At 36.2% G+C, this 141,037-nt stretch overlaps 16 protein-coding genes, 3 long non-coding RNA genes and 1 other non-coding gene across 46 annotated transcripts; 8 read left to right on the top strand and 12 right to left on the bottom strand.

Moving 5' to 3' along the window:
- Positions 1–901: 901 nt before the first annotated feature.
- Positions 902–4,169, bottom strand: LOC103936778 (protein NUCLEAR FUSION DEFECTIVE 4). Its single transcript, XM_009346645.3, has 3 exons — positions 3,743–4,169; positions 1,812–2,743; positions 902–1,711 (listed from the first exon to the last, which is right to left on the bottom strand). Exons 1-3 carry the CDS (start codon positions 4,076–4,078, stop codon positions 1,192–1,194), a joined length of 1,788 nt encoding a protein of 595 aa, XP_009344920.2. The 5' UTR covers positions 4,079–4,169; the 3' UTR covers positions 902–1,191.
- Positions 4,170–5,414: 1,245 nt separating this feature from the next.
- Positions 5,415–5,496, top strand: TRNAS-UGA. The gene has a single exon. It is a non-coding gene; the product is annotated as a tRNA-Ser (tRNA).
- A 1,525-nt stretch (positions 5,497–7,021) lies between these two features.
- LOC103936777 lies at positions 7,022–7,509 on the top strand. The gene has a single exon (XM_048578806.1). The coding sequence runs from the start codon at positions 7,254–7,256 to the stop codon at positions 7,464–7,466; it is 213 nt and encodes a 70-aa protein (XP_048434763.1). The 5' UTR covers positions 7,022–7,253; the 3' UTR covers positions 7,467–7,509.
- A 503-nt stretch (positions 7,510–8,012) lies between these two features.
- LOC103936776 lies at positions 8,013–8,604 on the bottom strand. The gene has a single exon (XM_009346643.3). It carries the CDS (start codon positions 8,358–8,360, stop codon positions 8,154–8,156), a length of 207 nt encoding a protein of 68 aa, XP_009344918.1. The 5' UTR covers positions 8,361–8,604; the 3' UTR covers positions 8,013–8,153.
- Positions 8,605–11,270: 2,666 nt separating this feature from the next.
- LOC103936782 lies at positions 11,271–12,596 on the bottom strand. The gene has a single exon (XM_048578805.1). The coding sequence runs from the start codon at positions 11,541–11,543 to the stop codon at positions 11,331–11,333; it is 213 nt and encodes a 70-aa protein (XP_048434762.1). The 5' UTR covers positions 11,544–12,596; the 3' UTR covers positions 11,271–11,330.
- Positions 12,597–13,890: 1,294 nt separating this feature from the next.
- Positions 13,891–14,525, top strand: LOC103936783. Its single transcript, XM_048578643.1, has one exon. The coding sequence runs from the start codon at positions 14,139–14,141 to the stop codon at positions 14,346–14,348; it is 210 nt and encodes a 69-aa protein (XP_048434600.1). The 5' UTR covers positions 13,891–14,138; the 3' UTR covers positions 14,349–14,525.
- Positions 14,526–17,718: 3,193 nt separating this feature from the next.
- Positions 17,719–31,299, bottom strand: LOC103936784 (truncated transcription factor CAULIFLOWER A). Of its 2 annotated transcripts, none has more exons than XM_048578803.1 (7): positions 30,689–31,299; positions 21,127–21,208; positions 20,420–20,484; positions 20,251–20,350; positions 19,350–19,391; positions 18,263–18,304; positions 17,719–18,136 (listed from the first exon to the last, which is right to left on the bottom strand). In XM_048578803.1, the coding sequence occupies exons 1-7, from the start codon at positions 30,871–30,873 to the stop codon at positions 17,978–17,980; spliced, it is 675 nt and encodes a 224-aa protein (XP_048434760.1). In that variant the 5' UTR covers positions 30,874–31,299; the 3' UTR covers positions 17,719–17,977. The 2 variants fall into 2 exon arrangements, with proteins under 2 accessions (XP_048434760.1, XP_048434761.1); XM_048578804.1 differs by having other exon boundaries at positions 18,263–18,295.
- Positions 31,300–36,135: 4,836 nt separating this feature from the next.
- LOC103936785 lies at positions 36,136–36,856 on the bottom strand. The gene has a single exon (XM_009346651.3). The coding sequence runs from the start codon at positions 36,705–36,707 to the stop codon at positions 36,321–36,323; it is 387 nt and encodes a 128-aa protein (XP_009344926.1). The 5' UTR covers positions 36,708–36,856; the 3' UTR covers positions 36,136–36,320.
- A 3,091-nt stretch (positions 36,857–39,947) lies between these two features.
- LOC103936786 lies at positions 39,948–41,186 on the top strand. Of its 2 annotated transcripts, XR_665706.3 has the most exons (3): positions 40,052–40,336; positions 40,450–40,880; positions 40,970–41,186. It is a non-coding gene; the product is annotated as an uncharacterized LOC103936786 (long non-coding RNA). The 2 variants fall into 2 exon arrangements; XR_007256191.1 differs by having other exon boundaries at positions 39,948–40,336; positions 40,450–41,186.
- A 256-nt stretch (positions 41,187–41,442) lies between these two features.
- Positions 41,443–44,034, bottom strand: LOC103936787 (squamosa promoter-binding-like protein 13A). Of its 4 annotated transcripts, none has more exons than XM_018644891.2 (4): positions 43,859–44,034; positions 43,237–43,583; positions 42,566–42,702; positions 41,443–42,186 (listed from the first exon to the last, which is right to left on the bottom strand). In XM_018644891.2, exons 2-4 carry the CDS (start codon positions 43,566–43,568, stop codon positions 41,651–41,653), a joined length of 1,005 nt encoding a protein of 334 aa, XP_018500407.1. In that variant the 5' UTR covers positions 43,569–43,583; positions 43,859–44,034; the 3' UTR covers positions 41,443–41,650. The 4 variants fall into 4 exon arrangements, with proteins under 4 accessions (XP_018500407.1, XP_048434759.1, XP_018500408.1 ...); XM_048578802.1 differs by having other exon boundaries at positions 43,864–44,034; XM_018644892.2 differs by having other exon boundaries at positions 43,237–43,580; positions 43,864–44,034.
- Positions 44,035–52,076: 8,042 nt separating this feature from the next.
- On the bottom strand, positions 52,077–54,162 carry LOC103936803 (probable WRKY transcription factor 45). The gene is made up of 2 exons (XM_009346673.3): positions 53,639–54,162; positions 52,077–52,438 (listed from the first exon to the last, which is right to left on the bottom strand). Exons 1-2 carry the CDS (start codon positions 54,127–54,129, stop codon positions 52,261–52,263), a joined length of 669 nt encoding a protein of 222 aa, XP_009344948.1. The 5' UTR covers positions 54,130–54,162; the 3' UTR covers positions 52,077–52,260.
- Positions 54,163–63,028: 8,866 nt separating this feature from the next.
- Positions 63,029–65,844, bottom strand: LOC103936788 (3-oxoacyl-[acyl-carrier-protein] reductase FabG). The gene is made up of 4 exons (XM_009346655.3): positions 65,526–65,844; positions 65,137–65,339; positions 64,318–64,547; positions 63,029–63,495 (listed from the first exon to the last, which is right to left on the bottom strand). The coding sequence occupies exons 1-4, from the start codon at positions 65,618–65,620 to the stop codon at positions 63,217–63,219; spliced, it is 807 nt and encodes a 268-aa protein (XP_009344930.2). The 5' UTR covers positions 65,621–65,844; the 3' UTR covers positions 63,029–63,216.
- Positions 65,845–86,695: 20,851 nt separating this feature from the next.
- LOC103936791 (levodione reductase-like) lies at positions 86,696–89,499 on the bottom strand. The gene is made up of 4 exons (XM_009346662.3): positions 89,231–89,499; positions 88,844–89,046; positions 87,971–88,200; positions 86,696–87,154 (listed from the first exon to the last, which is right to left on the bottom strand). Exons 1-4 carry the CDS (start codon positions 89,323–89,325, stop codon positions 86,876–86,878), a joined length of 807 nt encoding a protein of 268 aa, XP_009344937.2. The 5' UTR covers positions 89,326–89,499; the 3' UTR covers positions 86,696–86,875.
- A 4,119-nt stretch (positions 89,500–93,618) lies between these two features.
- On the top strand, positions 93,619–97,506 carry LOC103936789 (ABC transporter I family member 11, chloroplastic). 4 transcript variants are annotated; one of them, XM_009346660.3, is made up of 10 exons: positions 93,619–93,995; positions 94,087–94,166; positions 94,312–94,363; positions 94,445–94,578; positions 94,759–94,873; positions 95,002–95,088; positions 95,251–95,299; positions 95,657–95,741; positions 96,482–96,595; positions 96,954–97,506. In XM_009346660.3, the coding sequence occupies exons 1-9, from the start codon at positions 93,819–93,821 to the stop codon at positions 96,558–96,560; spliced, it is 858 nt and encodes a 285-aa protein (XP_009344935.2). In that variant the 5' UTR covers positions 93,619–93,818; the 3' UTR covers positions 96,561–96,595; positions 96,954–97,506. The 4 variants fall into 4 exon arrangements, with proteins under 4 accessions (XP_009344935.2, XP_009344933.2, XP_009344931.2 ...); XM_009346658.3 differs by having other exon boundaries at positions 96,482–96,602; positions 96,960–97,506; XM_009346656.3 differs by having other exon boundaries at positions 96,482–96,607.
- Positions 97,507–97,652: 146 nt separating this feature from the next.
- On the bottom strand, positions 97,653–100,841 carry LOC125474800. 2 transcript variants are annotated; one of them, XR_007256190.1, is made up of 3 exons: positions 100,727–100,841; positions 99,605–100,147; positions 97,653–98,107 (listed from the first exon to the last, which is right to left on the bottom strand). It is a non-coding gene; the product is annotated as an uncharacterized LOC125474800 (long non-coding RNA). The 2 variants fall into 2 exon arrangements; XR_007256189.1 differs by having other exon boundaries at positions 97,653–100,147.
- Positions 100,842–103,404: 2,563 nt separating this feature from the next.
- LOC125474797 lies at positions 103,405–114,770 on the bottom strand. 17 transcript variants are annotated; one of them, XR_007256175.1, is made up of 8 exons: positions 114,195–114,770; positions 108,136–108,427; positions 107,292–107,380; positions 107,138–107,197; positions 106,953–107,026; positions 104,357–104,424; positions 103,909–103,980; positions 103,539–103,806 (listed from the first exon to the last, which is right to left on the bottom strand). XR_007256175.1 is itself a non-coding variant. In XM_048578800.1 (5 exons), the coding sequence occupies exons 1-5, from the start codon at positions 107,138–107,140 to the stop codon at positions 103,659–103,661; spliced, it is 453 nt and encodes a 150-aa protein (XP_048434757.1). In that variant the 5' UTR covers positions 107,141–107,285; the 3' UTR covers positions 103,405–103,658. The 17 variants fall into 17 exon arrangements, 1 of the variants encoding a protein (XP_048434757.1); XR_007256172.1 differs by lacking the exon at positions 114,195–114,770 and adding an exon at positions 108,881–109,663; XR_007256185.1 differs by lacking the exon at positions 114,195–114,770 and having other exon boundaries at positions 103,405–103,780; positions 104,085–104,424; positions 108,136–109,924.
- A 946-nt stretch (positions 114,771–115,716) lies between these two features.
- On the top strand, positions 115,717–116,929 carry LOC108866321. The gene is made up of 2 exons (XR_007256188.1): positions 115,717–116,058; positions 116,577–116,929. It is a non-coding gene; the product is annotated as an uncharacterized LOC108866321 (long non-coding RNA).
- LOC125474799 (protein LAZY 1-like) lies at positions 116,065–118,574 on the bottom strand. The gene is made up of 3 exons (XM_048578801.1): positions 118,472–118,574; positions 117,209–117,996; positions 116,065–116,643 (listed from the first exon to the last, which is right to left on the bottom strand). Exons 1-3 carry the CDS (start codon positions 118,542–118,544, stop codon positions 116,326–116,328), a joined length of 1,179 nt encoding a protein of 392 aa, XP_048434758.1. The 5' UTR covers positions 118,545–118,574; the 3' UTR covers positions 116,065–116,325.
- Positions 118,575–121,846: 3,272 nt separating this feature from the next.
- LOC103936118 (probable metal-nicotianamine transporter YSL6) lies at positions 121,847–126,036 on the top strand. 2 transcript variants are annotated; one of them, XM_009345954.3, is made up of 7 exons: positions 121,847–122,388; positions 122,583–122,755; positions 123,100–123,197; positions 123,404–123,541; positions 123,901–124,090; positions 124,329–124,461; positions 124,905–126,036. In XM_009345954.3, exons 1-7 carry the CDS (start codon positions 122,016–122,018, stop codon positions 125,837–125,839), a joined length of 2,040 nt encoding a protein of 679 aa, XP_009344229.2. In that variant the 5' UTR covers positions 121,847–122,015; the 3' UTR covers positions 125,840–126,036. The 2 variants fall into 2 exon arrangements, with proteins under 2 accessions (XP_009344229.2, XP_009344228.2); XM_009345953.3 differs by having other exon boundaries at positions 124,902–126,036.
- Positions 126,037–134,667: 8,631 nt separating this feature from the next.
- On the top strand, positions 134,668–136,273 carry LOC103936117 (transcription factor TCP20). Its single transcript, XM_018644739.2, has 2 exons — positions 134,668–135,974; positions 136,066–136,273. Exon 1 carries the CDS (start codon positions 134,828–134,830, stop codon positions 135,755–135,757), a length of 930 nt encoding a protein of 309 aa, XP_018500255.2. The 5' UTR covers positions 134,668–134,827; the 3' UTR covers positions 135,758–135,974; positions 136,066–136,273.
- Positions 136,274–141,037: the final 4,764 nt, after the last annotated feature.

Here is a 141,037-nt window from a genome sequence, read left to right as displayed (position 1 = left end):
CAGCCCACCATGACAGATTTGGGCTTGCCGACTTGCTATAAGGCCATCTGTATATGGGCCTATTTGCATGGTATATGATTTCCGGCCCTCTTGAGAGAGACCTGGTTTAGAGGTTAACGTTGCATTCGAAGTTCCCAACTTCATTTGAACTTCGCAATATTCAAGGCAGGGATGCGAAGCATCGATCATGATTTTGCTTCACCAAACGGGGATGCAGAGAAGGACTTCACTGACAAGCTGTCGTTAGCTGGAGACGGGTTTGACACCGGGATCAAGGCAAAGCAAGCAGTGGAAGCACAAAGCCCCGGTGTCGTCTCTTGTGATGACATCTTGGCTTTGACTGCCCGGGATTGTGTATTCTTTCTAAGTGTTGTCTTGAGACTCATATGAGTTGTGGTGCGCATCCACTAGACAATGAACTAGCTCTCTTATGTTCCACATTCAAATTTTCTGCAGGCAGGAGGCCCTTCATTCAACGTCGAATTGGGACACCGTGATGGACTATCTCGAAAGCCTCACGGGTTGCTGGGAAAGGGTTGTTGAGCTCAGATCAGGTTCTTTTCTCTGGCTCTGCATCACAGCCCATTGTCCTTGATTTTGCTAAGAACACAGGTAACTTCAACGGAGCCTCGTCGCTGCCATGAGGAAGCTTGGAAGAGTCGGTTTTAAGACTGGTAATCAAGGGTGGATCAGGAGACACTACACCACCTTCAATTCATGATCATCGAAAGCTAAGAAATATTCATCATGGCATAACCTACTGGTTCTAATTAATAGGGTTAACAAGCACCCGATAATCTCCAAAGAACTTAATTCTCAGGAATTTAAGTTTTTCATAACAATTGTAAGTGTTCTAAGAGACAATCTTTCAATTCATTCATGGGAAAATTATGGACACAACTGATCACGAAACAACAAAATTTCAAGGTCGGCAAAATTCAATACAACGTTCTTATACTCGAAAAGACAATCTTACACGACCATACATAGCACTGAATTGGGGCACCGATCCTCGAGAGTACTGAAGAGGCGTGCACTTGCCTCCATCATCCTTGAAATGTGGTTACAGAAACACACAAACAATCTACACAACCTCAGACAAAGTATAGAAACATCAAAACAATTTGGAAGAAATACAATGTGGTTTGACACAGAAAAAAAATACAGGATGTATTAGATGGAATCCTCAGCTCATGAAAGCCCAGCTGGACGTGATTTTCCATACAGGTGGGCGTATACAATCTTAGTCCGATGTACCAGAATCATGCTTAAAACAAAGGCAACAATGCATAATCCGGACATGATTAACGAAGTTAAGAAGAAGCATATAGAACCGTCACACTTTGGCGCGTCCATTCGAAGCACGCCTTGGAAAACTGATGTTCCTGGACTCATATGCAGGTGATGGTGCTGACGAGCTTGCTTCTCAGCTTCAAAGTCGTATATACTGCTAGCAATCACGCCAGAAAAGAGCAACGAACCAGCAGGGTTTGCAATTGTGAGGAAATTGTACAAGGCCCCAAACTTTTTCAAGCCAAACAATTCAGAAGCAGCAGCTGGCACTATCGCCCAATGTGCCCCATAGCCTAGCCCAACCAAGATGGTGGCAATGTGCATTGCCCCAGGCCATCCGAAAGCAATGAAGATATGCCCAATTGCCATAATGAATTGTGCCACAGCCATTGCTACCGGTCTTGGATAAGCATAGTCCCTATCAAATGCATAACAATGGATGAGAATTGAGAAGTCACAAACCCAAGTTTAAATAATGCTCTACATAAACTCTAGATGAGAATGTATTCAGTTCGTACCTCACAATAATCTCAGAGAAGTAACCGCCACCAACCCGACCAAGAAAGTTCCAGATGCTGATCATGGATACAAATATATGTGTATCGTCATACCCGAGAGACTGGCTCATCTGACCGAGGTTATCAATCACTGTTAAACCAGATCCTGAACCCAAGAGAAGTGAGAAAAAAATAAGCCAAAAGTCTGCTTTGATCAAAGCTTGTGTCAAGGTGAAGTCTTCCCCTCTATGCGGACCTGTCCTCCTCTTAACCCTAACTGCTCCCTCGGCAGCTGCTTGGAATAGTTTCGATTGCAATTGTGCAATTCGTTTTTGCCGTTCAGATGCTGGAAGTAAGTCCATTTCCTTAGGCTTCTCGTCTTCCACCTCACTAAATATTACCTCATTAGCATCGTGCCCAGACTTCCTGGGGTCTTGTTTCTGTGGCTCGGGCAGGAGTGCCTCTTTTTCTAGAGATCTTGACTCGGAAGAAAAGCTCAACGAAATGGGAATCACTATGGGAATCAACAGGAGCACAAACAAAACCGCTGTAAATATAATCATCACGGTGTGGCTCAAATCAATGAGATCTTCAACTAGCATGACCCCCATCAAATAAGCAGCTAATAGGAGGCACAGACTATAAATAAGCGTGAAGCTCAAGTCATCAGTTGGCCGGACTTGTCTGTGACCTCCAACCGGTCTGACAATAAACATTAAAGCAATAACCACCATTGCTGGACCAACCGCAACCATGAAAATCAAAGATGCATGATCTGGTGAATGGATCATCACATATATCTGAGTCAGAATTGCGCCGCCCAACCCAGCAAAGCCCTTGAGAATTCCAACCACAGGACCCCGACTTTTTGGGAAGTTTTGCACACAAGAGACCAAAGCAACCGTATTGAAGAAGGTCTCGCCATTTGTTCCCACAAATATAAGAATACACATCTGCAAAATTGAAAATTGTAACTGTTAAAGACTAAACCAAGGCAAGATAACAAAAAGTAATACCGAATCATTTAAAAGAATACATGGCATAGGCACCAACCCCCCATTGCTAATCATAATGCTTAAATGGTTTGTATGTTTGTTATAAACATTGTTGCTTTATCAAAAGTTTTCATGAACGAGGTTTACTAACGCGGTAGAACATCTAATTACAAACCAGAAACTACTTACTCTACGAGAATGACCAATTTTGTTCCATCATAGCAAATCGCAGACACAGTGAGCAAATTTTGTTATCAAAACATATGACACAAAAATGGCTATATCCAGTAGCCACTACAAATGGCAAGTTTTGAGAAAATAAGAAAAACGCATCAAGGAAAAGACATAATATACAACAAAAGAATGTCTAAAGTTCCAAAAGCTCATTGAAAAAGCCCTTCTTCCTTCTTTTTTTCGGTGCACTTTACGCTTTGCTTAGACCACAGAAAATTGCAGAAATGCTGATTCCACAGACCAAACAGAGCCTTAAACAGCATGTATATATATACTCAATTCACTGCAAGTGGTCAACCAAAAAGGTTGCTAATTTATAAGAAAGTAACAAGTTTAAGGCAAAAGATTACTCCTTTTTTTTTGGAAAAATTAACATTAAGCTTCTTCTTATCAACTCAACCTCTCAAACCATACATACCAAAAAACACTATCCGTTTCCAGAGTTTCAATCAGTATATCCGCAAACTGAACGAAAAGAAGTAATTTTCGCAATCCCCTTTTCAACTCCTCACTCCTCCCTGTCTTTTAGCCTTTGGATTGGATTACCAAACGAAATCAAGAGCCAGAAATAAGGTAAAAGTGCAGAACAAGAAAACGGGAGTGCGAAAATCGCCAAAAACCATCCACAATGGCAAAACACATGATCAAACTAGATCAAAAAAGTAACAAAAGCAGAACAAAATACAAGAAAAGCAAAGAACTTTGGTTAGATATGATACTCACAGCCCACAAATTCAAGGAAGGAGCTCGACCAGTAACAACAAGCCAAACCCAACCGTACCCAACAAAGTTCATCAGAGCACCAACGAGCAGCGCCGCCCACAACGGCAGCACCTCGCACAAGCTCCCCGCCAAAAACCCAACGCTGTCCCCGAGATCTTTAGCCACACCCAGCCGCGCAATCTGCCGCTGATTGTAGTCCATGGAGCTCTTGATCACCGGCGATATGCTCCCGAACAAGTAGCCAATTCCCGCACATGACTGCACCCACATTGCCGCCACAAAAACCAGCCATCTGTTTCTGAAGAACGACCGCAGCTTCTCCTGCACCCGACCCATCACAGAAAAGTGATAACCTTCGACGATTTGGAAAAAAAGAGAGTTATTTTTTTTTTGTTGGGTTTTTTTTTTACGAGAAGATGAGGAAGAAGAAGAAGATATGCATTCCAGTGATGAGTGTGGTAGGCAGGCGGGTGGACGATGGTGATGTGCTGGATTTGGACGCGTGCTGACACGCTTTCCAATCTTAATTTTTAAATTTTTGATGGCGATGATGATGATTTGGATACATCCTGATGTGCTGGATGATGATGATGATGATGATGATGGCGGTGGATGATGGTGATATGCATTCCAATCGTAATTTTAAAATTTTTGTTTTTGGGCGCGGCATCTATGGAAAGAGAAATGCTACTATTCTTCGTGATTTTTCGGAATCTCGTATATTTTTAACATAATATTTTATAGTATTTTTAGCATAAGTGCATATGGCTATTACATATTATATCATCACTTCTAACATAAACAACGAATAATCTATAATAAAAATTCACTTCAAACATAATATCCTTATCATTTTTTACGTTGATTTGGTCAGATTATTTGGTATAAATGGAGAATATTAATTTTTATTTGTTCAAAGTGATTTATTGTGATTCATTTTAATGATTCATAAAAGTTAAATTGGATTCTTAAAACTCAAAAACCGACCTAATCATTTCAAATTACAATCGTGTGCTTGATGAAAAGCTTTTCACGTTTCATTTTTTGCTTTACTTTTGTGAAAAAGGTAAAAAAGGAAGAATATTATCCCCTTTATTTTGGTCCGAAAAAACGAAGGGTGGTGCTATCATACATTTGATTTTATTTCTTATGCATCCTTTTTAATTATCAATTGTTAAATCGAAAAAAAAAAATTGAAAGATAAAATCAACAATTAAAAATGAATGTGCAAAAAAAAATAAATGTATAAATAGCACCACCTAAAACGAAAGATCCACCTTTTGTGAAAGTGTGAGTGAAGTAGGTTGTCATTTTAGCATTTATTTTATTGCATAAAGTAGTGCTACGTAACATATCGTAAGTGGACTCTAACTTATATAAATGTGGGAAAAGGTAAACGACATAGATCATGTGGTATGCTCTATGTTTTTCCAATTGATGAATCGTCTCGTTTTCCAAATAATTAATGTAAGGACTCCAATTAATATTTTGCTTCATGACTAGCAATGTACTAATCCTGAAATAATTAGAAATAATATTTTCTGGATCTTGTTATTAAGGAGTTGTCGTTTTCCTTTGTATCAATCCAAAATGTGCCACGTTTCGCTGGAATCTCTTAAACGTAGTGTTGGCACCTTTAAGTTTACACATCTAGGGCTTTCTTGACAAGAATGTCGATATGTCCGAGTGGTTAAGGAGACAGACTTGAAATCTGTTGGGCTTCGCCCGCGCAGGTTCGAACCCTGCTGTCGACGTCTTTTCCAATTTTCCATTTTGTACCGACTTTCAAAAGGATCTTTTCCTTACTGGATTTTGCAGTTCCACGGCCCACATCCATTTGTTCAGTTGGGTTTGTCAGCTTTGAATATTTGGGCTCGGGTTATCTAATAGTCCATTTTTTTTCGTTTATTAATAGAAAATAAAAGTGACCTAGTATTTACTTATGGAGGGAGCTACTATAAGCTCACCGAGACCTAGTATCTACATGTAGTACTACATGGCTAAGTAATACATCATATTTAATAATAGGGTAAAGTGCTTATTCAGTTCTTGAAATATTACTTCAATGAAAGTTAGGTCTTCGAATTATTTTTTTCGGTAAAATAAGTCCCTAAACTCATTAAAAATTGCTAATTTCATTTCTACTATCATATTCAATGCTATTTTATCTCATTTTTAGTCAACTCAAGTCACGTGATACACTTTAGTGTGTAATACCGTTATTTTCTCGCCTATAAGTCCTTAGCATTTCATATAGGTTGCAAATCAAACGTCTAATTTACCCTCCTAAGTTAAGTCTATGCACTATTTCTTGATGAAAAACTACCAATCTACCATCCAATGTGTATCACATGCAAGTAATGTGACTTAAATTGACTGAAAATTAAATATAGTAGCTTCGAATATAATATTAGGGATGTAATTGGCAGATTTTTATAATTTAATGACTGATTTTTTTGAAAAAATAATAATTTATGAACCTAATTTTCACAGAGGTGATAATTTAGGGACTAAATTAGCAGTTTATCCTTAATAATATTGGTGGCTTGTATTCGGAGTAGTGTAGACTACTGAGCAGTCTAATTTTTAACCATATTTGTTAATTTTAATGTTAGTATATTGCTTGGAGATACCCCATTCAATATATTTTTTTTGTGCTTCTTTCCTATATACATGTTAATTTCGACTCTTCTAAATAAACAATTCAATATCAAATTATTGCTGACCTGATCATTGTATAAAAAAAAGATAACAAAGTATATGAATAGCAAACAAAAGTCTTTTAGTTAAATACCAAAATGATCCCTTAAGCAACTGAAAAGTGTCTTTTGAGATCCAAATGCTCCACCGAAATCAATATTATAATTTGATTGAAAGCAAGGGAGCCAATAATTAATAGGATTATCAGTAAAGGAAAAGGAAAACCAGCAACATTTATACCATAATAATGCTTTAGTGACAAGAAAGCTCCCTACCATCAATCTTCTTATCTTGATTTCTTATGGTTCCTAAAGACATTAGAAGTTTGGTTATACTAATGAGAGATTATTACATGTTACTGACTATATAATTTCGTGTTTATTGTTTTGATCGCGTAATGCAGGCTACATAATTACGCAATAGTAGGATATGTCAGATTTTTTGCAAATGGGCATCGTTTGCCCAATTCACCATCTATAGCAAAAGTAGAGTTGAGTAGCATTCTTGCAGGGTTTGAGTGTCATGTGGGAAGCTTCCTTTATTTAGGATGCATGTGATGTGAAGTGTAAACTACCAAACTACTTGGAAATGTGAACGAGGGAAATTGGAATAGCTTGATACTCTAACCTTACACACAACTTTTCTTTCCTTGTCTCTTCCTCCCAAATGCTCAACTTTATAATCATGCACACCTTTCATCTTTCTTTCCCTCGTACGACCCAATCCTTTTCCCACTCATTATATTAGCAGATCACAGCTAAACACATCTGTTAAGTTTTGGGAGAGATCAAGAGATCGAGATTTCTTCGATATGTCGGATTGGGGGCCGGTTTTCATAGCAGTGGTGCTGTTCATATTGCTGACACCAGGACTGCTGATTCAGATGCCGGGAAAGAGCCGGTTCGTGGAGTTCGGAAACTTTCAGACGAGTGGAGTGTCCATACTGGTTCATTCCATAATCTACTTTGCTCTCATTTGTATCTTCTTATTAGCCATTGGTGTCCACATGTATGTTGGCTCTTAATTGTCACTTAATTAAAAGGCACCAACGTATTATCTCGTCTCAACTTTACTTGTACACCTTAATTAGCTTGTTTGGCTCTGCATCTGAATTTGATCTTGCACTAATGTTTGTTTTTCCTCCCCTTGTTTCGGAGATTTAAATTACTCGTTAGGATCGTTGGTCATTGTTTGTCCCATGGATTTTTAAGTTTGATACACAAACTTAATCAATGGTAGAGTCGAGAATTATGTGAATGTTTAGCATAGAATTAGACTAAGTAAGTGATTAAGAATTAGAACACACAAGCTTAATTTCATTAGCCTCCATGTTTCTGCTAGGTGAGTTTCTTGCTAAAGCTTTTACTGGGGAACTTCTAAATTGATTAACTAACTAAATAAAGTTAATCAAAGGGAAAAAATGTGAAATAATCTGCTGATCTCTCAGTTACATGTCAAGATCATGTGTTATTGCTGCTCTGTGAGATCCTTGTTAGCGAGATTTCATCACGAAAGATTTACATTTATGCAGATTATGGAAGGTAAATGAAGGCATAAAGACCTTGGAAAATATAAAAGATTGCTATAATTTCTTATTTGCACAAAGCAGAAGCCAGGAAGGTAACTAGTAAGTAGTTAATAAAAGCAAGTAAAACAACAGAATTAACTCCTCCTTTCAGCTGGTATGCCAAACCACAACATTTCTTGGATCCTAAGCATAGATGTGAATGTCAAGAATAATAAGAAACAGAATGAGGAGCAAACCATAGATCACGGCGTGCAAGAACATCGACGCGATGTTCGTTTTCATGTTCATGAATTCCAAGGGACGTTCCTTTCCCGGCATCTGAAACACCAATCCCGGCGACAGAAACGCAAACAGCGCGGATGCTATCAGCGGAGCTGCCCAATCTTTCATTGTCAAAACAAGAAGATGTCACAGCAGAAGAACAAGGGAAGAGGAGGAGAAAGAATATAGCAAAAGTATATAAAAAGGAGCTTTGGATGCTTTATAATTTGGATTTAAGCCCTTGGAAGAGGGGAATAAGAATCCCTTAGGGCTAGAAAACAACATAATTAATCCAGTTTAATTAGCCTTATCTTTGAATTTTAAATGCTTTGGTGTTGCATTTGTTGTTAACTTGTTATTGCTTTCTTGGACTTTTGGATAAGGCTTAGCATCATTTACATTTTCTATTGCTATCAAGGCTACACTGTTACATTACTTCTCAGGAGAGAATTTGAGTGGGAGGAGATGTTTGGCAGATCATCTCATCCTTATGATCAACACACAAAACATCTTATTGAGACCCATTTTTTTATATTTCGATCTCATCCACTGCCGTTTTGGTTCCGTCTAATGAGTTTTAGCTAGTCAAGTACATGTTGCGTGTATTGACACCAATAACTTATGTATCTGTAAAATATATTTTACAAAATAATGAGGCTCGTATTCTATTTGTCTATAAAGAGAAAATTATTTTGATCCAATGACTTTACCAAAATTTTCTGACCAAACATAATTGTGGTGTTTGCAATTGCTATCAGTAGCAGTTACATTTGACACCTGTTTCAAGTTGAAAGGTTGGCTGTCAAGCGCTTCAATCCCTGTCCAAATCACACCACCATCATATTCAATTCGAATGTCGATCAGTCCATGCCACCGAAAAGCTTAAGGCTTTAGGGGGCGTTTGTTGCGCCAGACTATCTCGGACTGAATTAGCTTCAAGGACTAAGCTGGACTGGCTTAGACTAGACTAAACTGGACTAACTTAGTGAAGCGTTTGGTGCAGTATTGGACTAAGAAGTTGGATAATAACAAATTATAATATTATATTATTTAATATATAAATTATTAATATTTTATTATGATCTTATCTTTTTCTTCATTTTTTCCTACCATTTCCTTGTTAAATTGGATAAAGTTAGCACCGCCAAAAAATTCATCACCATCCCTGGACCGAGATCTTAGCTTTGAATGCTCGAATCTGTCATGGATTTGAAGAAGCCCAAACAGGCCGAGACTTCCAGGCCATTTTCCAGCCACATTCGACCACATTTTGGCCTCGATTCAGGTAAAATCGTAATCTTGTCACTCCCAGCTTCAATTTGGTATATTTTGTATGAAAGTTGGTTGTGAAATGGATCTGAAAGAGAGTCGGAAAGTTAATGATTGATCTAGGTGACCGGAGATGACGAGGAGTCTGTCGAGAGTGGTCGTTGAGCATGACGAGGACGAGAAAGAGAGGATAGTCTTAGCTAGTCCCATAGTTATTGGGGGGTCTCGCTAAGACATCTTAGTGAAGGGTTTTGTCCATGCTAGTCCCCTTTAGTCTCATTAATGTTAGTCCCAACATGGAACAAACACAGTATTGGACTAATAGCTAGTCCAGTCCAGTCCAACTTAGTGAGGGCAAACAAACGCCCCTTAGTTTACAACCCCATTTCAATGTCCTCCAAAGATTAGTCAAAAAGATATAAAGAACAAAAAAAAAAAGATGAATGCTTTGAACTTAGTGGATGGTGGGTCCCAACTGCAATAATCTACCCTGCAACCCAAACCAGAGAATCAAAACCTTCACTAGCCAGTACCTTGCAGTTCCTTCCCTCCACCTTCACCGCTCTTTGCTTTGCAAATTACAATCACAAATTACAAAACCGTTTCCAAATACCGAATACCAAGTGCCACAGGAACCGAAAGCTTGCAACTTTAATCTGAGAACTGATTTTTGAGGAAGCAACAATGGCGGACTGGGGCCCAGTATTGATAGGAGTGGTGCTGTTTATCCTGCTGCAACCGGGGCTGCTCTTCTCGTTCCCGGGAAACAGCAAGCAGTTGGAGTTTGGGCGCATGAAGACCAACGGCAAGGCCATCGCTGTCCACACTCTCTTCTTCTTCGTTCTCTATGCCATTCTCATCCTGGTCGTCCACGTCCACATCTATACCGGCTGATCCCGTTACCCTCCGCCGCTCTGGATCTCTGTGTATGTTGGTCTGTCTCTCTTCTGGGCTGCCCTGTTGTAACTTAATACTTGTACTATTTGTCTTTGAGCTCCATATAAATAAAAAGCAGAAAACTTTTCTCTGATTTGGAGAAGAAGAGATGCAGCTGCTTGCTTATGGATTCTATTTACCAATTAATATTGATGCAATTTAATTAGATTTTCCTATTTTTCTGTTTGTTAACTGTTCTAGAGCATTGGTCTGAACTTGTTGACTTGATTGTAGCCAAGTTCAACTTAAAGTTCAAATCCTTCCCCTCGTGGATTAGATTTAGATTAGATTAGAATATCGCTCGAACTTAAATGAGCCAACTAGTGTGGTGGTCTGAACTATTTCTGTAGCTACTCTTTAGCTAGTAGCTGATATGCGAAATTTGAGAGTCGATCTGTTCCCTCTTAGGCGCTTCATTTTGTTAAGCTTCAGATTGCGCTGATGGAAACTGGAGGCTTTTAGAGAATTGTTATTGGCACTTCAAAAATCTCATTTTACATTCCGAACTTTCTATATTTGGAAAGAAAAATACACTTGTGAGAAGTGTAGAATAAGATTTTTAGAGTACCAATAACACTTCACGATTTTTATCTAGAAATTTCACCCTTAGAATGCGTAGATGACAACAATACTCGTTAAAATTGCAAGTCAATTCCATTAAGTTTAGGTTTATTACAATTTACATGATACGTTCCCGGTTTCCCCCCTTTGAGTGTGTATGATACTATAAAACTTAAACATAATGGATCGAATACTTAGTCAGAGATTAAACTCAGATATGAAACATTAAACTAGGAACACAGTATAAGGGAAGAAGAAAAGCCGAATAAGGAGTTTGCTTACAAAATATGAAAGTATATTGCGATATCAAAAGGTGGCTGAAAACAATATAGATTAGTTGACATGTATGTGAATACCAATTGCAATGACCAAGATGGTGATTATGCAGAAGTATATGACGGCGTGAACAAGAATAGCAATTCCACTTGTGGACATGTTTCCGAACTCCATCACCCTAGTCCTTGCCGGTAATTGGAATAGCAGCCCGGGCGACAAGAGGATGAACATAACCACCGCAACAACAACCGGCCCCCAATCAGCACTCATCTTTCTCTCCAGGTAAGTTTGAATGGAGGGGTAAGAAAACTTAGAGGCCTCTATCTTTGGAAATAGATAAACAGAGTGTGATGTTTCCGAATATGTAGAAGGACGAAACCTGAAGGAGAGGTAAGAAAACTTAGAGGCTTCTATCTTTGGAAATAGATAAACAGAGTGTTGTGATGTTTCCGAATATGTAGAAGGACCGGAACCTAATATCTTAGCGAAGAAGGAGAGAGGGATGCTAAACTTAAGTGAGAAAGAAGAGAGTGAGATTAAAAGAGGAGAAAGGTATTAGGAGAAGGTGGTGGATGGCTTTGTGGACATCAAAGCAAAGATGTTTGCTTTCATAAGCTTCCAATAATTGTTCGTTTAAGAAACTCTTTTTTTGCTTTCTCTTTTAGGGATCGATGAAGGTGGAGTGTCTTTACAGAAATGTGGGGAAATGAAGTGTAAAGTTGTAGTTGGGGTATGCATATGTTTGGAATGCTTTTCTTGTGTGGTTTAACTTTCTACAGGAAAGGGAAAGACATTGATTTTGGCCGGTTTCTACAGGGAAAAGTTACAATGCATACAGAAACACGTATGCTACTTGATTGGCTGCGGTCGATGAAGAAATAGACGGAATTGCTTAGATCGTCCGGTGGTGTCTCACGGTGACGTATGTGGTAAATATAAATCATACTCAAGTGGTGGAGCTTGGTATCAATGTTGATCAAAATCGAGATTTTCATCCAAAAGTTGCACATGGGTTCTCGGTTTTGACCAATATTGGTAACAGACTTATCATATGAAGAAATTTTTAGTTATGACGAGAATACGGATAATACAACATATGTTTTTATGCAAGTGGTGAAATTTTTTAATTTTTAAGTTATTAACCTTTTAACACGCATAACCCACCACTTATATAAGGACATGTGCAATGGCGGAGCCACTGAGAAGGCTAAGGTGGGCTATAGCCCAGGAAGGTTTTCTGTAAGGGTAGTGCTATTCATGCACTCCATTGAAGATGGTCAATGACAAAAAATTAATAAGGGTGTGTTGAAGGTAAAAATGAGTTTAAATAACACTATTCTTTTGTAATCTCATGCTTATAGGCCATTCAATTTCAATACAGGTTATTATTTAATGTAAATTTAGCAGAGGATAGGTAATAAATAATAAGTTTGGGGTGTGTTATCTACACATCCCTTTTTACTTCTTACACACCCTCTTAATTTTCGGTCATCGGATCAAATGAATTGAGGAAGATCAAAGGATATAAATTAATGAGGGGTGTGTGAGAAGTAAAAAAAGGTCCCCATAAGTTTTATGCCAAAAATTATAAATTAGTTCTATCTCTCGTCCCCCTTTATCCTATTTGTAAAAGAAAAAGACCATTTACCCTATACGATTTAGCCTCTGTGCTTCTCAATCAAGAAAAGAAAAATAATTTTTTTAAATGCACAAGTAAATCCCTATGTCCGCAATTCCTTACTTTCCGTTGCGATTTTCCAATGAAGTCATTTTTGGTAGGTTCTTAATCTCTTTATTTACTTATTCTTGATTTAATTAATAGGTTAATTATTTATATTGTCCTTGAATATATTGGCTACGTTATGATTTTGAGAATAATTTATATTCTATTGTTGGTTCTTTTATATTGATTACTATATAATATTTATATAAGCAAAAAAATTAAACGTATGATTTTATAGCACTAATTTCCGTTAGTCCACCCAAGAAAAAAATCATGGCTCCGCCTTTGGACATATGGTGTATCATCTTGTGTGACGGTCACATTGAAAAATCTCTTCATCACATGGGCTTGATTAACGTTTTTTAACCACATGGGGCTCACTTTACGAGAAGATATCCGCCGGGATGATTGGATAGGGCAGCTCTCACGCAGAGTGAACATTTTGGAGGCAAAAAAAATAAGTGAATTTGTGTCTGCTTATGTTATGATCACAATTCAATTTACTTCATTGGGCCTGTGTTTAGGCCCAGGAATAAGTGAATTTGCGTAAGAAACAAGGCTCAAGATCAAATGACGGCCGTCCGTATTTTATAAAAGGAATGAGGATCTTCTTTGTAAGAGTCCTGGAGATTCTCTAATTATGTTTATTGATCGTATATCGTGTGATCATTTTTTGTAAGTACTAGTTATATTTAATTTTAAATTAAAAATTTTACAATGATTTTTTTATCTTACGATGTACGATGAACAAACAGAAGTGAAGAATTTTCAATATTCTCACAAAGAGGATTCAGAGAGGTTCCTCGTTCTTTCTTTCAAAGGTTCAAACAAAAGTGCCACGTAATGCTTCACATGCTGTCCAATGCGGCAAACGAGGAAGCTGTCCGTCCGAGTCCAAAGATACTGCCGTCTGCTGATTTCAAAGTTTCTAACCCTTCGCTTCGTCGTGGAGGCCGGATCACTCTACTTATTTGTCTCCGTTAATTCCCATTTTGTCCCTTTCCCGCCATCACTCTCTCCTTTTATGCTCCTTCCTTCTCATTGCCCCCTTCATTTCCACTTCCATCGTACGAGTCATCATCTTCTTTATTATTGTATCTGCTCGGAAACTCGACCTTACTGTGAAATTAGTTAGTTGAGGAATGGCGGATTGGGGGCCCGTGGTGATAGCGGTGGTGCTGTTCGTGTTGTTGACGCCGGGGCTTCTGTTTCAGCTGCCCGGGAACAGCCGGGTGGTGGAGTTCAACAACATGCAGACGAGCGGGATTTCCATCTTGGTTCACACAATCATTTACTTCGGACTCATCACCATATTCCTCATCGCTATCGGCGTTCACATCTACTTGGGCTAGCTATGCATGCTATCCATCTGCAACATTTACGTTGTCTTGATCCGCCGAAACATTAATTGTTTTGTGATTTTAGAGTTCATTGTGTTCGATTAATTTTATAAACATCTGTTGTCTATGAAATTAATTGCCTGTTAATTTGGTCCCAAATTATAACAAAAAAACAGAGATTCACTTCAATTCGGTCCAATCTGGGCTCCGCCTTGCTTGACTCGTGTAGCTGCAGATCTTACTAGGAGAGGTATGGTCGCGGGCGGTCTTGCCTAGCGCATCCTAATCCCAAGCTATGGAGATAGTCAATCGGTTGATTTTTTCGGATTAGTTAGTTTTGGTTCGTGTAGATTTGTTGTTTGTGCCACTTTTTAGAGGGTGTTGTGTTGCCTAAAGAGTTATGTGGCCTTGCCTATCGACGATGACTTTGACATGGTTTCACTATTCGGCAAGGACATCATGTGCTCTTCGGTACAAGCCGTTTTTTGTGACAGATTTGTATTGATAGTGACTGTTGTAATCGCGTAAGGATTGATTCACTACGGTTGTTTATGAAAATTATCTACATACCAATGCATTGGTGACTGAAATCTTAATCATAAACCCTAATAAGTCCATACGTTATATCGTCTTTTGTTGATCGATGAAATGTCCCTATCCTTTCCCTTCTCTTCATAAAATTCAATTCAATCGGGCTTAGATATTGAGCTGGGCCATACAATTCTCATTAATTTTGCTTCGTATTCTCAGGGGAGCATTTATCTCACCACTAATAACTTTGACAGATGCTCACCGTCCTCCTACAAACCTGTCACATGTCATTTTCTTTAACCTCAATTAATAATCTCTTAAACTTAATGAGGACGGAGAAAACCATTTAATGTTCAAAAAAAAAAAAAAAAAATCAAACTGTTATTAGCACATCAAAAATTTCATTCTACACTTCTCATAAATATATTTTTCTTTCTAATTATAGAAAGTTTAGAATACACAATGAGATTTTTAGAATGTTAATAATAATTTCCTAAAAAAAAAAAAATGTGTGTTCCTTTTTCTCCAACTCAGTAGCCATGGCTGCTTCATACCATCATCTTCTTCCTCTTCCGTGAACCACGAACCATCATCTTCTTCATCTTCCCGGGGAAAAATGAGTTTTGAAATTTTTATGGGATTCAAGAGTATGTAGAAAGTCGAAACTGTCAAAGCAGCGGATTTTGAAAAGACTCTGGCTCTTCTCAGAATGCGAAGACTCAGCCCCAAGATCTTCAGCCTCTTCCATCTCTTCACTGCCTTTTATCTGCCTTAGGTCTCTTTTTGCTCCCTCATACTCAAACCGCCAAATCATTTGTTCACTAATGCACTCAAACCACCAAACCATTTTTGTAGTAATGGCAAACAGGTGGCTGCCACCGGCGAGGTATGTAATTGGATTCGAGAACTGTTTATATTTTATATTTTAATGAATTTTAACAAAAAGTTTTTGATACTGTATATTTTAACATTAAAAAATCAATCATAGTAATATTTACTTTACTGTTTATTTTATCGTTATAGTTAAAACTCAAAATTTTCAAATCATTTTTATTAATTTTTTTTATATTTTAAAATATTTTTAACTATAATTAAAGAAAATGACATGTGACAAGCTCGCAAGAGGACAATGAATTTCCCGCAAAATTTAACGGTGGTGGGCAAAAATGGTCATATTCTTAGTAACCCAACAGCCAAACACAAGAGACAGGTGGGTTTTTATTCTTTATTTTTTTCAGTTGTACCTACTGCGGACAGGTTGCACTTTCCAACACTATGATTAAAGAAAATGACGAGTGACAAGCTGTTAGGAAGGCGATGAACATCCCTCAAAATTTATTGGTGGTGGACAAAAATGGTCAAATTCTCATACCCAACAGCCAAGAGGGGGATTGTCTGTTCTTATATTTTTATATTTTTTTTATGTCTTTTTGTGATATGTAATTACGGTTAAATCATATTAATTTTTTATAAAAATAATAAAATATAAAATAATAAGAATATAAAATATTGACGTGACTTAATCGTGATCACACAAACAAACGAGCATGAGAAGACTATAGAAATGGAGGACAGACAATCTACCTCTAACAGCCAAACACATGAGACAGGTGGGTTTTTATTCTTTATTTTTTTAGTTGGACCTGCTGCAAAGAGGTTGCACTTTCCAACGCATTCAGTCCATCTTATTGGTTGATCTTTTATGTTTTGGACTAAGAGTACGATGTATTTCGTCCGAAAAAGAAAAAAAAGTACGATGCATCCTTTTGTTTTATTTTTAGGAATTTTAACGAGAAGTTTTTGTTACTGTTTATATTAATAAAAAATTATATTTTTACATTAAAAAATCAATCTTAGTACTATTCATTTTACCCTTTATTTTATCATTATCATTAAAACTCAAAATTTTCAAGTCATTTTTATTAGTTTTCCTTTATTTTTAATCAAATGATCCATATAGCTTCTTGGATTGTTTTTTGTTCTTTTGCATTTAGATCAATGGTTAGGAAATTAACAATAATTCTTTTAATTTAAGGAAGGGAATTATTATTAACATTCTAAAAATCTCATTTAGCATTTCAACATTTCTATAATTAGAAGGAAAAATACACTTATAAGGAGTGTAGAATATAATTTTTGGAATGCTAATAACAGTTCCTTTAAGGAATTGTTATTTGCATTTTAAAAATCTTATTTTGTATTCTAAACTTTCTATAATTAAAAAGAAAAATATACTTGCAAAAAGTTGTATAATAAGATTTTAAGAGTGCTAATAACAATTCTTTTAATTTATTACGCTTATGTTTAAAAGTTTACTATATTTATTGGAGTCAATATTATTTTGGGGACCAAAATATTCCCTTTAACTCCTTAAAGAATCTTGGGAGTGGTGGTAGGGACCTTAAAATGAGGTTCTTCGTTGGAGATGCTGTTATATCTCGTTCAAAATTGTGATGTTAGAAATACTAATTTTTTAAGTTTAATAGTGGACTAAGCACATTTTTTATACCATAGTTGTACCACATATTTAATAATGATAAGACTCATCAATATATATGAGTTTTATTTATATTTTATAGGTTTTTTTAATTAAAAACTATATTTTATAAGCAACATCACGTGGTGATTTATGGTAAATTTTATTTCTTTTTAAACCATATTTCTTTAAACCACGAAAACAAAACTTAACTATAAATCAAAGGAAAACTAACAAAACTTAACTATAAATCAAAGGAAAACTAACGAAAAAATCTTTAAAAACTTTAATTTTAATCAAAATGACAAAATAAAGGTGTAAATGAATAGTAGTATAAGTAACTTTTTAAGCTAAAAATATCCTTAACGTTAAAAGTGAACAGTATCAAAAGTGTTTCATTAAAATTCCCAACCAAAGAAAAACATAAAAATTAAATACTGTGGCCCTACATACAAATTCAAGTCGGGATCCCGTTCATACACGATATATTATACAACACGGAGAGGCGAGGTCCACTCTGCCGTACAATTTCAGTTCTCAAAGACATATGTCCCCAGAGTTGGTAGACGTGTCACCTCGCCTTATTGCCACGTATACAATATAGTACATAAGTTGCCCACACCCTAGAAAGTAGTCAAAACAAACGAAGCATGGTGGCCGGAACATCGTCGTCGCTGCTGCAGTTGTTGTTGTTGTTGGAGGTGATGGTGGTGTTATTAGCGGTGGAAGTGTTCTGCTGAGCCGGTTCCTCGTCGGCAGCTCGGTCCCTGATCTGCTGCTCCTTTGCTGCAATCTGAAAAATTAAAGGCCATCAAGTGACTAAGTACTTGTTAATTTCTTTACTTGCTTTTCTATCACAATTTCTTCCTTAATTTCTGCAATATCTCAACGAAATATATAATTATATGTGGTTATATACCTCATTTTCCATGAGAAGCTTCTCTTCTTTCAGCTGTTTTTCCTGTTCAGATTTAGTGCCATGCATAATCCACCAAATTCAAATAAAAACTCTCTCAAAATATCTCGACAAATATTTACGCCAACATATCAGTGGCACCAAATTATAAATTCAGTTGATAGCATATATATATGCGGCACCAGCAGAAACTCAGACATCAGACAACTGGGAATATAAGAAAATGGTGAAGTGTCGTTTTAGTCTCTGAATAATTAGGTCATTGAATTATTTTCTCAGTAAAATAAGTTCTTAAATTCATTAGAAATTGCTAATTTCATCCCTACTATTATATTCAGAGTTATTTTATCTAATTTTCATCAACTTAAGTCACTTGATACACTTCAGAATATAATATCATCATTTTCTTGTCTAATAGCCCTTAACATTTCATATAAGTTGCGAATTTATGTCTAATTTACCCTCAAAAGTTAACTTACACTATTTATTTATGAAAAACTACCAATTTATCCTTCAAATTAACTTCATACATAATTTCTTTATAAAAAAAAACTACCAATCTACCATTCAATGTGTATCACATACAAGTAACGTGACTTAAATTGATGGAAAATTGAATATAGTACTTTCGAATATAACATTAGGGATGTAATTGGCAGATTTTTATAATTTAGAGACTAAATTGGCAATTTATCCTAAGAAAAATATTAGTAAACCAATGTAGTAGATCTTAATTTACACTTCCCCCTCCCCTTCTCCCAAACCACAAAAAAATGCAGCAACAAAAATGCAAGCCCCTGCACGAATTGTGAGTTCGAGGGAGGGCATATCCACAGTACACATAGACCGCTCATCGGCACATGTGTAACGTGGATATGCCCTCGAACAGATTGCAATTGGCACTCCCATTAACTAGAATTGCAAATACAAGACTGTACTAGTATACCAAAACTGCACAGTAAAACCCCCACCCCTTCAATCTCCACTTAAACAAAGCATATATCTTGGTAATTAATGACAACACTCTTCAAACAGAAAACACTTTCTGTTCAAAGTTGAAGGTTGATGATGCCATAGATAGAATGTATACCTGCTCGATAAGAGCTGTAAGGGTTTCCATCATCAGCTGTGTCTGCATTATCAATAGCACTCAAGTGAGTTTTTACCACCAATCTATTAGACTGTACATCCAATACACAACGCAAATTATATAAACGCTTCATGTATCTGTTACTACTGTGTTTATTTCAATGATAGTCAAGTGACTCGAACCCTTGTTTTCTTTTCTTCGTAATCCTAGTTGTTTATGGGACAGGAACAGGGCACCATCTAAAAAGAACCACTCAAGTATACAAGCATTTACATTTTACAGACCAAAATTAGGACGGCCAAATTGTTCTCTGCCATTTATTCAGAATTTATTTTAGTGCACATATCTGTTGGTCTCTGGAATTACTGAAATTATCAAATATCACTAAACTTCTGTCATAAAATTGCAGTTCAAAGGATGAATCATATATTTTGTGGTTTAAATTTCACCCAAAACCTGAAGAAATACCTTGATATCATGGAAACAACAGAAATTAATACTATTCAAAGGATTTACCAACTTCCAAAACTCAGGGACAAAAACATAACAAAAGAGAACAGACATTTCAAACATTATTGATCATCAATGCAATCCCAGCTAGAAAAGGAAACTATATATGCAGGTCTATATTCCGAAAAATAGGTACTGTACTTAATTGAAATGCAGGTTTATATTCCGATTCCAGAAACTATACATGCAGGTTTATATTCCGAAAAGAGGTACTTAATTGAAATGCAGGTTTATATTCCAAAACCAGAAACTATATATGCAGGTTTATATCCGAAACCAGTCTAAGTGAAACCGTAATGCTATTTTTAGGTTCTTTTTCCATGAGCTGTCACAGTAAACCAGAATATGAACTAGTTAACGATGGTCTAAGAATAAAAGAAGATTAATAAACCTTTCTTGATCTTGTTTGTCTTAAAACTGCATCCAATTCCTCCTCAAGCTTGGTTAGCTCTGGAACATCTAGATTATCAATGTCTTGTGCTTCTATATCACTGCATAAAGGTAATCAGATCCCAGTCACACGGGTGAAATGTAATGAAGCTTCTGTACATGATACTTACCTTTGAATCATTTTCAGAGATTGGCTAGCGCCTGTACGGAGACCACTGCATTCCAAATTATGCTTCTGCACCCGAGATTAGCAGAACGTGAGAAGAAACGATATGGTAAATGATAAACTTCTGTTCTTGTCCAGAGAACGTAGGCTGAAAGTATTGCTACTAGTGTTTGTAATTTTGACAGTGATACAAAACTTTTAAGTCCTACCAAATACACTAAATTGGTTGAGCTGTGATTTCAGTACCTTCTTTCACAATCAACTTGGCCAACCTTTGATTCAGGAACAACAGATATTGGATCCTCAACCTCTTTCATAATACAAGTGCAACTTGGTCAAAGGTGGGCCAAGTTCCTCTCACTTCATAAAAGAAGTCGAGCACCACCCATCACCAAATTAGTTTCTTATAAGCCTTTGCCAAGTTCCCTTACTTTCTAATATGAACAACTTTCACATATCCTCACATGCCTCGTCTGGAGGCAGTCAAGCCAATCATGTGGACAACACACATCATGTGGCTCGGAGCACGTGTTATCTTAGGGCTTTACATGTGAGCCAAGTTGGATTCCCGAAATTGGGCTACAACGACAAGGGCTTTACATGTGAGCCAAGTTGAGCATCACTGAGCTCGATAACTTGGTGGATTAACATATAGGATTTTTCAATACTCTAATCCTGTTAATTTTGTGCAGGGTAAAACGCTTGACTAACCTTGTCAGTACCACCAGCATTCTTGGAAGCAGCAATTTCCTCAGCATTATGTTGCTGGTAACGCTCCAGAAGCTTTGCAAAACTGAAGCAGCAAAGGGTCACAAGAAAAATATATATATACATATATATCAGAAGCAAGTTTATTTTATGCATTGATTAATTTGAAAGAAATAAATACACTTACAGTAGAAGGGATGCCATTTATATGCACATAATTCATCCAATTGAAATAAAAACATCTAGTGCTAGTGATTAACAGTAAATTAAGAAATGTGGAATTTCATGATTAAGACTAATTGACAAGAAGCGTGGATAAACCCCACCCCACCCCAAACCCCATATAGAAAAGAGGCTTAGGGCATGCATAAGGGAGTTGTTGGAGATGTTGAGTCAACTAGCTTTTGACATTATTCACTAGCTAGTTTAGCAAAAACTTAGAAAATAGTAAGGAGTGGACCCCTTTTGGAGATTAAAGCCTCAAATGGAATCCACTCCTTATTCATGTTCACACTTTAATGATTCTTTAACTAAAAAAATACAGAAAATCATCATCGGCTGACCATTCCTAATAATGAAGTCTTTGCATGTGAGATTTACAATTAGAGTAATGCCTTCTAGACCATCAATTTAAACCATATATTCTAAATCATTACGTGGTATTGATGATTAGATTATTACTCAAGTGTTGATTTATGTGCTTATTTTTTATTGGTGACAAATCACATTGTTTGCTAACATGCTTAAGTTTCAAGGGATTTGGAATAGATAGAAATAGGCTACGTAATATCAGTTTGAGGAATTTGAAATACACTACATGATCGTTATAAAGATAAATAAGTATTAACAAATTCCTCATATGATGTAACCATTTGTAAGTATAAATGCATAACATGGTCATTACAAAGACATGTGTGCTGGATTGTTCATGAATCCTTCTGAAAGTGATTTGCAAATCACGAAATGTATTTCAAATCCTCTAACATCTCACATTTTGTAGTCCATCTGTTAGTAATTTGGCTTCAATCCCTTGAAATTTACCAGTTCCTCACCGAAACATAACCTTAGTGCATTGTCTCTAATTCATTCATCCCTAATCCAAACATAACCTAACTCAGAGTCTTTACTTGGCGGGCTTGCAGCTATCGCAATTCAAAATGTCATTTGCAATTGAAAAGCTAGCTCCTTCGTGGTCCAAAAGCATTGAACTCCAAAATCTAATTTGCCGTGAAGTCAGCCCGAATCTCAAGCGTTGCTTAAGGGTACGATTTCCATTTGTTGCGAGAAAGCTGGTGAATGAGTTCGACCACCAACATTCACATTTGTGGAAAACCAATTGGAAATGGGAGGGTAGGGGCTTAGACCATTTAAAAAATCAAGACAAAGCTTCCTTTTTTATTGTAGAAAAACTCAAAACACGGCTCATCACATGTAGGGATGAAGAGTCTTAACACGTAAAAAACGTATTAAGTGATGATTAAACATAAAAATAGCATACTCCGTCACCGTATTAGAATGTAAGTTTTCAATCTAAATCAATTGTCAAGAGCAAAAAGACACAAGATCAATAAACAAAGAAGATAAAGCTTTTTTTCATCATGGTGGGTCAACTCTCCAACACATGTCCATATTTGCTTCTAATTTAGCCATGTTCCAAATGGATATGGAATTTTAACATTTGGGCTCGACATTTGTGTGTGTCCTTGTTGAGTATATCTCACATTGGATATGGAAGTTTGGCATTAAGTATTAAAAGGTCTCTTGGACCTCTTTGTGATTGCTAATTGTATTTTAGATGCTTATATTATAACTTAGTAGGTTAAGCACATGTTAGGCCCAACATACACACTTTTTAGGCTAAGGACATATTAGGCCCAACATAAACAGTTGTTAGGCTAAGGATATGTTAGGCCCAACATAAACACTTGTTCCCAAGCAAGTGGTAGATTGTGGCATGCTTAGAGTATCTTTTGCGTTAAGTGCTCAAACTTGGCGTTTCCACGTATTTCCAATTGAGTTTGCATTGAGTAGTCATAATCTAACATGGTATCAAAGCTAAATTTAATAGATATCCTTGAATTGAAACATAATAGAAACAATAGGGACCCAACTTGAAGAAAATTGAAACTAAAAGGGTAGAAGTAAAATTTTGTGCAAATTACATGGACTAGTTGTAGTTTGTCATAGAAAGAAAGGTATTTTGTTTCCCTAAGGGTGGATGTTGACCTCAATGAGTTGGAAGAATCTATAGAGATCAATTTTAGCTTTGTCCAAGGATTGGAAAGAGGAAATGAGCTTCATGGCCCTATGTGTTTGAGTCTTTTTTTCTACTCTCTCAATCCTTTATCAACTTGTCTTTTCATACACTTTCTTTAGTTTATATTCTCGTTGTAGCCTTAAAGTTGTCCTACTGATCTTATGATCTTATCCAATACTTTTATGCAAATGAAAAATCCTAAGGGCTGCTTTCCCTCTCTTGATTTTGAGACCTATATATTATAGACATTTTCGTTTTGAGTGTCCAAGTAAGACACTGCCTACAGAGCCTAAACATGTAACTGTTAAGGATTTGTTTAGTGGGCTGGATGAGATTAGGCATTAGAATAGGATTGGATTGATAGAGATTGGTTAGGCAAGACTTGTGACTCGTGTATAGAGATAAATTGGATAACTCACTTTATTGTGGATTCATAACCTATCATATCTAGTTATATTCATCTCATACTCTGACACAACAAAGAACAGACTATAATCAAGTCCATTTTAATTGATCACAACGTATCTCAATCAGCCCACCAAACAAGCCTAAGGATATATAATCCTTCGACCCCAAGTTATGGAAAAGCCAAATAGATGAACGTAGAAAAACGACATTTTTTTAGGTATTCACCATTCCATGCATATGGTAGATCCCCAAGAAGGTTTAAATGAGTGACATTTACGATTTTACTCTCAGTGTGCATGCCATGACTATTTCGGCTACACTTTAAGATGGATGGTCAAGGATGAAACTTGATTAAGGGGGCCTTATCCCTATACTGCACCACTAGAGATAAACATCAAATCTAAACTGCACATTGCAGTTGGAATGCATGTTTTGGAAGTGTTTTAGGAATAGTTTCAAGCCCTTTAAGATAACAAACGAAGTTTCGTCAATGTTTAATATGAAGAGCTAATGCGTCTATACTGTAAAAGCATTTCTAAGTAGCAAGTGTTTCTTCAAGAGTTTTAAGCGCTTATTTTAAGAAGTACTTGTATTTATTAGAGCTTTTGATTTGCATCTAATAAAAGTGTTTATGAGCAAAAGTACTTTCTAGATGAACATTTTTAAGAGACCCTAAGTTTGAGACAAAAATAATGTAACATAAATAGGCCAAATGATGTGCAGGACGTGGTATGCAATTGATTACTGTGAGACTGTGAAGCATCGTCTCCCTATCATAAAGTTAAAAGGCCTTGCAAGTGCTTAGAAGGAGTTGGGTTATTCTCCCTATTTCTTTTTTTGTATCAAATCACTTTGGCAGAACATATTTAAGATGATATTTCTTAGTGTATACTTTTCACAGATGATATCAGTGTTGACAGTTGAAATGCATGAGGAAGTAAATGCAAAGATTAACCTTTGGCGGAAGGTGATGAAATATAAAGGTCTTCGCCTAAATAGGACAAGGACATAATATATGGAGTGCAAGTTTAGTGGAAATGGGATCTAAATGAGATATGGATGAGGATTGGAGATTAGAAAGTACCTAAGACTGAACACTTTTGTTACCTTTGATCTATCTTGCAAAAGAACGTAGAATTAGATGGAGATCTCAATCATAGAACACAAGCTGGATGAATGAAACGGAATAATGCATCAGGTGTGTTGTGAGGTCGTCGTATGCAACTAAAGCTTAAGGGAAAATTTTATAGGATGACAATAAGGCTAGCAATACTTTATAGCACATAATGTTGGGCGATCAAGCATCATCACGTGCAAAGATGAGTGTAGCAGCAATAAAAATGCTTCGTTGGAAGTGTGGGCTCACGAGAAAGGATCGGATTAAGAACGAGGATATCCGAGATAAAGTAGGAGGGCCGCAATTGAAGATAACATTAGAGAACATCGATTAAGGTACTTTGGACATGTGAACTAAAAACCTACATATGCTCCTGTTAGAGTGCGATTATGAGATGTAGGTTCAGGGCAAAAGAAACAGAGGAAGACCTAGGAAGACTTGAAAATAGACTTAAAAAACATGGAATACTGAGCTAATAGAAGATTTGGGACAAAACCGAGCATAGTGGTATTCTAGGATTCATACAACAAACCTCACTTAGTGGATAAGGCTATGTTGTTGTAACAAAGCACTTTGGCTCACGTGTGAATTCAAACGGTCATACATGCTTCACATTGGCTAATATGTGTTGTCAACAGCCATATGTGTTTCACGCATATTGCTAATGTATTTCGTACGAGCGTAGGCATATGTAATGAAACGTGTGACGTTGTGAAGAATTATCCCACACAGGGATATGTAAAAACCTTGTTTCTTACATAGGTTTATAAGGAATTGAGCTACTTCCATTTTGAGGTGGAACCTCAACTTCTTTCATAGTATTAAAGCAAGTTGGCCATGTGTGAAACCTCACAGTTGGCCATGCTCCATGTCACTAGTTACATTGTCTACCTGTAAGCTTGAAAATTCACCTAGAACACCAATGAGTGTGTGAAGAGGTGAGTTATTCCTCTATTACTAGTTGTTTTGGAATGGATATTCACCTTCTACAATAGTTTTGGATTGCAAAAGCTAAGTTACTTCTTTGAAAATAAATGTCAAAAACTCGAATATATCATGTCATTTTTGTTTAACTTGAAGTCAGATGGTAAACCATGAGATATGAGGTCAACCTAGGACTCTAACTATGTGAGCGGATTATCATATTGTTTATACCCGATTTTACAATGTTGGCCCATATGTTTGCAGCGGTTAGACTAAAAGATCAAGATGATTTTGAATACCTTTTCTAGATATTATTATGGTTTTAATAATCATAATATTGTCCAAGGTGTTCTAGGAAATTCTCTTGAAAATGCTTGAGAGTAGGGATAATTAAGGAGTCGAATATTTCATGCGATAAAGACTCATCTTGAGGTCACGGCTAGATATGCGTTGAATGCGATTATCTCTAATAATATGGAGATAATCAAGTACAAGGTTTGGACTTGATCATGAGTTAAAAAGAACAGATTATCCATGAGAAAATTGAAGATATTCTCAAGTATATCAAGGTAATATTTCAAGGAGTTACAATTTTATCAGACTCTATAGTATTAGTACAACTTGAATATCAAGCAATTTATGCCCACAAATACAAGTCTGTGGACAAAAAAGAAAAGGACCTTCAACTTAACACACAAATCAATGCTCTATGCGAAATCTTTTCACACCCTTTTGTGAAATTGACTTACTAACCGCCAACACAATCTTCAGTTGGATAGACAGGTTTGGGTTGGCAACTGACGGACGACGATTTACTGGATAGACGGGGGTTTTCAGAAGTAACTAGTATAGATGACAGACTGGATAAACAAGGTCCAAATTCATAAAGTAATTTTGTCTTAAGAGTTTTGACTGACTAGATAGACAAGGACTATCTCAAGTCTGGGCTGACTTTTTATCTTAAGTCTTGGCCAACGAACAATTTTTTTCTCTTTCGCCGAAAAAGATCACTTCATCAGCCTTTTTGGCAAAGTGATGTGTACTATGATTGCTTACTCTTAGGTTACATTAAAGTTCGGCACACAGACAGTCGAACCATCTTTACAATTAAGGGACTCATCTTCTTCGAGTATCTTTGTTCATACAGTTTGACACCGATTCAACCAACCTATATTTTTACCAATATAGTTGAGGCCGCCAAACCCAGTGCACAAGATCAAAACTTCATAGTGATTTGCATAACCTTCTCTTCAGGTTTTAGAACTCAAGGCCAAGAGTGTTCTGTCTTTGGCCGGAGTCGTCCGATTCAGAAGTTTGCAGCACATTCCATTTCATCATGACATTCAAGATACTTGCTGGCTGAACTTGGCAGCAAGATGGCACACCCGCATCATCATTTAAGCCACCAAATGACGTAGTTGGCTCCTAGTTATTTGGCTTACATGCCATGTAGACTTTGTAATTTTTAAAATCAACATTTTGGTATGCTTGGTTGCACCTTTGTGCAAATATGTGAAGCCCATATGATATTTCAATATTCCAATCCATCTCATTTCAGCCAATTGGATGAGACTCAAGCTCAACTAGAGAAGCTCATTCAAAAAAGAGAGGAGGATAAAAGGAATAGAAGGTGAAGAAGATTCTTGATCTACATAAGAGATGAGAAAATTCTTTTCCCAAATGTTGAAAGTGAAAGCTCATGTAACCTTCAAGAACAATGGCTAGATGAGAAAGGCTTCCCTTTTATTCCAATGTACTAATTAATTCCATTTAAAGTATGGTTAGATCAAAGGGTCAAAGAGGGGGCTAATGGGTGGGGGCAAATTCTCACTCTGGCCATAATCAAGCCTTTGCCTGAGAGGATTGTTTATTTGACTCGCGAAGAAGCCAATCCACCTATTCTTTGAGTTAAGACTAAAAATTTGGTTGGCCTAGAAGAAAAAGTTGGAGTTTCTAAGACAATTATAAAGATTGACTCGGGAGGTGATTGTCGAGGGAATGTTCCAATGACAAAGAAGGCCGAAACACGGTCTCCAAAGTAAAAACCACATCAATTGATATGTTTATTGAACATACCGCCGATATGGAGAAATCTCATAGTTAAGGCTGCCAAACTTGGTGCACAGGTTCAGAACTTCATAGTGATTTGCATAACCTTGTCTTTGGTTCTAGAACTGAAGGTCAAGACTATTCCTTCTTTGGCAGGAGTTACTAGATTCAGAAGTTGGCAGTGCATTCCATTACATCACCACATTCAAGTTATTTGCCTGGCCAAGCTTGGTGGCAAATTGGCACGCCCACATCAGCACTTAAACCATCAAAGAACATAATTAACTCCTAGTTACTTGGCATGCGCTCCACGTAGATTTTGTAATTTTTACATTTAACACATACACATATTTTATTTAGATGCATGTTGAACTTATTTAAATATTTATTGTATTTTATATAAGTACATACTTTTAAGTCTTTAACCATCTTAACGTTCTCTCATATGAGTACTAGATTTAAATTTAAATTTTTTTTATAGAAAATTAATCAGATTGTCGTTTTTATATTAGGTGATTTGTTTTAAAAATGATGCCATAGATTTTGATCTTGGTCCTTTCTTTTAGGTATATTATTACGACAATATTTTGATCCTTTCTCAGCTGTATACCGTAATGGCACAAGATTGTATTGAGCTTTATAAACTTACGTACCATCGCCCTTCATAGAATTGACTACATCTTTCTTCTTTCTGCAGTCAGAGTTGATGTTTAAATTATTGTAATTAACATCATTGGCCATGGAAGATGATATACAAATATACTTACTACAGGGTAACTTCTAATTTTTATTTTCTTTTTCATTTCTCAGTTCAAGATGGTTAACAAACCTGATCAAGCTAATTAATAAGTTCTTAAGACGCAAAAACCATGAAAATCGAACGAATAGAATTAGACCCTTCACCTCCTATTAACCCGAAAACGATATCAGATATGCTGGAGATTAGACTTTGGCTACTCACATGATCCATTCTCCTATAGTGCTTCGCCAACTCACGTCATGCAGCTCGCAAACAAACTTCATCTCGAACATGCTCACGACATGCATGCACGGCAATTTGGACGTTACTCTTTCAACTATTACCATACCACTCCTTAATCCTTATGCATGGAAACTTTGAGAATATTTTTGCTCACGATGCTCAAGCGATGGTGGTGCCCACCATCTTATTTATCACCGTTAGATAGATTTAAATTTTGAGATATCTGTAGTGAATAGACACATTCTAAAATTTAAACTCATCCAATGATGATAAATAAGATGATGAGCATTACCACGACTTGAAGGTGATGAGCAAATTGCACTTGAAAACTTTTCCTTATCATCTCAACATATCGTCCCGAAAACTTTTCCTTATCATCTTAATATATCGTCCAATACTATTTTTCAGTGAATTCTTGATGGAATTCTTTCATGTGAGGGAAACACCGCTTGACGGTGTTATACACTCACAAACTCACCTGAATACAATGCGCACAACTATTAATACATGAGTGCATACTAGAATCTCGACATAGCAATAGTCACACATGACTTCCATCAGACCAATGGTGATTATATTGATAAATCACTATTTTAGTTACTTATGAGAGCTAGTTAGTATTAATTACTTCCTTTTCCACACTCTGGATTCCCGATCGCATCTTCGTTTCACAAATTAGATGTGATCAATCTATGACAGGTTCAGGAATGTGATAAGCTAGTCGATGATAAGATGAGGTATGTGATTGTTTCTCAAGTTAGGGGGCAATGTTCTCTTATCTTACTAAAGTCTATAATCAAACTGTAAATATAAATCATACATTATTTAAGTACGAACTTAATCAATTAACAATATAGAAAAAGAAAAGGAATAGTACGCACCTTGACTATCTTATTAAATGTATATGCATTTTTCCATAGAATATTAACAATATAGACAAAGAAAAGGAATAATATTAGATAATATAGAGTACGCACCGTCACTATCTTATCATCTATATATATATATAGCACTCATATAACAAGTACTCGATCAGTCCTCCCGAGGGCCTTTGAAGAGATTGATGCTATGTCCTACTCTAAGGACACTGCAACGGACAGTATGGAAGTGACATTTTCTTCCGACCCAACTATTAATATAATATTTTAAGTACTTTTAATGATCATCATCTTTAGCTTCAATCTCAATACAATTAGGTTGCTCTAAAGATATTTATTCGTTATCAACGGTAGACGATGGATGCTCCAATTCATCTGTCATATGCTCGACACACACCATAGTGTTGTTCATGCATGCTGGTAACAAATAATAATAGTAATAATAATAAAATAATAATAAAACGTTGAAAGCTAAGTAAGTGGGAATTTGGTCCAATGGCGAGCGTTGGATGGAAGCGTATTGGGTAGGAGTAGGCTGGAAATTCAGAATTCGAAACCTTCGTAAGCAAATGAGATATTTATGGGAACGAATGCTAAAGATATTTATGAGAAGTTAGTTTAAAGGATTCTTTCAAATTTCCATCCATATCAAGTTATCAACAAAACCTACAAAGGACGAAAATACACAAAATAAAATTATACATGAGAAAACAAATGGATCCACTGATTGGCTGATTGGTAAGTTTTTAATTACAAAGATGGCAGCTAGCGAGCAGCCTAGCACTGCAGAGAGAAACATACATACAGAAGAAAGCAAAGATAGTTCGGGAGCCAGCTGGCCAGTTCCTACTAGCTAAAGCATTCGTTTTTTTACCATGGAAAATAAAAATAAAAATAAAAACAAGGCGGTCGAAACTTGGAAGGAAGAAGAAATTAAGTGGGGGGCGTACCTCGAGCCGCTACAGAACTCGTAGAGCCTCCCCTTGGTGGAGAAGATGACGAGGCCGACCTCCACCCCGCAGAGCACCGACAGCTCACGTGCCTTCTTGATCAGCCCGCTTCTCCGCTTGGAAAAGGTCACTTGCCGCCTGATCTTGTCGTCGATTCGCTTCAGCTGCACCTTCCCTCGCCCCATTACTTGCTCTCGCTCTCTCTCTCTCTCTCTCTCTGTTGTTTCTCTCTCTAGTTTCCGGGAGCCAAATGTAAAACCCTAACCTAGAAGCAGCAGCAGCAGCAGCGAATTCGACAGCTAAATAAAGAAAGAAAGAGGGGTTTTGTACTAATTACAGAGAAATTAGATTCGCGACCGGCTTGCTCTAACTCTGATAGCTCGGTCAGTCAGTCAGTCAGTCAGTCAGTCGGCAACTCCTCCCAGCTGTTGCTTGTTTTTGAAGTCGTACTTGTGGTGTTGTTGGACATAAACCCCATTACCATTTAAGGAATTTACCTTTTATCCCCAAATATCATGCCTCCTCCGTCTCTCGAATATACGCTGGATCTCTGGCCGCCACGTGTGCACTCCTCCCGCGGTTGATCAGATTTTTTAACAGCGCGATTGATTACCATCATCCACTCTACTTAAGCCTAATTCCCAAAACATGGAAACCGTGACCGACCCCGTCTCTCTTCTCCTTAGCTTATTCAACTCGGGTGACTCGACTCGGTTAGGATATTTTGAATCAGGAGAGAAAGATAGAGGAGAGAGAGAGGGAGAGAGAGAGGGAGTGGGAGAAGAAGAGGAGAAATATCTCGAAAGTCGTACTATATAACGTTTTCTTTGGAACAGTCAACTTGATATAAGTTAAGCTTAGTTCAATTTGTTGGTTTAAGTTCACTTAGTAATTATCCACATCAAGCTTATTTTTATAATTTTTTATTTAATTTTTAAGCTTAAATATAAAAATGACTTATTGTTTCTCATTCTTCATACTCCTATTTCTTGTCTCAATATTTTCTTCTAGCTCTCTTACAAGTTAACCATGTGAACTATTCTATGTTACGAGTACTATATATAAGCATATATACCAGTATAATTTATTGAAGCATAAGCGTGTACAAGATGAAATTTTGTTGAACTATTTTTATGCATGATAAGAGATTAAGTTTTATTTATTTTCGTATATTCCTCTTTCAAATGCATAATTTATCACCTAACGTGTAAGTTTCATATACAATGACAAATAAATTTTCTTAACTAGTTTTTAGAAAAGTGATTGAATTTTTATATTTAAATATGCAAATTAAAATTTTGAGTTAACATGTATAAAACAAAGTCGTTTAGTATTACGATTTAGTAGTATTCATATTCACTAGTAAGTAAGAGATTTTATATTTGATTTTCACCGAAGGCGAATTAGCTAAACCTACTTTGAGGATTAGCCCACATCTCACTCCCTTAATGTAAATAATATCATTTGTTAAAAAAAATATAAAGCAAAAAATTCCAAATATTTAAACAAAATATATTATGTACATTAAGAAAGTATGAATGCGGGCTAAGCCTCACAATAGGTTAGCAATAAATGTGGTTCAAATTTACGTTTGGCTAAAATCGAACTTAAAACCCGTTCCTTATAAATAAAAAAGAATATTAATAGATCGTAGTAGTAAATGACATGTATCTTTTTTTTGAAACATCAAGTAAAACTGAAGTAATGTGAATATTACTATTTTGGTCTAATGTAACTATTTTGGTTTCTAGGGAATGTACCAGAACCATAGGAGGAAAGTTTTATTGTTGGTGCACACGTCAGCAAGGGAACTGGCCGGGACTAGGATTCTCTCTTCTCCTCTTTCTATCCCCTTCCATCCCTTGCTTTCACATTCTCTATTTTGTTTTTTTCTTTCTATAAAAAGTTAATATAAAATATTGAGATGGCTTAACCGTGACCGTTTAAATAGGAGGAGAGGGAAGGGGAGGTAAAAAAAGAGGGGAAATAATCCTACTTCAACTGGCAGGTGGGAATTGAGGAAGCCAACAGAGGGAGAGATTTTTTAGTGTGACCGGAACACAGGATGGTACACCACGTGTCACTCTACAAATGGTATAACGTGTGTGTTAAAAAGTTAATAACTTAAAAAATAAAATTTCCCATCACTTATATAAAAATACGTGATATACCATTCGTGTTTTGATCACAATAAAAAATTTCCTTAACAAAGAAAATATGATATTTTTCTGATTTTTCAGAACAAAATAAAGTTATTCCATTTAAAGGTAAATTCTCTATTTTGGTTTTAGTTACGTGCGATGGAAACAAAGTAGTCTCATCGCTGGTCAGGTAGTTCTTTTTACAATTGAGTATTATTCGACAATTTACAGTGTACACTCCTATGAGTGTGTTGCAGATAAGTTGCACTAACAGACTTATGAAAATTAAATCTTATTTTACTCAGGACAAAGTTTTTGCTTCTTCCTTTACTTCTTTGTGTTGGAAAGTAACTCTCTTTTTTGCGTTTAGTGAAGAATTACCTCTCTATGCACATCTCTACTTAGTCAAAAGGCAACTCCATGTTAAATTTTCAATCCACTCTTCGTTCTTAGTACGATCAATTAAACGCCCATCTGTGTACTACTATCTTTCGTATGTTTTGTTTCTTATTGCTTCACTTTGATTCCAATATTAGGTAAAACTAAATTTATTTATTTTCTATAAATAGTAGTTACTATTTCCTGGTGACCCGAAGAAATGCTCTTCTGCACTGATTTGGTAAAATTGGGGGCCCCACATCTAGGGTAAGCGGTAGGAAACTTTTGCTTTTGTCCCATCAAACCACGTCCACATCATTTCCATATTTACGTGTATTATCAAATATGGAAATTTTACCCTCATTTGGGATTGGCCTTCGGTTTTCGTGGTGGTGGGTGTGCGGGTGACCTATCTTTTCACGACAGCGCCTCTCTCTCTCTCTCTCTCTCTCTCTCTCCCCCTCGGTCCTTCTTTCTTTTTCATTGTGACGTTTTTTTATGTAAAAAATAGAATTTTATTTTTCAAGTTATTAATATTTTAACACGTATATTTTATTATTTATATAATAACACATAATGTATTACTTCGTGTGTCAATCACATTAAAAAATCTTCCCATTCTCCACTCGCACTGCACAGACACACAGCACACCGAAATATCTTTTTCTGCTTTTCCCTAATCCATCCCTTTCGGCATATGTCGGAAACCCAACCCCGCCTCCCCCACCACCCCTTCAAATGGGCCTCCAATTCCTGGGCTTTATTATTTTTTGTTCGAACTGGGCTTGGATATTCTTAAATTCTTTAAGTAGCTGTAACTGATACTTCTACTAACGATGAGGCCGCGTTTGACCGGCTAGATTGAGACTATATAATTTAGTCATGCAAATTAGCTGTCTAATGCAGCAATATATTATAAAAGTTTCGAGGGCCTAATTATGTTACAGTTGTTATAACTCATAAGCTACTTGTAAACGTATTTTTTTGCATAAGAAGTTGTACTACTACGTTACTTGTTTGCGTAAAGTACACATAGAAGAACTCTATACATCAGGTTTTCTATAATCCTCCGGAATATTGAATAGTCTTGAATTTTTAACACTTAGATATTTGTAAACTTTGGCGTTCGATTGCGGGGAAATTTAGAACGAGTGAATAAGGAAGAAGGAAAAGGGGAAAACGTAGTCCTGAAGTTAAATCCGCATAGAAAGCAAAACAGGAGTCAATGACTGCAGTTTTTGGTGGATTGGACTGCCACCGATGATGTCTAACTGGTGCTAGTCTAGTTGCTCAACATTTGGCATACACCAAGGCTTTGCTCAGCATTTGGCATACACCAAAGGCATGATTTGTTTTCGGACCCATGGCCATTTTGGAGATTTGCTTCAATGTTTCCGAAACACATGACAATACTTTATGTGTCATTATATTAGTGGAGAGCAGTTTATTTATTTATTTTTTTCATTAGTTTGGACTCCATTCTAATTAAAATTTTCACGAGTTTTCTAATTTTCTACCTAGTCGGAGATTCAATCAAATAGGTCATAAAAGAAAATTGTTAGGTTAACTTTATTTTACATCTGTCAAATTTAGAGTGATTTTTAAAATTGATCGTGAAGTTTTGATTTTCACATATTGCATCTTGTGGTATTAAAATTGTATCAATTTTTGTCTCCACTTCAATTGATTGTATGATAATTTATTAAATTGATAAGTTTGTGAGCGTGGGACTCTTATATAATATACGCCATATGAAACAATGTGTAAGCCATACTTTGCACCATATTGACACAAAACCTCATCAATTTAATGAAGGGTTAGACATTCAAAGAGACAAAGGTGTAAATATGCAAATTCAAAACCTCAAGGTGCATCATGAGAATTTAAACCTCATGGCTTATTTTGAAAATCATAGCCGCGCACTTGATTTCTCCTTACTATACAGGAGGGTGGAGCGCTAAAAAAGAGGAAGCGTTATCATTATACGAAAATGAAGTAGCGGCTAGCATGTTAAGATTAACCACTTGGAGAACGTGAAGCTCTCACACTTGAAGAGTGGAAGAAGTAGGTAGGACTAGCTAGCACGTCCAACTCATAAGAGCAACTCTAGCCCATACAAATCTACTGAGCACCAAGGGAGCCCAACTCCTTCCCAATCCCGAATTGACCGGCCCAACCACTTGGTTATATGACATCACGCTGATATCAGCTACTATTAGGAGTGACGCAATGATGAAATTGACCAAAATAAAAACCAAGGACCGAGAAAAGATTTTATTCCTCAAATTGTATGGGTAGGATCCACACCCTAAAGAGTACAGAGAGAATAACATAGGATTCTTAATTCCACTTTAGAAAGAAAAAGCAAAAGTAAGGAAAACAAATCATTACGATGTTTCATTTTCACCTATTAACTTTTCAACTAAGAATTTTAAAACTTCAATAAAAAAATTCTTTCGAGCTCCAGATTTTTCATTTTCATGCATAAGTTTTCATGAAATAATTCAGATATGTCCTAATTTCCTAATAAGCTTTTCAATTCTAGTATGAATGAAAGTCTAGTTCCTTTTTTTATTTATTTAGTTCGTGGTTAACGTATATAAAGCATAAACTTTCATATTTTTGTTGCCATGCATTATTCGAAAATGTACAATGATTTAGGATTTTAAACCCTCCAACATACTGAAGAAAGTATACACTACTTTTATTTATTTATTCTACAGTTGATCAATCTAGGAATTAGAATTTGACTAAATCGACATCATTAATCACCAAATTCAAAATTATACACAGCACTCATCTAAATTTGGGCTGTGCATATAGTTTGATTTCGTGCCGTGTGATGAAGACTGTGATAACTAGTTAATTAATCATGCATGCATGCAGTACTGACTCAGTTTTATGCCATGCTCCTAAGTAGCTTTTAAATTTAGTGATACACATATTTTTAAACAAATGAAAAGCACGTACATACGGTCTTGATTCGATCTCTCTACACAAATAATAAATCATGTTTATGGATTTTTATTACGAGATCGAACATAAGGTAATTATACATATTACGTGAGGGATCGTACGGATATTGGTAACTTCTTGATTATTCCTCCTTGTGATCAAGAGTTGATCCGTTCGAGCTTGAAACGTTCTTGAACCGAGGAAATATAGCTGGCAGCCTTCATATCGACACTCTCGTCACCTGCGCCGTAGTGATCAAACTGCTGCTTAATGAGACTGTTTTTGGTATGATGATCTGTAGCGTCTGAAGGAACAATAAACGAAACCTTCTGCTTAGGCTGAGCTGCTGCAATCACATAATCCTGGCCGTGAACCATAAACCCGGAGTAAGCCGGCGACGGAGTAGCCTGGCTCGGCTTAACCTGGCTGCTGGCCATGGCCTTGCTAGTATATTGCATACTTGTTGTCGAATTAGGTTTTGCAGCTCGGTAGAACGGCATCAACTTGCCCTTCATGAAACCTCTGCGTTTGCGATTCGACTCCATTAGTCGTATTCTGACTCCTTCTTGTTGCTATGTAGCTCTATCAAATGTGTTAGAGAAAGTATCTATGTTGTAGTGCACCGACTGAGGGGTCTGTATATATAACATTTTTCGGTGGGGTAAACATTGTTTTTTCTTTTTTATGTTGGAAAAAGTTGCTGATCAAGTTGAAATGAGTGCAGATAGACATGATCGATTAGGAAGTATATATCGTGGTCCTTCTACTAAATATCTGGAAGAATCATTTTTAATTATGTAATTGTTTCATTCCTTCCGATGTATGGATCAATACTAATCAGTTAACAAATACTTTATAAGATATGAGAATTTTCTCTTTAATTATTGTCAAATATCAAAGAGACGGACTAATAGTCCAACACAATATCATCCACAACTTATCCACATGCTAGCTCAGTCGAGATTCGGCTTTATCATAAAACTTCCCGGTACAATTAGAATAACACCATGTATTATCTATTGCAATTTGTATTGTCAATTTTCCAACGTTAGATTAATTTCAACAATTATACTTCTAGAACCAAAAATTATTGTTTGATTAATTGTATCCTTCACATTGGTTGGGGAGTTTAGGCAGCTTGGCAAGAGTTAGGCTGCACAGTAATAAACTAATGAGTAAGCGTTAGAATATATAAAAGAGAACAGAATCACTTGGAAACTAATTAATCAAGAACTTATAGAGAGAGGCCACATATTGTCCTACAGTTAAATGTGCCATTTTAGAGAATTAAGCAAGAATTATATGCTTCTCCCACTAACTAACTTATTGCTATTAGTCTATGTTAAGGACATGTTTTTGATAGTGTATTAATTAGATGATTAATTTGCATATCCTGATGATTCACCAAGTTTTAAAAATAAATTTTTTAATCAACATTTCGTTGCTTGATCCATGAGGATAACCACATAGGTTATACGTAAGTCTCCAAAAAGAAAAAGTGCTCGAAAGAATAATGATCGATCGTGCATGTGTTGCAGATCAATTTTCAAGAAACTGACCATGGAAAATATCATGCAACTGATCATCCTCGTCATCTTTTTGCAGATTTACAGAGAGAATATATTTATATTAGTATATAGTGGTAGCTAGCAGGCACTAGACAGTATCTCATGCTTCTTGTTTGTGTACTTGGGTCGTTCAACGAGGCATATGGTGCTAGAGAAGTAGAGAGCAAGCATAATTTCATGAAAAAGAAAAAGGAAAAAAAAACCCTAGGCTGTCAAACTTGCAGGGGGCATATATTTGGTGGGATAAGAACGGTGTCTTTTTCAAAGTACACCATCACCCTCGATCTATCCACTTTCATCAAATATATGATGAGATTCAGATTTCTTTGCTTTTCATATAGCAAATATAGAGAATTAAAACTCAGATACGTGATATACACACACACGATCTTAATTATACGTACTAAAGTATGAAGATAGATAAAAAGAAAACTAATGAAAATGGTTTGAAAACTTTGAGTTTTAACGATAAGGACAAAATAAAGGGTAAAGTGAATAGTGCCAGTATTGACTTTTTAGTGTAAAAATGTGGTTTTTCATTAAAATGAACAGTATCATGAGCTTTTTGTTAAAGTTACCTAATATAAATTGTATACATACGAGCCCCTACTTAACAAGAATTTCGTTCTACTGTAGCAAAATCAGAATAAAGATATGAGCATTGTAGTAAAGACCATGTATTCACCATATACGTACAAAAAGATGTACTATCTCTATTTACAGCGGTGAAGCCACACTAAGTGCTGGTTTGGTATTGCTGTACTTTAAAAAAAAAACTACTTCTGTTGTATTGTGGGAATAAGCTCATTTTTGCTGCTTCATGTTTTCAGCTTATTTTCATCCAAAATTGTAAAAATAAGCTGTTTTTAAGTGTTTACGAAATACCTTTTTGAGCTCAACTTTTTTTAATATCCATTTTTTATTATAAAAGCACTTCAATACCAAACCAATACTAAAACCCCTACGTCCTCCCCCAACCCACACTAGATCCTGACTCCGCCCATTCCTATGTAGTTGTATTTTGGAGGTTAATGAAAGAGAAAGAGGAGAATCTGATCTTATGATGTATACTTTAGGATATGATGGATCAAGCTGTGGTTAAGGTACTTGTAGAATGGGGATGCTTTGCTTTACTCTGACATGTGCTATCTATATGATAAAAGCTTCCACATTTCTCAACTTTTAATTTCGCGGATAAGATATTCTATTTCGACCCCATTGATAAGTCTCCTATTGCTTTCCCTCTCTATATACAAGTTGATTTATCACTGCTTGCTGGAATTCTTGTATATTTTCCATGTTTGCTTTGTTTTGCTATCTTCTCTTCTTCTTCCAAAAAGAAAAATTACGTACTAATAATGTACGACCTTCCTCCCTCCCAGTCTTTGACTCTTACTATGTTCTCGTTTCTAATTTTGAAATTTTTAATGCATAAAGTGATCAAATATATTCAGGAACTGATAAATTGGCGTAATTGCGTTGCATCCATAACTTTTGTGCTCGTGGGTTTTCTAAACAGTGATGAGAGACTTTGAACTTGGGATATAGCGAATTGAAGAAAAATATTGTATTCATCAGAGTAATTCACCACTTACAGTACTTTTATAGTAGTTGTCTTAATTCGAAGCCAATTGTAACAGAAAATAAAATTTCTAAAGAAATTGAACCAAAATTTATAAATTAAGCTAATTTATGAATGATTACCTTAACATGAGAACACAGATTTCTTTTGCACTCTATGGAATTCTCAATCGTTAAGCAATTCAACTGTCCCAATTCAAAGGCCATAACAACGTGAAATGTCCCCAAGATAGGATCTCATATTAATTTACTCAAAATCTTCTATATTAGCATGGAAGCGAGAAAAAACTTGATTAGGGGTGTCCACAACTACGATGTTATTCAAAAGGCACCTTTCTCAAAGCATGAAAACCATATAATTTCATTTTTACTTGACTCACGATGGCCTTACCAGTGTTTGTGTTTGGCTCATACACTCGTGAGTAATTATGAGTCGTGTTGACAACAATTGAAGACCATGCGAAGGCTTTCAGCTGTGGCAAGGAAGTCTTCGTTCAAGAAAAGACATGATCACTACCACAAAGAAAGTTGGAAGCATGTCTTGACTTTGTGGGTTGCAAAGTCGGTTGCATGCAATTGTGCAAGCTTTCTCTTTATGCATTAAATTTCATAGAGAGAAAAGGGTTGCATGCTAGGTAGGCTAGGTGTTGAATATGCCATGTGAACTCAAGACTTTTTGGTCTTGGTTGTTGGCATAGTTGCTAGTGTATGCCTATAACTAGCATGCAATATTTGTGCATCAGGGTATGCTTGTCGAGTGACAGGGTAAAGCATCAGAGAGGCATCCAAGGGGGAGAGCATTCGGCTCTCCCATGGGAAAGGTTGAACATGGGTTGAGAGAAAATCAAGAGAACTAGAGTGAAAAGATCTTCTTGTGAAAGAACTCTTGTGGTAGAGTGAGGTTCTTGAAAAAATTTTGTGAGTGGGTGTACAAGGGATTCGGGATTGGGTTATGTTGATTTAACTCATGTGTAATTTGTACCGTTATTCTCATGGTGAAGAGCAATATCTCTCTGGAGATGTAGGTAGGTTTTTGCCAAACTTCATAAATTTCTCAGTGTCTTTAATTATTGTATTTTATTCTATTCAATTGTGAATGATTTGGTGAGGTTGTAATTTAAATCTCGATTCCGCACAGACGAACAGGCTAAGGCACAACACTTACCAGTGTGAGAAGTACTCAAATTAACACTAAATTTCCCTCTATGTAAGCAAATCTGATCAAGGGAGAGTCCATTTTGTCAGAGTTTTGGGCTTTCTCGCTTTTCCCTTAGTTTTCGGCCTTTTGTAATGAAAATGCTGAAACACAAAGTGTTCCACAGAGATAAAAGGCCACAACAAGAAGTCTGTAGATACACAGGATGGGTCCGATGGGCGGTCTGTACATGTCTCCACATTATGTGTAACTTGAAGACACATATCACATATGACGTGCAGTGAACTGAAGATGATATTGGCATGGCTCAATCAGATTAAATGATCCGATCAATTAACCATGGAGATGATCACTTGATACCCAAGTCTCATAAAGGCTGAGCTCAACACGAAAATTTTTTGGATGTAATTGAGGTTATATATTTCTCTCTCTTTCGTCATATGATCATGCGTGATAGAAATCGGCTATTATTTTAATTTGATCGTATTTTTTTTTTTCTCAGAATTTATTCAAACAAGTAATGATTAATTTGGCTATAGTTGGGATCGTTTGGCAGCAATTGCTTTTCAGACGTCATTCAAGGTGATGGCTTAGTTTCAAGTCTGTAACTCTTTGAACTCCTGCCTCAACCATGGGATGATATTGCTTTTCCATAATAAGAGAGGAAACTGTAGCGGGATATCATGGAAATATAACTTCGGCACTACATTTTTGCTCTTTTTGACACTCTTTATTTTCGTCATTTGATTTTCTTTTGATTTATTCAATTTAAATTCCAGAAATAAACACGGTGTTCATATTAAAGAGCGTGGTAACATTCAAGGAATAAATACGCCATTCCGCTCGGGTTAGAGAAAAGGAGTACATCGAAAATTCCGAATGCCATCAACCTTCACTCTACAGAGTTTGATTTATACATGTATGTAATCAAGCACAAATCAAACTAACTTTTCATCTCCTCGTTTGGAATTCAAATGGAAGGAACAAAAATTTTCGTTTCCATAGAACACAAATAATTCAAACCAAATAATTTTTGTTTCCACAAAACACAAATACTTCAAAGCAATCAAATGGTTGGGGAGTCTTCTACAGTTGACTTCTCCCAGATTATTAATCAACATCAAAGAAACTAGTAAAGTACCAAAAACACAAGCTACTCCAATAAAATTGGAAGCATTTGCACTCAGTTGTTCGAAAAGCCATCAGGCCCCGGAAGAAACATCATTTCTGGAATTACAGTCCTGTCCTCCTCATCATGTGAGCATGAGAATTCAGAGAAACCACGGTTCATCTGAAGTCTCGCGTCAAGGATCTGACCTGGATGAGTAGTGGTGACAGGCGACTGAGCCAAGTGGTTTAGGCCAGTAACTGGATTTTGTGTTGGATGTGATGACAGAAGATAGAGAGCACAACCCCTTGTGCTTTTTGGCGAGGCAGCAGCAGTTATTGGAAGCGGCTGCTGCTGGCACATGAAAGCTTGAGGGGCTGCTCGGTTGCCTGCGGTGGCTTTAGGGTCACTTGCTTGCACGAAAAGAAAAGGTTCGTGTCCTGCTCCGTTGAAGGAATTGGGAGGCTTTGGCTCGTCAGTAGCACGCAGCCACTGGTGGTGGTGGTTGGAACACATGGATTCTGCTCCTCTTTTGTCCTCCACAGGCCACATACATCTCACATTAGTTGTTGCACATACTTGTGGATTACTAAATTGCAGGATTCTGGGACCTGAATGTTAGTTAAGAAATGGAGAGGCATAAATAACAATCCCACTAGGCAATGATCAATAATAATGATTACCAAACGAATGAAAAAAATAACGATTCTCTGTGCACGATGTCTCAGTGGATATCGTATGGGATAATGTCATAAATGTATCGATAACTTGTCGATAAATGATGCCAATAATCTGTTCTTTTATAAGAACGGTGTGTCAGTTCTCTCAAAGATAAATGTACTACCTCAACTCTCAATTCCTTTTTGTTCACAATTTAGCAAAATAAATCCAATTCTGAAAGTATCTATCAAAACTGAAGACAGCAAAAAAAAATATAGTTAACCAGTCCTAATTAAACAATTCAAGTGATTTGGTTCATGGACTCCATACCCTTGCAGGTGGAGAAGAAGTCGTGGGAACTGAAATAGAAGGATTCCGGTTTAGGTTTCCGCCGGCGCTGGTTGTGTCCATTGAGACGTTTTCTGCAGCTCCTCTTCCCCTCGTCAAACTCCACCAGAGAATGGACTCTACAATCACATCTAAATATTGTGACTCAAACTGAAAAAAAGGGTAGCTTCTTTCTTAATCAATTTTCCAAAAAACCTAGCAGACAATATATATAAAACAATGAAAAAGCATACGAGAATTCATTTTAGAAAGATTCCTCATCCCTTAGCTAGCTTTAAGCCTTGAACCTCACTCAGTGAATTATTCTCGTTTGAGACTGCTTTTCTTAAAAGCACTTCTAAATAAGTGTCATTGTTACAAACATGTAGAAACTTTTATTAAAAATCCAATACTTTTTCAGAAAGTATGTCTACGACAGCTTTTAATTCTTTTCTCACATGCAGTCAGAGTTTTCAAATTTTTTTCACATGTAGTTAGGGTTTTTAAATTTTAAAAATGTGCTTTTAGCCATGACAAAAGTAATCTAAAACATGCCCTGAAAATGTAATCTAAAACATTCCCTTGCTATCAAATTTAAATAAAACAATTAGATTGTATTTTTTACCAAAAACAATTAATTAAGCATGGTGAACTGATAATATATATATGTGCACCTGCTGCACTGCTGGCAGAATCGTTTCTGTTCTCCCTTGACGACGACAACAGGGGTCTTGGAGTGGAGCTCGCAGACTCTGTGCCGCCGATGATATTCACGACAACGGCTGAGGTCCGCCCTGCAACCGTCGACCAAGCATAGAACTTTCAGATGATCACTTCCATTGTTACTGCCGTTAATCCTTCTCGACGATGAGAGCTTTATTGGATCCTCCTGCAATTTCTTGAAATCCAATCCTAGAGATTCAGCTGGTCGACTCTTCATCTGGGGTTGTGAGATGCTGGACCCCACCAGAGCATCAAGGTCGCTGTCCTTGAAGTCCCATTCCATTGCTGCTCTGATCTGCTGTAAAAAAAAAATCAGAGGAATTAAATTCCAAGAAATTGGGTTGAGTTTTGAGGATACTTAGCGCTAATGAACTACGATTATTCTGCTCCCTCCAATACAAGGAGGGTCAAAGGATTCGTTGCAAAGTGAAAAACCCAGGTTGGAATTATATAAATTTAATCCCCTCCACTAACAGACTCAGAGGGAACATAAATTATAAATTCCCCCATGATCACCAACTTTTATTGTTTAAACACTAGAAATAGCGAAGATAAATCAAACGAGGACCACACCAGACCCAAAAAATCAAGGGAGGACCAGCTGAGGCAGGGAGTTTTTGGCTTGTTTTTGCTTCTATTTTTCTGTTTGTCCCTTGTTTATCGCCCAGTTTGAAGCTTTTTTAAATTTTTAGGAGTGCAAATAAATACATAGTTTAACGAACAAAAGTTGTATAATATTGAAGATAATTCGAGGGAAAGGAATGGTAGCGAAAGAGACAGTATCTTATTGCTTTTCAGTACGGGAGGCAAATTTTATAATGATCAACATGGACAATAGAATAGTGTTACTGATGTGAAATTCCCCCGAAAAATAGAAAGTTTTGTGTACTCAAACACTTGTTATGTGACGTATCGTTTTATGATTATATAATTATATATGATATTATGTTACGAGTATATTGAAAAATCTATTATTGAAAACTTGTATTCAAATTAAAATTTAATAATGCTTTTTATACTCATAGAATGAAACACGTTAGATACGGAACACACTTGTATTAGCTAGTGTGTATCAACAATGTTGTTATATTATGTTTCTAAGCAACATTTCTCCGTAAATCATACAAGCGTGTGGTTTTACTCGAAAATAAAATTAAAATTTTTGTTATAAAATCGCACACGTATACTACTAGTTAATGAAAACTAGGATAATATCCGTCCTGGTTAGTGGTAGCCTCGCAAACCCAGAAAATAAAACATCAGCATCCATATTATAATCATAAAAATTTCAGCATCTACGCATGTTCCACGAGTATGACCAGGCTCCATTTGATTTCAACTTTTCTTTTCAAAGAGAAGTAAAGTTTATGTCTTTTGCACCCAAAAAAAGAAAAAAAAAGTTCGTCTTTTATTTTTTTTTGAAAAAAAGGATAAAGTTTATGTCTCTTATTTTTTTTATTTTAATTTTCTTATTGTATGAGAAGTAAGATATATGTTTCCCTAATAATTAGGTGTAACTTTTTTTCATATCAATAAAATTCCTATAAAAAAAATATAAAAATGTTAATGTCCGCTTAGGAATTAGGTTATCCAATTCATGAAGATAAGAATGAGTACTTAAACACTCAATTAAACTAATTACTAGTGATGAAAGTCACTGCCCAGTGGTCACTCCCACAGCTTTAATTCAATCTTTTTTATGTAATGGGGCCCACCACTTATTAGGATAATACTTCGGTGCTATTAGGAGTGGATGGGGATTGTCTACCCTCCACTTACCATCCTCTTACCATCCCCTCCTGTTTGAGCAGTCACGTTTAAGCTACGTCAACATTTTATATTGATTTTTTTATAGAGATAATAAGATAAAAAATAATATGAATATAAAATATTGACGTGATTTAATTGTGATTGCTAAAATAAGGGGGATGAGAAAAGAATGGTAAGTAGAGGCCAGACAATCCCCATCCATTAGGAGTATGACTCATTTTTTCTTTCATCCATTCATAATTTCATATTCATGGTTTGGTGGTGGGTCAATTGATTAATTAGTGGCTCATTAAAGACAACTACAGGTCTATTATACGAATATTTGTCAACTGTCATTAGAAAAAATAAAAAAGTTTTTTGTCTTGAGAATCCGTCGTGTATGTTTATGTATTTTTCTTTGATTACGTTTGAAATAATCACAAAGATATATACAACGGAAGATTTATTAGAATCTCCCTTACATCTTATGCTCCTACAGTAATTTTCCTAGCATAACAGTGATGTTAATAAATATATAGGTCAAATAAATATATGTGTGTGTGTGTATAAAATGTTTACTCATTACCAAGGTGATCATTAGATTTGATATTAAATGATATAGATATGTTTTTAGTGTTTATAATTTCAATTTTCAATATTAAATTGCTCTCTCTATGTATATTCCCTTTACTATATATATTCCCTTTAGTGTGAAGATCCGTCCTGTAATAGCTTAAAATTTGTATTACTACACCTGCTTGATGCCTTGAAGGAGTCGACGAATTTAAAATCTCGTTCGTTGTAATAAGGTGATGGAACTAAAACAAAACAATAAAGATGCGTTTGTTGCACCGGACTGTCTCGGACTGGACTAACTTCAGGGATTAAGCTAGACTGACTTAGACTAGACTAAGTTGGACTAGCTTAGTGAAGCGTTTAGTGCAGTGTCGGACTAAAAAACAGGATAATGAAAAAAGTATTGTCACCAGTTTCTCTTCGTAATTATACATCGTATATTATAAGTCATAACCTTTGTTGCTGAAGAACTTTAAAGTAATTTTCATATAGGTATTTCCAAGATAAATAAAAACAGAGAAATTAGAATTCTCTCATTCGAATGATTAACTCATGGAATCATGCCATGCGAGGGAGATTAAACTTGACGTTATGTCATTAACAACTTTCGTATGATTATTAACCCATGAAAAAGGAAAGGCAGAATTCAAGCAAGGGGGTCATTCAACAGGTTCGACTATTAAGCTTTTACAGTAAAGAAATTTGAAGAGAAAACTGACAACAGCCAAACACGGGCATATGATCCATATGCTTAGGAGTCAAGACTATGATTCCGCCCCAGTCTCAGCAAATGAAGCATCAGTTGCAGAAGTCTGGGCTTCTAATAGCTTCGCTTGGCGTTCTGCATGTTCTCTTTCACACTCAGTGATTCCCATTATAATATCAAGCATGGTATCTGTTGTGCCGAAGAACACAAGCAGTGCTAAAGATTTCCTTTTTACCCCCACTGGAATTGCTAACAAAGCCCCTGCTACGGAGAAAACCCAAGTGCCCATTGCGTTGCAGATAGCCATGCACAACATCATTCAACTACACTTTAAGCAAGCACATAAATCAGAATAAACTTAAACGGGAAAGACTCTATCTACGATGCCAAAGAGAAGTACGGCCTGTGAACCATAAAGTGAAATTTGCCATGCTCTAATGAAGTTAAGTGATGTATAGCAGGTTTAGCCAGATTTTTCTGATAAACACATAATTTCTCTCTTTCGTGTAACGACATGGGTCTCATTATTAAAAAAATTAAATTGAGTAGAAACATCTGCAGGATTGCGAACCATAAAATTGTGGAAGAAAACATCACAAAAACTTTGTATGGAGTCCAATGATTCAATAACTAATACTGACGGGAGCAAAAACATGCTTGAATTACTTGCACAAGTTTTAGTAGACATGTCTAAATTCTCCATGATAGCTAGAAGTCACTATGGTCAAATGTACAAGTATCCTGGTTTATAACAGAATCTTAAAGTTCAACACGAAATTGGTGATCTCCTAGCTCCATGAGGATTTGTTAATATCAATTTGTTTGATATTCCTTTTGATAGGTTAATGATTAAACTGTCCAAGATATGCACAGCTTAAGAGTATCTGAATAACAAAGAAAAACTTTTGGATCAAAATAATAGAACATCTATGGTGATGTGCAATAAGCAGAACCTTCCAATGCAATAAATCCGCTGATGAAAGCTTCAGAAAACGATTACTCACAAAATTTTCCAAAGAGAAGCTTCCAGTATGTTAAATATTCACTAGAAAACAAGTGGCACCTTCAAGGGCTGAAGAAATGGTTTTCTTTCTAGGTCTGGAGCTGAAGAAACGGTTACAAAGCTCGGAAAGGATCAAGTATGAGCAGAACAGGTAGAGAGGCTTCTTCTTAAATCTTAGCTCATAGCATAATTGTTCAACACATCCAATACAACTAGATACCCTGTCACTGCCAATACAATACCAGTCATCCTGGACATAATGCATCCCTAATCCACTATTAAGATCTCCATATAAGGGTGAATCTCTCACACATTCCACTAGAAGAACCACAAAAATTGAAAACATCCATAAGCTGCGAATGGATTCCCAAATGTCAAATTCTTAATAAGTATATCCAAAAAACAAGCTGCAGTCAGTGACCCAGTGCCGTTCTCTGAAATTTGATAATTATGAATGTTAGATTATAGTTAACCACCAAAAACCCTAAAGAAATTCAAAAATCCCATTGAAATGCATAAGCAAAATCGAAAGGAATAACAAAGAGCAATTGAATTTGGAAAATTAAAAAAGTACCCATTGAAATGCAAGGCAAATGAAACTCACCTGATCAGACCATCGCCAGTGATACAGGTCTGTCGTCGATTGTTCATATGTTGGATGGCTAAGAGGTGGTGCGACAAGGAAGGAGAAGGGAAAGGGCGAAGGTGCGAAGGGACGAGGAGCAAGTTGCAGTTGCGGCGGTTGATGTGCGAAGGTGCGAAGGAGCGAAGGAGAAGGGAGATGACGAGATTAGAGGGCGGCTTAGCAGTCCTCTCCGAATCGGGAGGTCTCGCTAAAAGCTATTAGCGAGGGACTCTGTGAAATCCTGTTCTCAGATTTCACTGTTATAATTTACGTATTTGTATTATTGAGATTTTATATTATTTTTCGAGAATTTATATTAGTTTATTTGAAATTAGATTTCAATTAAATTAGTTACGAAGAGTGAAGTTTGGAAAATTATTATTTACTCGTTGGCCTTTTGAGGTCACAAGTAACGTTTTCAAATAGGTCTCAAAGCCACGAGGCCATAGGTGAAAGTCGTTTGCGAGTCCGGGTTATAACTGTATAGTTACAGACGTTTGAAGTTGTGAAACTATAGATTGTGGGAAATATTTTAATTTCCACTTAGAGGGTAAAAGGCCCAAATTTATATTTGGGTTAAGGGAACCGGCTAGGAAGAGGAAAAAGGGGGGGGAAAAGAAAAGAAAAGAAAAAGGAAGAAAGAGACATCCCCCTCCCGTCCGTACACCCGGGCCCCCACCCGAGCAAATTTCGGCGATTTTCTCCATCTTTTCCATTGAATAACCACCATTAACTACCTGCAATCTCTTCCACTACCTCCCTTCTACCTTTCTCACCCAAGATTGAAAGGTTTTGGGTCCAAAACTATGTGGGTGACCCATGGAGTTTTGACGGTGATTCCATCGTTCCGGTGAGTTTCACCACCCACCACCACCCTTAGTCAACTCCCCTTGGACCCAGGAACAAGACCCAACAGGTTGTAGGGGTGTTGGAACACCAAGAAAGTCGAATTAAAGAACACCCACCTTAGGGTTCCGGCGGTTAGTGGCCAGTTTAGGGTGTTTTCCGGTCAAATTGGCCTTGGCCGCAGGTATAAAGTTTACTCTACTTGTTGAGATCTTCATTCTTGTGAAAATTATTTTGGAAAAAGTCGAATTTTCCTATATGTAACATTTGATTTATGAAATGTTGTTGGTTGAGTATATTTTCGTTATGGTCCGCCACTTGAATATTCTAACAATTGATGATCTTACCATTGAATTGACACCAAATTTTAGTATGCTGTTGTAGATATTGTTTACGGACCTTAGGGAATTACTAGTGAAAATCTAATGGGCCTATATTGGTTAGATAGGGACTTGAATATATGAAATATGATTATTATCTTAAATTCTTATATTAGTATCATTTGTGAATATGAATTGGTTTTATAATTATGATTTCTATTGAAATGTGAATTTTATATATTTAGCCATAGATCTATGCTAATTAACTATGATTTGACTTGTGTAGTGATGATGTTGTGATATATATGTGTTTGATTAACTTTTTAATAATGTGATTGATAATTATGTTGAATGTTATGACAGTGATGAGATCTAAATATTGTTTGATAATTATTTGGTTAAGCTTGCCAACTGAATACCTATTTGAACTTGGCACTATTACCTAGCATGTGATGGAGATGGAAGTTAGGAGATGAGTTAGGTACTTTATTAGATTTTTAGTAGAAATAATAATTAAGGGAATTCCTTGTGTTGTGCTCCATCTGACAAGATGCTGGTTGATATGTGGAATCGATAGCATGTATGCATTTAATTATGTTTAATGTGTGATGATGAGATTGCACCGCGTAGTTGTGGTACATGGATCGTCATGCTTGATATATTCGCGATGGGGGACCATACGCATTCCAGAGGTGATGATGATTAGTTGTACATGGTACATTTTTAGGCGATCATATTTGGTTTGGTTCCGTTGAGTGGTTCGAAACCTGATATGGTTGGATTCCATTGAGTGGTCCGGAATCCTTGCTCTTGTTCATTTCGTAAGGTGATTTTAGAATCCTAAATTCGAGTGGATGGGAATTACCCACAATAGATATTGTGAAAATGAATTAGAATTATCATGTTTATTACTCATAATCCAAGTGGGGAATTATATAGAGTCCTTGGTTAATTCGTGAAATGTTTGGTTATCGCATTGCTTGATGAACGTAATTAAATGCTGAGATTGTACATCTTGATTCACGAATTGATTAATTGATGTGATTGTGGAGTGACGTTGGATATGAGTGTTGTTATTATGATTATTTTAGTTGATTAATATTTCTGGAGAATAAAGTTGTGCTTTGTTAATTCTTTAATATGTTACACGCTATGAAGTGTGATTTTATGTGGGAACGTGATGATTTATGTGATGAATGAAGTGGAAATGTTATTCGTCTTGTGGGATTATTATGTTGGATATCATTGTTATTGTTATGATTGACTTGTTGATAAATATGGCGAGAGAATATGATTTTGCTTCGTCGTTTATTCTTTGAAAAATTGCATGATATGCATTGTGATATTTTGTTGGGACATAACGACTTATGTGATAAATGTTCGAGTGTAGTGAAGTAATGAACTACAAATGACTTGATCCCTATTGAAGGTACGTAGGCAGTCTAACATGGAGGTTAGATGCAACCATAAGGTAAACGAAAAAAAAAAATATATCTTTGCAATTTGATTCTCGAATTGTGATTTGCCATGTTCCTGAGACGGGGTATGTGAGATATATGAGTATTTGGGAGACGTCACGTGTCGATCTTGGACGTATGTCGGGATCGGGGCGTGACAGACTCAGTCGAGGCGAGTCCCTGCTAATCCCATTAAACTTAGTTCGGGTAGGGAACAAACACAAGACTGGACTAAAACTTAGTCCAGTCTAGTCCAGTGAGGGCTAATGATGCCAAACAAACACACCCTAAGGATTTTGCTAAAGGATCAGAACACTTGGTTTCAAAACACAGATTATTTTACAAAAACAGCAATAAATATGAAAGGAATAACACTTGACCATTCAAAAGATGAGTAGGAGTTTATATTTAAAATTGTCTATTGTTAAACTTCGTGTTTATAATCATAACTAGTTGTTCTTATTATCAATCACTTTATTATGATATGAATGGTTCTTCTGATCATCAGCAAAAAGTTTTATGATTGAAACACGAAAAATTTTAAATACGAATTTATATTCATTTTTAAGTAGCCACACGTTATTAATGTAAAAATAGGAGATTGTACAAAAAAATTAAAAAAAAAAAAAAAAAAACAAACAAACAAACAAGTGAACACATAATCACACAAAGATTTTGTGTGATTTGGTGGGAAGAAGACGACAAAGACAAAGGTTTCACTATTTTCAATTGATTTATTGAATGAAAGTACAAAGTCCACCTGTTTATCAAGCAGCATACGTATAAGTATTTGAAAATAAAAGTAGAAATTAAAAACTTAATATTAGGCTATAATCTCTACTAATTAATAAAACACTTATTATCAATCAAAATTTTATGAAATTGCCAGTTTAATCCTTTAATTAAAACACAACATGAATAAGAAATATGAGACAGAAATGTAATTTTACATAACCAAATTTTGCCTTTTTTTTTTTTTGTTTTCAAAGTCTTATCTACATGTAATCCTAACATATTTGGGATTTCCCTCCTAGACCTATATATGGACAATTTTGTCATGCAAAATGGAAACTTTTCAATCTGGTCCCTAGTTTTTTTAAGAGAATCGTTGTATTTTTTTTTTCTTCTTATTTCGATACAAACCATAATGCTAGAGAAAGTAATTGAATTTAAGACTTTGAATATTAACGTAAATACTCTTTAATTATTTTAACTACAAACCCAAGAATTATATACGTTATAGTCAATCGGTAGCAAATTTGCTACTGAGACAGGTATGTCACGTGAGATGCTAGGGACATCACCCTAATTGAAAACGAAACCTACTGAGATCACATTGAACAGAAAATTGCCAAACTAATTGACATATTCATGAATTTGTGATTGAGGACAAAAGAAGAACGATAAAACTGAACTAAAGAGAAGACGTTGGTCATTTTCCCTGACTAATTGAATTGAACAGAACAGCTCTATAAAAAAAAAATATAATTGATATAAACTCGCATGCACTTGATAAATTAGCTTAAGCTATATCAGTCAATAAATCCACTGGCCACCGCCTAATCAATTAAGATATATGTCACAAAATCTCCATAATAATATTGATGAGTACTTCAATTTCTTTTACAAAAGCAAGCATAAATATTTCAACAGATATACGTAATTATATAAACCGAATGAATGATAACTAACTTCAGGAGGGGGTGTAAATTTGCATCTGATTCAAGATATGTTCAAAATTGTCGGAAGGCTTGTCGATGGGATGGGTGTGCATTCCTTCGTAAGTGGTCACCACAACGCCTTCGTCCTTGCTTAGGCGTTGCACTTGCTTTTTAACATTGCACCCTTCATACGTGCATCGGTAGTAGCTTCTGCAAATTATTTAGCAAGATCCAGCAGTGTTATTCCATATCCATCAGGACATATCATACAAATACAAAGCAAGCATGCATGCATATGCGTAATCATATGATTCACTTTGAAAGATAAATATCAGTTTGGAACATGCATTATTCTTTAGGCATTGGGAATTTGAAATGATGATCTTACACTACTACCTGGTGCAGTTCCCAGAAGGTAGAACAGAAGCAAATCTATTAATTAATAGATTGAATATGTAATCCTTCTTAGGAAAACTTGGAGTTCTAGCATATAGTAATGAGCCATGACATGTACTTCTCAGATATAATATTACACACAACTTGTATATCTTAGAAAAACTTTGCGTGGATCAATAGGTACGCAATCCTAATATTTACGTATTTCTTAGGAACACTGTACATGAATCAAAGGTTTTAATTTGCTCCCAGTTAATTAGGAACACCACACCCTAGCTAGATCTCATACATCATAAATCTGAATGAATTACATATAGCTTCACTTTTAATCGTACTGAGATATTTTTTTGGTAAAAATCACGTGTTGGGCTAGTAATGTGAGAAGTGTTGTACTAATCATTTCAATTTTTGTTTTTAATTTACATTTAGAAAGAAAATTGCAAAACAAATATTTGGTTAATAAATATTTTCAATTTTGATTTGGTATTGCAAAATGTGAAAACTAGAGTAAATAAAGGAGAGATATCCCCCATTTTTTGCTTCCCCCAAAGCCCGATACATTTCTTAGTGAAAAATCAAGTTAGGATCTTGCTTTATTCGGCAAAGCCACACTTGTTAAGCATGTCTTAAGAATTAAAGGATTATGTATGGTGTACCGTGGAAACTACTAGCTAGCTTGTACCAATATATTCGCCACAAACAAAACAGATCTGAAACACATGGATCAAAATCGCAGTAAGAAAACTAAATGAAACATCAAATGCACAAGTACGGATCATGAGTATTTAACTATGCACTAAAGCATGGTAGGCACCGAGTTTCATAGATTCATTATTTCTTTCGATTCTTTGACTGACTATACAATATATAAAGAAAAAAAATTTAACTTTTCTATGTCACAATTCATGTTATACACCAAAGCATGATAAAAATTTCACTGGTCATATAGAAAGATGATGAAGCAAAAATATAATGAATGTATCTAGGTAAAAATATATAGCTATATGTATATACCTGGGAAATTTGTTGGCTTTCACAGCTTTTTGGCCGTATTTTCTCCACCGGTAGCCATCGTCAAGTATATCGACCTGACTTCTTGTTTGAAAAGCATATTTCGGCTTCTTCATCTTCTTCTCCCCCTTTTTCTTTTTCTCTGAATCATTATTATTGGCCCGATGAGGATCGACGCTACTCTGATCAGCTCCAACAATAACATTACTCATGCCTGCATTTGCACTCGGATAATGCTGCTGATAATATTGTTGGTACGGATGACCATCTTTATGAACTAATACTTCATCTGACGATGATCCAACGTGGTTTTCCGTAGTCATCGTCGATTTCAACCCCAAAAATGCATCTGAAGTTTGATCAACACGCCCATCAAAGTTATTCGTGTAAACGTGAGAGCTTCCCACACGATGATGATGATCTGTATTTGTGGGATTAGGGTTTGGATAATTAGCTGATGAGGAGCAAGGAAAGAACATTTGATACTTCTCCATGATGGGGTATCTAGGTTGAACTTGTGGCTAGCTAAAACAAATGAACCTATATAAAGCTTAGCTAGAGGCGGCTAAACTATGACCAACAACTTTCTTTAAGTTGTAAGTATATGTTAGAGAAAGGATAGTGTTAAGTAGACTAAATTTTTAAATTAAGAGTAATGCTAGGGAAATCAAATTTTTTAAACCAAATTTGTAAACTAATGATGTGGTCATAGATGATTAGATTATTAATTAAGTGTTGATTAACGTGGTTATTTCTTATTGGTGATATATATCATTTGGCTTGCAATTTAGTTTAAGAAATTTGATCTTTCTAGCATTACTCTTAAATTAAATTTGCATACAAAATGATATGTTATTAATAGAAAATAAACACGTAAATCAATGTTGAAGTAATGATTCAATCATCAACAACTACATCATTTTGTTTACAAAATTTGGTATAAAATTTGGATCTCCCTTGTATTACACGTTAGAGAAATGCTAATTGGTATGAAAATTATATCAAAAACATGAGGTGACAGAGAATTCATGAATAATCCCAACTTTAAGATAATCTCCTTAACATTTTTCTATATGTTTTGATCAACACCGGATGTTAAAAATAAATTAATGACTAAATAATTCAACAATCTTGAGAGAGATGATGTGCATATAGAGGGTGAGAACTGAGAAATGTCGTAAAGGGCACGAAACTTGTCCAAGGTAGTAAAGCAGAATTAGAGCTTCATTAGCGGATGTGATTAGAAAAGGATGAGTGATGATGGTAGTGAGGAAGAGGAGCGAGGAAGCTGCTGATACTTTGTTCGAATAATGGAGGCGGCTTCATCATTACCATTACGACTACAACGTTGCTTATTTACTTTTTATTAGTTATTTAACTTGGATAAATGACTTGAAGGATCGAGTTAAAACGACTTTTATGACATGAGTATATTGTCAATACCGTCCGAATTATACAACATTACATATTTCTTATATGGTGTCGTGTGATTAGCATAGTTTACTACAATAATATATAATATAATTGTGCCATAAAAATTGCTCTCTTGTGTCTTAGTGTTTAAAGTAGAATACACAAGCCAATGCGAGTTTAACAAAGTTGGTAGTGATGCATGCTCGGTTCCCTTCGTGCTTGGTAATATTAATAAGAATAACCAAGTAGGAGTTTCTACTCAAATCTGTTTGTTGCCGATTCATAGAATTTTCTCTTTATGATCAAAATTCTTCATGTTATAAATTACTTTGTATATCTTTGCAAAAAATGAATTAAAACTAAGGTCGTTTAGTTTTCGAATTATATAAAAACAAATGAACTAAGTTGGTAAAAGTATTAAAAACTGTATATGTATTTGCTACAATAGATTAACTAAACGACCTTATTTTTAATTCATTTTTTTGCAGAGATGATCTTTACAAAGTGGTTTATAATATAAATGGTACTGATCGTAAACACAAAACTCTATAATTCAAACACGAAGAGTTTTGAGTAAAAGTTTTGGGAATTGTTTTTATCACTTCAAAAATCTCATTCTACACTTTAAACTTTCTATATTAGGAAAGAAAAATACACTTGTGTGGAGTGTAGAATGAGATTTCTTTCCCAAAGTTTTTACTTATCTTTGAGTAGCCAAGCATTATTCTATCAATAATACTAGCAGATGCCCACACACACTGTGTGTGAACAATTTCATTTCATTTTATTTTTTATTATGAAGTGAGATTAGTTTTTAAAATTCTAAAAAAGAAAAAAAAATCTGTTATGAAAATTGGGATAATGATGACTGGTTTCTTCTAACATGGGAATACTTTTAATTTTAATTTTAATTTTTAAATAAGGCATGTTATACTAGCCTGGCTGTGAGGTTGCTATAAAAAACAGTAAAATTTATGTTCATATAAGTACTAAATTGCCCATATTTTTTAATTGATTTCAGTTTTGATGAGGGAATTAAAATGATAATTTCATGAAGTTTTAGTTGACAACCAAAATTTCATTAATAGGTAGTGTAGATGCACATATATGTACACACAATTGGTAAAAGTTAAAGCGTAGACTAACAGCAGTCGCCTTTGAACTGGCGTAGGTTCAATTGGATCTTGCATTAGTTGGACCATATGTCGCGTGTCCAACATGGACTAAATTTAATAATAATATAATCCTTAATTAATTAACATTGATGGAATCATGAAAAGTAATTTTAGGGCTGGATTCATTGTTTTCTAGTGCATATAGAGGGTTATATCTATTATATATTAACCGAGAGGCTCACGGATGACGATAAAATTTTGGGATCACCCCATTCGACAAAAGAAATTGAACAAAAATGCTCCTTAATCAAAAAATTTCAAAATCTGTTCAAAATAATATATCAAAGTAATTTGGTAATTTGATCATAACAAAATATAAAGTAATGGTTGTTGGACAAAAAAATAAGATTAAAAAAATGTAAGGGGTTCCATCTGTCCCCCCTCTCTCTTCATCTCTCATCCCTCACGTCTCTCTCTTCTCATTTTCTTTGTTTTTCAGTCTGCGTTTTTTTTTCTCTCAAGTCCGGTTATAAAAAAAAATAAAATTTTGCATGTTGATAATAATATGATTAAATTAATTATCAAATGATATTTTTTTAAACAAACGACATTATCTATAATAAGAAGAAGAAGGTGGGCTTAGTGTGACATCCCACATCGCCCAGGAGAGTGATCCTTATATGTATATTCCCATCTCTACCTAGCACGAGGTCTTTTGGGGAGCTCACTGGCTTCGGGTTCCATAGGAACTTCGAAGTTAAGCTAGAAGGGGGCTAGAGCAATCCCATGATGGGTGACCTACTGAGAAGTTGCTCATGAGTTTCCAAAAACAAAATCGTTAAAGAGCAATCTCATGATGGGTGACCTACTGGGAAGTTGCTCATGAGTTTCCAAAAACAAAACCGTGAGGGAATGGAAGCCCAAAGCGGACAATATCGTGCTACGGTGGTAGAGTGGGCCCAGGAAGTGATCCGTCCCGGACCGGGATATGACACTTAGCCTCACAATGGGCTAACAATAATAAGATTCAATTAGTTGTTCATTTAATATTATTTTCTCTATTTTTAAACACGTTCAAAACATCATAAAATGTATGTCATGCTGGTTATAAAAAATGTCTTTTGCACGCGGATAATAATGTGATTAAATTAGTTGTTTAATAATTCTTTTTTTTAAACAAATGATATTATCTACACTAAGCGAGAGGAGGTGAGTTTAGTCTCACAATGGGCTAGCAATAATGTGATTTAATCAATTGTTCATTAAATATTATTTTCTCTATTCTTATTGTAAATTCTATAGAGACCGATCTTATTATGTGAATTCAACTGCCGTGATTTAGAAAGTGCCTTATGCACACACGTGAGCGCATGCATGAAGGCTGGTATATATATATGCGCGCAAACAGATGCCCCTCTCCGAAGGTTCCACGAAATAGCTTGTTTAGCATAGATATGTAAAATGTTGTTCCCTATAGCATTTCATTTTAAAAAAAAAAAAAAAAAAAAAATGACGGTACAAGGAGAATTTTTATTAATTTAAAGAAAAATATACCTAGTCAAACCTTTATGTAATACATAATGCAGCATACATATATATTTTTTTAAATTTATTTATTAAGAACAAACACCTATATTTTAATGGTAGCCAGCATCCAGATCTTCTAGAATAGTATTTTCATAACTATTTTTTTTTATGAAAAAAATATGTTCATTACACATATTTTTTTTGTATTTCCGCACCTGTACAAGGTGAGCCCCTAAAAAAATTGATAATATAATGCACTTGTGTGTACCAAGATTAAACATTTGAGATATAACTTAAAAGTACATCGCCAAATGACATATGTTTGATATAAAATCTTTTTAATTTTTATTTCTTAATTACAAGTGATATTAGTATATTAATTAATATAGATTAAAAAGAATTTGAATCTAGGTTAAGTGAATTGCAGAGTTATATTCTATTCATGAAAACAATCCGTCACTAGTTTTACATTCTTAGATATTTTTTAGACTAAACAAAAACTTAACTCTGGAGTCTGGAACCAAATTTTAAAACAGAAACACTAATCTCGTTTAGGCATTCACCAGTAAATCGAAAGCTGATTAATTTGGTCTAAGATAGAGTCACAAATACAAAGACGTGTTTGAATTCGGACAAAATGGGTTCACTTGATTGGAATTCTTCGCGCAGCCCTACATAATAACAAATATGAAAAGCAAAACTTAAATTATTTGGAATTTTTCTTCAAAAGATGTTGAACCCTCAAACGGTCAAATTTCACACATATTATGGTACAATCATGCACACGAGCCCTTGTCCTTGATTTTTGTTTCCAACACATATTTTTCCTCAGTTTTTTGGTCATAATGATAATTGAGAATGACATAATTCTTCATTTTAGTTTAAGATTTCAGATCGATATAAATGGTCTTTGGATTGTCTACCACCGATTATTTTGGTTATTATGTGATAAATTTCAATTAAATTGAAGGTATTATTGTCAAATCAACCCCTCGCATTGAACTGGTGGCTTTTTCAATTTAATTAAATTTTTTTATAAAATGATTAACAGTTAACAATCTTAAAGACCACTTCTATCGATTTTAAATTTCAGAAACCAAAATGAAAAGTTACGACAATCTCAAATACTATTTTAGCTAAAAGCACTTTTTGTCATCTTAAAGGTTATGTTTGCTAGGAACTTTCTCTTCAACACAGGCTCAAACTCTCCCCTCTCCATAATTTTGATGAAATTATTTAGAGAAATTTTATTTAAACCCATCTAACCTATTTCTACACCTAACTTAAATTTTAAATGTTAATTGTCTATTTTATCCTATTGCATAATTACTATTAAGTACAAAATGAAATTAATAATAAAACTCAAATTTATCAATAAACCCAAACACTATAATTAAACCCTACGATCACTCTTTGTTTATCCTACGTTCATTCTAGCTAAAACCCTAATAGCTCTCATAGAGAAAAATAAGTTTTTTTTATTATTAATGGATGATGATTTTGAAGTTTTGAATCCTCCAACCAAGGCATGACTCAATTTATGAATTTTTTTTCGTTTGATTTCAATTTATGAATTGGCAAACCAATAGTTGCAATTAGAAAACCATGATCTGACTTCGATACGATCGGCAATTTCAAACTTGTGATGACATTCTCCCTTATGTTGAAGAACTCAACATTCCAAAAAGGTGCATGGAGTCACTTGCCACAAAAGCATCCACTAATCCTAATTTGTTTGGGTGGCTTGTCAAGGAGCATGGCGGCCCCATGCAAAGTCCTGGTGGGAGTGTCCTGTGGAATGGAATAAGTACGGGGGCCAGACCATAGAAATCAAGTTCAGATTGGTGGTACGAATTCCAGACCACTTCCTTGCCATGGAACGAATTACAGGAGGAGCTTCCTCCCATCAAATTTAGCTTCTAAAAATTAAATGGGTGTAAAAATAAATTTACATATTGAATTGGATATATGGAGGTATATTAGGTATTAAATTTGGGTTTAAAGAAATACTAATAGTTTAATTAAAAATTAAATGGGTGCAAAGAGTAAATTGGATGTAGAAATAGGTTAGATTGGTTTAAATAAAATTTTCCAATTATTTATCGTTTGTAAAAACTCATTTTTGTAAGTATTTGTCTATTTATTCAAGTACTTTGATAATTTGAATGGACAAACGGGATTAATGAATGACGGTAATATACCAGAAAGGCAGTTGTAAATTCAACAATCTATGACAAAAAGGTAGGCACCCGAATAATTTCCACATAGACGCAGAGAAAATGCAGTCACCTACTTTTCGGAAAAGGATTCTCATTGGATTTTTTTGTTAGGAATCCTAAGGATTCTATGATCGGGATCATTTATCGTGCATTGTGCGGTTAAAATGTTGTTCCCTATAACATTTCATTTTAAAAAAAAAAATTCGACGGTATGAAGAGAATTTTTATTAATTTAAAAAAAAATATACCTAGTCAAACCTTTATGTAATACATAATGCAGCATTCATATTTTTTTTTTTTAAATTTATTTATCATGTGCATTTTAAGAACAAACATCTATATTTTAATGGTAGCCAGCATCCAGATCTTCTAGAATAGTATTTTCATAACTATTTTTTTTTATGGAAAAAATATGTTCATTACATATATTTTTTTTTTGTATATCCGCACCTGTACAAGGTGAGCCCCTAAAAAAATTGATAATATAATGCACTTGTGTGTACCAAGATTAAACATTTGAGATATAACTTACAAGCACATCGCCAAATGACATATGTTTGATATAAAATCTTTTTAATTTTTATTTCTTAATTATAAGTGATATTAGTATATTAATTAATATAGATTAAAAAGAATTTGAATCTAGGTTAAGTGAATTGAAGAGTTATATTCTATTCATAAAAACAATCTGTCACTAGTTTTGCATTCTTAAAGATTTTTTAGACTAAACAAAAACTCAAACTCTGGAGTCTGGAACCAAATTTTAAAACAGAAACACTAATCTCATTTAGGCATTCACCAGTAAATCGAAAGCTGAATAATTTGGTCTAAGATAGAGTCACGAATACAAAAACGTCTTTGAATTCGGACAAAATGGGTTCACTTGATTGGACCTCTCCGCGCAGCCCTCCATAATAAACAAATATGAAAAGCAAAACTTAAATTATTTGGAATTTTTCTTCAAAAGATGTAGAACACTCAAACGGTCAAATTCCACACATGTAGTACAATCATGCACACGAGCCCTTGTACTTGATTTTTGCTTCCAACACATATTTTTCCTCAGTTTTTTTGTCATAATGATAATTGAAAATGACATAATTCTTCATTTTAGTTTGAGATTTCAGATCGATATAAATGGTCATTGGATTATCTACCACCGATTATTTTGATTATTATGTGATAAATTTCAATTAAATTGAAGGTATTATTGTCAAATCAACCTCTCCCATTGAACTGGTGGTTTCTTCAATTTAATTGAAAATTTTCATAAAATGATTAACAGTTAACAATCTTAGAGACCACTTCTATCGATTTTAAATTTCAGAAACCAAAATGAGAAGTTACGACAATCTCAAATACTATTTTAGCTAAAAGCCTTATTCATCATCTTAAAGGTTATGTTTGCTAGGAACTTTCTCTTCAACACAGGCTCAAACTCTCCCCTCTCCATAATTTTGATGAAATTATTTAAGGAAATTTTATTTAAACCCATCTAACCTATTTCTACACCCAACTTAAATTTTAAATGTTAATTGTCTATTTTATCCTATTGCATAATTACTATTAAGTACAAAATGAAATTAATAATAAAACTCAAATTTATCAATAAACTCAAACACTATAATTAAACCCTATGATCACTCTTTATTTATCCTACGTTCATTCTAGCTAAAACTCTAATAGCTCTCATAGAGAAAAATAAGTTTTTTTATTGATGGATGGTGATTTTGAAGTTTTAAATCCTCCAACCAAAGTATGACTCAATTTATGAAATTTTTATTCGTTTGATTTCAATTTATGAATTGGTCAACCATGAGTTGCAAATAGAAAACCATGATCTGACTTCGATACGATCAACAATTTCAAACTTGTGATGACATTCTCCCTTATGTTGAAGAACTCAACATTCCAAAAAGGTGCATGGAGTCACTTGCCACAAAAGCATCCACTGATCCTAATTTATTTGGGTGGCCTGTCAAGGAGCATGGCGGCCCCATGTAAAGTCTTGGTGGGAGTGTCCTGTGGAATGGAATAACCAAAGAAATCAAGTTCAGATTGGTGGTACGAATTCCAGACCAGTTCCTTGCCATGGAACAAATTACAGGAGGAGCTTCCTCCCATCAAATTTAGCTTCTAAAAATCAAATGGGTGTAAAAATAAATTTACATATTGAATTGGGTATATGAGGGTATATTATGTATTAAATTTGAGTTTAAAGAGATACTAATAGTTTAGTTAAAAATTAAATGGGTGTAAAGAGTAAGTTGAGTGTAGAAATAGATTAGATGAATTTAAATAAAATTTCTCAATTATTTATCGTTTGTAAAAACTCATGTTTGTAAGTATTTCTCTGTTTATTCTTGTACCTTGATAATTCAAATTGACAAACGGGATTAATGAATGACGGTACTATACCAGAAAGGCTGTTGTAAATTCAACAATCTGTGACAAAAAGGTAGGCACCCTAATAATTTCCACACAGACGCAGAGAAAATGCAGTCACCTACTTTCCGGAAAAGGATCCTCGTTGGATTTTTTTCTTAGGAATTCTAAGGAGTTTGTGTGATTGGAATTATTCATCGTGCATTGTGCAGTAAAAAATTATTTTAAAATTTAAAATTTAAAATTATATATAAATAGTACATAAAGAAAACTTACTGCACGATATACGATGAACAGTCATGATCACGGAATCTCTAGGATTCCCAAGATCCTCGTCGGATTCTTTTCTCTACTTTCCATCGAAGCTCGTTTCTTCATGTCTTCAAACGTCGAGATAACCAGATGACGGAATCTTACTGGAACTTTTAACCTCTGCAGCTCTGCTGCTTTAGCATGAAAAGAGGACCAGTCCATTTGAACTTATTTCCATCCCAAAACTAAAAGGTTGTTTGTACATTGTCATCACTGATCATGAAACCATAGCTTCAAAATGCTATGGTACTGGTTTTGAGCCTCAGAATGCTTCAAAATTAAGCACCTTTGGTACTGGTTTTGTACTGACGTGCTTTTATAAAAAATGGGTATAAAAAAAGTTAAGCTCAAAAAGGTGTTTGGCAGACACTTAAAAACAACTTATTTTCACAGTTTTAGGCGGAAAAAAAAAACTAAAAACGTGAAGTAACAAAAATGAGTTTATTTTCACATCATAGCAGAAACAGTTTTTTTCAAAGTACAGAAATACCAAACCAGCCCTTACAATCCACAATTCAAATGTAGTATTTTTTCACTCTGTTCCATATGAATCGCGAAATTTTGAATGGATCACATTACATTACCTCACTAGGAAAAAAAAGGAGAAGAATCACATAAAAGAACGCATCCGAGGCCTAGTTAGAGACTGTGCTCCATCCACAAATATTGTTGTGCCTGTCATGTACCGTGACCCATCGCTGATTAAATATATGACAGTTGAAGCCAGATCATTTTTAACATCAAGCCATCTCCCCAATGGAGCTGCCTCCATCACCTGCTTCTTTGCTCTCTCTATTCCCACAGAAATTGGAAATTCGTCTTGTAGATGCAAACCACGGGCAATAGCATTGACCCTAATCTGGTATCGTCCAATCTCCAGGGCTGACGTCTGAAAATAGCAACAGGAGAAATTTTCAGAATATTCAACTAAAATGAAACATAAAAAGTAAAAGTACAGTGTACTATGAGTTGAGATATGCAACAAGCAGTTCAAAATGCACTAAAGTTTTGGAGGTATGCAACAGAGGCATCCTAAATTGAACTTGCAACCTCAAAATACAATAACAACGTTGTAAAAACCGTTCAACGCTTATGCCTTTGGTGTGTAAATTGTAAAGTTGGATTAGGAGATGCCAAAACAACGACACCTTACAAGGTTGTCCCAATGATGATACACCTAAAAGTGTAGAACTGATATGAAGAACAATGACAGAAGTTCAAGTACATCAAAAGCCCTACAGTCTACAAAGTACTAGCAGCTTCTTGACTGATCAAAACTTTAGGAGTATGCTCACAAACTCAATGAGACTTCTCCTCATCGATGTGGCAACTTATATTTCTCTACTTGTACCCTATTATATCTCTCTTGAATTGACCCAACACCATCCAACACATAAGCAATTGTTCTGTTAGCTAACCATCCCACAATAAGACGTGACAAAAAATCAATCATGATCATGAGACATATCAGTGTATCTCCTTAAAAATTAATTTGATTCTGGTTATGTCGAGCCACCTAATGAGAGATCAATCACATAAAACCCTGTAAAACCAAGGTTGCAAATTTGGTTTTCGTATACAGATATGAATGGTTGGGATAGTTTTGACTCCTGACTGATACTATAAAAGTTCATTTTCCAAATTACTCAGAAAACATATGCGCAGTAGATATATCAGAGTGTATGTGCACGAACGAATCCAATAAACATACCCTAGCTAACTGCTGAAGGCCTGCCGAACATGCACTATAAGCAGCAGCTCCTGGATAAAGCCCTCTTTCGGCTCCAATTATCGAGGTCAAGAACACGATTGAACCTCCTGACTTGTAATCTCGCATTCTTCTGCCAACAGCGTTTAACAGAAACCATGCAGACATAAAGTTAATCTTCATTATCTTTTTGAATTCACCTTCAGCTAATTGCAGCTGGTCTTGCATTTTTCCTGTTAAAAAAACCAGTAATGATCGCTCTGCTTAGGTTCAATTAATCTGCAACAAACTGTGCATATATGCACATGACAAAAAAGAGGCTAAACACGAGATGGTGAAGAACGTCCGTATATTAAAAAATGTGTTAAACATGTTTTAACACGGGATCAACAGATTTCCAAGAAAAAATTGAAAATCTTCCCCCAAAAAGTTACTGTCATGTTTGTCAAACTTACAAAAGGTCAATTCCACATCAGCATTTTTTGCCGCACTATAGTGATCCCATGGCCACACCAAGTTCCACTTGCTAAATAACTAATCAGATGTATATGTTCATATTTTATAATACTAATACTTCCAAACTATACCAAGGGAGCCACAAAGAATCAAAAAGATGAATAAAGATGCCAAATTGTGACAATTTTTTATTAACACTTTACAGGAATGGAGTCTCAAGTATTACTCCTCGCCTCGTTTGGCACACATTATTGATTTGGATTGGATAACTCACTAAATTCAATGTTCTTTGAAAGGAAAATCATCTTTCAAATTATCTCCGACCGAGAGAAAATGGATTGGAGCAGTCTTGAAGGAAACTTTTACCTTCGTAAGTATAGCAATGCACAAATGCATCCAAATTGCCCAAGATGCTGCATGCCTTCTCCACCGCCTCATCAAAAATTCCCTCCGTCTCGTCCTCCATGTCCACGTCCACCACCTCCACCGGCGCCACCGCACCCTCCAGTGAGCCCGTTATTTTCTGCACAATACCCCGTAGGCAGCTCTCCTTCCCCATCAACACCAACCTGCTTATTCATAACACAAACAAACAAACAAACAAACCAAAAAATCAAATCTTTAATACACAGAACAGAATAAATCTCAAAACCTATTTGTCAGATTAATCACAAAATGCACCCAAATGGAATCCGACCCAGAAAACCCGAAATTCAAAATTTCACATTTGATTCAGCCCACGGAGATTTAATCACCTGCAGCCGCGTTGGGCCAGAGAGAAGGAGATGCTCTGTGAAATCTCGTCACCATTGGAGGTGAGCAGGACTTTCTTCGCAGGAGGACTCCCCATTTGTTGGTTGAGATAATTAAGGATGAGGTTGCTGTGCCGACACTCTTATATACTAAACAGAATTGAATTAAAAAGAGGTTGAAGTAAACTGAAAATAATTAAAATAGGTTTGGAGTAAACTGAAATAATAAAAAACGGTTGGAGTGTAATAAGAAGATGTGAAAAACGAGCGGAGTTAGATTCTTGGAGGACGCTGAAAGCGGAAGAAGATGGATATTATTATTAAATATTTATTCTTTGTTTCTGCAACGGCTGCAATTTCAGCGCTGTCGTGCAGATTTATATCCAAATCAAAACACAGATGTTTAAAAATTAATCCAACGGTTGTAATTATTATAATTTTTAAAGGGTTTTATGTTTGTAACCATTAGATTAAATTTCAACGGTCCAGATCTTTTACTCAGGAGACTCAGCCTCCTAAGCTCAAAAGGGAATCCGATTTCAAACCTGTAGATTGTGATGGTATTGGCTACGCAATGTTAAAAACCGCTTCGTACTTTCCACTTGTATGACCGACGTATAATATACTAACTCATCCTTCTTTTTTTGGGACAAAATATTAACTTTTCATATGCCGCTGTTGATGGTTGACTAGTTAACTTCTTCTGACTTTAAAAAAATATGTAATGAAAAACACTTTATAAAGTTTTAACAAAGGCAAAAACAATGGAGCGATAACTATATTATAAATATATTGTATGTGGATGCGGTGATAATATTGTAATTAAATTGAAGTTTGGTGATACCGACAACTATTTATTCACAAATTACCTAAAACTATGTTTTCATAGATATTCGCTTCAAAACCATATCGTTCATGGTGTATCTTCGTTAGGGATAAAAACATCAAATAAACATCATTGACTGAATATGGGATAAAAACCCTAACAGTACCGTACCAAAATATGTAAGGTTCGTACCTAATATTCATAAATAAATGAGTCAGTATGTGAGAAGTTTTAAGTTCAAATTTTGAAAATGACAAATTTAATTACCTAATCAATAAATAACAACACCTAACCATTAGCTTATTGTTTCCATTCTTTGGTCTATATTACCTAATGGTCAAATATTTATTTTCTGCATGCACCACAAATACAAATTTCCAATCAAATATAGACACGTGGCGAAGTGGGATTTTGTGGTGGTAAGTTCGTGGTGTTTGTTTGGTGGTGGTGATGGTGGTCGTTGTGACCGAACTGGTTTTCAAGCAGTCGTTAGATGTATGGAAGTTGCATTGAAACTTTCTGTGAAGGTTTGTTGAAGATGACCTTGACCTTTTGACCCAACTGACCCAAGAATCAGACGGGCTTTCGGTCAAACGATAGCATTCGCAAATTACTAGGTAAGTGCTCAATAGCAACAATTTATACGTAAATTTCTCTCTTGATTTTGACTCAAGCACTATTTCATTTGGTGACATCCAATTAAATTTCTTATTAGCAAAGGAGGTTATGAATTCAACTATTATATTATGAAAAGGAACTCAAATCTTATGAAAGATAGTGGTTGTACGAATAGAAAAGAGTAGACTTCTTTTGCACAAATACGTGGGATTTACGACGAAAATAATAAAATTTTCAATATTATTGTCAGATGGCCGTATATAACACTATTAATTAGCGTGTCCTAATATAAATTAACGCATATGGTTGATACAAAATATAATTAGAATATAGTACTAGTACATAAATTCACGTGCTATTACATAAATTAATAAATGATAACATAGAGCTTATTTATAAGTACTTTTTAAAATGACTAAAAACACTTTTAAAGAACATATTTCTGGATTTTAAAAACACTTAAAGTGCTTCCTACAAGAAGCACCAGTTATGTACTTATTGTAGGAAACACTGTAAATATTATTTTTTTCTATGATTTACTTGCATTTTTAGTAGAAATTATTTTCAAAAATATTTTTACAAAAAAAAATTTCAGTCATTTTAGAAACCGTTCTAAACGAGCCCATGATGAGGTGTTAGGTCATACTGAAAAAATTATATATAAAAAAGGGCTAGACAAAAGAAGATTTTTGAACTTCCGGCAACTTCAAGCCAATTGGAGGAAAAAGAAGAAAACAAAGGATTTGACTTAGATCTAATTGACATATAACTAAACAAATTTGTAATTGACATTACATTATTAGGACAATATTTTGTTCAGAATTCACATTCATGTTTTTTTTTTTTTTTGAGTCCAGTCATTCAAATTGATACGCGTTTGTATGCAAGCGTGCTTCTTGCCCAGCTACTTCTACGTATGTAATATTAGCATAACCAAACAGAAAAAGAGAGTAAAACATGAAAGGCTAGGTCAAAGAAAAAGAGTGACAACAATCCATTTCTTGTTTTCTATTCTACTCCATTTTTATTTTCAGTTGCCTCCGGATTCCTTTCCACCAAATTCACCTAGTTCGGGATCTGGACCGTTGAAATTTGATTCAACGGCTATAAACAGGGGGTCACTTTAAAAGTTATAATAACTGTAGTCGTTGGATCAAAATCCAACAGCCTGGATCTCTGATTAGGTGAATTTGGTGGCAAGGGATCCTCCCAGTTGCCCAACCCCTACCCCTTTTTTTTTTAATTTTTTAATACTAGTGTTTTTTTATATTAATTCATCTACACTATAATTAAGAAGAAAAATTCAATTTGAATATGGTAAAAGAGCACATTGTTATAGTCGATATGTTTAAACACATGTATGTGTTACTGATGCGAGAATTATACGCACACAAATTAAACCCTCTTTTTGTCAAATTGTAGTAAAGATGTAAGTAGGGATCGTTCTTAACCGGGGATTAGGAGGGATTGCTAAACACTTGGAAACTGACTTAAAAACTCAAAAACAAAGTTTAAAACACTAAACTTGACTCAAAGAATGCAAAACTAAACACTTAAAACACTAAAACAAACCAAAAGACTCAAACATCACCCAAAACACTCAAAACTGCCTTAAAAACACTTTCTGGGCAGTTTTGAGCACTTTGGTGAATTTGGACGAATTTGTATAACAAATTGAATCAAAACACTTATAAACACAAACTAAAACACTTTCTAACTAATTTGGACATTAAAGTAAAGGGGGATTGAGTTTTTGACGAAATTAACTAAAATGCACAGATTGTATTTAAAAACAGATTGTAAAGATGAATGTGATGGAATTGAATGGATGAGATGGCTAGCTAAGGGGTTCATCTCCACACATGTTACACTTGCATAATAAAAAGATTTCCAATTGCATTTCAATAAACCATGAATTCTCAACGCCCCGGGTTAATTAGGTCCGCTTAAATTAACCGTCAAGTTTTCCTTAAGTTAATGAATTGGATGATTGCATACGACAACCCAAAGCATTCCTCACAAGTTCCCTACATGAATTGCATAATAGAGAAACAAGCAAGAATCATTAAGCAACATGAAAACTATAAGTGTTGACGAGGCATTCGTTACTATGATTGCATGAAACTTATGCCAAGAATTCGTTTAACGCGATTGTTTATAAGCAACCTCCACTACTTGTGAATATAAGTTCGTAACTATTAGGTGAAACTCACTTATATTCTAGCGTCATATTCATGCATGAAAATTAAGCGTATACTCTCAATAAACATACATAAATAAGTTATCAATCAAACAGTTAAACAAATTGAATCCACAACTTATGAAACGCAATTAGAAGTAATCAAATCAAAATGCAAGCATAAACATATATTTCGAATCCCCCCCTAGCCAAGGGGCGGTTTAGTTCCTCATACGTACAAAACAAAGAGAATTGAAATTAAACATTGGAATCGAGGAAAAGAAACACCTAAACATTCCAACAACTCAAACTTGAATTGTATGAACGTTTAGGCACTCTTCTCCTCCTCTTCGTTGTAGCACAAGGTCTAAGGATAGGTTTGGAGGGATGGGGAGTTATGGATGGTGTAGAATGATGTGTTTAGGATAGGGATGGATGTAGGGGACCTCAAGGCTTCTTTTTGGGCAGAAAATATGAAGAATGGTGAAGTATGGATGTGTTATAGAGAGGGGATGAATTTCTGGCGTGAATGGTGAATGAATTGTGTATGAATGGGAATGAATGAATTGTGGCTGCAATGGATGCTTATTTATAGGTGAAAAGGAGGGAATATGACAGCTAGGAACTTGGTGGAAATCTGAAATGGTGATGGGAGATGCATGTGGCTGATTTATGCATGTGATTAAAGGGTAATGACAGCTAGGTTATGATGATGAATGCATGTGCAAAGTTGGATGAATGATTATGGGTGCATGTGGCTGATTTATGGTGCAATGATGAAAGGCAAAGTGCATGTGGCTGATTTGTGAAGGGAATGCATGTGGAATGAATGTGTGAATGATGGCAGATTGTGTATGTGAATGATTAGGGTGAATGTGCATGTGCTTTGACAGCTAGGTTGAATAAATTAAAGGGAGTGCATGTGGCTTGGCTGGAATGATTGGAATGCAATCTGAAATGGGATGTGTTGGTGTGAATTTCTGGTACAAAGGGCCTCCTTTGGTCTTCAATTTCGTCCATCTACTTGGCTTCAAGTATAGCCAATCCATTTAACGCCCCAAACTACTCCAAAATGCACCAAAATGCACCATTTTGCATACTTTGCCCTTAGAACCTGAAAACACACAAAAGAAGCATAAAGGACTAAAATAACTAATGAAACATAACGTAAATGCACGAGAACAAGCCATTTAAGTCGCATGAATATGCTCCTATCAAATACCCCCACACTTATCTTTTGCTAGTCCTCGAGCAAAACAGAAAGAAAAACAAAACAAAACGAAACGAAACAAAACAAGTAAAACACAACCTAAACCTTCTAACAATCGTCTCAGGGATTTCCAATGCACATGACATGTTAAAAATCATCATTCTCACAGATTTTAGTCATCTTCACACTTAAGTACATTCTTAATCATAGTCACCACATACTATTTCACAATTAAGCATTTAAAACCATGTTTTGAATGTAGTAACATGCCTTAGAGAATTTGCTCAATTCCTTACAAGATATGCACTCGATTTTCACTCAGATTTTCTAACTACACACCCTAATCTAGTCATTTGTGAGAAGATTAATGAAAACGAACACTCACATATATATATCACAAAGAGAGCAATTTCTGGAGTTAATAAGCATGTTTAGATATGATCTCATGAATGGAATGCTACTACTTAGACGCGAGAACCAGTGACTCCATAAGCTCATATCAATTCCAAACTCCACATTTTGAAACACATAACACTCAAGATAGAAGTCAAAGGGTTGTAACGGGGCTAGGGTATTGGCTAACAATGAAAGGTGAAGGATAAACAAACATTCTTAAAGCAATAGTGAGCAAAGTATTGAATTAGGCACTTAGAATTCCCTTAAGAACGCAGAAGTCAACTTTGAACACCCAAGGGAAAATCACACAAAACTTAGGGCCATATTCAACTTTTTGGACCCTTTCTTCAACCATCAACGCTCGTGAGTTCATTCTAACTTATTTTCACTCTTTTTTTTTTTTTTTTTTTTTTTTTTTTCTTCTTCTTTTCTTTTTTTTTTTTTTTTGAATCTCAAAACATACATATAAACGTAAGAACAAACTTTTACTCCCCCACACTCATTTTCTTGCATAATGTAACTCAAAAGGAATTCATTTAAGTCATGCTCACTATACTTTAAGAACAAGGGTATAGGAAAGTCCTACTCTAGGCTAGGTGAGGAAAATGTGGGTAAACAAAGAATAAAGGCTAAACAAGGCTCAACGGGGTTAAAACTTACAACATATATGAAATATGGGAAGTAAGGCTATTTGGCTATGGTGGTGGTTACACAACTTCATCTTGATATGTGTTATGCAATTCAATGTCATGCTTTGAATGAAACGGATATAAGTTCTAGCATTTAGTTCTATCATGATATAATTGCATTCTAAGTAGCAACCAAGCAAGGAATAATGAGATCATGCAACAACTTTAGAAAACAAAGAATCACAGATTATAACTCTCCAAAGAAGGTAATGGCTCGAGTCTCACAGGGTTGTAGCGTTTGTTTGAGTTCCTTCCTTCAAGCATGTTACAAAAACGAATTTTTCTTTTATGATTGCATGTGAAGTCATACATTATAACCATAACCAAGCATATACCAAGAGTAAATCAAACTTTTCTCTATGTTTATAACTCTTTTTAACAGTCATGCAATTACAAACCAAATCCTTATCATTGTGTTGGAAGGTATCCTAAGACACAAACACACAAAAACGACTTAAAACACTCTTTTTAGGCTTTTCAAAACATGTTTTTCAAATTTTTATGTGATTTTCGGAGTTATAAAACAAAACATACTAAAACACTCTAAAACATCTTAAAAACACCTTAAAACAGCAAGGAACAACATTTGAAGTTATGGGTGATAAAATCCCACGAATTTGCATCAAATATACTTAGTTACCCCCCCACACTTAAATCAAACATTGTCCTCAATGTTTTAAGCATAGATTCACACAAAACATAAGTAAACACACAAAAAGCAACTAAACATACTAAACATGGCAGAATGTAGTTAACAAAGAGAAGAGTTTAGAGACGCAAATCTGGTTATATAGTGTAAATTCCATCTTCTCCTTGGTAATTGCATTGAGGCTTGGATCTTTGTGATTCCACAGGCTTACTCTTGAACTGCGCTGCTCCCATCGTTGATTTTCCTTTGTGCTACTCTTGAACTGGGCAGCAGGCTTCCTTTGGTCTCCCCCGAAGGTCTGAGCTTCATTCTCTTATCTGTTTCTTTGTTCAATCTCTCCAATTCGTATTGAAGAGGGTTAGAGGATAGCTCAGCAAAGCTAGGTAAGCAACCAGGGAATAGAGTCTAGATAGACTCCAAGTGCCGGCTGATTGCTTCTTTCACTTTGCCATGCAAGTAATAACAAAGACAAAGGAAAAGACAGGGAAAGAGCATGATATGAGATACCTTTGCTTTTGACCTTGATGATATGAGATACCTTTGCTTTTGAAGAAGCGGTGAATGAATCAGCACATGTATTTGTTGTGCTGCTTCCTCCTGGGTCATCTGTACTCCAGGCATCTGGTATCATCTTTGGGGAAGAAGAAAGAATTGAGTGTTTCGAAAGGCTTTGCTGGGAGTGCGCCCTCAGAGGTGAGGAAGAGTCGGGCATTTTCTTCAGGTTTGCCTTGCCATAAAAGATGAAAGTCGACAAATATAGGGATTTCCCAATAGCAAGTGGTGGTACTGTTCTTTTACCCTTGTCGACAAACGTTTTGATCCCGCAAATCCAGCTTTTTGAAATAGTGACGACTCTTCGATCTTTGAAGACGCCTCTTCGATTTCTGAGCAGGCGCTTTCTGAAAAGCAGAGAAAGCGTCGCCGAACTTTGCGCTTGTCGGCTAAAGACGTGTAGTTGTGATGGTGGCCTCCACGTGTCGAACGCGTTTTCTGAAAAAGCCGAGGGAGCGTCGCCGAACTTTACGCCTCAAATTCCGGCTTTTTGAATCGGTGGACGCGTTGCCTTGGCTTTTTATAGAGCTATCGATCACTGCCAACTTACACACTCTGAAGATTTCCCATTCTTGATACTCGTCTCCGGCCCTTTTGAAAATTTACTCCGTCCACCCCTTCTCTTTGAACACTTTTGAAAAATGGCAAACCCATCGAACCTTAGCTTAGAATTGAGTCTCCGCAGTGATACGGGCGTGCCGCGTCAAGGTAACGTATGGCGCCCTTCTTTCTTATCTTCTAACGGTCCTCTTACAGGTGAAGACTCCGTGATGCAGGACGCCACAACAGCTACGATAGTAGCTCGGAACCTCCTCACTCCCAGAGATAGTCAGCTGCTTTCAGGACGGTCCGATGAGTTGGCCGTTCAAGAGTCCCTGGCTCTCAGCGTTCAGTGCGCAGGCTCTGTGTCCAACATGGGCCAACGCCTCCTTGCTCGCTCCCGTCAGGTTGAATCTTTGATGGCGGAGGTGGAGAACCTGAAACAAGAGATCAAACAACTTAAGTACGAGAATAGAACTTTGCATGTGCTTGCCAATAACTATTCGTCGGGCATGAAGAGGAAGCTTGATGAGATGCAAGAATCTCAAGGTCGGATGCAAAGTGACCGTCAACGGCTTGCGTCTTTCTTCCAGGGGCACCTTTTTCCTGGGTCATCCAGCGTTCCGCCAAGTATTGGGGCCTGGAATGCTCTATATCCGATGCCTCCCGCTCCTATGTCTCTCGCTCCGATGCCTCTTGCTCCGATGCCTCCTACTTCGATGCCTCCTGCTTCGATGACTTCCGCTTCTAGAGTTTTGCCTCGTGGTGGGTCTTCACGCAAACAAAAACAAAAACAACCTTTGTGAAGCTCCATTTGTTAGATACATTTGTAATTTCTCGAAAATTAATGAAAAAGCTTTGTTTTATTCACTGTATTGGGTTGCCTCCCAAGTAGCGCTTTCTTTAACGTCTTGCAGCCGGACGAAGAACACAATCATGCCTTAATGGAACCCACGGCATGGAGTTGATCATTGAATGGATGATGATACTTGAAATGTTCCGGCAATGGTTGAATTTCAAGAGTGGGTGCTCTAATCATTGACATCAACAACATATTAGTCAAAAACGACTTTGGATTTTGAGTTGGTGGCTTACCTACATGCTCCAATAAGAACTTAAGTACATCGTCCACGAAATGCTTCTCAAAACATTCAAGAATTGGATCTTTGTATGGAGTGGAATAGAGATCTGTCCTAAGATCCATGTAAACTCTTTCACCAAATTGGATTTGAGTAGGTGCCTGCAATGAAGAATGTAACACACGATTAATTGAAGTGGGAATTGGAATTTGAGTTGGTGGCTTACCTATGGGCTGCAATATTGGCTCTAAAGTTGCAGCACATTCAACAAATGCACAAGGGATGTTTTCATTCAGATTGGACATTCTGAAGGTTGTGGCTGTGTGATCCACTCCAATTTCCTCCTTGATGAATTCAAGATGCTCCTCAACCACTTTTTCCTCGTGAATTGTTGGAAAGGTGTCCAAGATGTCTTTCTTCCCCTCATCTTTCATGGATTGCATGATCCTGCCAGGGAAGGGTGCATTTGGGGGAACAAAGTTAGAAATAATTAAATTTGGAACAACCTTACTTGAATGGGGTGGTGTAGGAATATTGGGAGGTTGCGGCAAGGGTTGTTCTTCCCTTGCCGTGCCTTGTGCATCCTCCTCCTCTTCGAGCAGTAGCAATTCATCCATGGGCTCATCTTCAACCATTTGTTCTTGAATTTGTTCCATGCATTCTGCATTCTGCCTAAATTGACTGTTCCACTCAGCCAACTTTTTGCTTGATAGAAATCCTCAATTGGTCGCCAAAATGCGTCTTGTTGAAATGGTTGAGCTTCCCTGCCCTGCTCCACAGAATTCAGTTGTTGAATAACTTCCTTATAATAATTTGATATACCTGAATTTGGATGTGAAGATTGAGGGGAAGGCTGTGGTGGTGCATATGAATCCTCATATGGTTGCCAATATGTTTCTTGGTGAGTCTCCTTAGCTTGATTTTGTGAACCCTGCACCAAAGAGTTTAATTCATTAAGAATTTGATTATAATCTATTGACGAATTTGAGTTTGGTTGGGCATATTGAATATGAGGTGGCTCCCAATATCTTTCTTGTTGAATATTTTGAGGTTCCCACCACATAGAAGTTGAATGATCACTCCAATCCGAATTGTAAGTATTGGAAAACACGTTATTCCTTGATTGAAGATCAACTATATCAACGTTTTGCATTTGGGACCTTTCCATGAGCTGTGACAAAAGATAAGCATTATCAAGTGCCATGTTGTGCTTCTAAAATCAACAAAATAAAACTAAAAATATATACACACAAACGAAAATAAAACAATCCAAGAGATTAGCAAAGTTGCTAATCCCCGGCAACGGCGCCAAAATTTGATGCGAGAATTATACGCACACAAATTAAACCCTCTTTTTGTCAAATTGTAGTAAAGATGTAAGTAGGGATCGTTCTTAACCGGGGATTAGGAGGGATTGCTAAACACTTGGAAACTGACTTAAAAACTCAAAAACAAAGTTTAAAACACTAAACTTGACTCAAAGAATGCAAAACTAAACACTTAAAACACTAAAACAAACCAAAAGACTCAAACATCACCCAAAACACTCAAAACTGCCTTAAAAACACTTTCTGGGCAGTTTTGAGCACTTTGGTGAATTTGGACGAATTTGTATAACAAATTGAATCAAAACACTTATAAACACAAACTAAAACACTTTCTAACTAATTTGGACATTAAAGTAAAGGGGGATTGAGTTTTTGACGAAATTAACTAAAATGCACAGATTGTATTTAAAAACAGATTGTAAAGATGAATGTGATGGAATTGAATGGATGAGATGGCTAGCTAAGGGGTTCATCTCCACACATGTTACACTTGCATAATAAAAAGATTTCCAATTGCATTTCAATAAACCATGAATTCTCAACGCCCCGGGTTAATTAGGTCCGCTTAAATTAACCGTCAAGTTTTCCTTAAGTTAATGAATTGGATGATTGCATACGACAACCCAAAGCATTCCTCACAAGTTCCCTACATGAATTGCATAATAGAGAAACAAGCAAGAATCATTAAGCAACATGAAAACTATAAGTGTTGACGAGGCATTCGTTACTATGATTGCATGAAACTTATGCCAAGAATTCGTTTAACGCGATTGTTTATAAGCAACCTCCACTACTTGTGAATATAAGTTCGTAACTATTAGGTGAAACTCACTTATATTCTAGCGTCATATTCATGCATGAAAATTAAGCGTATACTCTCAATAAACATACATAAATAAGTTATCAATCAAACAGTTAAACAAATTGAATCCACAACTTATGAAACGCAATTAGAAGTAATCAAATCAAAATGCAAGCATAAACATATATTTCGAATCCCCCCCTAGCCAAGGGGCGGTTTAGTTCCTCATACGTACAAAACAAAGAGAATTGAAATTAAACATTGGAATCGAGGAAAAGAAACACCTAAACATTCCAACAACTCAAACTTGAATTGTATGAACGTTTAGGCACTCTTCTCCTCCTCTTCGTTGTAGCACAAGGTCTAAGGATAGGTTTGGAGGGATGGGGAGTTATGGATGGTGTAGAATGATGTGTTTAGGATAGGGATGGATGTAGGGGACCTCAAGGCTTCTTTTTGGGCAGAAAATATGAAGAATGGTGAAGTATGGATGTGTTATAGAGAGGGGATGAATTTCTGGCGTGAATGGTGAATGAATTGTGTATGAATGGGAATGAATGAATTGTGGCTGCAATGGATGCTTATTTATAGGTGAAAAGGAGGGAATATGACAGCTAGGAACTTGGTGGAAATCTGAAATGGTGATGGGAGATGCATGTGGCTGATTTATGCATGTGATTAAAGGGTAATGACAGCTAGGTTATGATGATGAATGCATGTGCAAAGTTGGATGAATGATTATGGGTGCATGTGGCTGATTTATGGTGCAATGATGAAAGGCAAAGTGCATGTGGCTGATTTGTGAAGGGAATGCATGTGGAATGAATGTGTGAATGATGGCAGATTGTGTATGTGAATGATTAGGGTGAATGTGCATGTGCTTTGACAGCTAGGTTGAATAAATTAAAGGGAGTGCATGTGGCTTGGCTGGAATGATTGGAATGCAATCTGAAATGGGATGTGTTGGTGTGAATTTCTGGTACAAAGGGCCTCCTTTGGTCTTCAATTTCGTCCATCTACTTGGCTTCAAGTATAGCCAATCCATTTAACGCCCCAAACTACTCCAAAATGCACCAAAATGCACCATTTTGCATACTTTGCCCTTAGAACCTGAAAACACACAAAAGAAGCATAAAGGACTAAAATAACTAATGAAACATAACGTAAATGCACGAGAACAAGCCATTTAAGTCGCATGAATATGCTCCTATCAGTTACCATTGTGAATAATATTGGCTTCACTACAATTGTGAATAAATTTATGCTTTAAACACTTTGCAGCCAATGTCCAAAACTTTTTGGCTATGACCGGAACTAATCATATTATAAATTATTACATATTTGTAAAAAAAATAATCATGAAATTAGATAATTTAATTATCAAATTGTATGGTTGGTATACCATTTATTTACTTACTCCAATTAATTGACTAAATAACTTTAAATTTATTATAAATAATTGTACATAGTGATTTAAGAATGATTTTAATCGTGAATAAGAAGCGTTATGAGTCGGCGATGGAGTGTTTCAAAGAGGAATTAATTCAGAAATTTGTAAGCCAAGCATTGTTGATTGTTTATTTGCCAATTGGCTTGGGACTGAAAGGCCCCTTTTTAAGTTTCTTCAATGTAAATGATTAAATTATGATCAACAAGTGCGGACTGGCATCAGGTTGGTGAGATACAAATAAATAATTCGAAAATGGTACCATACCCGCATTTTTTTAATTTTGTACTTACCCACATTTAAATGCGGGTAAATGTGGGACAATGCCAACATTTAAATATTGTGCATTCAGGTTCTAGACTTCCAAATTCACTCGTATTTCAAAAAATACACATTAAGGGCCTTTCAATTATTTTTACTATAGATTTCCCCTGTGTCCATCAAATATTTGGTGTAGTGTCTATTAGGCATATGAAACATTAAGGCACCACTCAACATATTGCGTCAAGAACACTTGATGAATTCTCCCGATAGTAATTATCAGATTGCTTCGACATATGTGAATATCTATTGACATGTACGCAATATAATAACACGTCAACAACAAATCCATCGAGTATTAGAAGAAATAAACTTTTTGCGCGTTTTTCGCTATGCTTCTATTACAAATCTCAGACTTTTAACACTGCCCCAACGTCCGAAATCTGGATCCCCTACAGATGACAACCCATTTATGCAAATGCGATGGATTATTATGGTTTCTTCTCTTATCAATAAATCCAAACTCAAACTTAAGGGTACATTGCACAAAATAAAAACTAATTAATTTAGAAATATATAGATAGCAACTCACGACTCGTAAAGCTCTCGCGAGGCTCCTCCAATGTAGTGAATGTTCGAATCTCCATAATCATAAATAGTTTAAATAAAATATGCTATTGTGAAAAAAAAAATAAAATTCAGATATGCAAACTCTCAAGAGCCACAAATTCGGAAGAGGATTTTTGTTCCCCTTTAATTTCTCTTCCTTTTGTTTTACTAAAAAAAAAAAAAAAAAAAATCTTTTTTTTATTTTTATTTTTAATATTTGAACAGTTACAATTAAGTTATGTTAATATTTTATATTAATTTTTTATAACGATAAAAAGATAAAGGAATTGGTTTCGTTCCGAACTTTAATGTCTGGAGCTTAGGAATCAATTTATCTAGGCCGTACAAATTCAATTCAACGGTCCCCATGAACTCATTTTCCTTGCCACCACACAAAACCAACGGCTCTGACTTCTTTTACACACTAATCAACGACCCAGATGATTTGATCTCTAGGCTCCAGACACTAAGTTCTGAAGCGGATCCAATTCTAAGGATAAAAAATAAAGGGTAAATTAAATTTTACCTCCTTGGGTTTGGGTGCAATTGCAACCTTATGCAACATCTTTAAAACATTTCAATCTCATACACAAACTTTTATTTTCTTGCAGTTTCATACATCTGTTAGTTAAACCACTAGTTTTACCGTTAAGTGATGACGTGGCAAATGAATGACCCACATATTTGATGACGTGGAGTATAAAAAATAATTTGTTAATAAAAAAAAGTTTAAACAAAAAATTAAATTAAAACAAAACAAAAAGAGGTCCACCTCCTTCTCCCACCCGAGACCTCCATCACCATTTCTTTCTCTCTCCAATGTCTATACAGAGTTCAAAGATGTGTGCAAAGCTACTGCATTTTCTCCCATTTCTCATCACCCTACTGCCCCCTATCACTTTTCCTTAGATCACGGATGATAAAACCCGACCCGAAATCCGAAACCCAAAACCCAATTGCTTGTTCGAGTTCTGGAGCTCAATTCGAAGGACCAAGTTGGAAACTTTCCCGAAAACCCATAGGGGATTGGAAAATCGTGGCCTTTTCTGAATTGGGTTTTTGGAGATTTCTCTGTTTGACCATTTTTTTGGGAAAGCTCGGGACTTTTTCTTCAGCTGACTTCGCTCTCCTCCGTGTTATTCGGCTGCTAAGTTTGACTGTGAAAAATCCACCACCGCCACCCATCCCATGCAATCACCATGTTAATCTTCCCCCCACAATCCCTGAACACCATTCCTAGATTTTCCAAAATTTTTTTTTTCTAATTCTTTTTCTTCCCCTAATCTCCTTAAAATTTTCTCTTAGTTTTTGCTCTCAATCCAAAAAAAAAAAACCCCATTAAATTTTCTAGATCCGAAGCTGAGTTTGCATCTGAATTAACTTCCCCTTTCGACTGGGTCGTGAGGAGGGGTCGAGATCGAGAGCCCTCTCTGTGCTCATGCCTTTAATCTTAGGTGCAGCCACCTCTACCGCGACACCCGACTGGAAGACCCATGGAGAAAACCCTAAAAGACGAACCTCGCAGGAAGGAATCGGCCTCATCAACTCGTGGTGGTGAACGAAAGATATTCGGACCTAGACTCGTTGCTGCAGCGGTTGGGTGGCAAGGACGATCGTCGCCGGTGTCGAATGAGTCAATCAACGCCGTGCCGTGTGTCAAGATTTGGGAATCATATATTTGGTTTCAAATTATTGGTCGTGCAAATTTCAACTTTGATAATCTGGAACTATTAGGGATTAAGAGGGGGAGATTTAAGAGGGGGAGGATTGACATAGTTGTACGGGATGGGTGGTGGTGGTGGAGAAAGAAGGAGATGGTGATGGAGGTCTCGGGTGGGAGAAGGGGGTGGGCCCCTTTTTGTTTTGTTTAAATTGTTTTTTGTTAACAAATTATTTTTTTATACGCCACGTTATCAAATATGTAGGTCATGCATTTGCCACGTCATCATTTAACGGTCAAACTAATGGTTTAATTAACGGATGTATGAAATTGCAATAAAATAAAATTTTGTGTATGAAATTGAAATGTTTTGAAGATGTTGTATGAGATTGCAATTGCACCCAAATCCGAGGGGGTAAAATGTAATTTACCCAAAAACAAATTGTGAGAGGAAGAAAGCAAAGGTGATAGGAACAGGACGAAGGAATCTTGCTTCCACAAATCCACCTACCCAAAACGCTTCAGAGCGCAAATCCAACGGTATTGTGCTCCATTTGTGTTCGACTGAATTTGACAAACCCCACAACCCTCCATTAATTGTCCACTCTCACAAACACATGGCGAGCTCCTCCATCGTCGCCTTCAACCCCCTAACAGGGCGGAAAGCGCACCAACCAGCAGCCGGATTCCCGCCTAAATCACGTCCAAGGCAAGTATCAAGTCCAAATTTTGGGAGTGTGAATTTTCGAAAACCCCAATCTGTAGTTTTAACTGATTGCGTATCAAGATTGATTTGATTATTCTAAAAAAGAATTCAATAGTTTTAACTGATTGCGTAGGTTGGTTTAAGTGGCATCTCATTGGATACAGATCCTCATTCCGTAAGTGGTGGCTACAAACGTCGGCTTGCCTTGGCAATTCAACTAGTAATACCTTAGATGTAAACACAAATGCATACACCAAAATGACAACGTGATATATATTAGATAACACTTCAACCATGTGCTTTGATAAAGTTCAGTCTTATAAATCTGGTTATTGCTTTGGCATGAAATCACTCATACGTGCCAATTGACCTCAATCTCTTCAAAATAGACTTAAGCCAAAGTTCCAGCTGTGCTCTGGCTTCTGGCTTCAAAACTTAGGTTTCTAGGTTTTATCTGGCAAACCATATTGTTTGATTCTTCGTTTTTGTAATTTGGTATTTTGTTTTACTTTTATCTTCTTCTTATTCCTCATTTTTATTTTTTATTTTTTATTTTTTTGCTGATGTTTAACTTTTATTTGATCAGATTGGAAGGCACGTGCAGATGTTGTGAAGCTTCTCAAGCATCTAAAGAAATTCTAAAAAAATCTGTTATGAAAATTGGGATAATGATGAGTGGTTTCTTCTAACATGGGAATACTTTTTATTTTATTTTTAATTTTTAAGTAGGGCATGTTATATTAACCTGGCTGTGAGGTTGCTATAAAAATCAGCGAAATTTATGTTCATATAATTACTAACTTGCCCATATTTTTTAATTGAGTTCAGTTTTGATGAGGGGGTTTGTTGGTCCTAAAAAACTACAAAGCCTAATTGGCGCGCAGACCAAGTAATTAATAAGCTAACTACGTCATTCGGTTGTGTACGGGGCATGCCAACTCGTCGGCCGAGGAGTAAAATGTGTTGATGTTGCATTCGACTGTGGCCGAGGAAGGAACATGCCTCGGCCTTCGGGTTCTAAAGCCTAAAGACAAGGTTGCTAGTTCTGAGAAGCTCAATATCAAATTCAATTTTCAATGCGCCAAATGTTATAACCTGTAACACCTCACTTCGCCGAGATGGCTAATGAGATGGCATCTGCCAATAAGGATTCGAAAATCCTTCTCGACCGAGACTTGGATAGATAACCAGTCAGCCTCGACGCAGTGCTATTTATCCAAACTAAAGGTGCTTCAGGAATGACTGATTCTACAACAACAGTGATGTTTATTCAAACTGAAGATGTCACCGGTTGCCTTCACAATGCTGTTTATCCAAATTGAAGGTGTGTTGGCAGAAAAAGAAAATAAAAAAATCTCCAGATGTTTGAGAGGTTTGCACAGGACAATTTGTGTGTTGAATTGGAAGGGCCCCAAATGTTATCTGCGATCCTGTATTTATAGTAGCTGTCTTTTGCTTGGCACGGCTTGATAGCTTTGTAGAGTCCAATTGTCGCTCTAACTTTGTAGAACATCACTTGACTCAAACTTGTGTCCTATCAACTTAGCTGTCTAATGTCTCCAAGATATGATAAAGGCTATCTCTTAATTTTCCTTGAAAAGATTAAATATATCTTCCCACATGCGTGGCCTGACTAAATGAATGCATCCTATTCCAACCGAAACTTCTCTTTCTCCACTATATTGGTCCAAGTGCAACCATGCATGCATGATAATTAAAATACCATGGTTGATAGTTTTGCATTATTTGCGAAACCACCCTAATCACATCACATCACCTCATTTTGACTAATCCAAAAGGCATATCTACATGTTGATCCTCCAATATTAATTGCATCCTTGTGGTATTGTTCCACGGGGTTCTGCATGCAAGATACGACTCTAATGCTGCACGGCATTTCACATAACCTCTTCTGCATAGAGCTTTACGCGTATCACAACTCTGTACACTTTAAGGATATTTTTCAAGATAATTACTATGATAAAAAAAATTAAAAAAAACAATAGTAATGTTAAGAAAAATCTCTAATCATCCAACGGCCTCGATTATTTCAGTCGATGGTGTAATTTTAGGTCCAAACATTGCCCTCAGTTTCCTTAAATTTCGGCTTGCAAGCCGAATGGTTAAGGAAATTAAGTCTCTCCAACCAATCAAGAGTACTTCGACTGTCCAACCAATCAGGAGTACTTCGACCGTCCAACCTATCAGGAGTACTTCGAGCATCCAACCAATTAGGAGTACTTCGATTGTCCAGCCAATCAGAAGTACTTCAACCGTCTACTTATCAGGCCGAGAGGAACCTATCGCTGTGCACTTGATTCTTAGTAACTTGTCGGGAGAACATGGTCATGGCTTCTTTTGACCAAAGAACAACCCATGGTCAAAGATAAGTGATAAACAATCAGGCCCAATTTTTTTCTCGACCTCCTCGAACAATATGTCCTCCAGCGTGTAGTAAAAATTGGTCACGTCAAGCCGCGGTAGATCTTTCGTGAAAGGCGGGTCGAGGTCAAGAAAAATCTTCAACTCGGCCTACTTATATATATGTATATATATATATATACCTCAACGTGTTGGCCAAGCTCGCCCAAAAAACTTTCGTCTTTCTAATGGCTTCTGACAACTTGGAAGCAAATCATGATTCCTCACGCTACAACATGTCCATAGGCTGAAGCCTATATCTAATTAAATATCCTTCTTTTTCCCTTTTTCACTTCTACCAAAAGAAAATAGTAAAACCACTTTTGTTGAAGAAGAAGTTTGCCATCACCAGGAAAAACTTTGCATGCACGCATCCAAGGGCCTGCAACATTAGCAACCGAACCTACCTGTCCCAATCACTGTCAAGCTGGATGGTAAAACCACTTTTGTTTTCCTTTTTACTAACTAGAGCCAAAATCAATCTTGCTGAGCTCGGCTAAAAAAAAAAAAAAAAATTACCTCGGCCCAGACAACCGAAAGTTGTATATAGTTTTGTATGAGGTCAGGTGAATGAGGTCCTCGTTGCCCCCTATTTTCTTATGCAACATCGGCTCAAATAGCTAGATGGATAAGAATATATAATTTATTCTCTTTTATTCTTTTTTTTTTTAAAAAAAAAAAACAAAAGAAAACGAAGGTGGCCGAACTATAAAGAGGAGGAGGCCAACGATGTTTTATTCTGAGCTGAGACCTTTTTATATTAAAATTTTCAATGTGATTTTTTACAGGGCCGAATAAAAAATCATTCCCAAATACTTTTGACTTAGCGAAATATTTTTTTATCATCGGCTGCCGAATGTGTTGAACAATTATTATGCCCCCGGGCATAATAATTTCGCCAATTTCGGCTTTCAACTCGAACAACTTAGCCAAACAGGATTTCTCCATACCGGCTTTATCACCAATAATCATATCAATTGGCATAGTTTTGGCGTCTAAAACCATGTCTCCAATTACCATATCAATTGATATGGTTTTATGGTTTGAGATCACTCCTCTGACGAATCATTTTCTAAGTCAATTTTTGGCTCATAAACTTGAATATTTTCTTTTAGGCCTACCACACTTTCAATCTCGACCGAAAAAATAGGTGGCCTTTATTCTTTGATCAAATTAACAATTTTCTTAGATCGATGTCTGATTACGGCCGGAGCGAAAAATTGCCCCTTGTCTTTTCAACCAACCATTCCTCAAATGGAATCGATTTGTAGTCGAAAACGTAAGTAAAATATTCTCCATCTAGCCAGTCATTAAATCGAGCCCTATCTTCGTCTAACCATTGCTCTTGTAGGATAACAAGAGTTTTTATTCTCAACATGTAAGCAAATGACTTTTGCATCTCTCTATGGCCACGAAGAACTTTTTCCACTTCCAAAGATCTTTTTCGTTCCTTATTGTGTTTTTTCAATTCCTTTAGGAGCTCGTACAATCGATTACATTGAGCCAAATTGGAATCTTGATATATCATATGAACTTCGTAGTTTTAGCACTGGGTCCCACCGGGCGTGCCAAAATGTTGGTCCTAAAAAACTACAAAGCCTACATGGTGCGCAGGCCGAGTAATTAATAAGCTAACTACGTCATTCGGTTGTGTGCGGGGTGTGCCAACTCATCGGTTGAGCTTGGCCGAGGAGTAAAATGTGTTGATGTTGCGTTGAGCGCATTGTTGACTTCTTGATCTTGCGACTGCGGCCGAGGAAGGAACACTCCTCAGCCTTCGGGTTCTAGAGCCTAAAGACAAGGCTGCTAGTTCTGCGAAGTTCAATATCAAATTCAGGTTTCAATGTGCCAAATGTAGTAACCTGTAACACCTCACTTCGCCGAGATGGCTAATGAGATGACTTCTACCAATAAGGATTCGAAAATCCTTCTCGACCGAGACTTGGATAGATAATCGGTCGGCCTCGAGGCAATGTTGTTTATCCAAACTGAAGGTGCTCTGGGAACGGCTGATTCTTCCACAACAGTGTTGTTTATCTAAACTGAAGATGTCACCGGTTGCCTTCACAGTGCTGTTTATCCAAACTGAAGGTGTGTTGGCGGAAAAAGAAAATAAAAAAATCTCAAGATGTTTGAGAGGTTTACGCAGGACAATTGTGTGTTGAATTGAAGGGGCCCCCAAATGTTGTTTGCGACCCTGTATTTATAGTAGCTGTCTTTTGCTTGGCACGACTTGATAGCTTTGTAGAGTCTAATTGTCGCTCTAACTTTGTAGAACATCACTTGACTCAAACTTGTGTCCCATCACCTTAGCCGTCCAAGGTCTCCAAGATATGATAAAAGCTATCTCTTAATTTTCCTTGAAAAGATTAAATATATCTTCTCACATGCGTGGCCTGACCAAATGAATGCATTCTATTCCAACCGAAACTTCTCTTTCTCCATGGTTGATAGTTTTGCATTATCTGCGAAACCACCCTGATCCCATCACATCATCTCATTTTGATTAATCCAAAAGGCATATCCACATGTTGATCATCCAATATTAATTGCATCCTTGTGGTATTGTTCCACGTGGTTCTGTATGCAAGATACGACTCTAATGCTGCACGGCATTTCACATAACCTCTTCTGTATGGAGCTTTACGCGTATCACAACTCTGTACACTTTAAGGATATTTTCAAGATAATTACTATGATAAAAAAAATAAATAGTAATGTTAAGAAAAATCTCTAATCATCCGACAGCCTCGATTATTTGAACCGATGATGTAATTTTAGGTCCAAACAGGATTACAATGATAATTTCCTGAAAGTTTTAGTTGACAACCAAAATTTTATTAATAGGATGTGTGGATGTGCATATAGACGTACACACAATTGGTAAAAGTTAAAGCGTAGACGAACAGAAGTTGCCTTTTGAACTGGAGTAAGTTCAATTGGATCTTGCATTAGTTGGAGCATATGTCGCGCGTCCAACAAGGACTAAATTTAAAATTATATAATCCTTAATTAATTAACTTTGATCGAATCATGAAAAGTAATTTAGGGCTGGTTTCATGGTTTTCTAGTGCATAATATAGGGGTTATATATATGCGCGCAAACAGAATTTCCTCTCCGAAGGTCCCATGAAATAGCTAGTTTAGCATAAATATGTAAAATATTGTTCACTATTAACATTTTTTTTTTTAATCTCGACGGTATGAAGAGAATTTTTATTAATTTAAAAAAAAAAATACACCCAGTCAAACATTTATGTCATACATAATGCAGCATTCATATATTATTTTTAACATCAAGCCATCTCCCCAATGTGAATATATGGCTAATCCACCATAGATAAGACCCAAGTAACAGCTAGGAAAAAAAGGGGTGAAGAATCACATAAAAGAACGCATCCGAGGTCTTGTTAGAGACTGTGCCCCATCCACAAATATTGTTGTGCCTGTCATGTACCGTGAATCATCGCTGATTAAATATATGACAGTTGAAGCCAGATCGTTTTTAACATCAAGCCATCTCCCCAATGGAGCTGCCTCCATCACCTGCTTCTTCGCTCTCTCTATTCCCACAGAAATTGGAAATTCGTCTTGTAGATGCAAACCACGGGCAATAGCGTTGACCCTAATCTGGTATCGTCCAATCTCCAGGGCTGACGTCTGAAAATAGCAACAGGAGAAATTTTCAAAATATTCAACTAAAATGAAACGTAAAAAGTAAAAGCGCAGTGTACTATGAGTTGAGATATGCAACAAGCAGTTCAAAATGCACTAAAGTTTTCAAGGTATGCAACTGAGGCATCTTGAATTGAACTTACAATCTCAAAATACAATAACAACGTGGTAAAAACTGTTCAACGCTTATGCCTTTGGTGTGTAAATTGTAATGTTGTATTGGGAGATGCCAAAACAACGACACCTTACAAGGTTGTCCCAATGATGATACACCTAAAAGTGTAGAACTGATATGAAGAAGAACGACAGAAGTTCAAGTACTTCAAAAGCCCTACAGTCTACAAAGTACTAGCAGCTTCTTGACTGATCAAAACTTTAGGACTATGCTCGCAAACTCAATGAGACTTCTCCTCATCCATGTGGCAACTTATATTTCTCTACTGTTACCCTTTTCTATCTTTCTTGAATTGACCCAACACCATCCAACACATAAGCAATTATTCTGCCAGCTAACCATCCCACAATAAGACGTGGTAAAAATCAATCATGATCATGAGACATCTCAATGTATCTCCTTAAAAATTCATTTGATTCTGGTTATGTCGAGCCACCTAATGTGAGATCAATCACATAAAACCCTCCAAGGTTGCAAATTTGGTTTTCGTGTACAGATATGAATGGTTGGGATAGTTTTGACTCCTGACTGATAGTATAAAAGTTCATTTTCCAAATTACTCAGAAAACATATGCAGCAGCAGTTATATCAGAGTGTATGTACACGAATGAATACAATAAACATACCCTAGCTAGCTGCTGAAGGCCTGCAGAACATGCACTATAAGCAGCAGCTCCTGGATAAAGCCCTCTTTCGGCTCCAATTATCGAGGTCAAGAACACGATTGAACCTCCTGACTTGTGATCTCGCATTCTTCTGCCAACAGCGTTTAACAGAAACCACGCAGACATAAAGTTAATCTTCAATATCTTTTTGAATTCACCTTCAGCTAATTGTAGCTGGTCTTGCATTTTTCCTGTTAAAAAAACCAGTAATGATCACTCTGCTTAGGTTCAATTAATCTGCAACAAACTGTACATATGCACATGACGAAAAAGAGGCTAAACACGAGATAGTGAAGAACGTCCGTGTGTATATACAGAAGAAGCCCTTAAGGGAAGGGATCCATTTTTCAAAAAAATGGGAACATCTTCTTGACCATTAGATTTGGTTTTAATGAAATCCCGTGGTTGAGATTCTGTGGCATGTGGTTTAATCTCAACCACAAAATTGCATTAAAGCCAAATCTAAAGGTTAAGATGTGTCCTTATTTTTTTTTTTTAAATGAGGATCATTTCCCTTAGAAAGCCTGTATATATATATATGTATGTATGTATGTATGTATATATGTATATATTCATATTTTATAATCCTAATACTTCCAAACTATACCAAGGGAGAATAAAAAAGATGAATAAAGATGCCAAATTGGAACAATTTCTTATCAACACTTTACAGGAATGTAGTCCCAAGTATTACTCCTCGCCTCGTTTGGCACACATTATTGATTTGGATTGGATGACTCGCTAAATTCAATGTTCTTTGAAGCGAAAATCATCTTTTAAATTATCTCCGACCGAGAGAAATTGGATTAGAGCAGTCATGAAAGAAACTTATACCTTCGTAAGCATAGCAATGCACAAAGGCATCCAAATTGCCCAAGATGTTGCATGCCTTCTCCACCGCCTCATCAAAAGTTCCCTCCCTCTCGTCCTCGATGTCCACGTCCACCACCTCCACCGGCGCCACCGCACCCTCCAGTGAGCCCGTTATTTTCTGCACACTACCCCGTAGGCAGCTCTCCTTCCCCATCAACACCAACCTGCTTATTCAGAACACAAACAAACAAACAAACCAAAAAAATCAAATCTTTCATACACAGAACAGAATAAATCTCAAAACCCATTTGTCAGATTAATCACAAAATGCACCCCAAATGGAATCCGACCCAGAAAACCCGAAATTCAAAATTTCACATTTGATTCAGCCCATGGAGATTTAATCACCTGCAGCCGCGTTGGACCAGAGAGAAGGCGATGCTCTCTGAAATCTCGTCACCATTGGAGGTGAGCAGGACTTTCTTCGCAGGAGGACTCCCCATTTGTTGGCTGATGAGGTTGCTGTGCCGACACTCTTATATACTAAACAGAATTGAATTAACAAGAGGTTGGAGTAAACTGAAAATAATTAAAATAGGTTTGCAGTAAGCTGAAATAATAAAAAAAGTTTGGTGTGTAATAAGATGTGAAAAACGTGCGGAGTTAGATTCTTGGAGGACGCGGGAACCGAGGAAGAAGATGGATATTTTGGGGCACGGGTTCGACAAAAAATTATATGGCCAAAATGCCTCCCAGCCAAAAAAAAATCAAAAGTAGCAAAAAAGAATGCATAAAATAATATAAAAGTAATTTTGTAATTTTAACAGTCCTTTTTTTAATAATTAATTTTTTGATGCAGATTTTTTTTTTCTTTTTTCATAATTAGTACATTGCAATAGACTAACAATAATATGATTCAATTTATTTATTTTTAAACACATTTGAAACATCTTAAGAGGCATGTAATGTTGGTTATAAAAAAAAGTTTTTCACATGCGGATAATAATGTGATTAAATTAATTATCAAATTATTGTTTTTTTTTTTTTAGCAAAACATATTATCTACACTAAGGGGGAGAAGGTGGGTTTAGCCTCACAATGGGCTATCAATAATGTGATTCAATCAATTGTTTATTAAATATTATTTTCTCTATTCTTAATGTAAATTCTATAGAGACCAATTTTATTATGTGAATTCAGCTGCTTTAATTGATTTATGAAGGGTTTCTTCTAGCATGATCTAAAATTATTCATTTATTTCAAATATTTGACTTTCCTTTTGTCAATTTACGCATATAAATACATTTAAAATATGTAAGTCGCGCGTAACACGCCTTGATTCAAAACCATATCGTTCATGGTGTATCTTCGTTAGGGATAAAAACATCAAACAAACATCATTGACTGAATATGGGATGAAAACCGTAACAGTACCATACCAAAATATGTAAAGTTCGGACCTAATATTCATGAATAAATGAGTCAAAATGCGAGAAGGTTTAAGTTCAAATTTTAAAAATGACGAAATTACAATAAATTTATTCTCACTGGCGTAAATCAATAAAGGAATGAAGGTAAATCAATACCGAATCAATAGATAACAACACCAAGCCATTAGCTTATTGTTTCCATTCTTCGGTCTATATTACCTAATGGTCAAATATTTCTTTTCTGCATGCACCACAAATACAAATTTCCAATCAAATATAGACACGTGGCGAAGTAATATTTTGTGGTGGTAAGTTCGTGGTGTTTGTTTGGTGGTGGCGGTGGTTGTGACCGGACTGGTTTTCAAGCAGTCGTAAGATGTATGGAAGCTGCACAGAAACTTTTTGCGAAGGCTTGTTGAAGATGACCTTGACCTTTTGACCCAACTGACCCAAGAATCAGCCGGACTTTCGGTCAAACGATAGCATTCGCAAATTACTAGGTAAGTACTAAATAGCAACAATTTATACATAAATTTCTCTCTTGATTTTGACTCAAGCACTATTTTATTTGGTGACATCCAATTAAATTTCGTATTAGCAAAAGAGGTTATGAATTCAACTCTTATATATTATGAAAAGGAACTCAAATCTTATGAAAGGTAGTGGTTGTACGAATAGAAAAGAATAAACTCCATTTACACAAATACGTAAGATTCTGACGAAAAGAATCAATTTTAAGTGTTATTGCTACAGTGTCATATATATAGTATTACTAATTTGAGTGTTATAATATGAATTAACACACATAGTTGATTCGACGCAAAACTAGAATATAATATCAGTAAACAAATTCATGTACTATGACACAAGTTAATAGATAATAACATGAGACTCGTTTGGAAATGTTTTTAAAATGACTGAAATCATTTTTGGAGAAAATATTTATGGGTTCCAAAAATACTTAAAGTGTTTTATACAAGAAGTGCCAGTTATGTACTTCTTATATGAAGCATTTAAGTGTTTTTTTTTTTTTAGGACACACTTGCATTTTTACTAAAGAGTGGTTCTAAAGATATTTTCACAAAAAAATACTTTCAGCCATTTAAAAAATAGGAGTGAGGATCCTCACCGGATCTTCTTTGTGAGGATCTCGAAGATCTTCAAATCACATCCGTTCATCGTACATTGTGCAGTCAGAAATAATTGTAATTTTTTTAAAATTGAATATAAACAGTACCTAACGAAAACTGACCGCACGATTTATGATGAACGAATGTGATTGAAGGATCCAACAAAGATCCTTTCTCTAAAAATAGGTCCAAACGAGCCCATGATGAGGTGTCAGGTGATACTAAAAAAACGTTACATAAAAAGAGGCTAGACAAAAAGAGAGCGAAACAAATTTGTAATTGACATTACATTATTAGGACAATATTTTTGTTCAGAATTCACATTCATGGTTTTGTTTTTTTTGAGTCCAGTCGTTCACATTGATACGCGTTTGTATGCAAGCGTGCTTCTTGCCCAGCTACTTCTACGTATGTAATATTAGCATCACCAAACAGAAAAAGAGAGCAAAACATGAAAGGCTAGGTCAAAGAATCCATTTCTTGTTTTCTATTCTACTCCATTTTTATTTTCAGTTGCCTAACCCCTACCCCTTTTTTTTAATTTTTTTTAATACAAGTGATTTTTTTTATTAATTCATCTACACTATAATTAAGAAGAAAATTTCAATTTGAATATAGTAAAAGAGCACATTGTTATAGTCGATCTATTTAAACACACGTAGGTGTTACCAATACCATTGTGAATAATATTAGCTTCACTATAATTGTGAATAAATTTCTACTTTAAACACTTTGCAGCCAATGTCCGAAACTTGGTGGTTATGACCAGAACTAGTCATATTATAAATTATTACATCTATGTAAACTTTTTTTTTATAAAATTAGATAATTTAGTTCCAATTAATTGACTGAATAACTTTAATTTTACTATAAATAATTGTACATAGTGAGTTAAGAATGATTTTAATCATGAATAAGAAGCGTTATGAGTCGGCGATGAAGTATTTCGAAAAGGAATTAATTTAGAAATTTGTAAACCAAGCATTGTTGATTGTTTATATGCCAATTGGCTTGGGACTGAAAGGGTTGTTTATTTGCCAATTGGCTTGGGACTGAAAGGCCTTTTTTTAAGTTTCGTCAATGTAAATGATTAAATTATGATCAACAAGTGCGGGCTGGTATCAGGTTAGTGAGACACAAATAAATAATTAGAAAATGGTACCGTACCCGCATTTTTTTAATTTTGTACTTACCCACATTTAAATGCGGGTAAATGTGGGACAATACCAACGTTTAAATATTGGACAAGAAGGCAACACTGATCGATGTGCGCATTCAGATCAAGGTGGTTTTAGACTTTTAAAATCACTTGGGACCTTTCAATGTGTTCATCAAATATATAGGGTAGTGCCTACTAGGCATATGATATATCTTGGCATCACTCAACATGTTGAGTCAAGAATACTCGATAAATTATCTCGATAACACTTATCAAATTGATTCGACATATGTGGATATCTGTTGACAAGTACGCAATATGATGACACGTCAACAATAAGCCCATCAAGTATTAAAAGTAATGTCTCAACGAATAAATTGAAAACTTTTTGTACATTTTCGCTATGTTTCTATCAACTCAAACTTTTAACACTGAAACCTCCAACGTCCGAAATCCAGATCCCCTACAGATGACAACCCATTTATACAAATGCAATGGATTGCTACGGTTTCTTCTCTTATCTATAATTCCAAACTCAAACTTAGGGTACATTATACAAAATAAAAACTAATTAATTTAGAAATATATGGATAGCAACTCACGACTCGTGAAGCTCCCGTGACTCCTCCAATGTAGTGAATATTTGAATCTCCAAAATCATAAATAGTTTAAATAAAATATGCTATTGTGAAAAAAATAATAAAATTCAGATATTCAAACTCTCAAGGACTACAAATTCGAAAGATGATTTTTTTCTCTTTTAATTTCTCTTCTTCTTTTTTAACCAAAAAAAAAAAAGAATCTCTTTTCCTTTTTTTTCTTTTATATTTGAACGGTTATGATTAAGTTGTGTTAATATTTTATATTAATTTTTTATAGAGATAAAAAGATAAAAGAATTGGATCTGTTCCGGACCTTAGTGTTTGGAGCTTAGGAATCAATTCATCTGGGTCGCACAAATTCAATCCAATGGTCCCTATTAACTCATTTTTCTGGTCCACCACATAAAACCAACAATTCTGATTTCTTTTACACATCAATCAACAGTCCAGATGATTTGATCCTAACTCCGAACAAGCGGATCCAATTCTAAAGATAAAAAACAAAAGTGAGAGGAAGAAGGAGAAGGTGATAGGAACAGGAGGAAGGAATCTTACTTCCACAAATCCACCTACCCAAAACGCTTCAGAGCGCAAATCCAACGGTATTGTGCTGCATTTGTGTTCGACTGAATTTGACAAACCCCACAACCCTCCACCGTCCGCTCTCGCAAACACATGGCGAGCTCCTCCGTCGTCGCCTTCAACCCCCTAACAGGGCGGAGAGCGCGCCAAATAGCAGCCGGATTCTCGCCCAAATCACGTCCAAGGCAAGTATCAAGTCCAAATTTTGGGAGTGTGAATTTCCCAAAACCCCAATCTGTAAAATTCAAATGCAACTACTCAAGCTTCGAAGTAAGTTCATCTTACTCCCCAAATTCACAATCCCTAGAACGTAATTTGTTACTTGTTCTGATCACTCAAGTATTCAATATGTAACTTGAAGGTTAGCAATGTCAGCTACCAACCGCCGGGGACTGAGCTCAGCCTCCTCAGTGATGTTAGCCTTTCGCTTCCGGAGAAAAGGTACAAATCTATGGCCTGGTAACCAATTATTAAGTGATTTATTTTTTCATTTTCATAATTAATTTCAGTATTTTGTGGGAATCTATGTGATGCGTGGAGCAGATTTTGCAGTATTAGGCTTAATTTGTGCATTCTGATGTGGCAGCTTTGGCTTAATTTTTGGGCGGAGCGGTAGCGGAAAGACTACTCTTGTGCAGGTTGTGTTTTGATGTTATGTAATGTTCATCTTCTTTTTTAAGCAGTGTATTGTATATGAATTGTTTTTCTTTCCCTTCCAGCTTCTTGCAGGGATGAGCAAACCAACTTCAGGTTCAATTTACATTCAAAAATATGGAAATGATGGCAACCCGGTTCAGTCTCCCGAACCCTTATCAGCCGGAAGAGTTGGCATTGTGTTTCAGTTTCCAGAGAGGTATTGAATATTAGTTACGAAACTAAAAAATTGTTTCCTGTCTCGATTAATCATGATACGAGTTCATAATTACAAAATTGAGCTCCCATATGGGCCCATATCCCTGATTGTTTGCGTCATGTCTGTTCATTTACGATTTTTTTAGTGTTTGATAATATATTATGTCCCTTTTCAAGCTAGGTATTTTGTGGCAGATAATGTGCTCGATGAAGTTACATTTGGGTGGCCAAGGCAAAAGGGTGATCTTCAAATGAAGGAGCATCTTGCTCTGAGACTCCAAAGAGCAATCAATTGGGTACTTGTGCCCTTTCTTAGCATGAACACGTTTTCTTCTACTTATTATGATGTATTTTTTTTTCCATTGATGCTCACTATGATTTGATTATTCTAAAAAAGAATTCATTTGTTTAACTGATTGCGTAGGTTGGTTTAAGTGGCATCTCATTGGATAGAGATCCTCATTCCCTAAGTGGTGGCTACAAACGTCGGCTTGCCTTGGCAATTCAACTAGTAAGAACTTAGATGTAAACACCAATGCATACACCAAAATGACAATGTAACATATATTAGATAACACTTCAACTATTTGCTTTGATAAAGTTCAGTCTTATAAATCAGGTTATTGCTTGGGCATGAAATCACTCATACATGTCAATTGACCTCAATCTCCAGGTGCAAGTCCCTGATTTATTGATACTGGATGAACCTCTTGCCGGTCTTGGTATGGAGATGAATTTAGTTCGTTTGGTTCCTCTTCATTATTTGTCTTCTTATTTGGTTCTTCCTAGCAAGTCGAACTAATGGATACATACTTTTTAAATAATCAGGCATTAAGAATGCCAATTATGCTTTACTTGGGAAACATTTTTACTCTTCAAAATAGACTTAAGCCAAAGTTCCAGTTGTGCTTTGGCTTCTGGCTTCAAAACTTATGGTTCTAGGTTTTATCTGGCAAACCATATTGTTTGTTTCTTCTTCGTTTTCAAATTGTTTAATTTGGTATTTGTTTTTACATTTATCTTTTTTTCTTTTTTTTTTTCTTTTCCTGCTGCTATTTAGATAACTTTTATTTGGTCAGATTGGAAGGCACGTGCAGATGTTGTGAAGCTTCTCAAGCATCTAAAGAAAGAATTGACTATACTAGTTGTCAGCCATGATCTCAAGTATGTCTTTTGGTTACACTGTTGTAACGTTTCATTCTCTATGGTCTTTCTTTGTACATTATTTATTGTTGTTCACTTGTTACATTATCATTATCACTTGGAGCATTGCCTTAACAAACTTGGTGCGTTGCCTTAATGTTTCATTGTTTTTCTTTCTACATTCTTTACTAGTGCTACCCATAATGTATGGACCCATGTGTTTTCATTTTAACAAGGACATGAGATGCTGGATGTGGCTCTGTCAAGTTGAGAAAGTTTCCGCATCTAACGCCTAATATTTTTGTATCAAAAAATGAGGTGTGAGATGTGGCAACTTTATTAACTTTGTGACGGACATTTCTGTCCAGAACTTGAAGAAAAAGTGTGAGCCTGGCATCAAAGTTATAAAACCAGAGAATATAGAGTGTCAGATTTATAATGTGTTCTATTAGTATTTGATGAGCACGTGGATATAATTGTAATTGAAAGCCAGTGGAGTAATTTCAAATTACTTTTACATTACAATATGCTCTTTAAGTTTCCATAACTTGATTATTGTTGCAAATTGCAATGACATACCGAGTCAGTTTAAAGTTCAGTGTATTGGGCGCTGAAGTTTATCTTATTATCAAAAAACTGGTAGTAGTTTCCTTGAAACTTGTATTATCTACCACCTAGATTCATTACTACTTGTCAAAAGTAGTTATAAATGAATTACCTTATCTGGTCTCATGTTATACGCATTTTGTGTTCTCTTTCAGGGAGTTAGCAGCTATAGTGGATCGTTCTTGGAGGATGGAGATGGGTGGGGTTCTTAGGGAAGAGCCCCTACCCATTTAATTCCAGCAATATGCTGCTGCCTCTTGATAAACATTGTATGCTGTGAGGTTTTAATCTTTACTGATATTTACTTTTAACATATTAGTCTTCGACGTGGATTGTTTAGGAATAGGAAAAATATACTTACAAAATGAAAGTGGAATGCGTGAAATAGCACGCACTTGGGTAGAGATTTTTTCATTTTCAGTTCTTTTCCTGGATAGTGGGTGCTTTTGATGACCATTTGTGAAAGCATGGTGTGATATATGTGCCATGTCTATATTCAGGTCACAGGAAGGGAAGGAAAACCCATTTTTCTTTCATTGGCACATTGATGCAGCTCTCACTGACGTCATTGGTGTATCTTTCGCCTTATTTTCTCTGTTATTTATAGTACATAAACCTTGCGTGCAGGTACAGTGAATAGCTATAGTGTTTGGATTCGACTGGCTGCCTTGTTTATCATGTCTAAGCATCTTCTGGACGGAGGAGGCAGCAGGACAAGGTTGATGGCCCTGAATATTAGCATCCTTCATGAGCATCTCTGGAAGTTAATTGATTAGGGAAGGGTAAAGCTGCTGTAGGCTTAGAGACAGAGTCATTAGCCATGCACGCGTACATCTTTGATTGGACCTTTTACAAGTGGGCTCGATCATTCCACAACGCAAACGAAGTACTGAAGGAAAAGTGAGGAGTCCTTGCAGAAAATATATTCATAGATTGTGCATGTAAACCGATTTTTTATTTTCACTTCTAAGCATTGACAACGGAACCACGAAAACAGTGGATAAATACCTTGAAAGAAAGGATGCTTGCTCTGGGACTAAACTGACAGCCGAAGAAGAAGATGAAAAACTTAGATGTTGCGTTTGGTGGTTTTTAACGATCAATGTATGTATCAATGGCGATTGATTTGGTGTTCTAATGAAAAGTTTGTGTGAATTAGCATATGATTTATGCTTTAATTTGGGTGGCCGAGTGGCCGGTGTGACTAAGCCGGAATAAATATTTCAAATTTCTGAGAGCGACTTCTTCAACCCCCGACGGTGCGAGTGTGATTGACATCCGATTGCCTGGTACTTTGTATTCACTTCTCCACATTTCACTGTTTTCGTCATACAAGAGAGTTAAAACATTGGCTCTTTTTTCAGACCACCGGCATATGTATGTATGGCAATTATCCGTCAACTGTTTCGGCACTATCGGCCAAGCAACTGTATAGAATTGGTGATCCTAATTGCAAACTTGCAACCCAAGTAACTGCATTTGTATGTTCTCGCTCGAGTTTCCTAGATTAAATAGAGGACGAATGAAATTATTTTTATACGAAAAGGTTTCCTCACTTTATAAAGCTTTGTTCTTTATATAAATTGATTGGAGTGATGAACCATAGAAAATGAAATTATTTTTATACGAACCTACTCATCTTTTCTGATGAAGTCTGCAATGAATGAAAAAACGCATAGAGCACAGCACCCTTCTGAAGAGATGTCTCCCAACAGTCAACAGTCACATCCCATTCTCATATCTGTTGCGAACATGCATAATCCCACTATATATACATTTATCTGCATGACATTTAAAACACATAAAATATCAAATTCTTCTTCTTCATTCCTAAACCTTCTTACTGAGAGAACCACACAATAATTCGCCAAAAGTCAGTTTTCTGATGCTAGAATTCTAACTTAGATCGTTGAATCCTAATGAGGCAGATGTCTGTAGAACTACAAGCACTGAGTAGGGACGAAATATGTTTCAAGGACATTACGGTACGCAAGTGCGATCTTTGTCTGTTCAATATTATTTCGCATTGTTCATACTCTGTTAATACATTTATTCACATTTATCATTTATTAGCATAATTAAGTTTATCATAGGTTGTCGATATTTATCCAACAAAAGATTAGCAAGAAAAATCCACATTCCCCATAACCTTATTAAAATATGTACTCAAAAAAGACAACATACAATCCATAACAAATGGTGAAATTCAAAGCTTGTTTAAGGATTGATGTGTAAACAAACATATAAGCAGAAAAATGGTTTGACAAACAACCTAATTCACGAGAAATTTTTCAGTGTGATCGGTATAAGGGATGGTACACCACGTGTCATTATACAAATGGTGGGATATGTGTGCTAAAAAGTTAAAAAGTTGAAAGAAATGGAGGATGCTATGCCCAAACTCACACCTGCTGAAAGAAAACTTGGATTAGGTCCTTATGAAGTGTGTGGAAAAGAAAAGGACCACACGACTGAAGAATGCCCATACCTGGAAATTATCCCAAAAGGAGAGGAGGGAAATGTGTGTGAAAAGTACGCAGTAGTCAGTAAGGGGTGTGGTTTGTAGGGTGGTCACCCTGGGAAGGGCTGGACAGGATGCGCTGTTCTCAAGTATTGTCCTCGTTGTTTTGTTGTTGGCGACCACGTGTACGCAAACTGCCCCAACTTGGCGCCGGAAAAGCGTGAGAGGTTAAGACAAATCAAAAGAAAGCATCACCGGTTTGGAATTAATTTTTGAGAGCAGCTCCAGGATTAATTGGGGAGTTGGCTTGTAATATCTAAATGCGTGTTTTCAGTCGTTATGTCAGTCTTTTAGATCGAAGAACAACCAGTCTTGTCTTTCAGAACAATTAGTCTTATTATTAAGTGTAATTGCTTGCTTTCAGTGTTTCTAAGGATTAATGTTTTAATGCCAATTTGGTGTTTTTAATTAAAAGTTTGTGTGAAGCATATGATATGTGCTTTTGTTTTGGCCCGTGTTGTGTGATGAACGTTTCAAATGTCTCCTTGTGATTCCTATAATGCTTGACCTCTCTGTGTTTGTGTGATCAAAGGATGTGCTCCACCGTTTTTGTTATATATCAGTTCAGTTTATTATAGGTTTATCTTTTTATTTCATACACGTGATATGCCAGGAACGAGAACCATACTCGGTTGAATACAATGGTATTTATATTATGTTAAGTGGCATTGATTTAGAACTAAGTCGCATAATGGCTAATGGGCCAACCATAATTCCTATCACAAGAGTCGCAAGTAATAAGGAAAATCACTTTTACCTTTGAATTGAATTGTGATAGTCTTGCGTTCCACGGTCGATTCTTTATAACTTGACCATACTCAGTTCTTCAATACAAACAAATCCCCAACCTAGCAAATGGGTCTCTGTGTGGAGCTTCACTCGACACCCCTTCCATCCTCACTCGACGCCGCCTCCAACACTGAAAAAGGTATATATGATATTTGTACAAGTTGCTAATTTTCCAGGCAGGTCCAAGGGTTTGTGTGCGGAAGGACATGGCTTTTACTCGGATGAAATATGTGGTGGGTTCCATTCTCAGAAGATTTGAGATCATACCGGTTGATTTCGGTGAGCCTGTTTTCGTGTCGTAGCTGATGGCTCATACGGCCGGAGAGTTGGAAACCGACGCGTGTATTTTTAAACCAGATGTTAACTTTTAATCACAACCGTTGAGATTAGGAGCTAGAGCAAACCCTGCCTATGACAGAAATGGATCAATTTCATCAACAAAAATAACGGTTGGCTGGCGACAACTCGCAACTTCAAACAGTACCCTCACTAGCCTTTCGCCCTGGCCAATCTACAGTCACCATACAAGATTTTCAAATATAATTATGTCTTAAGCACATATAATTAGGAGAAATTCATTTTACAGTTTAATCTAACGTCTAATAACTTTCTAGTCAACTATGGTGTTCTAGCAACATAATAGGCAATGTTAGAGAAGGCTTGGTTACATAAAATCTTGGATGCATAATAGAGTGTATGACTAATTCGAGTACTTCAGGTATTTCTAATTAGGATTTGATTTTGAAAAATTCGAGAAAATTCGAGAAATTTTGTAAAGTATTTTAAACAATCATAAATCTCATGTCTCCTCTTTCTAGATTTTGAGAGAATTGAATTTCGCTCATAATTTTGCATGAAATCTCTAAAAAAAAAATCAATTAAAAACACATCATATTCCTAATTGAAATTGAATACACGTTAAGTAGCATCATATCCCATATTCGATGGACTTATATAAATTAATCTCGCGTCTCCTCTGCCATTTGTTTACTCACTTTGTGGGTCTTGTATATTATGTTGTTTTTGTTTGGTATTTGACAACGGAAACACACGCACACCAAATAAATAAATAAATAAAGTGGATGAATACCTTGAAAGAGAGGATGCTTGCTCTGGGAATAAACCCACACCCGAAGACGACGAAGAAAAACCTAGATACGGTCCTTGTGGGTGTTGTGGAAAGGAGAAAACACCACGCAACTGAAAATGCCCCATCCGTAATGTGAGATAAATACCTTTGGAATATTTAACTTATGTCAGTATTTTGTTAAAAAAACAAAAACAAAAACTTACGTCGGTCTTTTAGAACAAGAAGCCTATTATTTGCCGTTGCGTTTGGTGGTTTTTCAACGATCAATGAAATAATAACGCCTGGAGGAGTAGGGGACGGTCAGGATTAAGACGTTAAAGATAATTAATAAGATCTACGGCTATATGCATTATGCGAATCTACGACAGAGCATAGCTATTTCCTAGTTAATTTCCATTTTAAATTTTTTCAACTGTTATAAGCGATGGTAAGTGGACTTCTACCACAATGGTGCAGATAAGTGTTGTTCATGCACAATTGCTCTGAGTTCGAACCTCGTCAGCTTTCTAATCCAACATCTAATCTAACAAATTTATCGTTTGACCAAAAAAAAAAAAAAAAAACTCAAGGGGTGTATTTAATTGAGGTCCCCCTTTTTTACCTCCATCTCGGAAAAGAAGAAACATCTAAATATATATACTTGTTGCAGACCTATTTGACTAAACTGTATTTAGGACAGAGAGGGAGAGGGAACCCTATTGTACCTATATTTATAGTAGTAGAATTCCTTACCCTAATAGGATTACAACTCTAACAGGATAATAAATAACCCTGTAGAATATTTCAAGGTATCCCTAGATATGGAAAAGAATTATTTCATGTTTTTAACTATGTGAAAACTGAGTTTGATTGCGTTTACAGAAGGACTCAACACGGGTAGGTGATGAACCAAACAAGGACTGATTAGACCAATTAATTGGAAGCAATTTAAGGCACAAGAAATTTAATGGTTGTAATTCATATGCTATTTATTTTACTTTAATCTACAGGGTCACTTCAAAGACCTTTATGATTATTCAAAGTATTTTATAGTTCTGTGTAGATAGTCTGTCGTTTTTTATCAGCAACCTATTACTCATTCATGAGCAAGTTCAGCTAAGAAACTTTTGATTTTTCTTCTCACTGTTTAAGTTCTCATTCGATAAGTTACATATTATTCAGTCCAATTAACATTCGCATTGAAATGACAAGCAATAAATGTAATGACATGCTTCTAAGTCGCTCCCCCATTAATTATTGTCTTAGTAACAATCAAGAAATTGAATGACACGCTTCTGATTATTTCGTTTCTATTACAAATCATAAATAACATTCAAATTTTTCTTCATTGGTCTTTTGCAGGAAAGCAGGGATGCGTTTTTTTTCTTTTTGTAAATTAATTTTTATGTAAATTCGGGGAATATAATTTGAATTTTTTTTTTGGTAATAATGTTGAACTTCGTATACCAAATGACAAATGGATAATTTATAGATGGTTTGATATTATGATTTTAACCTTATTTTTGTGAGCAGTTATCTAATACTTTTGTGTATGAAGTGGGGGTGCTTTTTGGTATTTTGAATGTTTCACCATTTTGTTGCTCTCACTTTATACATATAGATTACTCCACCCTAATTATTATCGAGGTTTTTTGTAATAAAACTCTGCACTTAATAGGTTTAGCACTTGAAAGTGGGGCCATGAGCCCGTTGACCAGAACTATTTATAATTTTTTGCTACGCCGGCTAAAATGGTGAGAATTGCAAGGTGGTGTCTTCCTACGCCGGAGTGGATGAGAGAGACACCGGAGGAGAGTTGGAAACCAACGCATGTATTTTTAAGCCGGATGTTAACTTTTAATCACAACTATTGAGATTGATCCAACGACTAAGTAAAAATGTGCAAATAAGATGTGTAATATTAGTCATGTGCACAGAACACTCGAGTAAAATCCCCACTCTAGGACCCTCCGACCCGTCACTGTGATTAAAGCCCAACACCATCTTACTTGACCCATCAGGCCCACATAGAGAATATTCCTGAATAATTCCTCCAGCACCATCCATCATTTATCTCTATGCAGAGAAAAGCCCTCTATCCATGTCTCTATCAGTGTCAGAGAAAGCCATGATGATCGGGATCCGCCGCGTATACAAATCAGTAGCCGTGATCGGCTGCGCACACGAATCCGTTTCCGTGATCCTCCGCCGTGCACTCAACACCGAAGCCAAGTACCTGGTGGGGTCAGGATCATTCGGCGAGGCGCAGAATCAGAAAGTGGAAGCGTCTGGCAATGGTATTATATATACCTTTGATCGATATATTTGTTACATTGTTTGCGATCTAGGAGGAAGATATTATGTGGAATAATTTGCTAGCTCCCTTTTGGTATTTTGCTTCTTCTCTATCTGGAATTTTAAAAAAAATTACTTTTAGGTTTAGGGTTTATATTATGTAGTACAATTTCACTCGTTCGTGTGGGTGTGGCTACATTTGTATAGTTCTGACTTGAAATTCAATTGAAGAGTATGCTATTTCAAGCCAATTAAATTAAGCGCGTAGGTGGCATATATATTTGTATATAATGTGTAACCAAAACCAAATATGCATATGGGTTTGCTATCCTAACATACTAAGCCATAATTAAATTAAATTGTTGAATTGATTTGTATTCTATTGTTTGTAGAAAAAGTATTAATAACTTGAACATCGATATGATATGGAAAAAGTAAAAGAGCATTGCTTAAACGTTCTCTCATTAGTGTATCTAAGCAACCCATTGAGATTGTGTTGTGTTGGGAGCCTAAGTATTTAGTTGCATGAGAATTCGTGTAATTGGCGCAATAGTGTATGACTATGTTCCATGTAGTGTAGCAAGGAAAATTGAGCTTCCTCGTGGTGTTCGTACAATTCCTAGTCTTCTTATTTGCGTATTCATGTATATATGTCCATCTAATAAGCATCTAAATGTCTATCCCAAATGAGATTACTGCTTGTAAGATATTTTATGCTAAAATATGCTGCTTCCTCCTCCAAGTTATTTGCATCTCCCTCTTCGTCACTTAATGGTTGAGCTTCAAAGGTATTCAAGACAACCAAACTAGAAATTCAAGAAGAGAGTATTTGAGCGAATAATAAAATAAAGAGAAACTGGCATACCATAAAGATTAATAAAATGAGGACGTCAGAAGATAGTGATTACCATTAAACCGGACGTAAATTTCTTTCACTTGGTAGGGCCAAGAGTTAAGGAAGCAGGGTTTCAGAAGATTTCCTGAAAATCCAACCAGACAACTTTTTTAGCATAATGAATGATATCAGTTTACAAGAACAATTACAGAAACGAAGTTTGAATATTTAACATGTAAACTATATAACCTTTTAGCATTATATATGGACACCACCTAGGCTCAAAACTCAAATCAAACAGGGTCTTCTTTACTTCAGAGTTCAGATTTAGACAGGATACATGACTGTCGCATCAAATAAGCATAAGGTCTTTATTTTTTTAGCGTGTCGCAAACATTAATTTCCGGTGGATGACCACCATGCTAACATATGCAGAAAGAACTAGAAATGCAGTATACTTCGCAAGTATAATCAAATAATCAAAGCATTCTGTTGCCCAAGTACGAGAAAGAGAAACATACCACCAGTTCCTGGACCCGTGTCCGAAGGATATTTTCTAACAACTGATTTGGACTTACTTTGTTTGTTTCTGTCATGAAGAAATTAATTGGCCCAATTGTTATAGACCAAACAACAACATCCGGAAAAAAATAAATAAATAAAGATGTGGCTAATGTACAATCGGGATATAGGTGAAGAAAGCAACGCTCCCCTGAACACCAAGGATAAAGCCTAGAATCAAAGTAAAGGACTCACTGGTAAATTAGAAATTGGAGCCTTTATAGGACAAAGGTAGCAAAAGAAAATGTGTCCAAATGTAGCAAACAGAAAGGGAATGAAATCACAACTATATTTCAGTCTTGAGAAGCAAAACCATAAACAACTACGCATGCATTTACACACAGACTTAATTTTGTGGGAAACAAGAAGATATAAATAAGATGAACCCTGAACATGAAGGATCTATGGTTTGAATATATCATTCATAAGGCTTTGGAATGTTGCAGGTGCATTAGTGAGTCCAAAAGGCATCACTAAAAACTCATAGTGACCTTCATGGGTTATGAAAGAAGTTTTTTCAATGTCTTGAGGATGCATCAAAAGTTGAAGACCTCTGATACTTCGGCTTATTTCTCTAATGGCTATCTTCAGGCGCCCTCTCGCTCTGCTTTCTCGAACCCCCCTCGGACGTCAAATTCCAGTCTCTCGAAGCCCTCTCGGACGTCAAATTCCAATCTCTCGAAGCCCTCTCGGACGTCAAATTCCAAGTAAGTTTCAAAAAGGACTATTTTTTATTTCAATTTCTACTATTTGGTTTCTGTTGAGTTTACTTCTGAGTTGTGAGTTTGTGTGTTTCTAAATTTATTCCAATAAACTTCAAGCGCATATGTTTTTTTTTTTCAATTTCTACTGTTTGAATCCCTGATAGTAATTTAGGTCAATTTACCCAATAGTAATTTAGGTCATGGATCAATTTACCCAATAGTAATTTACCCAGATGGACTGTTTTGGATTGTTTGTGCAATGACAGCCGAATTAATTGCTATCATTTTAGCAATGATCAATTTACCCAATAGCAATTTTCAGTCATAGGTGGAGAGAGATTGATTCTTAGGTCCCAAAGCTCGACTAGTAAATGCAATTGGTCTCCCTTGTTGCTGTAGAACTGCCCCAATGCCATTATCAGAGGCATCACATTCCAACTCAAAATGCCATTATCTTAGACCAATTGCATTTACTAGTCGAGCTTTGAGACCTAAGAATCAATCTCTCTCCACCTATGACTGAAAATTGCTATTGGGTAAATTGATCATTGCTAAAATGATAGCAATTAATTCGGCTATCATTGCACAAACAATCCAAAACAGTCCATCTGGGTAAATTACTATTGGGTAAATTGATCCATGACCTAAATTACTATTGGGTAAATTGATCCATGACCTAAATTACTATCAGGGATTCAAATAGTAGAAATTGAAAAAAAAAAACATATGCTCTTGAAGTTTATTGGAATAAATTTAGAAACACAAACTCACAACTCAGAAGTAAACTCAACAGAAACCAAATAGTAAAAATTGAAATAAAAAATAGTCCTTTTTGAAACTTACTTGGAATTTGACGTCCGAGAGGGCTTCGAGAGACTGGAATTTGACGTCCGAGAGGGCTTCGAGAGATTGGAATTTGACGTCCCAGAGGGCTTCGAGAGACTGGGATTTGACGTCCGAGAGGGCTTCGAGAGATTGGAATTTGACGTCCGAGAGGGCTTCGAGAAAGCAGAGCGAGAGGGCGCCTGAAGATAGCCATTAGAGAAATAAGCCGAAGTATCAGAGGGCGCCTGAGTTCGTTTTACCATTTAATCACTTTCTGGTCTATAGGTAGTAACCAGTCATTTATCACCACATTTGCCGGTACGAACCTCTAACAAATGTGTCTATTCTTTAATACGAAATCAAAAAATTGTATTGTTAGTTTTCAAACATATTGGGTTTGTAACTTTTTTTTTTGCTTTTGGGTATTGTTACCTATTTTATTTGGGTTGCATGTTTATTTGACCTGGTACGAATGATTGTTATTTCAATTTGTATGAAATTTAGGAATACCTACCCCGAAATACCAAAAATATTTCGGGAATTCCAAAAATTGGGAATACCGAAATTTTGGCTTGGGATTGGTCTTCAAATTCCCGTCCCCAAAATGTTCGCTTTGGGATTCAGGATTCCATTTTCGGTTGGGATCCCATACCGAACCACCACTACCAGTGCTTGTTTCTTATTGGTGAGACGTCATTTGGTTTACAAATTTAATCTTCCTAGCATTATCCTTGGTCTAATGAGGAGCCTAAACAGAAATAACCCTCACACAATCCAAGCCGGAGTCCTACAATTAGTTCAACTCAAGTCAATACTCTATGGATCAAGTGTGCCCTCAATGTCTAATTGATATATACCATTTTTAGCACTTGACTCGTCATCGGAGCACATAAAATATCAATGTCATTCTTTTCGTCAATAACATTTTTTTTGTTAGTGGCTAACTAAAACAGCATTCAATCCTAAACTTGATAGGAAATCAATAGCTTCAACATACATTTGTGCATTTGGAATTTTTAAAACTTACCTATTAGGTAGTTGGATGCCATATTCTTCTGACAGTCTCATCCCATCCCGCGTACACCTTCTTCCACACAAACACTGAATTTCAAGTAAATAAAAAAATAAGTGCAAGAATCCTAAAATAAATGTTATAGACATTATAAGTGGCATCTTAGCAATTTTGATTACAAAATAAGTCCTTGTTCTCACCATACTAATCAGTCATGTTATTATGATGTGGTGGAGCATGTGAATTTACAGATGCAGACTCTGAAAAAGTTATACAACTAAAGAATAAATCCTTGTTCTTGGCAACATTTGAGAAATATTTTATTTCATCTTTACACTATCACGACTAACTTACCTCTTGGATTGGAGGAGAACTTTCATGGCACGAGGACACCAACGCAGTACCCGTGGAACTTGTTATCGTCGGCTAGTTGAGTAAATTCACTTCAAATAATTACTAACTTTAGTTAGATTTTGTCGAGCATGCCAACGTTTAAAGTTTAGACATTGAGGGAGAATTATTTTAATTCATCTTAAATTAATATTCTGACCTTGAATATATTTGGTCTTATCGACAATTATTAGTATGTAAAAGTAAATTTCTTAGGACTTAAGTCTCATCCGTTAAACAACACCTAAAAGGTACTTACTGATACAATACGAATACGTGCAATACAAAAGATAATATAAATTTGCACTCAAGTCGTTAAACTCTCGAAACAATTTGAATAGAGATTTTTCAGTGTGACAGGTACACGGGGTGGTACACCACATGTCACTATACAAATGGTGGGATATGTGTGCTAAAAAGTAATTAACTTAAGAAACAAAATTTCCCCCAAAAATGCACGCCTAGCGCGCTCCTCACACACAGGACCTCAGAGAAGCACCGCGAGCGGGGGAGCGGAATTAAGAGCAAAAGATGAGTGAAAGAATGCCAGACAGGCGAGAGAATGACTACATTAACTAAACATAGAACTGAGGTAATGATTTAACAAGGCATCATCGTTCAGTCCAATTACTCTACTCAGAGTGACTACAAGTCAGTTTGAGGCTTATGAAAAATTTATCCAATTTGAAAGCTCGCCTCTCGAAATATAAAGAGAAAATGAAAACTCATATAAAACTGAGCATGCATAAGACAAACGTAAAGTTTGTAAAGGAAGAAAAAAAACAAAAAAAAAATCGAATGCACTTACCAAAGTTTTTTCGGTTTGCTTGAAACACGAGTGTGACGGACGATGAAAATATATTCACCAATTTCCTTCCAATTGTATTATGATAGATAGTGTGCTGTCTCGCGTTCCTTCCGAGTAGATGGAAAAATCTCTCACGGTCTCACCATTTAGAGGTAGAGCTACCTCTTTGACTGAGGTGTTGAAGAGCCAAATCCCGCACCTCCTCAATAATTTTTTTTTTTAATAGGACCTCCTCAATAATCGTATCAGCCAATCTCTTCGCTAGCTACAGAAAATAGGTCTCCGATCGTGCCTCCAACCAAGAAAAGAAAACTGATCCATCAGTCATCATGCATTGCATGCAGATGTTGAAAATTAAAAACTGATAATTTATTGATTCATTTAACTTAGAAGAAACGTTATGCATAAATAAATAAAAGTAAAAAAAGTAAGAATAATCAAATGAACTCATTGGGCCATTCTTTGGCACAAATTAAGATGAAAGACGTGCCACATTAATCTGAGTTACGGGCTCAGCCTAACACTGATTGATTGAAATTATAAGTATTCTAATTATTAGTATGAATTTCATAACTAAGACAACCCAATCTAATTTAGTTTAGCACAGAGATCAAAAAAAATGAATTTCATAATTCCAATTCTCATACACCAGAAAAAAAGAAAAAAAAAAGAAAGAAAAATAGAGAAGAGGAGGTGAAGCGATCTAAACAGACAGTATGAGACAAACAAAGATCAAAGTACCGACTTTGAACCTACTATCCCCTGCTCCAGCAGCCCAAAAGCCAAACCCCAGACCAACTTCCATGTTGCTCCGGCTGCTGCGGGTAGCCGGTTTCTTTGATAGCGTTGGTGGATCCTCACTCCCAATAATCACGGATCTAGCTCTGTCCAAAGAAATCCTATACAAAACTTCTTTGGGTAGGTCTAGATCCGTGCTTATGGGTCCAACTCCTACGGCTTGATTTTCATGCTGATTGTGATTGTGCCGGCCGGATTGATTTCCATGCTGGTTTTGTTTTTCTGGATATGACCAGATCTGTCTCTGGTTCGTGGTCGCGGCGGATCTGTCTGTCTTGAAGCTATTAGTTAGGGGCTTGATGAGTGATGTCAGGGTCAACAATTAATTAGGATATGAACAAACAAAAACAAACCAATCATCCCCTTCTCTCGTCTTCTCTCTCCCCCATCGATCCTTGGTCTCCTTTCTCTTCCTCTTCCCCTTCCCCTTCCCCTTCCCCTTCCCCTTCCCATCAGACTGCCATAACAATTAAACTCTTTCCCTCCCTCTCTCTCCCCGACCCAACACCTCTCCATCAAATTAACCAAAACAAGTTGTTGGGTCGAAGAAGACTGAAGGGGCCCGGAGAGGACGGAGGGAACAAGGAATCAGACCTAAAAACAATCTATAGGGAGGAGGGAACTGCAGAGGACTCAAGGGCAGAGGAGGAATAGGATAAGTGAAGGAAGCGCAGAGGACTGCCATCTGGGAGAGAAGAAATTTGTACGAGTATTGGAAACACAAGCGTGTTCACGATAATAACGCCGCTTGACCCTCCTCGAGTTGTAGGGACGGTCAGGATTAAGCCGTTAAAGATAACTAATAAGATCTACGGCTGTATGCACTTCAGCTCCCGATATGCAAATCTGCGACCGACCATAGCTATTTCCTAGTGAATTTTCATTTTAAATTTTTTCAACTGTTATAAGACATGGCAAGTGGCCTTCTACCATAATGGTGCAGAGAATTGTTGTTCTAATCTACCATCTAATCTAATAAATTTATTGTTTGACAAAACAAAATAAATCCATCGCCCTTCTAATCTAACAAATTTATCATTTTACAAAACAAAATAAATAAATAGGCTCGAGGGGTGTATTTAATTGAGGTTTTATGGAATTTTAGTTCCTTTGGTAAACGCAGCGATTTTCAATTACAATTTTAAGTGATTTTAATAAAAGTTTATAATACTTCAGGTATCTCTAATTAGGATTTGATTTTAAAAAATTCGAGAGAATTCGAGAAATTTCATAAAGTATTTTAAGCAATCACAAATCTCGCATCTTCTCTTTCTAGATTTTGAGATAATTGAATTTCGTTCATAATTTTGCTTGAAATCTCTAAAACAAATCAATTAAAAACACATCATATTCCACGGACTTATATAAATTAATTGATATATCTCAAAATCTTAATTGAAATTGAACACACGTTAAGAAGCATTTGGAAAATTTTATAGCATTAATTACTATCTTTTTAAGTAGCTTTTAAAATAAAATCATTTTTTTTGGTTCTTTTTTATTGTAACTCCCTAAATCAGAGAGATAAAGTATGGTTTGAATTAGTGAATTAAAAGGGAAGTCCAACTACTAAGCAATCCACCACTTTTACGTTAGCTACCAACCAACGGGGACTCAGCTCAGCATTTATATCTGCTTCGACAAATCCAAGGTCAATGCGTAGTATCGTTCATTCGACAAATTTGGGACCCTTCAGGGATAAATTATAGTTTTGTTTTTTATTGTAAAGATAAATTAAGTGGATTGGGTTTGTGGGGTGATTTATATAGTAATCTTGGGTTTAAAAAGATATAAGTTAGATACAATATGAGTATTAAGAGTAAGTTGGGTGAGATAATATGGGTTTTCCCGGTCTTCATTTTCGGAAATCCCAATGTGTAAGTTCATCTTACTTCCCCAAATTCACAATCCGTAAAACATAATCTGTTACATTTTCTAATCGTTCAATACATCATGTGTGTGCTTATTTAAATTCCAATTTTTACAAATTTCCTTTTATAGCAGTATAAATTTATAAACATTTATTCCAATTCAAGTCTAATCTTCAACAAAGAGTAATACGTAGACTAAATTTTTAGATTAAATTTGGTGCCCATTCACTACTTATACATATCCTTAAAAACTCGAAAATATCATTATTTTTTTAGTTTTATACTGACGAGGTTAGTAAATAAGAAAAAAAATCTCACAATTTATACAAAAACACTTTAAAAGTTCTGATGGAAGGCAAAACTCATAATATATCTACTTGTAAGCCTGAAGTTTTTTGGTTTCCTTCTCTCGATACAAAATAAATTAGTTTTTCCATGTTTCTAAATTACTGAGTTTGAAGTGCTTTTCTAAATATAATTTAATCGATGTCTTACGTGTAAAAACAAATAATTTTTTTTTATATGAAAATACACATTTTTTGGCATCACCCTGAGCCTCATAAATATCAGGACCAACCCTGGTGAAGGCCGCGCACAAGGGACTGCCATCTAGGAGAGAAGAAATTTGCATGAGTATTGGAAACACAAGCATGTTCATGATAATAACGCCGCTTGACCCTCGAGGATTAGGGGACAGTCAGGATTCAGACGTTAAAGATAACTAATAAGATCTACGGTTGTATGCATTTTGGCTCCCCACAATCTGCGACAGAGCATAGCTATTTCCTAGTGAATTTCGATTTTAAAAATTTTCAACTGTTATAAACAATGACAAGTGACCCTCTATCATGTGGTGGAGATAATTGTTGTTCTTGCACATCGTCGTAAATTCGAACTCCGTCAGTTTTCTAACAAATCTATCAGCTGACCCCAAAAAAAGAAAAAAAAAAAAAAAAAAAGTGCTCGAGGGGTGTATTTAATTGAGGTTTTATGGAATTTTAATTATTTCGTAAACGTAGCGATATTCAATTACAATTTTAAATGATTTTTGAAAACTCTAGGCATATTCAATTAGGATTTTAATAAAAGTTTATAATACTTCACATATTTTTAATTAGGATTTGATTTCGAAAAATTGGAGAGAATTTGAGAGATTTCGTAAAGTGTTTTAAGCAACCACAAATCTCACTTCTTGACACACCCCAACCTAGATCGAGGCATGCAGGCCATCACGTGAGGGTGACGTAGCTATGTGCACAGTGCGGAAGCAATAATAATAAGAAATGTGAATAAACAAAGAAGTGACTTGTTTTTACTATAATTTGATAGTGCACGCTTGCATTACCTCTTGAAATTCTTGTTGTAAGTACCACGAGATACAGGGTAAAAAAAAATACTTAAATGTGTGAAAGGCTTGTTATGAATAGTACTATGCAAGGGTAGTGAGGGTTGTAAGCTATCTTTAGAAAATAAGATTTCCAAAATCGTATATTTCGTTTGCAGATTTTTCTTTTGTGGTTCCAACATCAAAAGTAGAAGGAACCACTGTGATTGGAATCATCGACCATCATAGAATACTGTTAGCTTATGATTCCAGGGTAACAGGCCAAGTCGACAAAATAAAGCCTCAAATACGTAATTCTCGATAGGTTTTTCCTTATTATTCTCCTCTTTTTGTTTTGGATGTTGAAGAACTGTTATTTCCTACTTATCACTCGTCTAATTTCCAATCTCAGATAATTACAAAAAGGTTATAAAGTTCAGGAGGCGCGATATTGCTATCATTGGTGAAGTTGAGAACCGCAAAACCTGCAAGGTGGTAAGCAGGATCATCATGTCTTGGGAAGTTCAATTAATTCGGCTCCTGGAAGTGACTCACTTCCCAAGACACGATGATCCTGCTTATCACCTGGCTGATTTTGCAATTCTCAACTTGACCAATGATAGCAATCTGGAGCCTTCCGAACTTTATAAACTTTTTGTAATTATCTAAGATTGAAAATTAGAATAGTGATAAGTAGGAAATAACGGTCCTGCAACATCAAAAACAAAAAGAGAAAATAGTAAAGAAAAAACGTGTTAAGCAAAATTTCTCTCCATACTAATAAGTCATGTTATTATGATGTAGCGGAGCATGTCAATTTACAAGATGTAGACTCTGAAAATAGCTACTAACTTTAGTCAGATTTTGTCGAGCATGCCAACGTTTAAAGTTTAGACATTGAGGGAGAATTATTTTAATTCATCTTAAATTAATATTCTGACCTTGAATATATTTGGTCTTACTGACAATTATTAGTATGTAAAAGTAAATTTCTTAGGACTTAAGTCTCATCCGTTAAACGACACCTAAAAAGTACTTACTGATACAATACGAATACGTGCAATACAAAAGATAATATAAATTTGCACTCAAGTCTTCAAACTCTTGAAACAATTTGAAAGCTCGCCTCGAAACTCTCGAAATATAAAAATGAAAATTCATGTAAAACTGAGCATGCATAAGACAAACGTAAAGTTTGTAACGGAAGAAAAGAAAAAAAAAAAAAAATCAAATGCACTTACCATACACTAGGAAAAGTGCTTGAAACACGAGTATGACTGACGATGAAAATATATTCATCAATTTTGAGTTTGTTGTATGAATTAGGATGAATGTAGGGTTTATATAAACAAAAAAAGAAATGATGAGGTTGTAGATAATGTCACGTGGCACTACGTGATTGGTTGAAAATCTTATTGAAATCTTGGCTAAATGATTGTAAATAGATAATGACACATGACGTGTCAAAATTGATTTAAAATCTTATCGAAAATCTATCCACAAAATAGTACTTTCGGATAATGACACGTGGCATGATAAGATTGGTTAAAAATCCTATCCGAAATTAAAACTAAATTATTTTTTATTATTTTATTAAAAAAATTAATAATATTTTAATACAAATTGACTACAGTTTGTGCCACTTTTAAGAGTGAAGATGTATTTGGTCAATCACTGTTCATTGAATCATTTACTATTCATTTGAATGGATTAAATAGACTGACTGCCAATGCATTTTTAGGGCTAGAATTGCCCTTAGAAAAAATGTTACGCATAAATAAATAAAGGTAAAAAAGTAAGAATAATCTAATGAACTCATTGGGTCATTTTTTGGCACAAATTAAGATGAAAGACGTGCCACATTAATCTGAGTTACGGGCTTAGCCTAACACTGATAATAATTTGTTTGACGATTTGATTGATTGACACATAGGTATAATTATTCGAATTATTAGTATGAATTTCATAACTACGACAACCTAATCTAATTTAGTTTAACACAGAGATCAAAAAAATGAATTTCATAATTCCAATTTTCATACGCCAGAAAAAAGAAAGTAAAATACCTACTATCACCTTCTCCAGCAGCCAAAAAGCCAAACCCCAGATCAACTTCCATCCCGCCGCGCCGTCCGTCCCTTGTTCCGGCTGCTGCGGGTAGCCAGTTTCACTGATGGCGTTGGTGGACCCTCACTCCCAATAATCACGGATCTAGTGGAAAAGCTTCGACGCTCTCAACCTAGATCCGTGCTTATGGGTCCAACTCCTACGGCTTGATTTTCATGCTGATTGTGCCGGCCGGATTGATTTCTGGTTTTGTTTTTCTGGATATGACCAGATCTGTCTCTGGTTCGTGGTCGCGGCGGATCTGTCTGTACTTGAAGCTGTTGGGTCGAAGAAGACTGACGGGGCTGAGAGAGGACGGAGGGAAGAAGGAATCATACCTAATAAGGATCCGGATTAATTAATTAGATGAATTAGGGGGAAGAGATAGGATCTTTTTCGAAACACAAGCGTGTTCACGATAATAACCCCGCTTGACCCTCGAGGAGTAGGGGGCGGTCAGGATTAAGACATTAAAGATAACTAATAAGATCTACGGTTGTATGCATTTCGACTCCCTGTATGCGAATCTGCGACAGAGCATAGCAATTTCCTAGTGAATTTTCATTTTAAATTTTTTCTACTGTTATAAGCGATGGCATGTGGGTCTCTGCCACAGGCCCACAATAGTGCGGGGAAGTGTTATTCTTAAATAATGATTGTGAGTTTGAATTTCGTCGATTTTCTAATTTATTTGACAAAAAAAAAGTAAATAAATAGAATTAAGGGGTGTATTTAATTAAGACTTTTTGGATTTTTAATCATTTCGTAAACTAGCAATATTCAATTACAATTTTAAGTTATTTTTGAAAACTCTAACCACATTCAATTAGAATTTTAATAAAAGTTTATAATACTTCAAGTATTTCTAATTAGGATTTGATTTTGAAAAATTCGAAAGAATTTGAGAAATTTCGTAAAGTATTTTAAACAATCACAAATCTCGCGCCTCATCTTTCTAGATTTCAAAAGAATTGAATTTCACTCATAATTTTGCATTAAATCTCTAAAAAAAAAAAAACTATTAAAAACACATCATAATCCATGGACTTATATAAATTAATTGATATATCTCAAAATCCTAATTGAAATTGAATACACGTTAAGTAGCATTTGGAAAATTTTATAGCATTAATTACTATCTTCTTAAGTAACTTCTAAAATAAAATCATTTTTATTGGTTCTTTTTTATTGTAACTCCCTAAATTAGAGAGATAAAGTATGGTTTGAATTCGGCACAAAGTGAATTAAAAAGGAAGACCAACTACCAAGCAATCCTCTTCTTTAACGTTAGCTATCAACCGCCGAGGAATGAGCTCAGCGTTTATATCTACTTCGACAAATACAAGGTCAATGCATAGCGAGTGCCGTTCAACGTTTATATCTACTTCGATAAATTTGGGACCCTTGAAGGGATAAATTTTAGTTTTATTTTTTATTGTAAAGATAAATTAAGCAGATTGTGTTTGTGAGGTAATTTAGAGTGTATGACTAATTTGAGTACTTATTCAAGAAAACCGTGGATTTTTTCTTAATTCGTAATCGTTCAATAAGAATTGTAGATAATCAAAATCTTGCTTATTGATTCGGAAATTTAGATGAAACTTATTCACAATACTCAATTTCATCACCACACTGAAGGAAGATAAATACCATCTAGTATTCTTCATCTTTTCTTGATTTAGCAACACTCGCTCACTCACAAAGACGTACATTGAAAGATAATATTACAAAGCACAATATGTTCTGTCTCGCGAAGGACGGCATCTGTCTGTTTCTTACAACTGCGGTTGCTACAGCTCCAACACCAAATCTGCAATGCAAATGGTACCAAACTGTTAAATGTATTCGTAGTAGGCTCAGTTTTGAAGATCTCGAATGCATAATGGGGTGCATATGTGAAAAAACTTGCTATGATATGACTAGATAGAGCCCAGCGAGTTAAGGATATAGGTTCAGTTCATTGTGGTTTCTTTTAAAGTTTCTATTTTTTAAGAAGGCTGATGGTAGAGTTTGAACTTTTTGTTAGATGTTCTGTACTTTTTGTTCTCCCGAATTTTTGGTGTTCTGTACTCGATTTGCTTAGGGACTAAATCAAAGTTTATCGGCGTATAAAAAGTAATACTTACATTCTGCATCTGTTTTAATCCAGTGCTCTCCTCTTTTCCCATAAGTGCTGCCACTCAGCCTGTATTGGGGGAAGTTCATGTATTTCTTACAATTTTCAGTCCCCTCCTTTACCAGTGGCCCTTCAGGGAACCTTCTGTTGTCTCCACCCTTGAGCATCATGTTTTCATTACAACCACTATCTGCACTGAAAATTTTCTTCTTCTTGTATTTCTCAGACTTGACGAATTCTCTAGCAGCGATAGAGCTTTCAGGATGGATCGTTCTATGGAACATGCGTAAGACCTGCATGCCAGACAAAAGGACACAATAAATTGTATATGAAGTAATAGGTTCTTTTTTATCCTCAATATAAGACAACACCAGATAGTTTGGGAGAAATTATTAAAAGAAGGATAGTTCTCTAATGAAGACATCTAATGGAAACACTACTATTGGGTTTAGATAAACAAGGTTCTGTAGCGGGATGCTAGGTTCCAGGGGTCAGTAAACTGGAAACAACACCTTACTTTTGAGTGTATAGATCATATTGTAAGACCTGGAGATGCTAACAAAGACAATTTTCACTCTACATTTGCTTCTCACAATTAATTTATCCTATATGTCAGTGTTACATTCTTTGTGTGTGCTGAATCCCACAAACAACCATTGATGTTTCTTTGATCTAGATGCTGAAGATCAGATTGATAGCATTGGAGTATCGTGTTTGACTTAGCTGTATGTAGGATGACATTGGTGAAATTATTGCAAGGGAATGATGTATGTGTGTATGTACTCATGTACATTTGTGTGTGTAATGAAGAGCCATCAGATGCGCTGTTCTCGGAAGATCCAGTTATAGGAACCCAACCTTATGTGGTTTCTTCTTGGTTGAAAGAGAATCAGATGCCTCATCACATTTCTTCTTGATGGAAACAGAATCAGTTGCATCACCACCTGAGGTCTTTGAAGAAGCATGGAACTTTTTAATCATCTTCTTCATGAACCGCATGGCAGATTTATGCTTATACTTGACTTCTGTCTCCTCACTTTCACTTTTCTCCTTATAATCAGTTGTGATTTTGGTCCTGTCAAACAGCTCTTGCAGTGATGCCTTTTCTTTCTTTGCTTCCGTTGTTTCTGGTAATTCAGTTGAGGACCCAAAGAGATATCCTTTGAGCGGACATGCTGCATCCTTCCAGTACTCTTCATCTTCGGACTCCTCCATTTGCTTTGCATTGGGTGTAACAGAGCCAGCCTGACTGTCCCTTGCTGACGATACACGAACCCCTTCTTCCTTTGTCTCAGCCTCAAGAAACTTCTCTAGCTCATATCTGATTAGCTTCAAGTCGTTCTCAGTCACCTCTGCTTTTTGCTGAGTTAAGTTCTCTAAAGTCGTCCCAAAAGTTGGTGTTTCGGGCTCATTGATACCTGACTCTGAGCCAAGAGTTCCAATGGTGAGAAAGCCAGGAAAAAGCTCTGAGATGATAGCAGATGTTTCTTCTTCTCTCTTGGCTTCAGATTCAGAAAAAGATTTTTCTTGGTCCCGTGCAGGTGGCTCCAAGGATGTAGATCTGTATCTGGAGCCAAAGCTTGACTTCATATAGGCATCTTGGTCATCAAGTGATGGCTGAGCTGAAAGGCAAACACAAGGGTTCCCTGAAATTAGTTACAGAAAGAATTAGGTCTGTTACTCACATTGGAAGAAAGGATTGATCTGTGCGTATAAGTACGTCATCTCAGAGGCTGCACGGCTGGCCAAATAAACTGATCAGTGTGATATGGCCGAATGATTTCATTAGTTAGTATAAGTTGGTCAGCGGTCTTAGGTTCGAATATCGTAGATGGCAAATTCGATACCAAATTAGGCTGTCCATTGTGCGGCTTAGCCGAACTCCCCCTCCCCTTAGTGTAAAAATATCAATGTACTCAAAAAAAAAAAAAAAAGTTGGTCAGCGGTCATGAGGCCATTTGATTTCCAACTTTTTCATGAGATTCCGAGTTAGTTCTAAACTGCAGCTTAATATATAGTAAAGTCAATGATTATTTGCTAATTTCTGTAACCTGATTATGTGTGAATTCTTAGTGCTTAAGATGGGGAAAAGATGAAAAGTACGGTAGTAGGAAGCAATACCAATAGTGAGATCCTTGAAAGGCTCAATGCCACCGTGCCGAAATTTGTGGTGCACCCATTGTAATAACTGCATCAATGTAATGCTAAGATAAAGTCAAAAAGATTGAAAACATCTCTCGTTCTAAATTTGGTTAGAGTTTACACTTACCTTCATTTTCAGGTGTTGGAGGGCTTGATGTTTATATTGTTTTAAGTAAACATTGATGAAAGAAAATATATATGATTTAGTTTGCGAACAAAGACTGGCTCTAAAAAGAGATGTTAGGAGGAGGAACAGAATAATATCTTTTCATGAGGATTTCCAAAAGGCGGTAGAAGTCACCAATTACCAGAAGGGTCTGAGGGTGGTTGAGTAGAGAGACATTTAGAAAGATACAAGATTGTAGTTGGCTCTTCTTATCAAGGCCAAATCATGTAGACAAATTGAAGGGTGGTTTGAGTATGCATAAATATATTAGTAAAGTTGCATGTAAGCTTTAATCAACGCTTAATAATGTTTCACATAAATCTCCATAAACCTGATAAACAGTTGTCTTTTGGAGTAGCACAACGATGCACCCGAGGGGAAAAGGGGTGTAAGCAAATCTACTTGTTTCATTGTGAAGTATAGATTTCTGAATATGGTTACGATAAATTAGTATTACGTTGAATTCACTTCCAGCGTTATAAGATACTAGACCACTTTGCTTGCAGATCACTGATGTCATTGATGCTGCATTAGGGTTGTTTTCTCTGTTACTTGTAATATTCTAAACCTCATGTGCAGGTATAATTTTGACGTTAATAGCTATAGATCGAGGTTTGGATTCAACCAATTGTCTTGTTTATCATTGTCTAAGTATCTTATGGATGGAGAAGGAGGCATCAGGACAAGGTTGCTGGCCCAGAAATATTTGCATGCCCCCACACGCATCTCTGGAAGTTAAGTATTTAGCTTTAGGGAAAGGGTATAGCTGCTGTAGGCTTAGAGACAAAGCCATTAACCATTCGTGCTTACATCCTTGATTAGACCTCGTACTGTCTTACAAGTGGGCTCGATAATTACGCAGGGCAGAGGAAGGTCGAAGATAAAGGAAGAGTCCTTTACAGAAAGAACATTCATAGTTTTTGCATGTAAACCGATCTTATGAATTCGCTTCAAAGCATTGAATATAACTGGTTTTGCAGAAAGTACGTTGATAGTTGCAGAATTTGTTATGCAAATGCAAGCGATGCATCATGTTAGTCCGGTAGGGCTATATCGGACATTTTGTTGATACATCATCGATACTGTGTTAAAAATGGACATCCTGCACATGGAACTGAGTATTCTGTAACATGAATAGCTTCTTTGTTTGTTTTCCTTGCATGAGATGATTTTGGGACAAGACTGGTGAATGAGTCACCATATATAATTGAAACCATGATTAATTAATTGAGACAAGCTTGCTTAAATCTGTCAACATTCCAACCATTAGTTTTAGGGTATCCCTAGTTTAGCTACTTCTGGAGGACTAAAGACAGCGAGAATCACTCCCCATTCCACCTTCCATACACCACAACAAACACTTCCAATCCAGTTGAACTTGGAAAAGAGAGAAGCTTGTCTCCTTAAGGTCACGGAGGAGCTCTTTCTCAAAATATTTCGTGGCCTATTCACATAACTTACTGCTTATGATCAAAACCGTTCATATTAAAAGTCACTTTGTAACATCATCTTTGCAAAAAATCAATCAACTAAGGTCGTTAGTCAATGATTTTATAGAATCCGTCAATTTGTTCTTATAAAGTTAAATGACTAAACAATCTTGGTGTTATTTGATTTTTTGTAGAGATCATATTTACATGGTGATGTATAATATGAATATTTTGACCATAAACACAAAGTTCCATCAATAAGCAACAGTATTTTAAAGAGGAGTTCCTCCTCAATCCTTGAGGACTAAGTCAAGTCTTTTAGATGAGGATCTTCTCCGGATCCTCTTTGTGGGGATCATAAGAATCCTCATGTTCTAGCCGTTCATCGTACATCATCGTGCGAACAGTTTTCATCAAAAACTATTTGTGTTTAATTTTAAATAAAAAAAGTCAAATGATTTTTGACCGCTCGATATACGATGAATGACTAAAATGTGAGGATTCCTAAGATCTCAACAATTTGGATCCGGATCGGATCCAAATCTAAGTCTTTCTCCTTGGAAAAATATTGGATTGGACAGTTTCTTTTTTGGGTCTGAGTCATATTGTTCAGTTGGAATATGTATTGTCTTTATTGTTTTTGTATTAGATGGAGTTATTGCACGATCATTACCATCATGTTTGTTCTTATTTGTATGGACCTGTCTCATGATATGATAAGACCCCAACTTAAGGGCAGTTGAGCCATCTTGATTTTTTTATTTAGGGGATAAAACCAATTTGGTTTCTAGGCATTTGGATTATCATCGTGGATACCTCGTTGTTGTGGTTGATCGTTATTGAGTTTCGAAGAAGTCATTGTGCACTTCTTGAATACATTTTTTCTTGTGTTTTCATAGCGGAAGAATTAAAACCATCATTTGTGTACTTTTGGGTTACGAAAGATTTACTTTCTCTAAGTGCTAATAACAAATCTTCCTAATATTTTCCCAACTTGTAGAATGGGAAAAAAACTATATATCGGAAATTTGAGTGGACCAAAATAAAGGGTCTTATGATTTTATAAGAGCCTCCCTACTAATGTCGTTTTTTCATGAAACCATACCAAGGCTAACAAAGAAAAGATATTCGAAATTGTTGTCGTACCAATACAACTTTCACACTAAGTGAGACTTTATAGGGCTTGGTGGAACTAAGAGGAATGGCTTACTTATACCCTGAATGCCCCATGTCAACCCGAATAAATGACACATTATCATATGCTTTAACTTTTTCACATTACATTATATTATTAGCTTAAGATGTCACTGTGTAATCCTAAAAATATGAGTAGAATTTCACCTGAAAAACGATCAAGTTCAATCCCAAGAGTCTCGGAAAGTCTCTTCTGCAAATGACTTAGTCTAACATCTTACTCAAGTTTTTCTCCCAAGTAAATACTTGTAAAACCAAAAAGGGTGATCGCTTCCATTCACCGTAGTCATTAGTGAATCAATTTACACATTCAGTATCTCTAACATTGCTCTATATGTTTACTTTATAGGTTGTTCATTTTTCATGTTCACAGTGTACATTATATATGAACCTACTTAAAGTTAATATTTTTGATATTAACTAAATACCATAAAAATTGATGATTAAACTATTACTTAAACTTTAATAAATATACTTATTTTTATCAGCGACACATCAACTGGACCAAGAAAAAATTACCCGTGTCCGTATTGGTTGGATAAATTGAATTTCAACGACTTTCAAAACGCCTCCGTGACCTTTCTCTGTTGACAACAAAATCGCCAGCTACCTCTCTGCAACTGCACGCCTTCTCCACGCGCCGTCCCCTAAAAAATCCGTTGACCTCGATTGAACAAAAAAAATCCCAATTAATATCCCAACAATCCACACCGTCTGATCATCTCTCGCTGTCATGGGGACCGAATCATCAGCAGCGTCCGTGGAGATATCAGATCCGTTGCTTCACGATTCCGACGACAAAATCAAGGCCGTAGAGGCCGACGACGACGACCGAATCCCCGAATGGAAGGACCAGATCACCATCAGAGGGCTGGTCGTCAGCGCCGTGCTCGGAAGCCTCTTCTGCATTATCACCCACAAGCTCAATCTGACGGTCGGGATTATCCCCTCCCTGAACGTCGCCGCAGGGCTGCTCGGGTTCTTCTTCGTCAAATCATGGACTGGTTTCTGGGGAAAATTAGGGTTTTCAGTTACCCCCTTTACCAGGCAGGAGAACACCGTCATCCAGACCTGCGTCGTTGCCTGCTATGGCCTCGCTTTTAGCGGTAAGCCTAATCACTTCTGTTCCGTTCCGTTCTTCACTAATTAGTATTAATCACATCACTAATTAACTGATTAGCTAGTTCTTAGCTCTTATTCTTTGTCTTTTGGTAGTTAATTTTGATCTCAGTTATGGAAAATTGGTGTTTCTTTTATCTTGTGTAATCATATAATTTGTAAATGTGAAATGAATTGGCAGGGGGATTCGGTTCGTATTTGCTTGCCATGGATGACAGAACATATAATCTAATTGGTTCTGATTACCCGGGTAATCGGGCGGAAGATGTTATCAATCCGAGCTTGTGGTGGATGAGTGGTTTCCTGTTTGTTGTGAGCTTCCTGGGCATTTTATGCCTTGTTCCGCTTCGCAAGGTGACTACTTTTTCTGTGGATATGGATATCTTATGGGTGCTACCTATGTTTTTGACTTTGAGCTAATACTGATGTTAACTTTCTAACTGAATTCTGCATTCTGGCTTTTACACCGATAGAATTGTCTTTTTAAGTTGCTATTGGCATCTCGATTCATTTCGCGTATGTTATGTTATAATCATTAGACCCTTTGATAGAAACAGGTGTTGCTTGATGTATGTTCATTGGCTAGGACGTTTTGATGACAGAAGTTTAACGTGCCCGTTGGCTACCTATTATGGTATTTGTTGTATACTTGTCTTTTGTTAATGTATACTGTCTCATCTTTATTAATCTGATATCAGGTTATGGTCATGGATTACAAACTAACATATCCCAGTGGGACAGCCACAGCAATGTTGATAAATAGCTTCCACACTAAGAGTGGTGCAGAGCTTGCCGGGTAAAGTCTAAGTCTCAACCTTTTGATGTGTTTTATAGTAGTGCACTACTGCACTTTGCTTCCACTCAAATTGGGAAACCGGTTATTCTTCCCACTCTAAATATTTGGTTTGAAAACTCCTTAATCCCTTTGTATCTATTTTTATTAAAATAGATGCATTCAAAGTGGATCTTTTAAATTAACACCATCATAATCTTACTTTGCAGGAAGCAAGTTCATGCTCTAGGGAAGTATTTAAGTATAAGTTTAATTTGGAGCTGCTTCAAGTGGTTCTTTAGTGGTATTGGAGATTCATGCGGATTTGACAACTTTCCTAGCTTTGGTTTGGCATTGTTTAAGAACACGTAAGGCTATTGGTTCTCTGATTTTCTTCATGATTCTTCTCTTCATTCTTGCTCCCCTTCCCAACCACATCCTTTCCACTCTTTCACCCTTGTTTATAAGTTGAGAAAGTGGCAAACACTACTTGGTGGAGCTAGTGGGGGTCCTTTCTTTTTTATTATTTTCATACCCATTTTATGATGAAACAAATATCAAAATCAGAATAGAATTGGTATTTTGCTTTCCTGATTATCAATGATGAATTCGACAAAAAGAAAAGGAAAAAAAAGGCCTTCTGAGGAAGTGGCATTCTTTTTAGTAAGATCTACAATATTGTACAACAGTGAAGTTGCTGATGTTTTACATGACTGGCTTCATGCAGGTTTTATTTTGACTTCAGTCCAACATATGTTGGATGTGGTCTTATATGTCCTCACATAGTCAACTGCTCAGTTCTTTTTGGGGCTATCTTATCATGGGGTTTTCTTTGGCCATTAATATCCCAATATTCTGGGGTCTGGTATCCAGCCGACCTTGGTAGCAATGATTTCAAAGGTCTTTATGGATATAAGGTATTATGCTTCGATTTCCATTTCAGGCACACTACCTTGATTCTTAGGCTAATTACATGGGTGTACTACTATAGTGTAACTATTTCCAGTACGGATTTTGTTGCATTTCTTATGACAAAGACCTAAAGGTAGAGTAAGGGAAGAATAGACTGTTGCCTACACACTCATTCATAGTTATTGTTTTTGGTCATCTAATTGGCTCTAAAAGCTATATTCTTACCCGTTATGCTGTTTGCAGGTCTTTATATCCATTGCCCTCATCCTAGGGGATGGTCTCTACAATTTGATCAAGATTATAGCCTGTACTCTCAAGGAACTATCCAATAAGAGTAGCAAACTGAGCAACCTTCCTGTTGTCGAAGAGGCCTTAGGTCAGTATTTATATGGTCTCTGATATTCACTGAAAATGTCGTCACTATTCGTTTGATGCCAATGTTGTCACTCTTCACCTTAAAACGGTTTGAACCCATGACCCAATAGGGAGGGCATGTGTTCCCTGCATTGACGTTTGAACTCTATTCTCCTGTTGCAGTGCTTGTGTATTAGTAATCTTGTTTGAGTTGTCATAATAGCATAATTGGCTGAAATCCTACTGCCAATTTTGGCTGTAGCAAAATCTATGTATTTACCACATTATTGGCCTTTATTGGCCTGTATTTGCCACATATTATTGGATAACCTGTCAAAGAGATGAAGAGGGGATGACATCTTACACTTGGCATAGTATAAACAGATTAAAGTTTACATGTATCTTACTTTTGAGGTAACCTATTTTATGCTGAAGAATAATAGGTTGTTGATATGTGCTCAGCAGGTGATGAGAATTCAGAAGTACCACTAGAGCAGAAAAAGAGGGATGCAATATTTCTTAAGGATAGGATACCGACGTGGGTTGCCGGAGCTGGATATCTGGGCCTAGTTGTAATCTCCACGGCAACGATGCCAATCATCTTTCCACCTCTGAAATGGTATTTGGTTCTATGCTCATACATCCTTGCTCCTGCCCTTGCCTTCTGCAACTCCTATGGCACTGGCCTCACGGACTGGAGTTTAGCTTCAACTTATGGGAAAATTGGTCTTTTCATCATTGCGTCATTAGTTGGAAGTGACGGTGGTGTTATAGCTGGGTTAGCAGCTTGTGGGGTGATGATGACGATTGTCGCTACTGCAGCTGATCTCATGCAAGACTTCAAGACAGGTTACCTCACTATGTCCTCGGCCAAGTCTATGTTTATAAGCCAGTTAGTGGGAACAGCCATGGGTTGTGTGATTGCTCCGTTAACATTCTGGTTGTTTTGGACTGCATTTGATATCGGATCACCTGATGGTCCATACAAGGCACCCTATGCTGTAATATTCAGGGAAATGGCAATCCTAGGTATCGAGGGCTTCTCTGAGCTCCCCAAGCATTGCTTGGCTATGTGCGTTGGTTTTTTTGTGGCAGCGCTAGTTATAAACCTGCTGAGGGATGTGTGTCCTAAGAAAATATCACAGTTCATTCCGATTCCAATGGCAATGGCAGTCCCATTCTATATCGGAGCATACTTTGCCATCGACATGTTTGTTGGGACAGTGATATTGTTCATTTGGGAGCGAGTGAATAGGAAGGATGCGGAGGATTATGCAGGGGCAGTGGCTTCGGGTTTAATATGTGGTGATGGGATATGGACAATACCGTCGGCAGTCCTCTCAATTTTCAAGGTCAATCCACCCATCTGCATGTACTTCGGGCCTTCTTTGAGCAGATGAGTTGAGCCACATGCAGCACTGTAACACTAGTGATTGTAAGTTCAAAATTTGAGGTGTTGGGAGGTTTGGTTAGATTTTGTAAATTAGTACTCGAAGTATGATTCATTACTCAGTTGGGGTGGTTCTTCTAGTTCCATGTACATTAAACAAACAAACGGTTGAATGCTCCGAAATTAACGAACCACAAGATTGAAGTATATTGTGTTGTTTTTGTATGGGAAGGAGTTATTGCATCATTTGGAAGTGAGAGGTCTTAGGTTTGAATCTCGTGGATGGCGAATTCGATACCAAATTAGGTTGCCGTGTGACATAGCTGAACTTCCTCTTCCCTCAATGTAAAAATATTGATGTATTTAAAAAAAAAAAAGTTTCTGGTGAATGGTGTCGTGTGTTAAACATTAGGCTGGAGTTTATCTCGGGCCAAACTTTGAGAAATATGGACTTACCCTTTCGAGTTATCATCTCTTGCGCATCAAAGCACAAACAACAAAGATTGAGACTTAAAAATTTTGGGGTTTATTTCGGCCCAAACTTTGAGAAATATGGACTTACCCTTTCGAGTTATTATCTCTTGCGCATCAAAACACAACCAATAAAGATTGAGACTTCAAAATTTTTGTTTTAATCAGTGTTTTGTTCAGGACTAGTGGGGGAGCATCTGTGTAACGATGCATTGCTATATTGTTTTTTTTTTTCCGCCTTTTTGGCGGTTTTAATGAAAATCTCGGTTGACCAAGAGAAGAGAAATCATTTTTTTTTTCTTAGTATATTGATATTTTTAGACTAAGGGAAGAGGGAGTTCAGTTAAGTCACACAATGAGCAACCTAATTTAGTGTTGAAATCGACATCCACGAGGTTCGAACCTAAAATCTCTCACTTCCGAAGAGAAATACCATCAGACCGTAATACCGAATGGCAAAAAAAAATCTAATTAATATTACTAAATATATAGGCTAAGTAATCACAAATGTGAGTTTTGGAAATGGGGCACATGGCATAACGGTGACCTCTCTAGTCTCTACTTAGCACACTTCCACTTCCACTGGATTCTTTTTTTTTTTTTTTTTTTCTTTTCTTTTCATATCTCTAATTTTGATAGATTGATGCATCTCAACCACCTATCAATTAGGTAATGGGTTATATCTATCTATCTATCTAAAATTATTGTCATCAATTGTCAAGTAACATCATCGATCTATACCAAAAAGTGCAAATTCATCAATTGTTTTTCTACATGTATTTATATATTGTCAAATTTAGAGATTAAGTAACTTATGTAATCATATGAAATTAACAAACTTATGTAACCTTACGAAATTTACTTTATGTATATTTCTCTGAGATTTAGTTTCTATTTTTTTTTTTATGAAATTTTTTCAGAACTTTGGCAAGTTACAGAAATTGAAGAAAATCTGAATGTTCATACAGAAAATTACACAACCTAAAAGTCCAAAACAAATAAAAATTAAGCAAAAGAAAGGGATGGCACGTAGAGAGAGAGAGAGAAAGAGAGAGAGGGGTCCATTCCGTCTCTCTCTCTTGATCTCTATCAAAGGGAAGGAGGCATTCAGTTAGAGATTCTAGCTTTTTATTAATTGGAGGTTGTGGCTGTGGCAGTCCTTTTTGATGTGCAGCATGCAACTTCTGCTACTTTTCCCATTTCTCATCATCATTCTTCCTAAACTATACCATATCATCCTATTATGTGGAAAAGGATACTCGTCCCATCATTTTTCTCGGGATCTTAGGAATCTTATGATCGGGATCGTTTATTGTATATCGTGCGGTCAGAAATTAATTTAAATTTTAAAATTAAATATGAATGGTACTTAACGAAAACTAACCGCTCAATGTATTAAGTCATTGATTATCCAATATTATTATTATACGTTGTTTATATGTGAAAGGAATCCTCTTCAGATACCGTTCACCAAGTCCATCAAGTTCACCCATTCGGATTCTTGAAATTTGATTTAACGGCTAAAGTTATTATAACTTTTAAAAGAACCCCCTGTTTGTAGCCGTTTGATCAAATTTTAAGGGCTCGGATGGGTGGACTTGGTGGAAGAAATTCGGAGAAGATCCATTTCCGTTTATATGCCCTACTGGGCGTTGAATGATATTTTAAATTCGATACAAAGAAAATTGTATTTTTTTAGTTTGGTGCTACCCACATACACCTACCTCTTTTTGCCTTTTACACACACATTTCAATTTCCGAGAGACCTATTGCTAACAAATTGCTTGTCCTCTTTCCTTCACTTCCCGGCCTCCATGTTTCACCTGAACATTTAGCACATACTATAAACAACTTTATTTTTCTCTTAAGTACAAAATTTGTAATTGATGAAGCCATGGTGAAAAAAGTATTCTTATTTAACCATTCCGCGCTCAAATTATCCTAAGACAAACACAGAGAGTTAAAGCTTATATATCTCTTTATGGATTTAGTCTTTTATAAACCTAGATATATTTATATATTTATATGAAGTGAAAGGAAAGTAGTTTTCCGATTGAAGAATTGAATTCGTGGGATAGTATGTATGGGGTATGAGATTTCAACAGCTAACTTTAGAGGAGGAGAGGAGGGGCCTCCTTTGTCTCCGTGATGGGATGCACATACGACCATCAATTCAATCACCACCACACACGTCGCCCATTCCCGCCATTATTGTCATCACACAAATCAATAGTTTTCTCCCACACCACACCATATCAAGCACAAACCTCATGAATATATATAAGTACAGCTATGAATATTTTCACACGCAACCCAGGAAAAGAGGTGGGAAAAAGAGAAAAAAAGTCCTGCTCTTTAACGGCTTAATTAACGTTTCTTATTAGCAATTAATCATGTTCATTATATATATATGAATATTAAAAATTAAATTGAAATATATGGTCACTCTACGGTGACCGAAGGCTGCATGCATGCATAAGTTCGATGCGTTCATTTCTTCATCCTGCATAGGAACTGAGGAAGCAATGAATTAGCTAGTGATGTAGGACAAAAATTAAATTATTTTACATGCAATTAAATTAAAGGAAGGAAGCTACTTTAAATGAAGAAAAGTGATTGGAGAACAGAAAATTCTTGGGTTAAGTTACATTATAAATAGGTCAATTGGCCTTAGGTTTGTAATTTTTTTCGACTATTATTCAATAAACATGAGTTTTCTCTCTTTCTTCCTAGTAAATTTAGAGTTTGCTAGAAGTTTTATAACGAAGGATTATTATTCGATTTTCCATGTTCAATATATCCGTTGTGTCAGCTAAGTTTCCTAGTTCTTTTTAGAAGAAACGATAGTAATGTTTTGATTCAAGGATAGGCCAAAGCAGCCCCAAACCAAAAATTTAGCTAATTTGTAAGCAACCGTGTTGGCTTGGCAGCAGATATGGGTGCAAAATTCTTCAGTGATTGTGGTAAGGATGCTCTTTGTGTTATCGACAATCTGCCAAATTATGGACAAATTAGTTGAGGAATCACCAAGGGCCATCACAATCTGAAGAGAGTCTACTTTCAACAAGAAACCGATACATATATACGAGCTATATATACACATATGTACTGAACTCCTAATTAAATAGTAAAATGGGGAACACAATAATCATACCAACTTGCAAACTTTAGAACTTTGAAAACTAAAGCAACTTTGGACCAACTAAACCGACTAATTAAACTCTCGTGGTTTATACATCACGAAAGCGATATCAAGTTTCCTTCATCAAATGTTGTATATAATTATTATTCAACGCTTTAGGTCAGAAAATATACAAGAAGCGATGCATGCGTCTCCTATTCATTTATTGAGTTAGAAAATCTACAAGAAGCAACACATGTCACCGTAGTCGCAAGTTTTCGCAACGAACAACTAATCACTCAACTTTTAAGAGTTGCACACACGCGAAGATACGTGTAATGTGTGCAGTTTCGATAAGACAAGAAGAGTACCATACAAGATATGATGTCCTAATTGAGGGTTACAATATAAAACAAAAACTGAATTAAAGAAGTGAGGTAATGTACATTGACCGTAATGTGTATCATCATTGATTCTTCGACCTTACTATCCACATTGTATAATGATAGTTAGGGATAATTGGGTAATTTCATGGAGATTAAAATAACAATGTGGGCATTAACAAGTAGCTTCTTTTTTCTTTAAAAAATGATCAGTTGGTGGCTTCGTCAGTCGTCACGGTAGTCCATTCTTTCGGGGATCAACAAGACTCACATAGGTATTCCAGCCTCTTTGGTCACCATCGTGTGATTCACTAATGTCACTAAATCAAACCAAGACGTGCCGTGTAAAATACGAGTCTGGAATTCGTCCCCAACCATGATGTGTCGTGAGGTAATGTACATGGACCGTAATGTTTTCCACATTGTATAGTGATAGATAGGGCTAATTGGGTACATTTTATAGAGATTAAATAACAATGTGGGTATTAACAAGTAGCTTTTTTTTTCTTTCTTTTTTGTAGCTCGCCACGACAGTCTATCATTTCAAGGGTTGGCAAGACTCAGAAGCATTTCAGCCTCCTCCTAGTCACCATCATGTGATTCACCAATTTCAAGAATCAAACTCAAAATATGTCGTGTAGAATACATGCCTGAAATTCATCCGAACTATTCAGCACTCTATGGTGGTTGGTATTAACAAGTAGCTTAAGTTGAACTTTATGTTTAAAAATTTGAACTTGTGTGCTTTACTTTTGTTCTTTTTTCTTTTCAAGTAATGGAAGAAAACATAACGTGTCTGCTTGTTGTGATTTTAGTATATTTGATGGCTGATATTTATAAGTTGAATTAATCCCTTCAATTATGAACGGTAAAGAATACACACACACGCACCCACCTCATCAAAAATAATATTTCTTGTCGGGATTATTCATATTTGATTCATGTAAGATGATATCTAATTAATTATGTGGTGGACGCTAACACATAGAAAATCGCTTTCAAAGCACAATTAAAAATGGGTTAATAGTTTTAAGAAATTGGGATTAGGCATCTTTGTCATACGAGAAATTTAAGGTTAAAGATAAGGGACTCTTTTGTCACTTTGCTTACTTGTTATTGGCATCCAGTGCTCACACCAATTATCATTGACAAATGTGCATCCCTCTCTCGTGCAGAACAATCTCTTGTGCTTCTATCATCATTCTCGTGAAGGAGAAGGATTTACACAAAACGAATTTATTACCATATAGCATCTTCTGTTTATTAATACGTGATAATATATTATTAAATCGGGTCTTACGTGATGGTGGATTTGTTCTATATAAATTGTTCTCTAAGGACCATAAGAAATATAGAAGAAAATTTACAACATCGCCTTTATCCGTGAACAAATTAAGGAAAATTTTGTATTTTTGCAATTATATGTACTAGATTATGTAACTTTTATATAAAATTTAATTTTCAAGGTTGAATATAAGGGTATAAATGTGCATGCACTTTAATTCAGCGAGCATGAAGGGAAGTAACGTGAGCACATAATTCTTTTTTCTAAGTGTGAAAAGAAATTTAATCTTCTAATATTAGGGAGGCCAAATTTTTGGATCAAGTTGTGTAAACTAAAATGACATGGTTGTTGATGATTAAATTATTAATTAGGAGTCAATTAACGTGTTTATTTGCTATTAGTAACACATCATTAAATTTAAAAATTTAATCTCTCTAACATACCCTTTCAATTATTTATCATTTGGGTGGAAAGTGATGTCTAATTGTAAACATCCAATAGAGCACACTCCGATGAGAAGTAAGATTTTGTATATGGCCCAACCATCAGAAACTAGAGTATAAGGCCCCACCCCACAGAGGCCCACCAAGGTAGTATATTCTTTAGGGAAAAAAAATTCAATGTCTGAGAAACACGGCTTAATATGTTAAGGGGACGTTTGTTTACCCTCACTAAGTTGGACTAGACTAGACTGGACTAGCTATTAGTCCAATACTGTGTTTGTTCCATGCTGGGACTAACATTAATGAGACTAAAAGGGACTAGCATGGACAAAACCCTTCACTAAGGGGTCTTAACGAGACCCCCCAATAACCATGGAACTAGCTAAGACTATCATCTCTTTCTCGTCCTCGTCATGCTCAACGACCACTCTCAACAGACTCCTCGTCATCTCCGGTCACCTAGATCAATCATTAACTTTCCGACTCTCTTTCAGATCCATTTCATAACCAACTTTCATATAAAATATACCAAATTGAAGCTGGGGGTGACAAGATTACGATTTTACCTGAATCGAGGCTAAAATGTGGTCGAATGTGGCCGGAAAATGGCTTGGAAGTCTCGGCCTGTTTGGGCTTCTTCAAATCCATGACAGATTCGAGCATTCAAAGCTAAGATCTCGGTCCAGGGATGGTGATGAATTTTTTGGCGGTGCTAACTTCATCCAATTTAACGAGGGTTGGCCGGAAAACATATCGGGAAACCTGCAATTCGTCTGGAAAATTGAAGCATTGAGGTTCCGTTCGAACAACGCATAGCTAGAGAGGGAGGGAGGACAGAGAAATAGAGATTGGAATCAATAAGGAGTTTGACCAGGAATGAGAAAGAGACATGAATTGAGAGGTCTAAGAGGAAAAAAAGAGGGAGAGGATGGGACGATGAGAGAAGAGAAAAAGAGTGAGACGGAAATGATAGGAAAAGATGGAGAAAAAGATAAGATCATAATAAAATATTAATAATTTATATATTAAATAATATAATATTAGAATTTGTTATTATTCAGCTTCTTAGTCCAATACTGCACCAAACGCTTTACTAAGTTAGTCCAGTTTAGTCTAGTCTAAGCCAGTCCAGCTTAGTCCTTGAAGCTAATCCAGTCCAAGATAGTCCGGCGCAACAAACGCCCCTAAGTGTCATAATATAAATGGTTAGATACTTGAAAAAAATTTCAACCACTTGACACTTGTACTGTAATACTTGGGGCGTGTTTGTTTGCCCTCCTTAACTTTCACTGGACTACACTAGACTAAATGGTAGTGTAATCCTATGTTTGTTACACACATGGACTAACTTTAAAGAGACTCGCTCCGAGTAAACTGGACTACGAGCTTCACTAGAGGGTCTTAGCGAGACCCCCCCCCAAAATCGGGCAAATTGCTAAGCCTAACTCTGCTCCTTCCTCGCCTCTTACAACCCTTTCAAACCCAAATCCCGCAAAACTCGAAACAAAATAGCAAAACTTTTTCAATTTTTCCCTTTTTCAAAACCAAATCCAACTCCTAAAATTTGAACCTAGAAAATAAAAAAACCCAAAAAACCCAGAAACCCAAACCGTATTCAACCCCTATCTCCCACCTTCCAATAACACATGCATCCCGCACCCAACTCAAAATTCAACCCCTATCTCACACACGGAGGCAAAGAAAAAACAAAGGGAACAACAAAGTAAGGAGCAACCTGATACAGAGAACAGGAGGGCGAAATAAGGTAGAAAAAGGGGAGAGGGAAGGAAGACAGTGGCGGAGAAAATAATAGGAAAACATGATTCTGGAAAAGACCAAAAGAAAAAGTAGAAGTAATAATATAATATTAATAAATATAAATTAAATTAATAATAAAATATTAATAGGTACAAATTAAATAATATAAAATTAGAAATATGTTTCTTAGTATGACACTACACCAAACATTTCACTAAATCAGTCCAGCTTCGTCTATTCCAAGCCAATCTAACTTAGTCTTTGAAACTAATTCAGTCCGAGATAATCCGGTGCAACAAATGCACCCTTGATGTACTAAGCCGTGTCCCCAACACCGATTCAATAATATAATATTATGTAAAATTACGTAACATTGTATTTTTGAATTAAAATACTACTGCGGTCTTGTTCCATGCAAATTACTTTTAAGTTGTATTTTGTGTAAGTTGCTCAACAACATGCTTTGTGGTCTGTAAAAACTCCATATCATTAGCCTTGATGTTGCCGAATGCTGTTGATCCCATTTATATAATCATGTTCCTTCCTCTCTGTCTTTTTAAAGTTCCCATCAATTTTTATATCATATCTTAAGGATGGTCCTAGACCTAGAAGAGTGGGATACAAGCAAACCCCACCACCAAGCCATTCATAGTTGCCAGGTGTCGAAATCTCAAGCTGTCCAGCTTGGAAGTTGAGTTCCTTATAAGAGATGGCATCATATATTGGTTTGCTACTGCAATTATAGCATATGCAGGCAGCAGGAGAAATCAATAATGAAGAAGGGGGAGAAGGGGGAATCCAATCAATCAATAGACCATAGTCCATGTGACTCCATAGAATGTGGGGAAAATTAGAGAATGGGCTTTTGATTTGCCTGCTCTATTATTTTAGCGTACAATAATGTATAACGTATGTTATTGAATTTAATGATAAGATGTTTGTTTAATAATTTAAGAGAATTTAACGGGTTAATTCAAATCATTTAAAAGATAATGTGATATTATACATTGATGTACGGGAAGGAAATAGTTGTCACGAGAGTAAAATTCAAATTTAGGCGCAGATGACTAAACTTGATAGAACTCATATTTGCATAAAAAAAACTTTGTCTGACTAATCATATCTTGTTCTATGTCTAAGCTTATTAGTATTTAATATGTGATTAATTTAAAATATCGACACATTAACATCTGACGGTGTGAAAACACGAAACTGGCAGTTGTGTTCATATCTGCCTAGTCAAACCCCGCTGCAGTGTCAAAAGTAACAAGAGATAAAGTAAGAAAGGAGGACAGCTTGAAGAGAGAGAGAGAGAGAGAGAGTAAAAAACAACCAAAGCCAGTCTACCCGGAGGAGAGAGTAACATTTGACAATGGGGTACGCTGGGATTTTAATAGTATTTTATGGGTTTTGTCTTCCCTTTCTTTGCCAAAAACAGTGAAAACTCATGAAAGTGTAGGACTTTTCAGGTCACCTTCTTCAATCAAAGAGGACCCATTTTTCTCCTTTTTTTCTTTAATATTTTAATCCCCTGTTCATGGATCCCAAGGGCTCAAAGCAGACACAAGACATACCTAGCTTCTTGAGCCTCCCCCCACAACCTCAGCAGCAGCAACCACCACCACCTCAACCCAACAGCAACATGAACGACGACAAACCTGCTGAAATCAAAGACTTCCAGATTGTAATCGCTGACAAAGACGAGTCGGGGAAGAAGCAGTTGGCGCCCAAGAGAAGCTCCAACAAAGACAGACACACAAAGGTCGAAGGCAGGGGAAGGAGGATACGGATGCCGGCCCTCTGCGCCGCCAGAATCTTTCAATTGACCCGAGAGTTGGGTCACAAATCCGATGGGGAAACAATCCAGTGGCTCCTCCAGCAGGCCGAGCCGTCGATTATGGCCGCCACTGGGACCGGGACGATTCCGGCGTCGGCTTTGGCCGCGGCAGGGGGCTCTGTTTCGCAACAGGGGACTTCCTTATCAGCTGGATTGCACCAAAAGATCGATGAATTGGGGGGGTCCAGTGGAGGTAGGACCAGCTGGGCAATGGTGGGCGGGAATTTGGGGAGACCCCATGTGGCAGGGGTGGGCGGGCTATGGCCCCCTGTCAGTAGCTTTGGGTTCCAGTCATCATCTGGTCCTCCATCAGCCACCACAAATCTGGGCAGTGAGAGTTCAAATTACCTGCAAAAAATTGGGTTTCCTGGCTTTGACTTGCCTGTCTCTAACATGGGTCCGATGAGTTTTACTTCAATTTTGGGTGGGGGCAATCAGCAGCAGCAGCAGCTTCCTGGGTTGGAACTTGGGTTGTCACAGGATGGACATATTGGGGTCCTGAACTCACAGGCTTTGAGTCAGATTTACCAGCAGATGGGGCATGCTAGAGTGCACCAGCAGCCGCCGCAGCAGCACCACCACCACCAGCAACCGCCTTCCAAGGACGATTCTCAAGGCTCTGGACAGTAGTAGTGGTCGCATTAGATTTTGTGAAATTTGGATGGGAGAACGCAAAAAGCAGTAGCATTTTGTTGGGTGGCTGAGTTTGTTGTTTTGGTAATGGTAATTGTATTGTATAATTGGAAAATGTTAGGAAAAAGATACTCGAGGGAGTTCAATATGGACTGGATTTTGTTTTCCCCTTGTTTTTCTCTCCACTGCATGATTCAAGTCTCCATATTTACAGGTGCTTCTGCTTAAATCTGCTTAATTTTTCAGCACTCTTCGTGTTAGCCATAGAATATAGGGGAATTTGATTGTTGAAAGTGCTTTTGCAGATGGGATAATTGTGCACTGTCAAATTGCTTTGGGTTTGGGCTTAACTGCTGCTGCTTTGAATTCAGAGGTGTGTTGATTGTAGTGTAAGGCATCTTTTTAATTGGTTTTGTTCTTCACTTGGTGTGGATCAAATGGTGCTCGGTTTGTTTGTGAGAATTTAAACATAGAGCTCTATAGTCATACTTAATCTCCATTTTTCTTCTTAGATTTCTTAATTATCTTACATCTTCATTGTGTTTTTCCACAAATTAAGGGGCAATTACTTATCATACTACTTGCACTATACTTGCTCTCTCAAGCCACTTCCGAAGAACACCTCGCTTCGTCTTTACAAACCATTTGTGTTCTCCTTGGTCTCACAGCAGTGGCATCATTAATAGGCCGATAGCCTAGTTGCCTACTTGAATGTCCAAGTGCATTTCAATCCTTGGAGATGATATTGCATTCTAAAGTCTTTGACGCCGGAATTCCAATCAGGAACTCAATTTTTTTCTTTTGTAGCTTTGCTAGTCGGCTTTGGCATATTACAAGGAGAAGGATCGAAATTAAGAGTCTTTTATAGTTTCAGAACATAAGAAGGGAACATTTAGAACTCCATTTGGCTTCCCTAAGAACTTGACTATTCTGTCAAATCTGTTTAATTATGTCGATTGTCATTACCATGTGGAAAACTGCTTCACTAGGCGACTCATCAAACTAGTCTTGCCTCGTAGTGTCAGATTGATCTTTGGTCTATAGATTCAGTAGCTTTTCGCTGAGCTTCACATATGATGGATCATCGCGGGACAGATGATCAACATGTTTCGTGGGTTCACATTGCAAAAGAGATTATGCAGTTCATTGAACTTACGGCTTTTGGCATTGTCTACATTGTTTGAGATGTTTATCTGTTGTGTGTTTTGAAAATGACTTTTGAGGCTGTTGTAGTTATGCTATTGGCCTCTCATTCATTCTTTGTAGTTGGCAGCAATACAGTCTTTGTCATGGCCTCTTCTATCTCATTGGAATATCTTTCTGCTTCTTCCTTATCTCCTTTATCCGTTTCTCGCTCATTTCGCATATCACCCGAAACAGCAGGGCATCGAACTAAGGACTTCATACGAGAATTTGTGTGTTGTTTATGAACTAGGACTCAAATTTACCCTTAAACCCCACGAATTATGTTTTTGACTGTTTCCCATGAAATTTCCTGGCTCCGTACTCTCAGTACTCATCCACTAATTGCAGGTCTAATTGTACATAATTTCCGGCATTTGTGGGTCTTGGTTTGGAATCGAATATGATGTGCATTTAGTCGTATATGAGATTCTGAAGCATAAAATATATAAAGCCGTCTTCAAAGGTACGTACGTTTCCAACTGATGATGCTCTCTCTTTTATATCTGGCGTTTTAGTTGTACCCTGTCATTATGAGCAATGGTGGATTCATGAAATATTATTTGGGAGTCAGTAAGACTGGCGCGCACATCACGCAAAAATTTTTGGATGGAATAGCGTGCAAATTGGCATTTCATGTAGTCTTGGTAAGCCTGAGGTTATTTGCCAAGTATGCCTACAGATGCCCATAATTTTTGAGCGAGCATGTCAACAGATACCAACGTACGACAAATGAGTTTATTGACAGATGCCCATAACAATGCATATGAGGGCATGAGACTAGCAGCTATCATGCCCAATGTCCATACAGACAATTCGTCAAGTAGTTGAGAGCAGTTTTCCGACCACGTTATTTGTAGGATAACTCTCAAAATTAACACTGCAGAATTTATGTATCTTGATTTCACTGAATTGTGTCGGTCGCGTCAGAAAGAGCCGCCAACATTTTTCTCGACCATCTACCATATGTAAAGGGGCATCGCGAGCTGCTGTTTCCATGAAGATTCGCAATTCGTCCTCACCGAGCCGTGGAAACCACATTACTAATACCGCCTGGTGTCCATTAGTACGTACTGCGCATTTGCGTTATTCAGGCGAAATTTCGTACCTCGGTAAGAAAACCATTCATTAAGAAAGCAGAAAATAAACAAGGGGTGTATTATTGGGACAAGCTTTTATCTTTTGCTTATCTACATATAGTAGCGGATCCAAGAATCAAATTTTGAGGTTCAATGTTAAATATAAGTTTTTTAGATAAAAACAGAACGTTAATTGTGCAAAAAAAAATTTGTTTATTCATTAGGGCATTTCGTTGAATACTTAGTGGCCTTATTGTCGTCAACCAAATCATGTTGGGCTCATGTAAAGAGATATCAACATATGTTAATGCAATATGATAAGTAATATAGAGAGAACTTGTCGAGTGTTGTCGATGCAACCTGTCAAGATTTGCCTAGCAATAATTACATCAAACATTTAATAGGCACAAAAAGGAATCATATCAAACATTCATAGGATCCTCAAAAGACCTTCACAGATACATTTTTTCAGATTTCAAGTGGTCCGGGGACCACTTTGGTCCCAGCGCCCATCTACATCTGTCTACATAACATTATTCAATGTTATCCACCTTTTCAACTATTTATATTCACAAAAGTATGGGTATGCATTGGAGTTTTAGACCGTAAGATTCTTTAGACTCTTTTACCAAATGAAGAAATAAAATAAAACGATCTTGATCCTTTATTGGGTTGATGCATGTTATACACTAAAACATACCAGAATTTTTGCAGACAAAGAAGCACTTTATTTAAGTAAAAACCGGCGGCGGCTCTTACCCATGATCCCACGTTGTCAGTAAAGAAGAATTTGCCCTGAAGTGGAGAGGAATAATATAGTAGTATTAAAACCAGCAAACTATAGAAAACATGGTTCTCCCCCATCACCTTAAGAAGACGCGTACGTAGATTGGTCCTCCTATAAACAAACAGAGAGTTTAGAGGATGAACCTGCTGTTAATATATAATGCTATCCCACTAAGGCAATATTTTACTTGTATTAAGACCATATTGATGGCACGACTAATTGCCAACAACACGACCCAGAAACAATCAACCCTACCACGAAAATACAAAGCTAACTTGACCTATGTTTCTTTTCAAGTGTGATTCACCTCAGATTGTGGTATCGCTAAATGATATTTCTATTAATTTGTCTTTGATTGGACATTTTGTAGAAGACATCAAGGCATTGCTTCCGACAGTCACTAAGGCTTCTTTTACCCATATTTGCGCCAAGCCAACGATGTCGTTCATAGGCTTGCTCACTTTGGTCTTACTATTAGTCAATTTTGTGATTGGTTAGATTTCCCTTCGAGTTTGATCCTAAATTTACTTGTTGAGGATGCTGTGTTGCCTTGATTGGCTGCTTGTAATGACCTTTTTCTTATAAATTTACTTTCGTTTCCTTCAAAAAAAAAAAACTTGACTTGTTTTCCTTTCAGGAATTAATTTTTTCGGTCAATTGTTTTCGTGAATGCATGACTAAAGGTCCAAAAGTAACAAAATGACCTCATCTTCAGCAATGGCTGGGCTACAATTTTATAGAGTCCACCAAGGCATTATTTGGCCACAGAGATATTAGGCTGGCCAAATATAACCCCATTTTAGCCCCATTTTGGGGCCCAGCTCCACAATTGGAATAATTGATTCAAGTTCAACGACTAGATTTAAAAGCATAGAACAGTAGTTTAATTAAATTAACCAATAAATTTAAAGTACAAACTTAAAACTAATAATGTAGTGAGGGGCTAAACGAGATGATATATGAGTATGACCTAGCATTATCATTTAATTTTTTGCAAGGCTATAATTTTGGATGGAGTTATATTTGATTCTTTCGTGATTGAAGATGGCCTCAAACATCCATAAAATAATAAAGTAAAGAAAAACAAGAGAAAAACTCCAACGTCAGTGTCACCGAATGAATATCTCACGCGATCAGTGTTAGGCTCGCGAGCGTACATGACATGTCCAAGAGCTATTAGGAGAAAGCCCAAAAAGTTGTTCGACCATATTCCTCTAAAAGAAAACCCATATATGTTTGCAACGTCCTCGTGTATACAAGCCGAGCCCATACATTTTGCTCAAGTTGTGAAGTGATGACGCTTGTTTACGACTTCCTGCTGACGCTGTAAATCCCAATTGTCATGCATGCATGCATGCCTCTAATTTTAGGTTTTCTTGGTGTAATAAATATTGTGTATCTAATTCTGGCATCTACTTTTTCTCACGAGACATGACGAGGACTGTACAAATGAATTGAATTGTAGGTAGTGTGTGCGTGTGTGTATGTTGAGAAGTCCTAAATACATCTAAATATCTAGAACTAGTTTATGTATTTTTCTATTCTTGTTATAACAATATTCTATTCTAATGTAAATATCGTTACCAATATTAATATCTTCAGTTAAAAGTGAAGAATATTAAGTTTGACTTGCATAGATATGAAGAGTTTGATATCTAATTATGGTTAATCTATTACGTTGCTTAGCTTAATTTTCATCATCCAACATCATCGTATCAAAAACAACAAAGAATTGAAGAGGAAGATATGAACTTAGATGTCAACTGGAAGCATATATACTATCCTAGCTAACTTGGCTAGAATAAATAGCTTAGCTACAATATGCAATCCATTCTTCTAGATTTCTAATATGCATCTTGTCTCATCAAACGAAACTTACGCGTATCAGGAATGCTACATACAATAGCAGGTAATTAACTCGTCCAATTTTCTATCATTCCAAGTTGCATAGAAGTTTCCATCCCAACGCATCCCAACTTGTTCATAAACAATTAAGGCTAAGTTGGATTAATGGTTTCCGTGGTGAAAGGTTAATAGGAAGATAACCCCTGTGATGAAAAAATTCAGATTTAAACCCTGAAGTTCCGTTAGGATTTAAGCCCAAAATTAACATTTCCGTTAACCCACTCCGTCTTTTTTTTCTAAATTACCCTATGAACATTTCCTAATAGTTAATTGAGCCTGCAATTAACTATTAATCCAATTCAGTAAATTAATCATTACTTTGTT

The sequence above is a fragment of a genome, unplaced genomic scaffold (genome assembly GCF_019419815.1).
Source record: "Pyrus x bretschneideri cultivar Hongxiangsu unplaced genomic scaffold, Pyrus_bretschneideri_v1 Contig13, whole genome shotgun sequence".
Classification (NCBI taxonomy): Eukaryota; Viridiplantae; Streptophyta; class Magnoliopsida; order Rosales; family Rosaceae; genus Pyrus; species Pyrus x bretschneideri.
Note: the sequence above shows the minus strand (reverse complement) of the source record. Positions and strands in the feature narration are given on the sequence as shown.

Bases quoted from the DNA above. Each gene is read 5' to 3' on its own strand.
- LOC103936778 (XM_009346645.3), bottom strand. From the start codon at position 4,078: ATGGGTCGGGTGCAGGAGAAGCTGCGGTCGTTCTTCAGAAACAGATGG. The intron at 2,744-3,742 runs GTGAGTATCATA...TCAATTTTGCAG, and splicing joins CTTCCTTGAATTTGTGGGCT to ATGTGTATTCTTATATTTGT. The intron at 1,712-1,811 runs GTACGAACTGAA...TGCATTTGATAG, and splicing joins TTCTCTGAGATTATTGTGAG to GGACTATGCTTATCCAAGAC.
- LOC103936777 (XM_048578806.1), top strand. From the start codon at position 7,254: ATGTCGGATTGGGGGCCGGTTTTCATAGCAGTGGTGCTGTTCATATTG.
- LOC103936776 (XM_009346643.3), bottom strand. From the start codon at position 8,360: ATGAAAGATTGGGCAGCTCCGCTGATAGCATCCGCGCTGTTTGCGTTT.
- LOC103936782 (XM_048578805.1), bottom strand. From the start codon at position 11,543: ATGAGTGCTGATTGGGGGCCGGTTGTTGTTGCGGTGGTTATGTTCATC.
- LOC103936783 (XM_048578643.1), top strand. From the start codon at position 14,139: ATGGCGGATTGGGGGCCCGTGGTGATAGCGGTGGTGCTGTTCGTGTTG.
- LOC103936784 (XM_048578803.1), bottom strand. From the start codon at position 30,873: ATGGGGCGAGGGAAGGTGCAGCTGAAGCGAATCGACGACAAGATCAGG. The intron at 20,485-21,126 runs GTTAGTCAAGCG...TCTCGGGTGCAG, and splicing joins ATGCTGGTGGTACTGACAAG to AAGCATAATTTGGAATGCAG. The intron at 18,305-19,349 runs GTATACATTCTA...AAATCTGAACAG, and splicing joins TTACAGCTCTTATCGAGCAG to GAAAAACAGCTGAAAGAAGA.
- LOC103936785 (XM_009346651.3), bottom strand. From the start codon at position 36,707: ATGGAGTCGAATCGCAAACGCAGAGGTTTCATGAAGGGCAAGTTGATG.
- LOC103936787 (XM_018644891.2), bottom strand. From the start codon at position 43,568: ATGGAATGGGACTTCAAGGACAGCGACCTTGATGCTCTGGTGGGGTCC. The intron at 42,703-43,236 runs GTGCACATATAT...ATGTGATTGTAG, and splicing joins TTCTGCCAGCAGTGCAGCAG to AGTCCATTCTCTGGTGGAGT. The intron at 42,187-42,565 runs GTATGGAGTCCA...ACTAACATTCAG, and splicing joins CTTCTTCTCCACCTGCAAGG to GTCCCAGAATCCTGCAATTT.
- LOC103936803 (XM_009346673.3), bottom strand. From the start codon at position 54,129: ATGGAGAAGTATCAAATGTTCTTTCCTTGCTCCTCATCAGCTAATTAT. The intron at 52,439-53,638 runs GTATATACATAT...AATAATTTGCAG, and splicing joins AAAGCCAACAAATTTCCCAG to AAGCTACTACCGATGCACGT.
- LOC103936788 (XM_009346655.3), bottom strand. From the start codon at position 65,620: ATGGGGAGTCCTCCTGCGAAGAAAGTCCTGCTCACCTCCAATGGTGAC. The intron at 65,340-65,525 runs GTGATTAAATCT...ATGAATAAGCAG, and splicing joins CTGGCCCAACGCGGCTGCAG to GTTGGTGTTGATGGGGAAGG. The intron at 64,548-65,136 runs GTAAAAGTTTCC...TTTTTTTAACAG, and splicing joins GCATTGCTATACTTACGAAG to GAAAAATGCAAGACCAGCTG.
- LOC103936791 (XM_009346662.3), bottom strand. From the start codon at position 89,325: ATGGGGAGTCCTCCTGCGAAGAAAGTCCTGCTCACCTCCAATGGTGAC. The intron at 88,201-88,843 runs GTATAAGTTTCT...TTTTTTTAACAG, and splicing joins GCATTGCTATGCTTACGAAG to GAAAAATGCAAGACCAGCTA. The intron at 87,155-87,970 runs GTATGTTTATTG...TGCTATTTTCAG, and splicing joins GCCTTCAGCAGCTAGCTAGG to ACGTCAGCCCTGGAGATTGG.
- LOC103936789 (XM_009346660.3), top strand. From the start codon at position 93,819: ATGGCGAGCTCCTCCGTCGTCGCCTTCAACCCCCTAACAGGGCGGAGA. The intron at 94,364-94,444 runs GTTGTGTTTTGA...TTTCCCTTCCAG, and splicing joins GAAAGACTACTCTTGTGCAG to CTTCTTGCAGGGATGAGCAA. The intron at 95,300-95,656 runs GTATGGAGATGA...TTATTTGGTCAG, and splicing joins TGAACCTCTTGCCGGTCTTG to ATTGGAAGGCACGTGCAGAT.
- LOC125474797 (XM_048578800.1), bottom strand. The intron at 106,126-106,952 runs GTAAGTTTTAAA...GGCTATCTTCAG, and splicing joins GGCATCCAACTACCTAATAG to GCGCCCTCTCGCTCTGCTTT. The intron at 103,781-103,908 runs GTAATCACTATC...ATACCTTTGAAG, and splicing joins AATTTACGTCCGGTTTAATG to CTCAACCATTAAGTGACGAA.
- LOC125474799 (XM_048578801.1), bottom strand. From the start codon at position 118,544: ATGCAGTTATTACAATGGGTGCACCACAAATTTCGGCACGGTGGCATT. The intron at 117,997-118,471 runs GTATTGCTTCCT...AACTAATTTCAG, and splicing joins TTTCAAGGATCTCACTATTG to GGAACCCTTGTGTTTGCCTT. The intron at 116,644-117,208 runs GTTGGGTTCCTA...TCTGGCATGCAG, and splicing joins CCAAGAAGAAACCACATAAG to GTCTTACGCATGTTCCATAG.
- LOC103936118 (XM_009345953.3), top strand. From the start codon at position 122,016: ATGGGGACCGAATCATCAGCAGCGTCCGTGGAGATATCAGATCCGTTG. The intron at 122,756-123,099 runs GTGACTACTTTT...ATCTGATATCAG, and splicing joins GCCTTGTTCCGCTTCGCAAG to GTTATGGTCATGGATTACAA. The intron at 124,091-124,328 runs GTATTATGCTTC...TGCTGTTTGCAG, and splicing joins AAGGTCTTTATGGATATAAG to GTCTTTATATCCATTGCCCT.
- LOC103936117 (XM_018644739.2), top strand. From the start codon at position 134,828: ATGGATCCCAAGGGCTCAAAGCAGACACAAGACATACCTAGCTTCTTG.